Source organism: Chionomys nivalis, chromosome 13, assembly GCF_950005125.1.
Source record: "Chionomys nivalis chromosome 13, mChiNiv1.1, whole genome shotgun sequence".
Lineage (NCBI taxonomy): Eukaryota > Metazoa > Chordata > Mammalia > Rodentia > Cricetidae > Chionomys > Chionomys nivalis.
In genome coordinates this window covers 72,031,015-72,173,881 of record NC_080098.1, presented here as the reverse complement: position 1 = coordinate 72,173,881, position 142,867 = coordinate 72,031,015, and the positions used below count along the sequence as shown (strand labels likewise).

The window sequence follows — 142,867 nt, the reverse complement described above, 5'->3', positions numbered from 1 at the left end:
CCTTCTCAGATGGCTAACTTCATACAAAAACAACCCGTTTCTAAACCTGCTTCTGCAGCACAGACAGTAAAACTGGAACAAAACAAAGATTTGTGTGGTGGATGTGCAAGGGTGACTTTTCTGGAGGGTTCCATGTTTCTTCACACGGAAGTAGAAGCGGATAAAACTAGGGAAGAAACGGGCTAAATTAGCAATATGTGAAAATAAAAAACACAGAAACCCACTCCCTTATAAGCCTTATAAGCTAACTTTCAAAAAAAAAATTAATGAGATATTTAGATAGAAATACTCTACATGGATGGTCAGCACTGCTTCCAGAAGTCACCGGTATTCAAAACCCTCCTGTCAAGTGAGGGATAGCTCCCTATGAGCTGTTGGTGAGGGAGCCTGCAGAGAATCCCTAATGCAACCCAGCCCCTTGCCATCGCTCCTGGATGCCCAGCAGAACCAGACAGTAAGACCTTATTGCTGAAGATGCCCATGCTCTGAATACAGGACACAGAAACCAAACTGGCTGAGCTTCTTGCCGGCGGTCTATCAGTCACAGAGCCAGACGATGCCATGCCGACCGCTAGGGGAGTAAAGTCACTAACAACCATACCCAGCATTCTGCAGTACTGAACTTCCTGTCAAGAGATGCACAGTGGTCCAACAGCGGCATGAGTGTCCTAGGGGGGAACCAACCATCTCCAGCTCGGATTTAAGGCCTACTTCATACTTGGAGCTGAAGAGCTGATCAAAAGCCTATAACTGTACTGGAGAGATGGCTCAGCCGTTAAAGGCTATGCTCACAACCGAAATATAAAAAGCCTATAGCTAAGGAAGTCATGGGCCCCTTAGGAGAACCTACGACTGACGTTACCCCAAGTAGACACATGAAGTTTTACTGTCTTCTCATCGTTTGTGCTTACACCCAAAGACTAGTGAGGCTCTCAGGCTTGGTCCAAGAAGCCTCTTTCAGAAGTGGCTATAGGAGGGATTCATAAAGGGCCAAGTGCTGCGAGTAAGTGATTGCGGAGCGCTCAGTCCCAAACAGGACATCTATGTCACCCTTTCCGAGGCCCAGGGAGCATTGCAGAAGAGGGACGGAAAGGCTGTGTGACTCAAAGGCTGTAGAAGAGCGCCACTGGACTCTGTCACCTGGATATGACTTGACCACTCCGACCATGGACAAGGCTGGGGCAGGGGAGGGGATGAGAAAGTGGTAGGAAGTAAATGTGATTATGGTGTACTGTAAACAAGCATGACAGTGTTAAAAATGTCTTTGAAATTCACTTTCTTGGCTGGAGAGATGGCTCAGCAGTTAAGAGCAACTACCGCTCTTACAGAAGACACACATTCAGTTCCCAGCACCTATGTGATAATTCACAACCATCTGTAGCTCCATGACCTCTTCTGACTTCAGAGAGAACCAGGCATGCCCATGGGACACAGACGTACATGAGAACAAAACATTCATACATGTGAAAAAAATATTGCTAAGCCCACTTAGAAAAACTACACTTCTAGATGCCCTTTTAGGAAACTTTCCTCTCCCACTTTTTTAAAAACAAGAAAGGCAAGCTGGGCTTGGTGGTGCACACCTATAACGCCAGCCCTCAGGAGGCATGATTGGTAACACAGTGAATCCTAGGACAGTGGGCGCCACACAGGAAAATCCCGTCTTAACAAAAAGCAAGGCAGCTTCATCTTTCCGGTGTGTCTGGAGGGTCATTCTGTTCCCGGGAGGACACAGGAACAAGGTGGCTGCTTGGAAGTAGGGGGATGTTCTGTGTGGCCCTGCACGTTTCTCCAGAGAATGCCACACTGGTGTAGTCTTTGTTAAGTCACCGATCAATCCTCTGCAGAATGCAGTTCTAGAAAACCTAGTGTTTCTACCGTTCCCATCTGCCCCACTCTGAGCAGGAGATGCCAAAAAAAAAAAAACAGACACACTCTGTCTTTTACCCACAAACCCTAGTAGGCACGCGGATGGATAAAAAGAAAAATTCAATTTTCAGTTTACAGGAGGGAAGGCAATTTAGAAGGAAATATTTTAAATGCCTATTTGAATGGAAATCATAGCACAGCATTTTCACGTGTCAATTGATAGCTCCAAGAATTTTCGTGAAACATTAGCGTTTGCTTATATGAGCTTGATGTTTTCACGAGCTCCACAAATAAAAGTGGTTCTGGATTTCATAGCAATTACCAAAAAACAGATCATTGTTATCTCTGGTAATATTTGACAAGAAATTAATTTATTTTTAGCATGAAAAACAGGATGGCTCTTTACCCCATCCAAGAAAAGCCAGGGTATTAATGCAATTAATACCCAATGATTTTATACAGATGTATACAGGGTATTAATGCAATTATACAGATGTCTACCCCACAATCCCGAAAATATGACCCTTACTGACACCCCAGAACAATCTAAGAGCAAACAAAGAAGCCAGAAAAGCCTTGAAGAAAAAGCCCCCACTGTCCTGTTTTCATTACACCCTTTCCTAGCCCTAGCCTGGCCGGTTGTGATAGCTACAGGCCCAGATTCCAGGCTAGAAAAACGAAAGTGTGCCCAGGGAATCAGAGAGAATCCGGCAGGTCCCTGAGAGGACAGAACTCGGGAAAACAAACACACTCATTTCCTGTGAGTTCCCGGCTCACGCCAGAGCACACACGTGGCACGTGGCATGGACATGAGTGTCCCGTGTTCAGCTGCATCTTCACTGTGTGTATTTAAAGTGAGTGAAAAGTGAAATGTCAGCTCTAAGTCAGACATAAGATGTTATATAAATAGTTCATAATTCCTAATAAAAGGATTATGAAGAAACACGGTGCAAATCTCCTTCATCCCCAAATCCCAAACCCAAAGTACTCCAAAATCCAGAATTTTCTGCTCCCTATGTGATGCCACAAATGGAAAACTCGACTTCTCACTTTAGCGTGACAGGGCACAACAAAAACACAAGCACACTAAAAATTCTGTGTAAGATTATAACCATCTAGAATCACAAGGTATAGTTGAACCATAGAAGAATTTTGCCTTTATTCTTGTACAAATATCCTAAATGAAAGAAAAAAATCTGAGATCTGGAGCATTTATGATCCCAAGCTCCTTGAATATGAATACTGGATGCTAACCACCAAAAAAGTGAATAGATATCTGGGGGTCAGACTATCCCAGGAAACCCATTGCTTTATATGCTAACTAACAATAATAATAGCCAAAGAAAATGTGGCCGGGGCCTGTGGGATGGCCCAGCAGGGACAAGCCCTTCTTGTCTGAGGACCTGAGCTCATCCCTGGAGTCCGCACAAATAGAAGCAGAGACCCCATTCCCATAAGTTATTCCATGACCTCCACACCTGTGTATATGAGTGCACACACATAAAATAAATAAATGTCATAAAAATTTAAGTAATCGCCGGGCGTTGGTGGCGCACGCCTTTAATCCCAGCACTCGGGAGGCAGAGGCAGGCGGATCTCTGTGAGTTTGAGACCAGCCTGGTCTACAAAGGGAGTTCTAGGACAGGCTCCAAAACCACAGAGAAACCCTGTCTCGAAAACAAAACAAAACAAAACAAAACAAAAAAAATTTAAGTAATCAAGTCCACAATGGATAAATTAAATACAATAAAAAACATGTTCAAATAACCCTAAAGAAAAAAAAGAAAAGGAAAATAGAACTAAAAGTTAGAGAGAGAAAAAACAGAAAAGAAATAATAAAATTAGTCCTAAATCCAAATATATCACCTATTAGATATAAGTACTGAATTAAGTGTAAATATTTTAAACATACCAATAAAAAAACAAAAATTGGAAAGGACACAAATAGGTTTAGAAATGAATATAAACATGAGAATTTATGTTGCCTGAAGAAAATTCACATTAAATACCACTTGTCTTCCAGCCTCTAGACACATGCCTAAGTCTTCTGTCTCACACACAGGCACATGCACACAGATACACATACACGTACCACTGATAATAAATTTAAAATTTATATCTGTAAGTTTGAAGCCTGATTTACATAGCAAATTCCAGGCCAGCCAGGACTACACAGTGAGTGAGACCTTGTCTCACTAAATAAATAAATAAAATTTTTAAAAAGTCTCAAATTAGTAATTGAAGACGCCTCCTGAAACAGAAATAAATACAACTATGGTGGTTTGAATGAGAATGGCCTCCATAGACTCTTGCGTTTAGTCTTTAGTTTGTGGAACTGTTTGGGAAGGGTCTTGTTAGAGGAAGTGTGTCCCTGAAGGTGGTCCTTGAGATTCCAAAAGCCCCCACCATTTTCAGTTAGCTCTCTCATGCGCATACATTCTCTCTCTCTCTCTCTCTCTCTCTCTCTCTCTCTCTCTCTCTATCTATCTCTTTCCCCTCTCTCTGTCCTCTGTGTGTCTCTCTGTCTCTCTGCCTCACGCTTGTGACTCAGATGTAAGCTCTCAGTTCATGCACAAGTGCCATGCCTACCGACCTGCCTGCTACTGTGCTCCTGCCGTGATGGCCATAGACTCCCCGTCTAAAACTGAAGCCCCAAACAAACTCTTCTACAAGTTACTTTAGTCATGGTGTCTTGTCACAGCAGTAGAAAAGTAACTAAGACACCAGTGTACAAAGTAGGGGGATAGTAGAGCTAAAAGTAGAAATCGTTGAAATTAAAAACAGGAAAACAATGGAGAGAGATCAATGAAACAGAAAGAGAGCTCTATTAATGGATCAATGTCTCTAGAAGACTGACATTGATCAATAAGATGGATAAGCCTCCAGTAAGACCGAGAAGAAACAGAGTGGTCAAAGGTCGTCAGTGCCAGGAATGAGATGCCTGCGAATCCAATACACCTGCAGCCACAAAAATTCAAGGTGTGGGTGAAATGCAACATTTTGCAAAACACCAGTTACAGCATTCCTTTGAAGTGAAGGTAGCCAACGAACCCATAGAGAAATCTCGTTCATAGCTTCACAACTTCTGAACAGACAGCTCAGAACGTTTCTCTGATGGAGTCTACCAAAACAAAGCAAAGGAACACATACAAATTTGCGCAAGTGTTTTCCAAAGCATAGGAGAGAGAAGAGGTACATGCCATGACACCAGGATGAATCCAGAACTAAAGCCTAAGCCATTATAACAAAAGGAAGCCTTGTACTCTGAGCTAGAAAGGTGCTTCAGCAGGTAGGAGCACTCACTGCCCTGTGGAGGACCTGGGTCCAGTTCCCAGTACACACATGGGGTTCACAGCCAGGTGTAACTCTGCCCCAGAGGATCCAGTAACTTCCTCTGACCTTCATGGGCTCCCGCACACATGTGGTGCATATATGTACACACATAAATTTAAATAAATACTTAAAAAATAAAACAATGTCTTGTAAATGTTTTCCAAAAAACTCAACAAGATATTAACAAACTGAATCTAGCAATAAATTAAAATAATTTGTTGTCTCAAAGTACAAGAAACAATCACTGTGATCCACCATTATCACATTCCAAGGAAGAAAAAATTACATGATGCAATCAAATCACACTGCACTCACTTGACACAGCTCAGCCTTCACGTGCGGTAGGAATTCTCAGCAGTTTACAGATATAATGGTGCTTTGCCGATGGGGTAGACCCAAGCCTAAAACCTTCCTGTCTCAACCTCTTAAGAGCTGGGATTACATCGTATGCTCCTGGCTGTGGACTTCTAGGCTCCAAAGCTAAGGTGTTATTTAGAGTGTGAGGGTGACCGCATACCGTTCTTGCAGACAACCGGAATTTGGATCCCAGTCTCCAGAAGGTGGCTCAAAACCACCTGTAATTCCAGCTCTTCTGAGCTCTGTGTGCTCCGCACACACATAGTAAATCAACTCACACAGACATATGCACACATGCATGCACACATAATTTTAAATGTATTTATTTGTATGCATTTGGGTGCTTTGCATGTATGCATTTGGGTGCTTTGCTTGTATGCATTTGGGTGCTTTGCTTGCGTGGGTGTCTGCTCACCATGTGAGGAAGCCGGAAGAGGACATCAGATCCCCTGAGACCGGAGTTGCAGATGGTTGAGACCTGCCATGTAGGTTCTGGAAAATGAACCCCAGGTCCTCTGCAAGAACAGCCAGGGTTCCTCATTGCTGAGTCCTCTTTCCAGCTCCTACATAACCTTAAAATATGTATTTAAAATTTTGGTGTAGCTCGGTGGTAGAACACGTCCCAGCATATTCAAAACTCAATACCACAGAGAGACAGCGAGATTTAATATTTAAGTGCCCAGTCTGTAGGGTCTGTTACCTGTGTTAGCTGTACTTAGCAGAGGCATCTACAAGCCAGCTTTAGCTGACCTCACACCTTATTGAGGGGCAAATTTCTAAGTTTTCTAAAAACAAAGCAGAAATGACTGTAGTTGTCAAGTTGCTCAAAAAGGTGACTTCAATCTGTTCCACAGACGGTATTCCCTCACCTCAGTACCCTCAAGGTGTGTGCACGCCCGTACCACACACCTGTTATCTAAATGTTAACCACTTTTTAACCACTGAGTGAGTCATCTCTTTTCCCTAAAGGTCTCCATTAAAACACTTTCACCTAAATTATCCAAATTGTCCCTGAGTTCACCAGGCATACACAAAGGCTGTTTGAACATAATGAGGGAAGAGGCAGGGAATTGGGTTCACCCCAAGAATATGAAATCTATGCGAAACAAAATTTAAAAAGCAACAGGATTTCAGTGTGCTCATGTGAGCGTCCCCAGCCGGTTCGAAGGGCCAGGGTTCAGCTAACGGAGCTTTTGAACCCCGTTGTACTCTCTATGTTTATTACCCCAACCCTGAGGAAAGGGGAACAAAATGTGATTAGATGCGGAAAGCTTCTCAGAACCCTCAACCGGGAGTCATTTGGAGATGCAGCCCTCCCCACGTACGTATCGGACAATTTAGGACTGGGGGCTCCACTTCGCACCCACTCTGACCAGGCAGGAGTCTCACGCTAAACATGAAAATTGCAAATATGGTTCTCAGAAGGCTGCTTCACCTGAAGTCGGTGAGGGCCGCGGTGCTGCGTGGCGCGCCAAGTCGGCTCCAGCAAATAAGGCTAGTGTTCTGTGGATCTTCTCTCCCAAAGCTCTTTAAACAATGCCTGGATCTCCCCCCACTCACTAATTACCTTTTAAAAGAACGCAGCAGTAATTTAGCATCACTGTGTACTGTCACTTCTGCATCAGTAAACACCAGAACCTGCTGAGTAATTAGAGAATAACCTCGTAATGAAATGCAGTGAAGACTTCTAATTAAACTTTAATGTCGCTGAGAATGAGTCTGTTTTAAAAATGAGAATTTTCCGACCGCGTGTTCTAATGAGTTATCAGAATGCAGCACCCTCCTCCGCCCCAAACTGCGGAGATGGACCCTGAATATTAGCACCAGCGGGCACATGTGTGGAAACATTTATAGGCAAAATTATTCACCGCGCTTAAGTGGTTGATGTGTAGTCACACATGAGAATGCAGCGCCAGTGGGGAAAGGTAATTATGAAAGCTCGCTTCTCGGTTACTCTTCAGTCGGTCAGCTGCAAACGAGCTCAGAACTGTCTGCTCTGAACCGCAGGTCAGGAGCCGGCAACGCCTATGCTGTCCACCGTCTTCAAACGCTCCCTGGCCCCAGAGGCACACTCAGACCTGCCCACGTTCTCTTGTTTTCGGGTTCCATCCACTCATCCTCTTCTGTGCATTTGCTGGAAATCCCTTTGGTGTCGATTGAGGTCAGACATGGTAAACAGCCTTTACCGGTTCTCTTTTTCTCGTGGCAGGAAGGCCACAGCCATCTCTTTTCCTCTTAGCACAGTGGGGGTTGAAGACCTGCCCCGGCACTGCCTGAAATCAGCGGCGTCCTCGTTACTGACATGAACAGCAGCATCTGCAGAGAGAACTTGCTTGGGTAGCTACTGGGAGACAGGACTTCTTTCCCGATAGGGTTTCCCTGTGTAACCCTTGCTGTCCTGTGCCTTGCTTTGTAGACCAGGTTGGCCTGTAACTCACAGAGTTCCACCTGCCTCTGCCTCCTGAGTACTGGGATTAAAGGCGTTCATCATCATGCCTGGCTAAATAGCTTTTAAAAATAAACATATAATTACATCATTTTTCCCTATACCTTCCTCGCTCCAACTCCTTGCACACATACCCTTCCTCACCTCTCTCTCTCTCCCTCTCTCTCTCTCTCTCTCTCTCTCTCTCTCTCTCTCAAGACCACGGCCTCTTTTTCTTTGTTGTTACATATACGTGTATATTCCTAAATATATAACTACAACCTACTCAGTCCTTATAATGTTACTTCTGTGTATATGATATAATTTCAGGGCTAATCACTTGATTCTTGATAACCAATGGAGGGGGCTCTTCCCTGGAAACACTATTTCTCTTATTCCTTAGTCCTTTGTTTAGGGTTGGAGCCCCATTAGATCTCTCTTTTCCTTGTCAGGATGTCTATTGTAGTTCTTTAGCTGGGGTTGGAGTCCTATGAGATCCCCATTCCATGTTACATGTCTGTGATGTCCTCTTTGTCCAGGTCTTGCTTTGGCAACCACGTAGTAGAGACTTCATTAGTGTGGCTTTCCTTACTTTTCTAGGAGACACGATCTATCTCACAGCCAGCTGCTTGGCCCCTGGCTCTTACCGTCTTTCCACAAGATGTTCCCCAAGCCTTAGGAGCAGGAATTGTGTTGCCCAGGTATCAGGTGGGGTTGGGCATCCAAGATCACTGTTCTCTGCATTCTGAACAATTGTGGTTTTCTATGCTGGTCTGTCACAAAGAAAAGTTTCTCTGAAGAGGGTGAGAGCTAAACTTACCTGTGGGAGAAAGAATAAATCTTTAGAATGCAGTTTGGAATTCTGCTGCTTTAGTGAAGTGACATTTGTAGGTTTTCCCGCAAATCCATGACCTCACTCCCCCAAGGGAGGAGTCAGCTAGGCTTGCAGGACCAGGCATGGTTTTCCTCTGGTTGAGTGGAACTTTGTCACCACCAAGGTATGTGTGCTACAACTGTAGCCTTAGGGTTACCACACCGTGCTGGTCCTTGAACAGTTGGTAGCTTCTCACCTTGGGAAGCTTGTGTGATGTCTTCTGGTATCATGAAAGACAGTCCTCAAGAAGGATTTTATGTCAAGCCAACTCTGACTTTCTAGGTTCTGTGTCCAAAGTATAAGGTATCTTCAGCAATAGGGTCTTACTTTAACATCTGAGAAGCAACCAAAGACAAAACCAATAGTCCAGGTTTTTGGAGTCTCTTAGACTCTCCTGACAACCAACTAGAAAGGGGCCTCTCATGTCTGTCACTGGGGGTTTTTGTTAGATAGTCTGTGGCTCTTGAGGGAAGGAGCATTGTCAGCGCAGGTAGAAATTTTTCATTTAAATTATATATGTATTTATGTATATGTGTGTGCTGACTTGCATGTATTATATATAATTTTAGATAAACAGATAATAACATTAATCCTTAAGTTTTTTATGACAACCTTACTATTATTTTACACTCCTCCTCCCTCTCAAAAAGGTTACTTTTGTCTGTAGGCCAAGTTTCACAGTCTGAGTTGGTAATCATTTATTTCTAATAATAAAGTTAAAACTGACCCCAGGAATACCATCACTTTGTTGACTTTGAATCCTTATTATTTTTACTGCACACACACACACACACACACACACACTGTCCTGTGGTAGCTCTGTAGTGGGAGCTGTGGGCTGTGTTCCTGCCGCCCCAGCTCATGGTCGCCTGACTAGCTTATGCCCCAAAATAATGACACACAAACTGTATTCTTTTAAACACTGCTTGGCCCATTTCTATTCATGTGTGTAGCACCCCAAGGTGTGCTTACCGGGAAGATTCTAGCCTACGTCCATCCTGGGTAGGAGCTTCATTGTGTCTGCTCTGGAGAGGAGAGCATGGCGTCTGTCTCTCAGAGGAGCTGCCCTGCATCTGAGCTCACTTCCTCCCAGCATTCTTTTCTGTTTACTCTGCCTATCTAAATTCTGCCCTATCAGATGGGCCAAGGCAGTTTCTTTATTAGCCAATGACCTTCCTCCATCAGTAGCTCAACATGGGAGGTTTTTCAGTCAGCAGAGTTCCACAGTGAGACTCGGTGAGCCCTCCCACACTCCCACTGATCACTCTGGATTGGTTCCCTTTCCTTTGCTTTCCTCCTTCTCTCCCACTCAGGGATTCCTGAGAGACCATCTCCCACATAAATTGAATCCTCACGTGTATCCGGAAGACCTAATCTAAACCTCTCCCATAGATCATAGATTGGGAGGTCTAGACAATAGAAAGTAAGTTTCCAGAAGCACGTTGGCCATGACCATACTTGACATAATCACAGAGGTGATTTCTTCCAAGGTCTCTTTCCCTGGGCCATAGAAGGTCATCTTTCCTCTAAATACTCACTGTCTTTCAACTGGAATCAGCCTCCAAGAGCCAACAAAAATCAAGCAGTTAATGTAAAAGTATTTGTTTTGAGATAGGGCCTCATGTGACACAGGCTAGGCCTAAAATTTGTTATGTAGGAGAGGATGGTTTTGAACTCCTGATCTCCCTGCCTCTGCTTCCCAACTGCTGGAATTACAGGCATGTGCTACCACACCAATTCTTTGCGGTGCTGGGGATCAGATCAGGGCCTCATACACGCTAAGTGAACACTCTACTAACTGAGCCGCCTTTCTAACCCCACAGTAGTTAAATATACTCTTTCTATTTTCGACTGATGCAATTTTATTTTGAGACTGTGAGAGTTTGAGATAGTGGAAAATTCCAAAGAAGTTATGCCAGATATTTACCCAAAACGTGTTCCTTCTAACTTAGCCCAACCAGTGTGCATATCAGGCCCAGCAGACCGCTGTGAGAAGCCCTGCTCCAGACCTGAGCAGCTTGGCCCCAAGGGCACACTCAGGTCTTGCTGCTCCAGACCTGAGCAGCTTGGCCCCAAGGGCACACTCAGGTCTTGGTGTCACAATGGCGATTCAGCATCGCTGCATTCAGTAAGAATTTAACCTAAATGAATGCAAGCACCTTAATTCTGAGTATTTCTTTATGTCTTCGTGGAGCAAGGCCATGCTCATCTTTCCAGGATGGTCCTGACGTTGCCCTGGAAGCCAGCATCCTAGGACATTCCTCATTCCTAGCCACACTGGCTGATAACCCAGAGTCCCTCAGAGTCAAGGGGTGGTGGGAGAGGTAGGAGAAGAATGGAGAACTGATAAGAAGGGGGACCTGATGAGTACTGGGCTAAATTGAAAATGATGATTTTTCTGAGACTGTTTCCAGTCTAGTTAGTGCAAAGGTATTCTCAATTCCTTGCATGTTTAACTCTGAAATCTAGTAGTTGGTAAGAAAGTGACATTGAACGTGAGAAAAAATAATCCCTCTATCGAGATTCTGAGAGAAGTCGTGTGGGATACAGTAGAAGATGAGAGAGAAGATAACTCCTTTTGTGAGGTTTACTTGTTTGTTTCGTTTTTGTAGTTTTTCAAACAGGGTTTCTCTGTGTAGCCCTCTCTGTCCTGGAACTCACTCTGTAGACCAGGCTGGCCTTGAACTCACAGAGATTCGCCTGCCTCTGCCTCCCAAGTGCTGGGGTTATAGCCCACCACCTGACTGAGAAGACAGCTCCTGAGCAAGGCTGTCCACAGTTCTCCACTGCAGCTCACAACTCATGCTCTCATAGCTGCGCCAGAAACCATTTGTTGAACGTTTTTACATTTCTTTCTCTTTTTATTTTGTTATTTATTTATTTTTTTTTTTTTTTGAGACAGGGTTTCTCTGTGGTTTCGGAGCCTGTCCTGGAACTAGCTCTTGTAGACCAGGCTGGTCTCGAACTCACAGAAATCCGCCGGCCTCTGGCTCCCAAGTGCTGGGATTAAAGGCGTGCGCCACCACCGCCCAGCACGTTTTTACATTTCTTTCCTCATTAGATAGCAGCTTCCTCCAGAAGCCTCCACCTCACTCATCAATGAAGACCTTGACATATTAAAATATTTACCAATTGCTGGTTGATTAAATAAACAACCAGATTATGAAAATTTCCCATTTTAGCATTAACAATGTATTTTTGCTAACAAAATCAGCATTCCATCCAATAGAGATCTAAAGGGCCAGGCATGGGATCATCAGTGAGGTCCTGGAGATTCCACCCTCACAAACATTGTAGATCATTGCTGTTGCTCTTGGTTACCTGTAGAACTTGACTGTAGAAGTATTACCAAAGATTCTATATATTTGAGTCATAGGAAAATGTAACACCCGCACCTGCGTTACTCTCTTGGAACAGTTCACACTCCACTGTACTGTACGCAAGCCGGGCAAGGGCCTGGAGATCAGAGACTGACGATAGTCAGTATAATGAATATGAGCAGAGGCAAACTTTTCTTCAATTAAAGTAATACATTGCCTTGCCTGAGGTGTCAACTTACGGAAGGAGGTTGGGTCTGGACTCCCAGCAGAATGTGCTCTAGGATCTTGCAGCAGCCTCCATTTACCAGACTTCTTAATGACAAAGACAGGAGTATTCCAGGGAGAAGTGGATGGCACTATGCATCCTGCCTCTGGCTGTTCCTGGACCAGGGTGTGAACAGCCTGTACTATTTCCTTACTTAGGGGCCATTGCTTTATCCATACAGGTTTTTCAGTTTTCCATTTTATGGGAATGCTTTCTGACTGCTCTGCAATAGCCCCTAAGAAAAATTTCCTAACCCTGCACGCTGTCCAGGTAACTGTTGTATTATTTTCTTGTCTGCTAAAATCTGCACATCTCCCTGCAGATTTTTGCCCAGCCCCCGACCAGGGATAAAGCCCTGGTTTGTTAACATGTGCCACACAGGTTCAGTGGTCAGAACTGCTCCCATAGCTTGCAAAACATCTCTTCCCCACAAATTGAAAGGCAGGTATTCCGGGACAAATGATTTTAAAATACCCTTATGGCCTTCTTCGTCCTCCCAATCTAAATACTGAGTACTGCACTCTGGAGAACTGGCCATTCCTACCCCCTGTAAGGTCGTGGAGGCTGGCTGTCGAGGCCAGGCTGCGGGCCAGTGTTTTTTAGCAATCACAGAAGAATCAGCCGCTGTATCTGGAAGTCCTTGGAACCTTTTCCCATTAATTGTTAATGTAAGTGTGGGGCGGTTCTCTAAACTAGAAACCCAAAAAGCTCCAGGGAATCCCGTGGAGCCAAATCCCATGTCCCCTCACTCTTGTTTAAAGAAAGGATTAGTAGAGGGAAACACGGGTAAAAGCACCAGTTGAGCTGTTCTCGCTCCTTGAGGGATGGCAAGGACTCCCAGCCCAGCTTCAATCATGATTTTAATTTCTCCAGTATAATCACAGTCTATAATTCCTGGTAAAATTTTAATTCCTTTAAGTGCTGAACTACCTCTACCCAAGACTATACCTACCGACCCCTCTGGAACAGGTCCATATACTCCAGTCCCCAAGGCCTGCACACCCATCTGTGGGGTCAATACTGCCCGGGTGGAGGTACAGAGGTCCAGCCCTGCACTTCCTGGGGTGCCTCGCACAAGGTCATAGATAGTGAGGCACCTCTTTGAGGAATGAATCTGATGGGAATAGCGGTCTACTCATGGCCCATACACTTGTGTTTTGGGAGCCTGGGGCAGGCCCCTCCTCCCTCTGTTTCCCAACAGGGGGATGAGATTTCCTTGGCTATCAGTTTTAGAGTGACAGTCATTAGCCCAATGAGCCACCTTTGACATTTTGGACAAACACCTGGATTTCCCCTGAGCTGATTAACTGCCCCTTTACCTGCAGGGCAGTTCTTTTTGATGTGTCCTGACCTTCGCACTGAAAACAATTCCTTAACCTAGCTCTGCCTTGACTCCCCCTAAGGGCAGAAACAATTACCTGTTCCATCACGTGAGTGCCACCAATGTCCCTGCATTATGGGATATAGACATTTAAACTCCTATTTCTATGGGGGTGTACAGTCTCTTGACAGTATTGTTAGCATTTCATAGGCCAATTGCTTTATGACAGGCATAGCTGAGTCCACGTCCCCAAAAATGCGATATTAATATCTCTATATGATCTGGAAAATGTACCTAGCATATCTACAAATTTGATTGTTATAGATGACTAACTATTGACCTGTGTTTCTTGATTACTCTAAATAGTTCATAATAGCTTTCAAAACTACAATTTTATCTAACATTTTTAAATGAACTGCATAGGTACAACACCTTAAACAAGAGCAAAAACATATATAAAATGTGTTGTAACAAAAATAAACTTAAACTGGTATCAATATATAAAATCCTTTAAGCAAGAATATATATATATATATACACATACAGTGTATTGTAACAAAATTACCTTAAATTTGTATCAATATACAAAAGTTCTTTAAGCAAGAGTAAAAACATATATACAGTGTAACAAAACTGACTTTGAATTTGTGCCGATATACCAAAATCCATGCCAATGCAAAGGATCTGAGATTAATAGTTGTCTTTTTGTCCTAGATCCCCCTCAGCATAACAAACATCCACGACTCACAAAATAACGGAAGATCGCTCACCCACCCTTTTCTCTTGGGATGTAGACGCTGTGTTCTCTGGAAGTATTTTTAGGGTTCCAGAGAGAAATTTTGAGATAATGGCCAAGTCCGGGGAAAACCAGCTATAACCTGTCGTTGTTTATTTGGAACCCATGCCATCTACTTCTTTCCCAGTACTGTGAACATAAAACAGCGCCCATTCCTGCTCTGGAGGACTAGTGGAGGACTAGCTGCTCTGAGGTCGGAGTTAGAGCAGCCACCGGCCCTGGGAACTTCACCCATTCCTGCTCTGGAGGACTAGCTGCTCTGAGGTCCGAGTTAGCGCAGCCACCAGCCCTGAGAACTTCATTTCAGATTCTGTCCAGTTCTGCTGGGTCAGCATAGCCTAGCAGACCGGTAGCTGCTGGGAGATTGAGGTCATGTTCTAATTGCTATGCACAGCCAAAGTCTCCCCTGACAGTACCGAGGAGCTGAGGTCAGCCTGAGCTCTGTTTCGCGGCACTCCTGGTGACGTAAGCCAGAACGCAAAGGCTTGCATTGAGAAGTGTGCTCATTTCTGGATATGTAAAGGCATTTTTATCAATTAAAGATCTTTATTCAGGCCAAGGTAGAGTTGCTACCTGCATGCCTCTGTTCAGTTCACCTTGCAAACAGGAGGATTTTGGATCTTTCAGAAGTCGCAAGCCAACTCTTGTCTCATGCAAATGACACCCTGTTCTGAATATCTGTTTTTGGCATTTCTAACTTCCTGATAGACATTTCCACTTGGAATTTCAACTATGAACACCTGCTCCTGACTTCTATCTGTGTGTTGTCATCCATGTGTATATGCAGCCTCCAAGAGTAAGGGACTTGGGAGCTGATTGCTGGCTTCAAACCGTTTCTATGCTACTCACTAGGTGTGCAGACTTGAAGTTATTTGACTTCTGGAGATCTTAATTATACAATCTGTATAATGGGATAATAATTACATATCCTTCATCAAGTTGCAAGCTTTTGGATCACTGCTTGGCATGTAGTCACTGTTTTAATTAGTTGGGTTATATTGGGCTTTATGTAACAGAATAGCAGTTAAGAGTAGCCTGCAGCCGGGCGGTGGTGGCGCACGCCTTTAATCCCAGCACTCGGGAAGCAGAGGCAGGCGGATCTCTGTGAGTTCGAGACCAGCCTGGTCTACAAGAGCTAGTTCCAGGACAGGCTCCAAGACCACAGAGAAACCCTGTCTCGAAAAACCAAAAAAAAAAAAAAAAAAAAAAAAAGAGTAGCCTGCATTTAAAAAAGGATAATATTTTCCGACATAAATAGAATTCTAGAGGTAGTGAACTTTTACTCTGAAGCAGCTTAGTATTGACAAAGGATCAATTAAATTATGTATTATTTGTTAACATCCAGGCAAATGCAAACCTGGCCCTGCCACTTGGGGACCTGGCAGAGGCAGAGTGATCACCCCTGCACATGTGGTAGGCAAGACCCTGCCCCTGTATTAAGTTGCAAAAGTCTTTAAGAGACAAGCTCCTCCCACTCTTCCTCTCTTTCTGCCATTTCTCTGAGGAGCCAGGTCTCTCTCTCTTTCCCCTCACGCCCTTACCCTCCCCAGTAAACTTCCTTCCCATGTAAACCCTGTCTGATGGCATGTTTGTCCCCTGTCACGGAATACACGGTCCTACCTCATGCCACACAATATGACATTATTAATATTTTTAATTCGATGCACAAAATAGTGGGTTTCGTTACTCCTTCCTTCCTTCCTTCCTTCCTTCCTTCCTTCCTTCCTTCCTTCCTTCCTTCCTTCCAAGACAGGCTTTCACTGCCAGGTGATGGTGGCACACACCTTTAATCCCAATTCTACGCAGGCAGAGGCAGGTGGATCTCTGTGAGTTCAAGGTCATTCTGGTCTACCTAGCGAATTACAGAAAAGTCAGGACTATAGAGAAATGCTGTCTCAAAACAGACAAACAGAAAAGACAGGGCAACACTATGTAGCTTTGACTGGCCTAGAACTCACAGAGGTCTCTTGCCTCTGCCTCTCCAGTGCTGGGATTAAAGCTGTGCACCACCATGCCCAGAATTTTTTTATGTATTTTTAAAGTTAAGCTTCTTTGACAATTTCATACATATGTATATATAATGCATCTGACCACAGTAAATTTTATTTAATCAAACACATCTTTACATCATTAAACAAAAGTTCCAGATCATAAACAAAACACACCTTAAAATAATATTCTACAACACCATTGTTAACCTCCATCTCCTCCTACAAGTTTCCTCCCATCTTCATACCTTTTTAAAAGTTACATGTATGTACGTACGTATGTATGTATGTACATACTCCCCTATGTGGGTGTGCACATGTGGAGGTCAGAGGATAACCTGCTGGAAGAGTCGTTCTCTCCTTCCACCATGTGGTGCCTGAGGCTTGGATTGCTGTCCCCAGGCTCAGTAGCGAGCACCATCCTAGTCAAGGTTCCTATTGTGGTGATGAAACAGCATGACCAGAGCAACCTGGGGAGGAGAGGGTGGACTCATGCAGCTTATGTGTCTACATCATTGAAGAAGTCAGGACAGGAACTCAAACGCAGCTGGAACCTGGAGGCAGGAGCTGATGCAGAGGCCATGGAGGGGAGCCGCTTACTGGCTTGCTTCTCGCGGCTTGCTCAGCCTGCTTGCTTTCTTTTTCTTTTCTTTTCTTTTCTTTTCTTTTCTTTATTTATTTATTTATTTATTTATTTATTTATTTATTTATTTATTTTGATTTTTCGAGACAGGGTTTCTCTGTAGCTTTTGGTTCCTGCCCTGGAACTAGCTCTTGTAGACCAGGCTGGCCTCGAACTCACAGAGATCCACCTGTCTCTGCCTCCCAAGTGCTGTGCTTTCTTTTTCTGTTTCCTTTTTTCGTTTTCTCTTTCTTTCTTTCTTTCTTTCTTTCTTTCTTTCTTTCTTTCTTTCTTGACAGGGTTTCTCTGTATAACTGCTTTAGCTGTCCTGGAACCCACTCTGTAGACCAGGTTGGCCTTAAATTCACAGAGATCCTTCTCAGATCTTTAATGGGGTTGAAGACTAGATAGTTATCACTACAATTTTCCTTGTTATCAAATAAAAAACTCTTAAAGAGATGTAAAGTTTCTAAGGTTGAGAGACATAAAAGCTTAAGTTGTGTAAGAAAATGTTTTAAGGTCAAAAAGATATTTTTAGGTTAGTAGTACAAGTTATTATATAAAATGGTTTAGATACAAAACTTTATATTCACGAAGATAGGATAAATAATAAGAGTATTTTCTCTGAATTTGTCAAATACAAATGGACAGAACAGGGATGAACCAGCTCAGCGGAGCTCTGGGACCGACAGGACAGGGTCTCAGGAATAGGTGGTAATGAGTCGGCAAATGACAGACACAATACTCAAAGGAATTGCATCTGAAAGCGTCTTTACTAGGCATGAGACTCATCCTTTATACAGAAGAGATTGCTTAACAGCATGTATTGTTTGTCATGTGGTACAGATTATTCTTAGAATCATTATATCAGATACATGAGAATAGATTTCCATCAGACAGATGTCCCCGGTGTGAGTCTGTGGTTGGTCATGTTAGACATGGCTTGACATTAGTTTTGATATAAATCTTTATCTAGGCTATGAGTTCATGGCATTTTGAGCTAAGGGCAAACAGTGTGGTTAACAGTCACAGTTTACAGTCTTTTTATTTCTGCAATCTGTGCAGAAAAACTTCTTCTTTCCCTCTCCTTCTCCATATTTCTAACTCCTTTTCAAACCTTCCCCCAAACCAGTGTCAAGAAGTTACAGGCATTTATCTCTCTCTTCTGTCCTTATCCCATTTTTGCTGAATTTGTCTTAATTTTAATAAGCACCAGATTAAACCTGGCAACCTTTTTTCCCTTGAATGTTAACCTCTTCCTCCATTAGCATCATATACTCCTGTATATGGCAATGGCTCATCAAAAACATACTGTCTTCCCTTCCAGGTATTCCTTAGAACATAAGCAGATAATGCCAAAAGTGCAAGGGCTCTGATGCAGGAAGCACAGCACACACACACACACACACACACACACACACCTTCTCTGCGGCACTCTTCCTTGAAGCTTGTGCCACATCTTACGTGAGAGACCACACAGACTCCATAAGAGGTGGTGTGACACTGGATATTGTGAATGTAATTCTTACCTGATAATTGTTCTTATTGTATATAGTTTTTACTATGTTAGCATTAAAACCTTTCCTTTTTATTTAGACAAAAGGGGGAATGTTGTGGGGTTATCTTTTTGTACACTGTGAAAATACATCTTTGCCAAGGTATCTACTGATTGGTTTAATAAAGAGCTGAGTGGCCAACAGCTAGGCAGGAGAGGATAGGCAGGATTTCTAAGGAGAAAGAAGAAGAGAAGGAATCTAGGTATGTGAATTATGCCATCAAGAAGCCAGGGAGGAACTGAGAAGGTTGGACATGTGGTACAGAGTAGAAGTAACTGAACTATGTGGCAGAATGTAGGTTAATAAAAGGTTAATTTAAGCTATAAGGCCAGGCAGTGATGGCACATGCCTTTATTCCTAGCACTCAGGAGACAGAGACAGGCAGGTCTCTGTGAGTTCCAAGCCAGCCTGGTCTATAGTGTGAGTTCCAGGACAGGCTCCAAATAAAAAAAGAAAAGAAAAAAAAAGAAAGAAAGACAATTAAGTTATAATTTATAACTTATAAGAGCTAGTGGGACTCACAAGAGCTAATGGGACAAACCTAAGCCAATGACCAAGCTTTCATAATTAATAATTGGGGGTTTAAGATCCAAAGATAGTCCAACAAGAAAGCTTGCACAGCGCACTGTGTCAGGTTGTAAAGGAGCTTCCAGATAACCCTGGTAGGCTGGGTGTGGTAGAAGCAGAACACAAGGTCAGATTGGTCTACACAGAGAATTCTAAAACAATCAGGACTACATAGAAAGACCCCAATTACAAAAACTAAAAATAAAAGGCTTATACTTCTATGTGTGTTGGTGTTGGGGTGGCTGTGTACACACAAGGGCCGGTGCTCTTGGAAGCCAGAGTTGTCAGATTTCCCTGGAGTTCTCAGCTGCCTGACATGGTGCTGGGAATTAAATCCAGGTACTCTACAGGAGCAGTAAGAGCTCTTAACCACTGAGATGTCTCTCCAGACCCCAATATGTATTTTCTTTTTTTTTAAAAAAAAAATATTTATTTATTTATTATGTATACAATATTCTGTCTGTGTGTATGCCTGCAGGTCAGAAGAGGGCACCAGACCTCATTACAGATGGTTGTGAGCCACCATGTGGTTGCTGGGAATTGAACTCAGGATGTTTGGAAGAGCAGGCAATGCTCTTAACCTCTGAGCCATCTCTCCAGCCCCCCAATAAGTATTTTCTTATCTTGAGTCTTCATATGCTCCTTTACTGAGTGTACATGTCTTGCCATGAAATGTCATTTTGTCCCCTAAGTTATTTTGGTCAGTGTATTTTATCACAGGACCAAGAAAAGCAAATAAGACAGGTATTGAGCCGGGGGTAGACTTTTGGTCTGATGAAACCATCAGTGCATTTACACAGGCCAATTGCTCAGCCCCACAGCTCAAGCAGCTTATGTCCCAGCAAGCACCAGCACTTAAATGGGGATATTTTCCCTAGGACATACTTAGCAATATCACAACTAGAAGGAAGCTGAGGGTCTTCCTACAGCAGGAGGAACATACCTGTACAGATTTGGACAACTACCAACAATCTGGGGCAAACTCACGGCGGGAAGAAAGGGGTAAGTTGATACAAAAAAGGCAGTCAGACTAGATCATAAATTGGGTAAGGAGTTCAGACTTTACCTTGTATTTAAGAGGATAGTGAGAGATTGATATTAAAGGTCAAGGAGGAGAAAACAAGGAGAAAATAGAAAGATCGTTACCAAGTGGCAACCAAGAAACCATCTTCCAGACACAGCAGAGCTGATCATGTATAAACTCACTGAAGACTGTGGCACAGGTTCAAACGGTACAATCTCAGCACAAGGAAGGGAAAGTGAACACAAAGTCCCTTCTCTAGCCAAGGAGCTATTTACAATTGATAACTGCTGGGAAAGGGAACTGTTTTCTCCAACCGAGCATCAAACACACTGCAGGGTAGGCTCTATGCCCAAAAGTTGTTGGTCAACATGAAATGGATACCATGGGTTTTTTTATGTTTGCTTGGTTTTGGTGTGTATGTTTTTTATCTTTTTGGAGAGAGACAACAGATAGGTATGGAGGTGGGTAGAATCTGAGGAATTGGGGGCAGAAAAATATAGTCAAATATATTATAAGAAAAAAATTAATAGATTAGTTGGGTGGTGGTGGCACACACCTTTAATTCTAGCACTTGGGAGGCAGAAGCAGGCAAATCTTTGCAAATTCGAGGCCAGCCTGGTCTATAAAGTGAGTTCCAGGACAGTCAGGGATACACAGAGAGACCCTGTCTCAGGAAGGGAAAAAAAGGGCACTCTTGCAACCCTACAAAGAATGGTTTGACAATAAAATAAAGACCAACTAATAAACCACTAAACACAATCCAAAACAGTTTAGATTACAAACCAAATCACAGGAATCTTGTTTGCCAGGTGACTGGGTCTAGAAGCAAATAAAAGACACCCACCTCTGGGGTGGGTCTGTAATGGTTTTTCCTGGAAGGACTGAGGGAAGCCCCCCCCCCCAGATAGAAAGCCTTCCCGAGGCTGCTGCCACCATCCTTCGCTGACATAGGAACCCATCTTTTGTGACCTTCCAACACAAGACTAGTAGCTCTCCAGGAATTCTTCAGGTTTTTAGCATCAGACAGGGACAGCTGGGGCATCAAGCCTCTTCAAGCCAGACTGACCCTGGTGCCCATTTTCCCTGGTATGCAGATGACCACTGATGGACTACCCTGCCAACATGGTTTAATCCAATTGCATAAATTCTTTGTGTAATATATATTCATTCTATTGGTTCTGATCCTCTAAAGAGCCCCAATTCAAACACCAGAAATGAATACAGAACAATGGACTCGTACTTCTATTCAGGGATGCAATATGAAGATCTATTTTTATGCACCATCCATATATTCATCAGGGTTCTCTAGAGTACAGAACTCACAGAATGAGTTTCTCTCTATATACAGGAGGCTTATTGAATCATTTACAGGCTGTACTCCAGCAAATTCAACAATGGCTTGCTGTGAACATTAAGTCCAAAGCTCCAGTAGTTGATCGGTCCATGAGGCTGAATGTTTTGCCTGGCCTTCAGTATAAGCTGGAATCCCAAAGAAGTAGGCTCCAATGCCAGTGAAGAAATGGATGTTAATAAGGCAAGGGCAAAGGCTTCCTTCTTCCATGTCCTTATATAGACTTGTAGCAGAAGGCGTGGCCCAGATTAAAGGCGTGTTTTCCCATCTCAAAATCTGGATCAAAGGTCTAAGTATTCCCACCAGACCACGAGTAGTTTCACCCACTTCAAAGTAAGCAAAAGCCATCACTCACCATTTCTGGATTGCAGTTCGTTTCAGATGTAGTCAAGTTGACAACCAAGAATAGCCATCACAATCCACAGTTATTTGTTTGTTTTTTTTTTTTTTTTTTTTTTGGTTTTTCGAGACAAGGTTTCTCTGTGGTTTTGGAGCCTGTCCTGGAACTAGCTCTTGTAGACCAGGCTGGTCTCGAACTCACAGAGATCCGCCTGCCTCTGCCTCCCGAGTGCTGGAATTAAAGGCGTGCGCCACCAACGCCCGGCAATCCACAGTTATTTAAAAGAAAATGTCACACACACACACTACTTAGATCTCATAAAGATACTTAAGTATACAGACGAGTACTATGAGAGTATGTATCAACAGTATCTGGTATTCTTGGAACTGGAGAGAAGGCTCAGTGGTTAAGAGTACTTGCTGCTCTTCCAGAGGACCTAAATTCAGTTCCAGGCACCCACATTGGGCAGCTCACAGACACCTACAACTCCAGCTCCAGGTGATTTGATGCCCTTTTCAGGTCTCTGTACGCACACAAACACATGGAAGACACACATGTTAAAAATACTTACTGTAGCATGATTAATAAAAACCCAAAGACAGATATTGGGGTTCAATCTGAAGGTCAGGAAAGCAAAACAGCCAGCCACTGGCTCTTACCTTTACCTCAGTCTGAAATGGCGATCCTGCCTCCAGGAATCTCAGAATGAGACTGTGAGACCTGTCTCCTCCCATTTTATAATCCTCTCTAGGGCTGGGATTAAAGGCATGCACCACTACTGCCTGGTTTGTAAAGTAAACTAGTGTGGCTACTGGGACTAAAGGTGTATGTTATTGTGGCCTGGTCTGTAAGGCTGACTAGGGCAACTGTTTTACTCTCTGATCCTCAGACAAGCTTTATTTATTAAAATACAAATGAAATATCACAACTTATTATTTGTATTCTTGTGCTTTGAACTTTTTTTTCAATGAAAAACATTTTTACATCTTTTTATTCAATTTTTTTTTTTTTAGGTAAGTCTCATGTGGTCCAAGCAGTCCCCTATGTAGCCAAGAATAACCAACATTTGATCCTTGATCCTCTTACCTCGTTTTTCTCAATTATGAAATCAGGCATGGTGGCACACACCTTTAATCCCAGAGGCAGGTGAATCTCTAAATTTGAGGCCAGCCTAGTCTACAGAGCAAGTTCTAGGATAGCCAGGACTACACAGAGAAATCGCCTCAAATTTTTTTAAAATTATGTGTGTGTATCCACTATGCACACAGCCACACCTGGGAAAGCCAGGAGGGTGTCAAATCCACTGGAGATGGGTTTACTAGTGTTATGCCCAAATCTGCCAAGTCCCAGCAAAAGCCAACAAGGAGACCGAGTCCCGTATGTAAAAGCAAAGAGCCTTTATTTTAATCAAGTTTGCAAACTAGTCTCTCCGCATATCCAATGTATTGGAATAAACTGAGAATCCTGAGCTCAGTTAGAATTGGGTTTTTATAGTAGTAAAGGTGGGAGTGAGGGGTTTCTGAGGTTTAGGAAACCTGATTGGCTGACACTTAGTGAGGTGTGCTGGCAGGTGTTCCTATCTACAGCAGTTGGAATGCTAGGCATTTCCTTTGAATGGTCTCTTCTTGGGTGGAGGTCGGGTAATCTCAGCTTGTGGTTCCTCCTGCAACCAGGCATTATCTCCATTTAAATTTATCGACGCCCAGAGTTCTATTCTGGCAGGTGATAATGGTTGGAAGTAAAGAACTTCCTTTGGGTGACCTGCCCATACTTAGCTTATGGCTGGCCCCCACAACTAGTAGGTCAGCAGCCCATCTTGGGACCCAAACTTGGGTTTTTTAGAAGGGCAGCAGTCAGTTCTTAACCACTAAGAAATCTCTCCAGCACCCCATTTATAATTTTTTTTTTTTTTTTTTTTTCGAGACAGGGTTTCTCTGTGGTTTTGGAGCCTGTCCTGGAACTAGCTCTTGTAGACCAGGCTGGTCTCGAACTCACAGAGATCCACCTGCCTCTGCCTCCTAAGTGCTGGGATTAAAGGCGTGCGCCACCACCGCCTGGCCCCATTTATAATTTTAAGAGAGATTAAAATAACTTCACCTCCCAAACATAATCTTGTAATAGCAAAGTGAGTGTGGTCTTTTTCAAACAGCCATAATAAAATGAAGCAACTTATATGCACAGCTAGTTCAGAGGATGAGAAGCCTCATGAATTTGAGACTACCCTGGGGTACACAGTGAGATGCCATCTCAAAAACCATAGGGCAGTCGTATGGTTCAGTAAGAAAGTAGCTGCTGCCAAGCCTGATGACTGTTTCTACAATCTGCGTGGCATGAGAAAAGCAACTCACAGGTTGTCCTCTGAACCATACACAGACAGTAAATATAAAGACTCCTAAATAACAGCACAAACAAACCTTTGAAATATTGAACATTTTAGGGGAAAATTACTTTTACAATTTGCAACTTTCAATAATGTATCTCATTGGGGAACATTTTAATTCCTTGTGCATTGCATGGGGGGGTCGCATGTGGAAATCAGAGGACATCTTGTGGGAGACAGTTCTTTCACCATGTAGGACCAAGAGAAGAATCAGGTCATTAGGCTCAGCAGGAACAGCCTTTACCACCAAGCTATTTTGTCAGCCCATCACAGTTCTTTACCCATTATCTCATATTCAACAAGTAGAAAGCCAGTTTCTCAGCAAGAATGAGTCAGCAAAGTTCTTCAACATGGGTGACTGGGGATTAGCTCAGTCAGTAGAGCATTGGTCTAGCACACACAGTCATGGTTTAAACTAGTGCACCAACTGAAACCGAAGAACCCTAATCCAGGCACTTGGGAGACAGAGACAAAGATCAGAAACTCAAGATCACTCTCAGCTGTACAAGAGAGCTTGAGGCCAGCCTGGGAATGTAGATTTAAGGGTCTAGAGATTAGGCTTCATGATAGAGGCTTGCTTGCATTACAAGGTCCTGACCCATCATTATCAAATCAAACAAAAATACCCTTCACATGCATTTTGATTAGATATCTTTATTTTTAAATGTCATTTAGTGTATATGTGTTTTTATGTGTGCACGAGCTCTATGCTGCATGTGTGAAGGACAGACAACAGATTTTGGGAGTTGTTTCTCTCCTTTAGCCACAAGGGACCAAGGGATCAAACTCAGGTCCTCAGACTTGGCAGAAGCCTGTTTAACCACTCAGCCATCTCACCCATTTTTAAGCTCAAAAGCTTTTCCTTCCTTTACAGAGTTTCAAAAATAATACGAACAAATACTTGCATGTTTTAAAGTGTACTCCAATAGTATTTTGTCAAATTATTTATGCAGCCGCTTCTTTAGGTTCTCAAGGTGCTCCACACCAACATCTTGTAATCCAAGTACCAAGGCTTTGTGTGAAGAAGGGTCAAATGAAATAGTCATCAGGCAACACAAATCTATCAGATCTCGCTGACATTTTTGTAACCCTTTTAGGAAGTTTTGATATTTAAGAGGGTCTTTTTTTAATTGTTTCATTTCTGGTACTGAAAAGCCTATCATACTGGTAAGTATTTCATCTATAAAGTCCACATCTAGATAGGCGGTGCCATCAGAAACCTTTGCAGTTACACACCAGCAGCCACCGGAGCTTGAGAGATTCCCAGTCAAAGTGACAATAAATGCTTTGACTGTCACAGTGGTGACTTCCTTTGGCTTCCTGGCCATTAGAACAGACAAATAGATAAAGGGTGGAGAATGTAAGTCCATGTCAGTAGAGAGATCAGTATTATTCTCAATTGATCTTGAAGACCGAGCCTGTAAAGGGGAGCCATTTTCATTAGAAACCTCTGAACTCTTTTCTGATAGACAGGTTCCTAGTTTTCTGTTTAACATTTTATTACTGGAGCAATGTTCATCTGAACTGTCAATGTTTTGCTCTGTTGTATTACTGACTTCCAAAGTCTTACTGTCATCTGTAAAATCATGGGCTAAGAGTGTCTTATGGTCTCTCGCAGATGGACAGCTAAAAAATTTGTCTTTGTGAACTATTTGTTCAGATAATTTTTTTTCATTGCAATTGCTGTTTCCTTGTTTATTAATCAAAGGAGTGTGGTTCAGAGTATTAGGTTTATGTGAAAATATCTCTTCACATTTATCTGTGTTTTTCTTCAAAGTTAATGGTTGTAATGCTTTTGTTTCCATCTGTTCTTTCTGGACAGTTTCCTCTAAAAGCAAGGCCTCTTCCAGTGAGAAGTCATCAAACTCTCCACTAGTGAAATGCACAGATTGATTTGGCTTCTCTTTGTGCTTTGAAGAAATATTACATCCGGGCTCAAAACTAGACTGAATTGTGGGAGTGGGAGTTGAGGAGCTGCCTGTGCTGAAACAGCTTCCTTCCGTGGGTGATGTATCATTGCTTGCTGCAGGCTCTTCACTTTCATAGAGACTTGCCAAGAGTTCTTCATCTGAAGGTCCTGAAACAGCATCCAACCCCCCTGAAACTCTGGGCAAACTGTGATCAGAATTACTTGGTACAACTGAAACTGTAGGATCAAGTTCACCAATTAATCTTGCAAGTACTTTCTCTTGAGCATATTCTTCTGAAAGACCATCTACCTCACCCCCTAACACATTCACATTTTCTGGTTTCAACAAGAGAACACCAAGACGGAATGAAATGCGTCCATGAACCAAAACTTTTGTACCTGGAGGAAGACCACCATGGAGAGCTGGAATAGACTGATACTCCATCCCTTGAATTTGAGTGACACCATCCGTGAGCTGCAGCATCAGCATCCGGGAAGGCCTTGCTTCCCATGGTTTTGGAGCAATCTGTGTTTCAGCTGAAACTAGATCATTGGTTATATTCTTTCCTCTCAGCTTTTGTATCTGCGAATACGCAGGCTGACTTACATCAACCAAAGAATTGATCTGTAGAGCATAAAATCCATTCAGTTCTCCCTTTGGAATTTCTAAAATGTTATCAGGTAAGAGAGGATATTCTAAGTCTCTCAGGTCAGTAAGAAGCCATTGCTCCAACACCTGTTTGTTTATTTGTGCTTGGCTCAAATTAACATTATTATTTTCTTCTTGGATCCAATTAACACAAGCTTCCAGCCACATTAGAGGCACTTTAACATGCCATGTTGCCAAAAGCCAGGTTTCAACTCTTAATACATCACTAGTTAAACTCATTTTTTTAAAATTGGAGCATACACATCCACCTGAAAACAAATAGAAGAGAGATTCAATAAACTTAAAGTTACATTTGTTTCTTTTAAACAAGAACATCTATGCCCACTTGATTCCCTAGACTTAAATACAGCACCTCTACTTCTCAAATCCACAGGCAGGCCTAATTACTTACCACACCCTTCACACCTTTCTCTCCAGCGCTAAAAACTACTTGACTTTCTACCCAGTCAATACGCAAACCTTACAATTACTAAGAATGAGGAAAAACAAAATGTTTATGAGCTAGTTTTGTCAGGGTAAAGGCTACATGACCTAACTCCAGTACTTTAACTTCTCTGACTCAGTATTTTCATCAGTATCACCAACTGTCTTACAGGGTTGTTCAAAGATATGCAAAAGAAAGGGTAAATGTCAGATCTTTGAAAGACAGTCATTACTATATCTTATTATCTTCTCAAAATTATAATCAGATTCATTTTTTATCACCCCCTCCTCCCCTTTTTTTCCCCCAAGGTCTGATCATTTATTTGTTACCCTTATAGACTTATTTTTGACTGGACTCAGACTTAGAAGTAGAAGCTCTCAGTGAGGACAGCCTTTGCCTCTTGGCAATCTGTTCCTCAATGGCAGCATGGGCCAGGAATTCTTCACGGCCTCAGGTGGCTTCAGAGGCTACTCACTCACATCAGGCTGTTCCTCACCACCCTCACGTCTCCAGATCAGCCTCTCTTTATAGTGCTCAAGCTGTTCCGCTTCTTTCTTTCCCATCTCTCCACCCCATATTTGTACACAGTAGCGGCTTGTGCCACAGGCAAGCCGTGTTGGGTGGGGTCTTTAGGTGTGTTCCTGACTACTCTGCATGGTGGTGGGTGGAACCTATGTGTGTCCTGTCTTCAAGTGTTTGTCCAACCCAAAGCTTCCAAAGAAAATAAATCTTTGGAAAACGTTAGACACAGCCTGGCAAAACTGTAATTCAATATAGAGTTGTCCACTCTCATAGCTGAACCATCACAACCAATGATGAGAAGTCCCAGCAGGACACGTCCAGTCAGTTGTGGGTCTCCATTCTGCAGGCACTTCTCTTCCTCCTAGGCTAGGGCATGGATCTGGGAGTCATGGTAACTCATATGGTGGTCGGTTTTCTCAAGGGAAAACTCGCAGGCTGACTAGTGCTTGTGTCTGTCACTGACTCTCGTGATGAGCTGTGTATTTCACCTTTTCCCAAGGAACAAGAACAGCAACTGCCTTCCACACCTCCTGTGCACCTCACTTGACAGCACACATCTTTTGTGTTCCCACCTTGTCTCGGTGCTTTCCAGCATGCAGGATGATCCTAAGTCATGGTGCCTGCCAGGAGCTAGCACCGCTCTCACACTGCTCCTCAGGGCCAGGTCTCACCTCACCAGGCTGCAAATGCACCAGGGCTCTCATTCTTGGGAGAAATCAAGACCCTGGCCGGAGCTTCAGCTGCCTCACTCACTGCCGAGACCTGGAGCCTGACGCTCAGGTTGCAGTGGTCACTAAGGCCATCACGATTCTCCAAATAATCATACTCTATTAATTTAAATTTTACTTAAATAATGTTCACTAGGTTCTTTTGAAAGCTGTAATTAACTTCGTACTTTAACAATTAAAATTTATATATCTATGGTTGGCCACCTACCTCTCTGGGCAGATATTGAGAAGTCTTACTTGTTTTCCTAAATATTCTCAACTGTGTTGTCAGTAATATTTAAATCTGATTTTCTCAGAGGGGTGGTGGTGGTACATACCCTTAATCCCAGCACTTGGGAGGTAGAGACAGGTGGATCTCTGTGAGTTCAAGGCCAGCCTAGTCTATGGAGTGAGTTCCAGGACAGGCTCCAAAGCCACAAAGAAACCCTGTCCCAAAAAACCAAAACACAACAAACAAAAAATAAACCTCTCAGTATAATACAATAGCAAAGTACTAAAGACAAATTCTCTCTCTCTCTCTCTCTCTCTCTCTCTCTCTCTCTCTCATACACACACACACACACAATCTGTTCCTTCTAGAGATGAAGACACTAAAGAGACAGAATTATTTAAGGTCTAATATGTCCATTAGAAAACTTACTTTGCAGAACAGCATGAACTCTGATGACAGGGTTTCAAGCTAGGTGTCCAGTGGAGTACTCAAAGTCTCTATTACAGAGAAATGACCCTGGGAGGAAAGACAAGAAGCAGTAAGGATTCGAAAACGAATTAAAGACTCACTGTCCTATTTCCATGAATCTAAGAGTATGATTGTATAGTTCTGGGGACTCCTTAACAGTCAAGGTAAAACGGAAACAATATAGGCTAGAAATGAGCAGAGACTCTCTGTGAGTTCAAGGCCAGCCTGGTCCACAAAGTGAGTTCCAGAACATCCAGGACTCCACTGAGAAACACTGTGTTGCAGGGGGAAGGGAAGGGGAGAATAGAGCGAGATAAACAGAAACAAGCTGTTGAGAGAAAGTTATTCTTTTTAGACCTGTTTCCTCATTTCATTTGTAAACTCAATGGGTCGTGAAAGTACAGTAGAAGAGAATTAATAAAGTAAATTAGTGCAGTGTGTGATGGAGCGGTTCAGAGGAAACTGTAACATAATACTATCACTTGTGTGTCTGGAGGGGGCGCACCTATACCACGGTACCCATGGAGAAGTTTGCACAACTTGCAGGAGTTGGTTCTCTCCTACCAGGTGGGTTCTGGGGACAAAACTAGGGTTTCAAGCTGGGTGGCCAGTGGCCTGATCTGCCGAGTCACCTTCAAGAAGGCAAGCATTGCAGATAGTTTAGCCCAGGACCCCACCTGCTTTTGGTAAGACACACCTCCACTCCTATAGAATTCTGTTTCCATAATCACAGCAGGTAACGACTCAGAAGGAAAGGCTATCTAGGATGGCACAATTTCCCATTAGCTGATAGACAACAGCTGCAGAGTCTTAAGAACCCCTCAATACAGGAAGAGAAACAACTTTGGAAAAGATGTCTCTTAAACTGAACGTTAACTTGTAACACACATTCTAACTTTCTAGAACCAATATTAAAAGAACAATCAAAGCCAAACATGGTGGCGCACACCTTTAATCCCAGTACTCAGGAGGCAGAGGCAGGTGGATCTCTGTGTTCCATGACAGCCAGGGCTGTTACACAGAGAAACCCTGTTTCCAAAAACAAACAGGAAGACACACCCAATTAGAAATAAAGATAAAGGCAAGAACAAGGTATAGCTAGCTCTGGAACCCTGGGTTCAATCTCCAGGACTTACTAAAGGGGAAAAGGGAAGACTAGAGGAAAAAGAAAAGATATGAGAACAATTATGTCAATGTTCACGTTTTTATATTAGAGGGATTCTGAATGTTATCTAGAAAAAAATCTGCATCATGTTCATGAAATAGAAAGCTGTGTAATCTTAGATTTTTTAAAATGTTGAGTATGCCTGGGCATATGCACGAGTGCAGGTGCCAAAGAGGCGAGGTGTCAGATCCCTGGAGTTGAGTTAAACTCCAGTCCTCTGGAAGAGCATTAGATGCTCTGAACCTCCGAACCCTGAAAGTTTTTTCTTTCTTTTTTTTCTTTTTTTTAGACAAGGTTCTCTGTATAAGTGCCCTAGCTGTTCTGGAACTCACTTTGTAGACCGGGCTGGCCTCAAACTTGGGAGATCCATCTGTCTCTGCCTTCCAAATGCTGGAATTAAGGTGTGCGCCACCATACCCAGCTCTGAAGGTTTTTAGGGACTACTTAATGACATGAAAATATGTGTTCATGTTTTCTTAGTATAGTAGCCACATATAAAATTACAAAACTTAATCCTCCCTGCTTTTACAGTAGGAAAAAAAAATATTTGCATTAACCTTTGTGCCTGATAGATTTGGATGTCCGTGCAAATCTTCATTCTAAATCCCAGCTAATAGGAATGATCAGAAAAGAATAAAGTAGGAAGGTTCCATTACTTGTCACTAAGGCTTAGGCATAGCTGGCTCAATGATTAATTTTCAACCAGCTTCAAATATTTTTAACAGGAAAGCAGCATCCCAACCAATAGCTGAGATTCTAAAGCACCAACAAAAATCTACATCCTCTTTACGAGTATTATTTAAAAAATAAAAGTTGGGCCAGCAAGATGGCTCAGCAGATAAAGGTGCCCGCCACTAAGTGTAATGAATGAGCCCATTGCTACTGTCTCACACGGTGGAACAGAAGAGCCAACTCCTCCACAGGGCTGCCTTCTGGCTTCCACTTATAGTCTCTCTCTCTCTCTCTCTCTCACACACACACACACAAAACGTAATTAAAGCATTTACTCTTTAAACCCACTTTAACTTGTTAAAGACTTCAAAGAATTTCAGAATTTTGAAAAGGTACTTCAAAAAAAATCAGGGATGAAAAATTGTTTTATTGTCTGGGCAGTGGTAGTGCACGCCTTTAATCCCAGCACTCAGGAGGCAGAGGCAGGTGGATCTCTGTGAGTTTGAGGCCAGCCTGGTCTACAGAGTGAGTTCAAGGACAGCCAGGACTTGTAACACAGAAAAGTCCTGTCTGGGGTGTGTGTGTGTGGGGGGGGGGGGGATGTTATATTATGGTTGACATAAAGCAAGAATAGTAAGAGCTGTCTATGCATCCTCCAAAACCCAATATAAGGAAACATGAAAGAAAATTCCATTTAAGAGTCTACAACCCAGCCGGGCGGTGGTGGCGCACGCCTTTAATCCCAGCACTCGGGAGGCAGAGGCAGGCGGATCTCTGTGAGTTCGAGACCAGCCTGGTCTACAAGAGCTAGTTCCAGGACAGGTTCCAAAACCACAGAGAAACCCTGTCTCGAAAAACCAAAAAAAAAAAAAAAAAAAAAGAGTCTACAACCCAGCTGTTATGTGGCCTTGGATATGGTTCTTATCCTCAGTACTTTTTACATTGTGTGTGTGTGTGTATGTGTGTGTACACTTTCACGTGGAGATTAGAGACAGATTTGAGAGTTGGCTCTCTCCTTCCACCACAAGCCTTCTGGGGACAGAATTTACATCATCAAGCGTGGCCTCAGCAGGAGCCGTGAGCTCACAGCTTCCTCTCATCCCCCACCCCCCCTCCAGGTTTTTTGTTTGTTTTGTTTCTTGAGACAGCCCTTGGCTGACCTTGAACTCACAAATCCACCTGTTTCTGCCTCTCAAATGCTAGGATTAAAGGCAGGAACAACCACACCCATGAAACAAAGATAACCACAACTTACTCAAAGTACTGTAATAGCATTTAACTGCCAGCACAAAGTCTGGCATTCAGTAGAGAACTCGGGATATGGTACCTATAGTATTTTAAATATTATTCCAGCTAGCTCCTGTACAGTTACAATTATATTAAATCCCAGTTAAGTAATACTGGCTCTAAAACATTAGCCTATACAATTTAACCATTAACCCCTCATGTACCCGGGTGTCACTAAATGAAGAGGACTGGCACAGCGCCCAAATCCAGGGCCATGCCATCGAGCTGTATATCCAGTCCTGAGCAGGGGTTTTAATAAGGAACTGGAAACGTCCAACTTCAAAGAGAAAATGAAAGATGGAGGCGAGGCAAACTTTCAGTTACGCAGAGAGGAAACCTAAAAAGACAAAACCAAATGAGTATAGCTGAGTTTAGAGAAATTAACTTCCCACTAGCGTCTGCTCAAGATAGTTCCAGTAATTTCCTTTGGATTCGCACTCATCACTGGTTACAGGTTAGAAAAAAAAGGCACAATAGAAATACTAAGTTTAGCTGTGTGTTGTGAGCATGCCTTTAATCCCAGTCCTTGGGAGGCAGAGACAGGATCTTTATGAGTTACACAGTGAGACCCTGTCTCAAAAAAAAAAAAAATTAAAAATTGTGGGTCAGGTGTGGCGGCACACACCTTTAATCTCTGCATCTGAGAGGCAGGGGCAGGAGTATATCTGTGAGTTCGAAGCCAGGTTCGTCTACGTAAAAAATTCCGTCGCAGACAAGCTGTCTCAAAACCTTTCTTACGTCCACCCGCACTTCAAGCCTCACCAAATTCTCAATTCCCAGTTTTCCTCTGCCAAGTAAGTAAAAGATAACGCAACGACCATAAATAGCGATCCTTAGAAGGATTCAGGCATAGATATCCTGAGATCATTCAAGGGTCAGGACACGGGTGGACCAGCACGGAAGCTTCACTGATTAGCGACGGCTTCCAGAGACCAACATCTTGCCGTCCCGCAAGAGTCTGGAGCAGTGAGTGAGAACGGAGGGAACTACCGAAGCCGGCTCTTCCCCAGGTCGGGCGGCCACACCGCCTGCGAGCTTCCTGCGGGGGAAGGAGTGCTGCCCCGACGCGCGGGGGCCTACGTCGTGTTCTGCGCTCTGCATTTTACGGGGCCAAGGCGAAAGTGACTTGGGTCAGTTACAGCGACGTGAAGGCCTCGCCAGGCCGGCGCCCCTCCCGGGCCGCAGCGTCCGCCCGCCCTCCCGCCCGGACCGGGCCGTTAGCACAGCGGGTCTCCCGGGCCCGGCGGAGGGGCGCGCAGACCCGCGGCGCTGGGAGCGAGCGAGCCGCGACGGGGAGCTGTGGAACCCCGGCCGATCACCGACCTGGCCATCACGCCTCGTGTCGCCACAACCGCGGGCTCCCCGGCCCGGCGAGGCACCGCCGCGCGCTCCCTCTCCTGTTCGCGGGCTCTTTCCTCTCCCCGCTTCCACTTCCTACCGCCCACCTCGCGGCGCGCGGCCGTCCCTCCTCCAGACCCGCTGCCACCCCCTCGGGGCTCGCAAACGCCCAGGCGCCGCCCCCTCCGCGGCACACGTGAGCGCCCGTGGCAAATCTCGCGAGAGCGCCGTTCCCCCCTCCCTCTCCCCCTCGCGACAGAGTGCGCGAACGAGAGAGGAGGAGGGCGCTCTGGGCGACAGCGCTGCAGACGCCATTATCCTCTGTGCCTCCGCTGCACGGACGTCGCCGTCGTGCTCGCCTCCCGCTCGCCTGCGGCCCCTCACGTAGGTGTCGGAGGGGACGGGGCCTTGGGAAAGCGGCGGGTCCGGGGAACGGGCGGGCGCCGCGGGATGGCGGGAGGCTCGGGCGGGAGTCCCAGCCCGGGTGGGTTGTCCCAGGCCCCGCGGCCTGCCAGCCCGAAGGGAGTCGCCGGCGGGAGGCGGGGTTCTGGGCGCCGTCATTGACGCGGCCGGGGGCCAATCGCCTCGCGCTCGCGCCACCGCCGACGCCCGGGAAGCCAATGGGGCGCGGCGCCGAGGAGGGAGGGGGTGGGTCCTCGGCCTCTGTCTGGAGCAGGGACCGACCGTCGGAGGCGGCGCGGTGTGGCGGCCGGGAGGCAACGGCGGACTCGGCGCGGTGAGCCCCGGGGGCCGGGCGAGCGGCGCGCGCGGCGGGGAGCGGGGCCGGAGCTGCGGCGCGGCTGTCTGGAAGGGCTCGGGCCGGCGCTCGGTCGCCCGCCCTCCGGGGAACGTTGCCCGGGGTCCCCTCCCCCACGGCCGCCATTTCCCCGAGCGTGCCTCTGCAGTTGGCGTGCGCGCCGCTGCTGCTGCCGCCGGAGACTCTGGGGAGCTCGTGAGCTGAGGCCCGGGGGTCGGAGCCGAGGGGCGCCTGGGGTGGGAGCGGCGCGGGGATGCGGGAGTCCCTCCTCGGCCGGGACCCCGATGGAACGGGAGCCGCCGCTTTGTCTCGGGCGAGCGGGCGGGCGGTGGGGGGAGGTGCGGGGGCCGAGCTCGCGGGCCCGCGTGCTGGGTGGGTGGGGGAGGGGGTCTCGCGCGCGCGGCGCCGCCTAGTCGCACGTAGTCGCCATTACGCGGGCCGCCATTTCCTGTCGGATCCGGGTGAGGAGAGAGGGAGGGAGGCGGGCGCTGCTCCGCTAGGCCACCGGCCGAGCCCGGGAGGGGAGGGCCGGGGCGGACCGTGGGCAGGGGGACGGCGCGAGCTTCCGCGCGGTCGATCCCGCTCGAGCGAGCGGCTTTCGGGGACGTGGGCTCGACTCTCGGTCGACCCTGCTGTCGTCCGCGCCTGCATCCATTTGCCGTCGTGACTACAGAGCGAGCCGAGCGGCGGGTCCCCGAGGCCGCCCTTAGCGACGCTAGCAGCCAGCGCTCGGGGGTGGAGGAGGCGTAAGTGGGATTCGGCCTCAGCTTTGTTGTGCTGGCCGTTCGCTTGGTACGGCCACGAGAGGACCGGACCAATTGTGTCGCTTTGGCTGAGCTGTATTAGAGGTGAAATTGTGGGGAATTGTAGCCTCTTTAAAGCACCGTTTACAATCGTAGTGAATGGTGGTGGTTGAAGGCTCCGCTGGCTTTGCTGGAGAATGGCGCTGGTTTGAGTCTGGTCAGGGCTTTAGATTGCTCCCTGTGGACGTTAAAAGCAGCTTGTATTTGCCGTTATATTTGTAAACTTGGCAAATGTTATTGAAATGGTGTTGACATTCGCAAACAGCCACAATAATTTCAGTTACTTACTGCTCTTAAAATAACACTAATTTTGTGCTACGGTGCAGTCTTTCCCAGAATTAGTTTTGTGAACAAAATCTTAGGGCAGTTGACTTTCCAGTTGTAATGATGTGAAGTAAGTTGTTGAGGACGCGATTACTGAATTCCTTGGGGGAAATCCTTCATTTCATGGTAGTGAGTTGATCTGTTGTGTTTTATTGAGACAGTCCAAAAGCAATCCACCACACTTGTTCCTCGCCTGAATTTTTTAGAGTAGGAAGGAACAGCTCACTTCCTCAAATCAGACTTGCGACCCAATATTAGTATTGAATAGTAAAAGGAAAAACACAGTTGATTTGTGTTGGTTTTTATAGGCTGCTGCAGCTCTGGGGTGTCAGTACAGCGCTGCAAAGCTGTGTGTGTGTGTTCTGGAAGCATGGTCCCTTTTAAAGATTTTAAGCAAAACAGTGTTTGCTTTTTCCAATAAGCCAAATGTACTAGCTTCTTTATTTTTCTACAGGTTGGTGTATCCATTTAATTCAAGAAAATGGAGACCGAGCAGCCAGAAGAAACCTTCCCCAACACTGAAACCAATGGTGAATTTGGTGAGATATTTTAATTTATAAGCAATTTATGAATATATTGTTAGTTTCATTATGACAATAGCTTTGTGTGTGTGCTGTGGTTACCTGTTAACTATAAAATTCTGTAGTTTTGAGATTCTGTTAAATCTTGGTTTTTATGAACAAGAATTAGCCCTGTCTTGCACAGGTAACAGTACAAATTGTTTTCATACAAATTGTAATCCTTTGAAGTATTTGTTATGATCTTTGTTGCAAAGGGGAAAGACCAAGAAAACAGCAGGGACTTTATAAGTGTATTTTAAAATTCATTTACTTGAGGATATTTCTAATTCAAAATATGAACTTAATTTCTAGGTAAACGCCCTGCAGAAGATATGGAAGAGGAGCAAGCCTTTAAAAGATCTAGAAATACTGATGAGATGGTTGAACTGCGCATTTTGCTTCAGAGCAAGGTACAAATACAATTTTTTGAATTTTGGATATTTAAATTTTGTCCTTAAAATTACAATATTTTATTCTAAGCCCTAATTTGAATCCCAGAAACACTTTTAGAACTTTCCACATTGAATGAAAGTTTGAAAGATTTCATTGGTGAGGCTGGCTTTAGCTCTATCCATCTGTCCTCTGCCCTTGATTGGTGGCAGAACAGATGGACACTAACCATGAGTTAGTTGGTTTGGCTCTTTATAAGCAGACTTGTGAACTCTGGGTAGTGCGAGTTCTGAAGGTGTGTGTGAAAGCCTTATTACAGGGTCGCCACAGATGGCTTTGAAGAGTGAGCAGGACTCTGGGCATTGAAAGTTTTATTTCCCTGGGGAACTAGTTTGATTTTGGTTACCTTATAACTTTCTCAAGTTACACAGTATAAAAGTATTTGCTGAATAGATTTTTCTGGTTTTCACAAGATAGCACTGGTAAAAGTATTCTGTACTTTCTAGGAACTTCACATTCATGTTTGGTGTTATAAATATTCCAGAGATGTATTGTAAAATATCTCATGCTCAGTAAATGGAATCGAATCTTGGTTTCCCTTCACTCTTAAGTAGATTCCCCGTTGTGTGCAGACTTGGTTGTTAAAGTTTAAAAATACAGGTAGGAACACTAATTTTATGGAAATGCACAGTAATTTTTTTGTCTTTCAGAATGCTGGTGCAGTGATTGGGAAAGGAGGCAAGAACATTAAGGCTCTGCGTACAGACGTAAGTATTAAACTACTAAACAAACAAATTCGTTGTCTGTTTCTAGAATTTTAAAGGATCACATCTTAGAAGTCACTGTAGCTACAACCATTTGTAATAATTAATGGTCGTGTAGAGAATTTCTACTCTTTTTAAAAGCTCTGATGGTGGAACATACATAATTAAATCTTTTCATTTTATGGGAAGGCCCTTCAAATTAGTTCTCTTCAAATAAGACAAAACATCTTAATTAGAAATAGAGACGACGTGTGAAAACCCTTAATTGCATCATTCCTCTTGTGTGTGTGTGTGATAGAGGGGATCTGTATTACTCAACGCCATTGTGGATGGCTGATTAAAACAATTTTTATTTTCTTTTAAAAAAGACTATCTGTTCCACAGCTTGCAACATAGAGCTAATGTTACCTGATTTTTTTTAAACATGAATAAAGAATAATCTTGCCAGTCGAGCTATCTGCCTATAATTTGAGTCTTCATAATTTATAGTGGGTTGACTCTTGTGATTAGACACATTAAATGTTGGCAGCACCGGAAGTGTGTGTGTATTTCTAGACCTTGATTACATCAAAATTTCCTTAGTAAAATAGAGGCGAATAGCTGTGTGGAGTACCTAACAGTATTTCATTTCTCTCGGTAACAGATCTTCATGTTTCTCTTTATTGCTATAAACTTTAAATTTTGTTTTAATTTTTATAAACCTGCTTTTGAGATACAGGATTGTGTTTGACACCTCATGAAACCAAAACAGTCTTACTAGTTGGGGGTTTGGTGTGGGAATTTTTGTTTTGTCTTTGAACCTCTTTCTCCTCTTAATCCAGATGTTCTGTATAATTATCTGGGTTATTTCCCCCATTTTCCTCAAGAATTTCAGTAAACTTTTGAGTCATGACAGGTTTTGTGTCTACCCTCACGAGCCAGCCTGCTACTGAAACATTTTTTAAAAAAACAAAAACAAAACTAGAACCATCAATTTAAGGTCCTTAAATGTTAAGCCACAGTCAGGTATAGAGAAGTCCATTATTGTGTTAGTCTTCAGAACAACTTAAGCTTGTTTCATTAATTGAGAGTATGAGTATAGTTTGTATTAAATTAAAATTTATTGCTTTTCCCCCTTTTCCCTCTCCTTGTTTTTTTGGCCATATATCTCCGTTGCCCATGTACTGGATCGACTTACCCCTGCGTTGCCCACCATGACGTTGGCCCATCCGCCCCTGAACGCCCATGTGAAAACCCTGGTTGGCTATGCCCAAAAATGTGCTCGTTGCCAAACGGGTACAATACTTGACAACTTCTGATTGAATGCCCATGCCCAATGCCAACATCCACGAACGCCAATGACCAATGCAGTACAATGCCAGTGTTTCAGTCCCAGACAGCAGTGGCCCCGAGCGGTATGTCCCAACAGTTTATGCCTCACTGCCTGATTAGAAAGAGAGAAATGTATTTTATTACCTGCCTTTTATATAATTAAATAGTATCCCCTTTAGACGGTGTATTGTTTTTCAAGTTTCTGTCTTATTTTCCCCATTAAGTCCTTTTGTCACTGAACTTTTACCGTGAGTTGCCCACCCAAACGATCCACTAATTTTATTTCGATGGAAGGAGCACAGCTTCAAGTGTTGCATATTTGCTGCATTGTAAATCAAACTGTTACCCAAATAGTCTCTCGCTCTGTCTTTGTGGCCCACCTTGCTTCCCAACATTGTCTGTTCATAATGTTTTCTGATGAAACGCTAACTGGTTCACTTTCCTTCACTTCTCATTTGTATTGTCTGTTTTGTCTTGCATTTGTATTTGTTTTCTTGCAGAGCCCATTAGTAGTCTAATTTCTAACTGGTATCCATAACCTTACTCCAGATACAATGTTCACCACTTGCATATTCCCCCACTTTACCCAAGAGAAGGTGTGCCAGTATTACCAATTTAACAGCGAGGTTGTCCTTAACTTGGTGGCGGGGAACATGAGAATTCAACTCTGCTTCAATTCTGGTCGATTATTGCCACTTAATCTGAGCCCTTCCAGCAGCCCATTCTCTCTGTCTTTCTCTCTCGAAGTCTTCTAATAATGTTATGTCTGTATTGGGCATAAAATAAAATGCATGTACAAAATTCATAAATAGGTTACTTTAAATGGGGACTATTAAGTAAATGTGATGTTACTTCTCTAAAAGATGACAAAACTGCTGATGACAAAACTCATTTTTCTTTTCCACCTTTTTGTATTATGTGGTATTTGATATTTGGCAGCATACTGAGTATCAGTGCTGATATTGAAACAATTGGAGAAATTCTGAAGAAAATCATCCCTACCTTGGAAGAGGTAGGTTTCTTTTGTTATAATAAAAAGATGTTGGGAAAGTTGAGGGTCGGTGTTTGAGGGACTGGAGAGAAACTGAACAGTTCTGTAGCAGCAAAATCATTCATAGTATATAACGTTCTCTATTTGTCTTTAAAATTCAGGCTGGCCACTCCTGGAATAGTAAATATCTGTGGTCATGTATTATGATTTAAAGGCCTTGATTTTAGGGTCTGTTTTCTTAAACTGACAATGTTGAAAAATAAAGGGCAGGTTTTTTTGTTGTTGGGTTTTTTTTTTTTTAATTGGGAGAAAGGGTTTGTGTACAGTTCGGTTGCGGGGTTATAGTCCCATCTAAGGAAGTTTTAGCTACAGGAACTTGTCGTAGCTCTTCTGTAGATAGGAAGCAATGAACCCATGGGTATGGCTCACTTTCTATATTAATATTGGCATTAAGGGTCTGAACATTTATTTACTAGGTATACATGGAGAAAAGATTTTACTGTTAAATAAGTTGTTTTCTGGATTAGTAATATATTTTAATATATGTTGTAGTAGCTTTACCAATATATGCGACAATAGCCTGATCACGCTAGACACTTAACCTATTATTCTTATTTTTCTACTTTCAGGGCCTGCAGTTGCCATCACCCACTGCAACCAGCCAGCTCCCGCTCGAATCTGATGCTGTGGAATGCTTAAATGTATGTCATAGTGCCATTGAACCCCACTGAAGTATGGAGCCTGGCCCATAGGATCGATTTATTTTTAACATAGTGTGCTTTTCCCATCTCTATAGAAAAAGGCTTAAAAATATGATATATGAATGGTCTTACAACTCACTGTTGACCCTGCTCCATGCTGCAGTGGGAATTAACTACATTTGCAAAGTGCTTTGCAGTCATTTTTATTATGGTGTTATTTGAATGTTAATAATTTTGTGGTAACAGCGACATGCTAAATGGCTGCAGTGTGGGTATGGTGTTGCAGGACCTGAAAATAAAATAGTTTTTTAAGGTGGTGCAGATTGTCCTTTTTGGGCCTGGCTATTGAGGATAATAAGCACATAACTGGTAAAGTTATTGAGATATAAATTCAGGTTGCTTACTGCAGCAGTGCATTATGTTGTGCTTAAACATAAGCTGATAGTGTGTCGGGAAGAGAGTTATAAGAGAGTAAAATTGTGTATTTCCCCCTCCACAGTACCAACACTATAAAGGAAGTGACTTTGACTGCGAGTTGAGACTGTTGATTCATCAAAGTCTGGCAGGAGGAATTATTGGTGTCAAAGGTGCTAAAATTAAAGAACTTCGAGAAGTAAGGCATTATTTTGTTCTGTTTTGTTCCTTGCTGGATTTCATAATTTTTTATGCAGAGTTGGTTCTTTGCGCTATTCCCAATGATAGATAACCCCATCTCTATTTACTTAGTTTTGTTACTTTAAGACCTAAGTTGTTTTGTTCAACTTGTTGTATCATTTCTAGGCCGCTGTATGTTTGACCACATTTTTTTATGGGAATCATTGGGTTCATATGTCTGAAGTAGGGAGCCTGGATGTTGTTTAATGTGTTAACTTCCTCTGATGAGTTTTCTTTCTGTGAATGTGTTACAGAACACTCAGACAACAATCAAGCTTTTCCAGGAATGCTGCCCTCACTCTACTGACAGAGTTGTTCTTATTGGAGGAAAGCCTGATAGGGTTGTAGAGTGCATCAAGATCATCCTTGACCTTATATCTGAGGTATTGTTGGGAGATTCTGTTTGCATTCAGTTTATCACACTAGCAGTATTTAATTTTGGCATTTCCGTGGGAGTTTATGTTGCCAGCTTTAATACAGAGCCTTTGGTCCTTTATGCAAAGGTCCTTACATATAGTTCTGTATTGCCTGCTTCTTTCAGACATATCTGGGGTAATGGTCTTAGTAATTTTGAAATCCTTTCTGTCATTGCCTTTTCCTATCTCTGCCTCTATTACCTTTTGAGGCTGGTTAATTAATAATTATTAATAATTGGAATGGGTTGATAAGACCAAGGCTCTTCAGTCTTTAAAGTGCTTTGTTTCTGTTTTTAGTCTCCCATCAAAGGACGTGCACAGCCTTATGATCCCAACTTTTATGATGAAACCTATGATTATGGTGGTTTTACAATGATGTTTGATGACCGCCGTGGACGTCCTGTGGGATTTCCCATGCGGGGAAGAGGTGGTTTTGACAGAATGCCTCCTGGTCGGGGTGGGCGTCCCATACCTCCCTCTAGAAGAGATTATGATGATATGAGCCCTCGTCGAGGACCTCCACCACCACCTCCTGGTCGTGGTGGCCGGGGTGGCAGCAGAGCTCGGAATCTTCCTCTTCCTCCACCACCACCTCCCAGAGGGGGGTAAGTTTTAGCCAAACAGCAACATTAAAAGAGGCTGCGGTAATGGGGTTGTCTTGGTGCGAGGCTAAAAGTATCACAACACATGTTATGCTTACAGAGATCTAATGGCTTACGACAGAAGAGGAAGGCCTGGAGACCGCTATGATGGCATGGTAAGAATTTTGATTTATAAGGGGGTATGTATGTGTTGTAAGAGACCTTTTAATCAAATATTCTGTGCAAGATTGTACAGCCATCTAAATAGTTTGATATTTCTGTGTGTAATACAGGTTGGGTTCAGTGCTGATGAAACTTGGGACTCTGCAATTGACACATGGAGTCCATCAGAATGGCAGATGGCTTATGAACCACAGGTTGAGTATTAATAACGTTAATGTAATTACCAGCAATATAATTTGCCTATTAGAAATGGTTCATGTCCCTGCTCCCTGATAATTTCTACCTTCTTAGAAATCTGTGCATTTAAATCTTTAGTTTGCTTACTGGAATAGCGTGGGTGTGGGTTGATATGGGGGGAGTTATTGGTTTTTTTCCCTAAGCTCTGGGTTTTGTTGGCTTTTTGGGCTTTGTTTTGTTTTAGGAATATTGAAATAAGTAATTTTATTTTTCTTTGTTTTTAGGGTGGTTCTGGATATGGTAAGTTTCTTTGTGAAATCAGACATTGTTTTATACTTATTTTTCTAAGAACTTACTGCTCATTATTTAAATCAGATTATTCCTATGCAGGGGGTCGTGGCTCATATGGTGATCTTGGCGGACCTATTATTACCACACAAGTAACTATTCCCAAAGATGTAAGTATTTTTAATTCAGGGAGCTTTCATTATTTTTTTTTTGTTATGATTGCTGCTTCTCTAAATTTAGCAAAGACTTTTCAATTTATGATTGAGGTACTGTTTAGGATTTATGGAAGTATGTTAAATCTAACAGCAGATGGTGCCATTAATATAGGTGGTTTTAGATTCCTTATTAGTTTGTTAAGGAAATGTTAAATTATAACATAATCCAAAATATAGTTCAGAAATTTAAGACTGCCATTCTTTAAAGTTGCTCCTCTTGATCATTGATAAGGGATTAAGTTGACATTAAGCTTGTATTTAAATATCTTTTCAGTTGGCTGGATCTATTATTGGCAAAGGTGGTCAGCGGATTAAACAAATCCGTCATGAGTCAGGAGCATCAATCAAAATTGATGAGCCTTTGGAAGGATCTGAAGATCGGATTATTACCATCACAGGAACACAGGACCAGATACAGAATGCACAGTATTTGCTGCAGAACAGGTCAGTCTGAGCTTCTGTTTGTGTTAGCATATGCACACTAAAACCTTTTAAAGAGCTCTTCTTCCCAATTGATTTTTCTTTAGAAACCATGGTGTTTCCGTCACTTGGGGAATCTAACTTCTTAAACATCTTAATAGCTCTGCCTTGATTTTCTTCTGTTTTCTTACTAAAAATGAAGACATTCAATACTAATCTTGCTGGAAGAAGCCCTAACCAAGCAAACTTCTCATTTCTCTGGTGAAAACTGCTGCCAAAACCACCACTTGTAATAAATTATACAGAGCCTGTAGAAAATGTAGAAGAGTCATTGGATGTTGGCCTAGTTCTGTGTGGAAGACTAGTGATTTTGTTGTTCTTAGCTAACTAAAACGACAACAAATCACAGTCTGCCATATGGCACAGGCCACCTCTGCAGGACATGATGGTGCTGGAAATCGCAGCATTTCACACCTGCCTCGCATGCCTTGTCCTTTCTACCAAGGATTAACAGCTTCTAGTCTCATCTTCTTACTCTGCACTACTGTCTAACATTTCTTGAGTTAACATTGCTTTAACTTAGAGTTGCTAGTGCTCTTTAAAGTTCTTCTAGATGTAATGGACGTGTTTATCATTTTAATTTAGCATTGAAATTGTCTTAATGTTGATTAAGATGTTTCGAACAAAAATTCTAATTCGTACTTTTTTTTCTTTTCTTTTATAGTGTGAAGCAGTATGCAGATGTTGAAGGATTCTAATGCAAGATATTTTTTCTTTTTTATAGTGTGAAGCAGTATTCTGGAAAGTTTTTCTAAGACTAGTGAAGAACTGAAGGAGTCCTGCATCTTTTTTTTTATCTGCTTCTGTTTAAAAAGCCAACATTCCTCTGCTTCATAGGTGTTCTGCATTTGAGGTGTAGTGTTGACAAGATGTATAATGTTTTAGTTACTTACAGGGTTGGGGGGAGGGCATGCAAAAACAAACATTAAAAATTTGAAACCGCAGCAGAGTGAGTGAATTTAATTTTTCTTTATTGTTGGTGGTTTTAAAAAATTTCCCCCCGTGTAATTATTGTGAACACCTTGCTTTGTGGTCACTGTAACATTGGGGGGGGGACGGGGAGGAAAGTAATAGTCCACGTGTCCCCGGCATTTGTTCAGAGCAGTGTGCAGAATGTAATGCTCTTTTGTAAGAAACGTTTTATGATTTTTAAAATAAATTTAGTGAATCTATTTTTGGTGGTCTTTTTTGTTTTTTTAAGGCAATTTTCAAATGGTGGTTGAACTTTCCAGCCCACCCCTAAACTAAACACTAAGTTTGATTTTCAGCTCCTCTGTTGGATATAAGTGCACGTCTTGGACATAGGCAAAACACATTGTCAATTTCAGTTTGGGTGATTTTCTTAATGGTTGGGAAGATGTGGCTTGATAAATTTCCATCACATATTCATGCTTATAATAAGCTTGGAATTTTGTTTGTTTTTGCAAATGTTTGCCACTACTTTTCAGCAGTTTTCTATGTTAATGGGGAGAACTAAGGTGGGAAACAATATTACAAGAATTAACCATCCTAAGTATATGCCAGAAGCCTAATGGGCAGTGAGCTTTATTAATCAGAGTAACACTTGGTTATAGAAGTGGCTGATGCTGAGTAAATCCTGGTTATTTTTGTTAGATAATTTCTCACCTATAGACAAATTGTCAACCGCTTTAGTGTCTTGTTGAACTTTGTAAAAAAATATATATATACTTGTTTTTTCCATTGTATGCACAATGAAAGAAAAAGGATGTACCATTTCTCTGTGTGTTGAATTATGTAGGAAATGTTTGTGACCGATTCAAAAAATGGAAAAAGTTCCTGTGGATGTTTTGTGTAGACTTGGCATCTGTATTGGTAGTTCAAAATCCACATCTTAAATAAACTTCCATGATGTTAGTTTTGATGTGTGCCCAATTTGAAAGGGGGTTGACTGATACATACAAAGTTTATTGAAGTGTTCCTCTTGTAAGGAAATACAGTAATCTTAAATTACGTGGGGGTTTTTGTGTGTGTGAAATGTTCTAGAGACATTGTGCTTAAGGGTGGCACAAGAAAACAAGTTCTTCAGAGAAGCTGCTGATACTAGTTAGAACTCAGTGCTCGGTAACTGCAGAGAGTAAGTAATAGCTGGCTCTGTCTATCAGAATAATTTGCTTTCAGCTCCAGTAAATTTGAGGTGAAGTCATAGCTTAAGTGAAAATGTTGGGGTAAAGATGGGAAATGGGCAGGGTCTTCTAGCACACGTTGAGTAGTGCTTGCCAAAGGCTTTTTAGAGTGAGTTACTAGCTTAGTTTGTGGAAGGGCATATATATGGTTTTGTTTAGGGAACAATTAAATGAATCCTTTTGCAAAACCAGCAAGAAGTAACCTGAGATTTGCATCCTAGGCAAGACCGTGTCTTGGCATTTAAGTGAATTTAAGGTTTGGGATAAAGCAAACCACCACCACCACCATACCCCGCCCCCCGTGAGGAAAATCAGTACCAAATTGCTAGTCCTACTGGAGGGAAATAGCCTTCATTTCTGTGCTTTCATAACATCAATAGAACACAAATGTTCTTTTAGGTTTGCTTTTTAGCATAATTTAACATAAATATATGAATACCTTGATGCCCTTGGAAAGTGACACTGATTTGGACATGATAGATGTTTTACCTAGGGATTTAAGGACTAGGATGTCCGCAGGGCTAAAGGGGTGTTTAAGTTGGCGTGCTTGAGGCCTTTGGTTCTATCTTGAGTACCCTGTCAGCTAGGATTGTACATACCTGTAACCCAGGACAAAGGGGTCACAGGGTTAAGCCAGCCAAAGGGTACATAGGTACATACTATACGAAATTGTCAGGAAACAGTTGTCAACTGCTTTAGCGTCTTGTTAGTTGAACTTTGTAAAAATATATACACACACACACACACATACATGAGCGCAACTGGTGCATTAGATTTCTTGAGGTTGGTATGCATGTGTCTCCCTGAAGGGGTTACACACGGGGTGGGGACCCAAAGGTTTTCACCAACTCACTTTCTTCCTCCTTAGCACGATTTCCAGGCTCCTGCCTGGCTTTCTGTAGGGTTTTGGGAACCCTAACTCATGGTTGTATAGCAATCATTTTTCACCGACAACTATTTTTACCAGCCAGTCAAGAATATGCTTTAAAAAAAAATTTATTATGTATACAGTGTTCTGGCATGTATGCCTGCAGGCCAGAAGAGGGCACCAGATCTCATTACAGATGGTTGTGAGCCACCATGTGGTTGCTGGGAATTGAACTCAGGACCTCTGGAAAAGCAGTCAAGTGCTCTTAGCTTCTGAGCCATCTTTCCAGCCCAAGAATATGCTTTTTTTTTTTTTGTTGTTTGTTTTTTTTGGTTTTTTTGTTTTTTTTGTTTTTCGAGACAGGGTTTCTCTGTAGCTTTGGAGCCTTTCCTGGAACTCCTTTGTAGACCAGGCTGGCCTCGAACTTACAGAGATCCGCCTGCCTCTGCCTCCCGAGTGCTGGGGATTAAAGGCGTGCACCACCACCGCCCGGCAAGAATATGCTTTTTTGAAAGTCTTATGTGCCTGTGGAAATTTGGAAATAAGATTTCCAAAAACTCAGCAATGAAATCCCAAAGTTCTACTACATTAATCAATTTGTGTGAAGAGGGGGTGTGCTTGTGTGCCGTGCATATGTGGAGGCCCAAACAATTCGGAAGACTAGATTTCCTAACTGGAACTGGTCAGATTTGGTACCTTTAACCTATGAGCTCAAATCTACTTTTAATGTGTTCTTTTTGTTTGCTTTAAGATGGGCTTGCTGGCAGACCTTCAACCTGTGGTCCTTAAATCTCCTGAATATAGGGATTATGATCTTGTACCACCACACCGAGCCTGGCCCAGCTTCGTGGTACTGCAGAATTCTTGGAAAGCAATATTACAATGTTTCTCATTGTATTATTAGAACCAACAAAAGCACCAAGGGTACTGGTTAATTAAATCCAGGGGCAACCAGCACTTGTCACATAAGCCTTGCGTCCTGAGTTCAATTTCCAGAACCCCAAAGTTGTCCTTCAATCTCCACTTGCAGAGAAGGTCAGAGTACCCACCCATGTCAAAATACACAAAAATTTCAAATTGATATTAACAAAAATGTAATTTCAATGTCCCATTTAAAAAGTCGGGGGTTGGGGTGGCACATTCCTTTCATCCTATCACTTGGCAAGCAGAGGCTGTGATTTTGAGGCCAGCCTGGTCTACAGAGGGAGTTTCAGAACAACCAATAGCAACAGAAAAACCCAGCCTTGAAAAACAAAGTTTTAATGCAAATTCACACAGCACAGGAGAGGTTGGAACAGGAAGGAGTTCAAGACCAGCCATGGCTGCATAAGACCCTGTCAAGACAAGAAACAAAGCAAATTAATAAGTCATCCTCAACAAGTAAATGAATATCGAGGGACTAGTAGCATATTCCTAGGTGTGATAGGGAAGATTAGCTATGAGAGTAATCTGGATTGGGTTAATTGAGGCAGGTAAGACTCATCTAAAATGGAGGTGCCATTGTGAGTGGCTAGCTGAACCTCCTGCTGCATGGTAAGACAGTCTTCAAACTTAATTAGAATTACAATCAGCATAAACAGTATCAAGCAAGAAACGCCATAAATGTTTCAGTAATTATCCTAATGAGTTTAAGTCTTGTATATAAATAACTTGGCCAAGTCATGAGAGGAAACTACAACTATCTAGTCTCCAACCCCAAAGAAGACTTGAGAAGGGAAATAATATTACTTGAGGTGCAAATAAGACTTTGGGTGATTGCCCGGGTAGCCAGTTGTCTCTGTCATTTGTTGCACATTTTGGAAGTTGCTTGATTGCACCTCCTGCTTACTCAAGTAATATTATTTCCCTTCTCGTGGACAGTGGTAAGACTGGAAGACGGTGCTGCCTAGGTGGGAAAAGTTGACCACTTTGGGAGGAGTATGAATGCATGTATATATGCCCTTGAATTTGGTTCCTAACTAAAGATGACTTTGGTTATCCTATCTCCACCTCCCGTTAAACTGTTTCTTTTTTTTCTTCTTCTTCTTTTTTGTTTTTTCGAGACAAGGTTTCTCTGTGGTTTTGGAGCCTGTCCTGGAACTAGCTCTTGTAGACCAGGCTGGTCTCGAACTCACAGAGATCCGCCTGCCTCTGCCTCCTGAGTGCTGGGATTAAAGGTGTGCGCCACCACCGCCCGGCTAAACTGTTTCTTTTTGTTTTACTTTTTGAGATAAGGTCTCGGGTGCTGGAGAGATGGCTCAGCGGTTAAGAGCACTGACTGTTCTTCCAGAGGACCTGAGTTCAATTCCCAGCAACCACATGGTGGCTCACAACCATCTGTAATGAGATCTGGCGCCCTCTTCTGACCTGCAGGCATACATGGGGGCACAATATTGTATACATAATAAATAAACAAAATCTTTAAAAAAAAAAAAAAAAAAAGAGATAAGGTCTCTACATAACCCTGGCTGTCCTGGAACTCACTGTGTAGACCAGGCTGGCCTTGAAGACACAGACACCCACCTGCCTCTGCCTCCCTAGTTCTGAGAATAAAGGCTTGTGCCGGCACCACACCTGGCTTCTCAACGATTTAAGTTCTTCTCTATCATTACCGAAAATAGTAACCCCAATAGAGAAGGCCACTTACAGTTTATAGTCAGTTGAAAGTCTTTATTCCAGCCAGTAGGGACCACCCAGGGAATTCAGGGACCTGGGTGTGGTCCTGAGTGTCTCCGTCGGTCCGTGGTTTTTTTGTTTGTTTTTGCTTTTGTTTTTTGAGACAGGGTTTCTCTGTAGCTTTCGGACCAGTCCTGGAACTTGCTGTATAGACCAGGCTGGCCTCAAACTCACAGAGATCTGCTTGCCTCTGCCTCCCTAGTGCGCCACCACCGAGCCCAATCACCAGTTTTTTAAAGGCAGAAACCACGTCCTTTCACCTTGCTCAGCAGTTGTAGGGAAGTTTTGAAGAAGCAAGTAGTTATAACAAAATCTAAGAAAAGCAGTTGACTGGAGGGGCTTCCGCCCAATCAGGCAGTTCGCTGACGTCTGGGTCCTAGAATAGAGAGTTGGGTAATTGTCTATGGGATTGTCCATCAAGATCAGATTCTAGATAAACCTGAAATTGTCTCAGCAAGAATACATGATAGAGGAACTTTTGCACTGTCTTACCCTATCACAGCCTAAAGGCCAAAATGATTGGCGTCTGTGATTGGTTCATACTGTCCATTAAGTCTGATGGGCAAACAAAGGTATAAATTTCAGCCTTGGCTATTGCTTGAGGGTGGGGAACCTCGACATTGAGTGTGCCCCCCCCCATTTGCAAACCGGGGTCACTATCACTCCTGCCACATGCAGGAAATTCAGGGTCGAGCACAAGGCCAGACATGAAGTTTAACAATACTGTTCTCTCGTCTACTCCATGTTCCGACTAATCCTGAAGCTTGGGGTTGGAGGCCTGGGGTGTGCAGATCGGCCCGGGAGCCGGCTTGCTGGCGGCCGCCGAAGTCTGTCTCCATCTCACCACCAGGCGGCGCGGGGCAGCAACTTGAGCCCCACGACCTGCGCGATCCCCGGAGGCCGGCCGGAAGTCTCCCGGGCGACTTCCGGACTTCGACCCGGAAGTGGGCCCGAGGACGTGCCCGCTGCCGAGGCTCCCAGCGGCGTCGGGGGCGAGGGAGACGCAGCATGGAGGCGCCGCTGTTGCCGCGCGAGTCCGCGAGGTTCGTGGCCGAGAACAGTCGTGACGTGCTCGTGGACCTCGAGGGCGTGCGCAGGGCAGCCGAGCTGCTGCTGCCCGCTGCCTCGGCGTGGCGTGTGGAGCAGTGGAAGGCCCTGCACGAGCTCAACCCGCGCGGGGCCGACGAGGCGGCGCTCGACTGGGTCTTCGTGGTGGACTCGCTCAACTTCTCCTTCTGGGCGGAGCAGGAGGAGCGCAAGTGTGAGGTGCGCTACGGAGGAACAGCATACACCGGCTACTGGGCCCTGTGCGCCGCCGTGAACCGGGCGCTCGACCAAGGTGGGTGTGGCCCTTCGTTGCCTGCTGCCCCTGGCGCGCGTCCGGAGGTGTCCCTCCCTCTGCCTAGAGCAAAAGCCCGACCGAAGCGCTCCGGCCATCAGCAGAGGTGACAAAGCCAGTTTTCTTTAAAAAAAAAAAAAGAAAAGAAAAGTTCCTTTAAGTTGGTTTAAGTTGGGCATAGTGGTTCCTGTCTGCAATCCCAGCACTCCAGGCCACAGCAGGAGCATCACTATGGTTTCTAGGCCAGCCTGAGCAACGTAGTTTTAGGCCAGTCTCATAGCGAGCAAGACCCTCTCGCAGAAAAACAAATGAAAAATAAACGCCTCCTGAAGAAGAAAAGGACAGATCATATAACGTTTTATGCAAGGAAAATACACGCGCCACATTGAGTGGTTGAGTAAGCCGACAGCGAGGGGCGGGGTTATTTGTGCGCTTTTGATACACTTCTGGAGCTCTCATTTGGTTACTTATTCTAGAATTATTTTTCATTGTATGATTTTTGTTTTGGGGTTTTTTCTTTTTCTGTTTGGTTTTTGCATGCACATCTGTGCACCACGTGCATGCAGTGCCCACGGAGGCCACAGAGGGCGTCGATCCCCTTGGACTGCAGTTACAGAACGCCGTGAACCACTATGTGGGTGCTGGGAATTGAACCCTAGTCCTCCGAAAGACTCACTGAGTAGCCCTGACCGGTGTAGAATTCAGACTACGCTGGCCTTAAATGCGCAGGGATCCCATCCTGCTACCTCGAATGCTCAGATTAGGCCAGCACCACTGCACTCCGTCTTCTTTAACACGAATTTGATTCCATATTGTTTGCAACTTCTCCATCTCTGAATTCGGTCTTTAAAGGGATACCAGTAACCAGCGCCTCCTACTATGCCACCGTGACTCTCGACCAAGTTCGGGATATATTCCGTTCAGACACCACCGTGCCCATGCCTTTAATAGAAGAGCGGCATCGGATTCTCAATGAAACTGGGAAGATTCTGCTGGAGAAGTTCGGCGGCTCTTTTCTTAATTGTGTCCAAAAAAGTGAAAAGAGTGCACAGAGGTTAATGCACTTGGTCGTTGAACATTTTCCTTCTTACAGAGACGAGGCGCAGTTTGAGGTGAGTTTGTAGCCGAGGATTTTAGAATGCGCACTAACTCCCAGTTAATGCTTTTCTTGCCAGAGCTGTTTTTTAAGGCTAGCCACTAAAAATTTGAAGCTTGCTCACCTTGGACTAGAAGCAGTAACAAAATTTGCGTTTCACACCCGTCACTTTTTGTTTTCCAATCAGTTTTTAACATGTTTCAACCCTCAATAGAATGGCATCACCTGAGGCTAAAGAAAGCAGGGTTAAGCCGGGCGGTGGTGGCACACGCCTTTAATCCCAGCACTCGGGAGGCAGAGGCAGGCGGATCTCTGTGAGTTCGAGACCAGCCTGGTCTACGAGAGCTAGTTCCAGGACAGGCTCCAAAACCACAGAGAAACCCTGTCTCGAAAAACCAAAAAAAAAAAAAAAAAAAGAAAGCAGGGTTAGTACTTTAAAAAGTTCACAGAGCTGGATGAAAATCAGAGTGGAATGTATAACATTTTTTCTCCAGGAAAAAAACATTTCTTGAAAAGCTTGGTATATATTTTCTTTCTTCCACACTGTTCTTTTATAATATTTGTTCTAGGATACAAAACAGTTGAATGGAAGTACTTTTTAAATGATGACCGTTTTATGCTCCCACTACACACCTAGGTTTCATTTTTGTAAAATTCTTTTGTAATCCTTGCCGCTGAATATCTTTTGTTCTGATTTATTTTATGTGTATGAGCTGTGAGCTGTCAGCTTCCTGTGCTGTGTGCGCCAACGGCCAGGCCCCTTGCCCCCAGACTCACCCTCTGGAGCTGTCAGCCCAGATAAACTCTTCCTTTTCTAAACTGCTTGGGCCGCTGTGCTTTGTCACAGCCCCAGAAGAGCAATGACATCCCCTCCCCCATCCCGAGTTTCTTTCCGTTTTTAGATATGTCTGATTTTTGTATTAATGCATTCATATTTTGGCTTCCTGTGAATATGTGCGCCATGTGTGTGCCGTGCGTGAGCCTTGTGTGTGCCATGCGTGTGCCTTGTGTGCGCCTTGTGTGTGCCATGTGTGTGCCTTGTGCCTGTAAAATTCAGAAGCGACAGGTTGGGGAACAGCTGTGAGCCACCATGTGGGTACAGGGAACCACCTCCTCCCACCCCAAAGTCCTAATGAACATTTGTTCATTTCATAAAAGTAGGTAAACCTTAAGGTTGTATAATAGGTTATTTCTCATTGTGACGGAGTGTTTTGGAGTGTTTTTAGGTATCATTTTTTTGCTGTTTAAAATTTACTTTGGTTTTTATACTTGTGTGTGTGTGTGCATGTGCACACACCCAAGCCTGTGTGTACACTGCATGTGTGCCGAGGCACCCATGTGGATGTCAGAGGACAACTTCTAGGAGTTGGTTTTTTTCCACTGTGGCGGTCAGGAGGTTGGACTTGGTGGCAAGCCATCTTCAACAGTCCTTTCAGTGTTTTGTTTTGCTATGTTTTTGTGGTATTGGGGTCAAATCAGGGCCTCCAGGATGCAGAGGAAGTCCTCTATCTCTGAGCAACACTCCCAACCCTTGTGGACTTTCTCTATGGGATTTGTCCTTAAATTGATTCCAGAGGGCGTGTAGTGGTGCACATATTCAGCCTCCACTCTTGGAAGGCATATGAGAGGACTGAGTTCCAGGCTGGCCAGGGCGCTATCGTGTGATCTTGTCATACACAAAACTGTATTTATTTATGGTATTTGCTAATTCAGTTATTCTGAGGTGGTAGTTGTATGTTCTGAGAGCTAGTTATGGATTATTTTCAGCTTTATGAGCTGCTTTAAAACACGGAGATTATAGCCACAGGGATCAAGACAAGGAATAGATTTTAATTATCAGTATTTTTTGTAGTCTGTACATTAGAGGCATTTGGGGGAGGGGCTTTATGAGAGGCTTGAGGGTGGAGAGGGCTGTAGAAGTCCAGACCCAGGTGATCTGATGTCCTGGCTGACCTTCCTGTCTCCAGGCATTATGCATGCTAGACAAACAATCACCAAGACATACGCTGGTCTGTTACGTAGTCTCCTTGAGTTAAGTTATGCCCACGACCTTATTCTGTGCTTAAATGGAATTGGCACTTTTGTTATGTAGACTCCATACTGACTTTTATTAATTGCCCAGTCTGATCAGCCCTGGCTGGATCCTGTTCAGTTACATCTTCATCTCTAAATTAAGTGTGTGATTTGAAAGGAAACGGTTTAAAAATCAGCTCTGTGCTTTCTGTAGCCTAGAGGTAATTATCTTCTTCACCCTCCATTATTTATGTACGGTTAGTGTGAACTGCGCTCCAGTTAGATGAGCATTCTCTTTTTTTCTACTGTGCTTGGAAGTAAACTCAGAACCAGTGCTTCACCACTGGGCCACACCCCCAACTACAGATTCGCATGTTTTCAAAAAACAATGCTGCCTACATATAAGAATACTAACTAGCTGAATTATAGTACACAGGCATATATTTATGAATAATATTGAGAGAGTGCTAGAGACTGGAGAGTTGGCTCAGCGGTCCAGAGCACTCACTCTTCCAGACCAGCATTTGGCTCCCAGCACCTGTGTTGCGCAGCTCACCAACACTCGTGACTCCAACTCCAGGCTATGTGACACCTCTGGCTTCTGCAGGCACCCACACAGGTGTCATATACCACCCCCTACACATGCACATATGCAAATGATTAAGAATAAAATCTTTTTTAAAAAAGAATATACTGGAGTTAGGGATATAGCTCAGTTGGTGGCTATAGCTCAGTGTACTTATCAGTTGGTAGCTATAGCTCAGTGTGTTTATCAGTTGGTGCCTATAGCTCAGTGTGCTTATCAGTTGGTGCCTATAGCTCAGTGTGTTTATCAGTTGGTGGCTATAGCTCAGTGTGCTTATCAGTTGGTGGCTATAGCTCAGTGTATTTAGCTTCTGCACATGAAGCCCTGAGTTTGATCCCTCGCACTGGAGAGGGAGGGAAGGGAGGGAGAAAAGAAAAGAAAATGAGCACTTGGGAGGCAGAGGCAGGCGGATCTCTGTGAGTTCGAGACCAGCCTGGTCTACAAGCACTAGCTCCAGGACCGGCTCCAAAATAGTGCACACCCTTACCCCAGCACTTAGGAGGCAGAGGCAGGCAGATCTCTGTGAGTTTGAGGTCAGCCTGGAACTCTACAGAGCAAGTTCCAGGACAGCCAGAGCTACATAGTGAGACCCTGTCTCAGAAAACAAAAAGAAGTTTTAGTGAGAGTGTTAATTAGATACTTTAAAATTTTGTTTTGCTTTGATTTGAGATAGGGTCTTACTGTGTAGCCCTTGCTGGTCTGGACGCTGTGTAGACCAGGCTGCCCTAAAACTCAGAGATTTGCGTGCCTCTGCTTCTTAAGCACTGGGGTTAAACACATGTTGCTACACCAGGCGAGAATTTTTCTAAACTACATGATTGTGTTTATTATGTGCTCAGGTCACGGTTGTGTGCTGTACTGCACAGTGAGTGTGGAGGTCAGAGGACAACCATGCGGGTCCCGGGAATTGAATTCACCTCATCAGGCTTGGCAGTGCAGACCTTAGCTTGCTGAGCCATCTTGTTGTCAGGTCCTTTTATTTCTGTAAAACGTTTATATTTATAAATCCTTATCAACAGAATAGGACCGTTGTAGACAGTCTCTCTCTGTCTTCGTCACATGCCTTCTTTAAATAGCATACAGTAAGAATTCAGAAGCCCCAGTGATAAGTATTCTCCAATCACAGGGGAAAAGGATTGCCTTTTACAAGCGAGCCCAGATCCTTGTGGCAGACACATGGAGTGTACTGGAAGGAAAGGGGGATGGCTGTTTTGAGGACATCTCCAGCATCACCATGTTTGCTGACTACAGACTGCCGCAGATTCTCGTTTACCTTGGAGCCCTGAAATATTCCGACAAGTTGCTGGAGAAGCTTCGCAAAGGTTTGCAGCCTTCTGTCCTTGTTTGCCACTCTGTGGTTTGTTGCTGAGTCTGTTTGGTTTTGTTTACAAACAACTCTCCTTTGCTTACAAAACAGAGCACTGGCTTGAGATCTATGTGCTGGGCAGGGTGGTGGCTTCCTGTACTGAAGAGACAGAAGCAGAGGGTGGGGAGTTCCAGAGCAGCTTGGGCTACAAGGGGAGAGAGAGCCTATGTTGAGCAGGGCATGGTAACATACACACACCTTTAATCCCAGCACTCAGGAGGCAGAAGCAGGCAGATCTCTGTGAAGTGGAGACCAACCTAGTCCACAGAGTGAGTTAGTTCTTGGGCAGCTAGGGATACACTGAGAAACCGTGTCTCAAAAAAACAAAAACAAAAACAAACAAACAAAAAAACAAAAAACACAACAAACAGAAAGAAAAGAGAGGAATAAAACATGCAAGGGTAATTGAAATGTAAACAAAATGACTTTTCTTGTTTACACTGTGTAGTGTAGACATTATTGAAAATTGTGTTTACTTGGCCATTATAATTTCAGAGCTTGATAACTGAAATCTAAACTTGTTACATAGAGATGTGTGAAATAGGTACAGTGATTAATGTGTGGTGATTGAGCTGAGTAAATTCCATTGTGTTGGAGGTGGGATCAGAGAGGTGGCATGCACAGGATTTGGAGAGAGCTTTCTTTCCCGGGCTTACCTATTGCCATGCTTGGGCACAGTTACAGAAGAGTAAGGCTGGGCATCTTACTGTTAGAATAGGCGGAGTACATTGAAAAGTTCATGTGAGCGTGACTTCTTTTTATAAGAAAATGACTGCCACTTTCATGCTAATTTACCTCTCAGGTAGAGGAGTTTCTGTTACTTTTTCTTTATTTTTAAAACCAAGTTTTTATAATTGAATCATTTTCTCATATGAAATAAATGTAAACAGAGTTATTATCCATCTAAAGTTCACCAGGCTCTGTGCTGCCTGGAGCAGTCCTTTCTGTCTTCATGCTTTCACTGAAAAGTAACAAGCTGTTAAATTGTAATGCTCACAGCCAATAAGTGCTTGATTATTAGATACCTTAAGTTTTATGACAGAGAAGCATGTGTGTAGGTGTGTGGGCATTCACCTAACTTCAGCTGATCTGTTTTGAGCCAAGGTCTCATGCGTAACCCAGGTGACCTCAGATTCTCAGCCTTCTGCCACAGCTTCCCAGGTATCCAGGACAGCAGACATGCACCACCATGTCTAGCCCATTCCTGTTTTCAAATGACGTTATGTGCACAGGTAGCAAAAGGTAGCGCTCCAATGTCATCTTTCCAGGGAACAGAGTTTAACCCATTACTGGATGTCTTGTGTAACACAGGAAGCATTTACTGTCTTGCAGTTTCTGTGGTCTAGGAGTCTGGATTCTGTATAGCTGGGCTCCTCTGGACAAGGCTGCAGTCGGTGAGGGCAGCCATCTGATCTAGAGCTCTGAGGAGGTGGTGGCCTCTGCCTTGGGGTTACACTCGTCGTTGACTAGGCAGTTTAAGCAAATGAGAGTTAAGTTTGATTAACAGAAAAGAAAGGCTTACATTTTGTGCCAGCATATGAGGCAAAGGAGGTGGAAGAAACCCCATCAGTCTGCATTCTTTTGCTGGCCAAGCAACGAGGATGTTGGAGAGAGAGCAGCGTTACTTAAAGTTAGAGGTTGGATGCAGCCTGCCAGGCTTCCCATCCCTCAGCTGGCCTTTGGGTACCCTGCCTAGAGCCCGGGAACAGCACCCAGTGGGGCTTTAGTGATGTCCGAGCAGACTGCCTCCATTTCCTAGTCGGCTCAGGCTTATCCCGCTGTGTCATCAAAAGCACCACGAAAGTCTAGCCATGACAGTAAATGAGCTGAAGGGAGACAGATGCTGCAGGCTCTGTTAGAGGGGGATGATGGTGACCTGATCATATTTTTGAAGAGAGGAGTTAAGTTAAAACAGAAAAACAAGCTTACTTTTTGGTGAATCTCTAAAACAATAAGCCAGAAATAAGAGTCAAAGAAGGTGGCCAAGAAATCTTAAATGAACCTTGCAGAAGCTTTGGGAAGAATATAGTTTATTCTTTTTAGAATAGAAAATACTAGCTGGGCGGTGGTGGCGCACGCCTTTAATCCCAGCACTTGGGAGGCAGAGGCAGGCGGATCTCTGTGAGTTCAAGACCAGCCTGGTCTACAAGAGCTAGTTCCAGGACAGGCTCCAAAACCACAGAGAAACCCTGTCTCGAAAAACCAAAAAAGAAAGAAAGAAAGAAAGAAAGAAAGAAAGAAAGAAAGAAAGAAAGAAAGAAAGAAAGAAAGAAAGAAAATACTCTGAAAAGATGATTAAATAAACTCCAAAACTGGAAAACAACAACAACAAAAAATCCAAGAAAGTGTTTCATTTGGTTTAAAGAATGATCCACAGATCTTGGTAGACACTCCTCAGTATGGCAGAAGGTGCTCTGCTCCTAGGCTCGGCTGTTTCTGTCAGTGCCACCTCTTACTGTAAGAACAGGGCCAGTGGAGTCACTTAGGCTATCGGAGGCTCTTAGCAGTTCAGTAGCTGATCCTGATGGAGCGCTGCAGAATGGGGAATCCAAACTGGACCTACAGGCCACGTGTCGATTTGGACACATTTCCCCTTCCTTTTCAGCTGAGATCAAACAGTTAATTCAAAGATAATTTGTTCATGAAAATGCTGTAGTTGCTTTAGGTTCAGCATTGTGCTTATGATTTGGCTTCTAAGAGAGACATAGAAAGCCGTGAAGCTGTGAGCCTTCCTGCTTCCATAGGCCATCATGTTGCCATCAGCGGACTCTGAGCAGAGCCAGCGTAGACTCCGTCCTAGAGTCTGTCACTGGAGGGTCCTCTAGCACATGGGCTCTGAGCTATCAGCCCGGCTGGAAAACTAAGTCAGCAAGCTCTTCTCTGGAACTCTGTTCCATGTCCCCCAGTTTGGACAGTCACGTGCTGAGAGAGAACTGTTGGATTGCTGTTATCCAACATACTCCTGTGTGGTCCCAGGTCTCCCTATGTGAGGCCATATACACAGTTATACTCCTGTGTGGTCCCAGGCCTCCCTTATGTGAGGCCGTGCACATAGTTATACTCCTGTGCTGGTCCCAGGCCTCCCTTATGTGAGGCCATATACACAGTTATACTCCTGTGTGGTCTCAGGCCTCCCTTATGTGAGGCCATATACACAGTTATACTCCTGTGCTGGTCCCAGGCCTCCCTTATGTGAGGCCATATACACAGTTATACTCCTGTGTGGTCTCAGGCCTCCCTTATGTGAGGCCGTGCACACAGTTATACTCCTATGTGGTCTCAGGTCTCCCTATGTGAGGCCATATACACAGTTATACTCCTGTGTGGTCTCAGGTCTCCCTATGTGAGGCCATATACACAGTTATACTCCTGTGTGGTCTCAGGTCTCCCTTATGTGAGGCCGTGCACACAGTTATACTCCTGTGTGGTCTCAGGTCTCCCTATGTGAGGCCGTGCACACAGTTATACTCCTGTGTGGTCTCAGGCCTCCCTTATGTGAGGCCGTGCACACAGTTATACTCCTGTGTGGTCTCAGGTCTCCCTATGTGAGGCCGTGCACACAGTTATACTCCTGTGTGGTCTCAGGTCTCCCTATGTGAGGCTGTGTACACAGTTTGATAAATGGCTCTGGTATGGAGCGCCTGCATGGAGGAGACCTATGATGGCACATCTGTATCTACCATTTAGTTCTGATTCATGTTGTAAGAAGCCTTACTCCTGACCATGTGCTATGGAGCACACCTTAGTCCCAGTACTGGAAGACAGAAGCAAACAGATCTCTGTGAGTTCTAGACCAGCCTGCCATACATAGTGAGTTGCAGGCCAACCAGAGCTACATAGTAGGACCCTTTCTCAAAAGAAAAAAAGATTTCTTTAAATTTAGGGCTGCCATATCTTCATTTAACAAGTTTACTTGAGGAACTGGTGTGTGCAGAGTGTAACTTTGGTCCTGGAAGGACTGAGACCAGCAAGGCAGACACCCTCTGTCACTGTGAATTTAACTTGTAATCTTGCATTAATGCTGAGGTTTATAAAATGATTTTTTTTCCTCTCTTTTAATTATTGCAGGAGATATGCTCTCAAATGGAGACAAACAAGAGGTGGAAATTAGAGGTTGCTCGATTTGGTGTGTCGAGCTTATCCGGGACTCTCTTCTGGAGCTTCTTAAAGAACGGGGTGAAAAGCCTCAGGGTGAGATCAACTCCATTCTTCTGGATTATCACTTGTGGGACTATGCCCGCGACCACAGGGACCACATGAGAGCAGTCCCGTTTCATCGCACCCGCTGCATTTATTACTGACCCGCGCGTGGACGGATCCAGGGGAAAGACTTGCACTTTTAGATCTTGTGGTCATTTGCACAATTTTGATTTGATAGAAAGACAAAAATTATAGGAATAGGTAATTGACTATCCAGTCTTTGTTTCTGTTTTTTTTTCTTGACATATCATTGTGTATCCCCATAGTCATACTGCAGAATCTATAATGATAATATCCATGTTTTTAGTTGGTAGCTTTTCTCAACTTGTATTTTTTTCCTCTTCTCCTTTTTTGTGTTTTATGGCCCTGGGGATCAAGCCTGTGTCTTGTGTATGCCAGGGAAGTGCCCCACCACTGAATCACACGCCCATCTTAGTTATTGACTATGTGTTATAGTAATTTAATATTAGATAGAGATAGTCTTTGGTATATGACTATTGCTTTTAATTTTTTTTTAATGTATACAGCACTCTTTACCTTGGTCTCTGCTGATACGCTCTCGAGTGGGTGTCATTGGGTTTCTGCTCAGAGTTGTATGCCTGGTTACTTTGAGTAACTAGTGGTATCACTGGGTTCTGGTTATTAGGTACAGCATTGGGTGTAGTGGGGTTCCTGGCAAGGCTGTCTCTCTGTGTGTCTACTTACTTTCTTTTTTCTTTTTTTTTTTTTTTTTTAATTTGGTTTTTCGAGACAGGGTTTCTCTGTAGCTTTGGAGCCTGTCCTGGAACTAGCTCTTGTAGACCAGGCTGGCCTCGAACTCACAAAGATCTGCCTGCCTCTGCCTCCTAAGTGCTGGGATTAAAGGTGTGCTGATAGAGGTGGGTCTTGTATTTATCTGTTGCTTTCATTGGTTAATAAAGAAACTGCCTAGGCCCATTTGATAGGCCAACCCTTAGGTGGGTGGAGTAAACAGAACAGAATGCTGAGAGAAAGAAGCCGAGTCAGGAGTCACCATGATTCTCCCACTGGACACAGATGCAGGTTAAGACTCCCTGGTAAGCCACCTCGTGGGGCTACACAGAATATCAAAAATGGGTTAGATCAATATGTAAGAGCTAGCCAATAAGAGGTTAAAACTAATGGGCCAAGCAGTGTTTAAAAGAATACAGTTTCCATGTAATTATTTTGGGTAAAGCTAGCCGGGTGGTGGGACGGCAGCCCGCCGCTCTTATTATTACAGCGAGCACCACCACTGCCCAGCAGAAGGCATTCTATTTATCAGGGACCATTCTCCCCTTAATTTCATTTATACTCTAGACTAGTGGTTCTCACCCTTCCTAATGCTACAACCCCTTTAACACAGTTCCTCATGTTGTGGTGACTCCCAACCATAAAGTTATTTTCATTGCTGCTCCATAACTGTACTTTTGCTACTGCTATAAATTGTAAACATCTGTGTTTTCAGATGGTTTTAGGTGACTCCTGTGAAGGGGCTGTGACCCACAGGTTAAAAACCACTTCTCTAGACAGATCACTGGAGATAGCATGAGCTTCGTGACTCAGCTGAGCCATCCCCAGGCTCCGACTCAAGCTGTAAGAAGTCTGTTTTAAGCTGCTAATTTTCAGGGTAATTTGTTGCTCGGAACTAGGGATTAAATGCAATGGATGAGTAATATATCAGGCATCTCTCTGTTACTAGAGCAAAACATCTATGCTTGTTTCATGAGATTGGCCCCCACACACTCATGTAATTGAATACTTGATACCCAATTTGTGGAACTGTTTGAGAAGGATTAAGGGGTGTGGTCTTGTTGGAAGAGATGTCACTGAAGTGGGCTTTGAGGTTTCCAGGGCCCAAGCCAGGCCTGGAGGGGTCCCTGCAGGGTTTACAACAAGTGGGGGCAGTGATCCTGCAAAGAGACAAGGATGAAACTCCATCTAGACGAGTTTTAGACACCAGTGCTGCGCCAGGGCTTCTAGACCCTGACACCAGATCATTTACATTAGCCATAGTTAAGCACAGCACAATTTTGGAAAAAAAACTTTTCTGATAACAACTATTCCCAAGTGTACAATAAATTTAAGACATATTTACATTGACGGTTTTCTTTTGTTTTGTTTTTTTGTTTGTTTGTTTGTTTTGAGACAGGGTTTCTCTGTAGCTTTGGAGCCTGTCCTGAATCTCACTCTGTAGGCCGGGCTGGCCTCAAACTCAGAGATCCATCTGCCTCTGCCTCCCAAGCGCTGGGATTCCAGGCATGTACCACCACTGTCTGGCCTTCATTGAGATTCTTTACAAAGTCTATCTGGCTTCTTTCACAAGAATAATGACTGTTGACTCAAACGTAGGGATACTGACTGAGGGTAAGCAGAACGCCTGTGGGAGTCAGGATTGGCCTGCCCCAGAATAACATGAAGTCCCTTGGGCTGTTATAAATTACAAGTGACATCACTCATAAGGGTGGGTTTTATGGCCCAGACGTAAGGTTTTAGGGGCAAGAGTCTGGGATTAGTAAACCGTCAGTTCTGGAATATACATACAGGGCAGAGCCTGGCTCATCAGACACCAGCTGTAGACTCCATCATTGCTTGCACTCCAGGAGGGGCAGGTTCAGCATCTCCTTCCTTTAAAGGATGCCTGTGATTTTAACCTCCCTGGCTTCTCCAGTGCTTATCTGTGTGCATAAGCACCTTTTGCCCTCCAAGGCCCCATCTCATCCTCTCTGCCTACAGTTGAGAATGATGTGTGCACTCCCAGCTGCTGCTCCGCTGCCTGCCTGCCACAGTGCTCCCTGCCATGACTAACCCTCGGAAACTGTAAGCAGTCCCCACTTAAATGCTTTCCTCTATATATTGTCTTGGTCTTGGTGTCTGCACACAGCAGTAGAACAGTGATGAACAAAGACAACACCTAAGATAAACAACTCACACATCCTTGGAACAGAAAGAATTTGGCTCACAGTTTCAGAGGTTTCAGTCCGTGGCCAATCGGTGCCACCACAGGCGAACAGCATAGCAGTGAGAGCACACTCAAGACCATGAGGCAAAGAAGGGAAAGAAAGGGGGGCTTCTCGTTATTTCTTCAAGGACAGACTCCAGATGATTGAGGAGACAACCGTCACTTTCCAGCAGCACATTTAAACCCAAGTGTTCCGGCTCCTCTTAATTCAGTTAGGCACAAGCTAATAGTGCGAGAAGAGGGAGCTCAGTGGAGAAAAGGTCTCCACAGATGGGTTGTAGACGGGCCTGTGGGGCATTTTCTTAGTTAGCAAGTGCTGTGTGAGGGCAGTAAGCAGCACCCTCCATGGCCTCTGCAGCGGCTCCTACCTCCAGGTTCCTGCTCCATTCGAGTTTCGGCCTTGGCTTCTTCCCTCAATGGACTGGACTCAGCATCTGGAAGCCGCACAGACGGTTTCCTTTCCTCCCCAAGCTGTCCTGGGTCAGGATGTCTCATCGGAGCAGTGTCAGCCCTAGGACACCAAGGCACAGCAGTGGCTGTTATGTAGAAAATGTCTTCACTGGAGACCAAAATACTTTAAACTGCAGGTCGCATTCTATTACTGAGTTTTGAAATCAGTTGTTTGAGGAAAAAGCCATGGTGAATGAACTCTGGGCCATGTATATAAATACAAGTTCAATCACTGTACTATACCCTTTGTGCCAATAAAATCAATTTAGGGAGTTGTAGTCAATGTTAAAAGTTACAGGAGCCTGGAGAGATAGCTCAGTGGTTAAGAGCACTGGCTGTTCTTCCCAATCTTCCAGAGGACCTGGATCCAATTCCCAGCACCCACATAGCAGGTCACAGTTGCCTGTAACTCCACCTGCAGGGGACCCACACTCCACACAGACATCATTTACGGCCCGGCAACACTTAAGCATGCATGAGCCACCCGTTTTGGCAGTTCTCCCGTTGTCCCTGTCCCAGGACCACCCAGATCCTAGGTTCTTGTGTTACTGTCGTACCCAGGGCTCCACAGGCTTCCTCCATGCTGTCTGTCCGGTGCTTTTTGGGCCTTCCTCTCCGCCTTATCCTGTGCACCCCTCCAAGCTGTGCTGCCTTCGGGTGTCTGCCACCATTCAGTCTCAGCGAGAGACGACACGACAACAGCAGAATTACATCTGTCGTGAGCTGCCCTCTCTGAAACCTGGACAGTGAAACACTCCTCAGAACAGTGGCTGAATGTGTTCGAGATGGCGTGTCTCAGGAGGATTCTAGGCGTCACACGAAGAGACAGGCTGCGCAACGTTGACATTTAGAAGAAACACCATCTGCAGAAGGAAGTAGACTACAAGATATGGCAGTGGCACTTGAGATACTTTGGCTGTGTTATGAGAATGAATGACGGCACACAGACACACACGCAATCAGAATGCCAATGCACATAAAATTAAAATTTCGAAAAAGTTAGAATCAGAGCAGAACTATTGTTTCATGAAACTTTTCGTTTATGTACTTAAACATGTATTGTCATATGGTAATTTTTTTCATACTGCCTCAGTATGTTGGGTTCTCAAGTTTATCTCTGTTAATGGGACAGGTCAAAGTTGAAAGCCATTGTTCCACCCCACCTTTTTTTAAAAATTCCTAAGAGTATCATTGTGTAGACCCAGCTGACGCTGAAAGTCTTCTTGCCTAGGTCTTGAGGATACTGGTGTTCGCCACTCACCAGTTCGGGTTCTATGATCTTGCCTAGCATGGACAAAGCCCTTGGTGTCAGTTCCCTGTACCACATAAGCAGTGTGGTACCAAGTGCCTGGGGTCCTGCTCCCCAGAAGCAAAGGCAGGAGGTAGCCTGGGCTACAGAAGACCCCAGTCTCAAAAACAAGCTACCCGAGATAGTACCAGTGCATTCATTTTCAAGCCTGGCTCACATCTGTCTAGTTACTGGGGATCCTCAGAGAAGGCTCCTGGGGCAGAGGCAAGCTGGGGACTCCACAGAGGACGGGGCCCTGTGGGCGGGGCCCTGTGAGTGGCTTTAGCGTGAACCTGGGCCTACGTAGGCCGGGACACCTTGGGGCGGAGCCAGCGGGGGGCGGGGTCGCGGAGGGGCGCGGGAGGCGTGCTGCGCCGTTGCCGTGAGAACTGTTGACAACAAAAGGCGTGGGCGCGGCGGGGCGGAGAAAGGCGGCTCCGTGGGGCGCCGGCCTGCGAACACCCGGGCTGTCCCGAGCCGGACGGTGTGCCCGCGGACCCGAGGGGCGCGAAGCCGGCGGCACCGGTCTGCGGCGGCCCCACGGAGAGCGGCGGACGCGGCGGGCGAGCGCAGGCGAGCGGGGTCCTGAGGTAGCCGCGGGACCGGGGCGCGGGCCGGAGGGCGGCGGGGCGCGCGCGGCGTGAGGCGGGCTGGCGGGGAAGTCTCGGTGCGGTGCCCGACGCCCGCCCGGGGGCTGTTTCCCCACTCACGCCGGGGCCCTTTATGCCGTCGTGAGATGCTGCGAGCTCCGTCATCTGCTGGGAACGCTTCTCTAACTTCTACACTCCCGCCACACGTCCGGAGAAGCCGATGTTTGAAGACCCCATTCCTGGCCAATGACAAGGCACGGGCCCAGTACTTACCTTGCATTTGATCACATTTCAAAAATCCAGTGGGTGTGTCCCTAAATATTACCAGCCAGTTAGATTTCCCTGCTGTTGGTTTTTGTTTTTAGTTTATATCTGACAGTGTATAGGTTTCCGAGGACCAAACTGAATCTGAAGAATAGCTGTTATATACGGGCTTTAAAAAACTTGACTGAATATTGTTTATGAGCCATATATGTATGCATAATTTTTAATGATTACAGTAAGTGAATTTCAACTTCATATGGCCACACTGATTCTGTCAGGATTGTCTTCACAAAAACAAATCATTGAGGTGAAAATTTCTGCATTTATTCCTTAGCTTTATAATTAACCAATTCATGGTCCCCAGTCCCCTCAACTATTTTGAACCAAGTTTAAATGCTGAATTATTTAATTATTAAATTAATTAAGCACTTTGCAAGTCAGATAAACTCTTTGTAATTTAACTTGTACTGGTAAAGAATCTGTTCTAAAGACTTTGCTTTGAAACGTGTGGTTTTATTTGCATAAATGGAGCCAGTAATTAAATTATATCTTTTATTTTGATATGCAGGAGTCCAGATCTTCCATAAAATGGGTGTTTCTCACATTGTTACTGAACATTAAGTAGATAATCTATTCAGTAAAGTTCAAGCTGCCATGGAAGAAATACCAGTAAAAGTCGCTGTAAGAATTAGACCTCTACTTTGCAAAGAAGTTCTTCATAAACATCAAATTTGTGTGAGGGATGTTCCCAACACCCAACAAATTATCATTGGCAGAGACAGAGTTTTTACTTTTGATTTTGTTTTTGGCAAAAATTCCACTCAGGATGAAGTTTATAATATATGCATAAAGCCCCTAGTGCTGTCGCTCATCGAGGGTTACAACGCAACAGTTTTTGCGTATGGACAAACTGGATCTGGGAAGACATACACCATTGGAGGAGGCCATGTTGGTAAGACGCTCAACTCTCACTTCCCCTTTTATAGTGTGTGTGAAGAATTCATTTCGTTTGTGACTGAGCACTGTTTTATTGGGTGTGCTTTGTTTGACTTTGCCCTGCTGATGAGCCTAGACCCGTCTCCTGTTCTTGATGCTTTAAACGTTGGTGTGTGGCCATCTGTTTGAGTCCATCATAGACCTTAAAATTTTGATTTTGATTCTAATAGGGTCCTGGAAATAGAGCATGGTTGCTGTGCTTGCTGGCTAAGCACCAGCTACTGAGCTAGATCCCTAAGCCTTGTTTTTACCTTTTTGGTGCAAGGGAAAGTCACTCAGTTGCCCTTAAAACTTACTCTGTAGCACAAGTAGTCTTTGAAATTATGATTCCCTTGCCTCAGCCCTCACCAGAGTTGGTTTGCAAGTATGTGCACTAGGCCCTACCCTCTCATAGCCTTTTACAATTAGTTTTTTACGTTAGCAGACAAAGCAATAGGTTTTCTCAGGCATCTTGGTATACACATGTTATTATACGTTCTTCTCAATCATTGGCCTGCCTTGCCTACCCTCATTTATGCCTCCATTCTCTCCAGCTGATCCCTTTCTTCCTTTAGTCAGTTCCCATTTTGCTTCTTATTACATGTTCCATGACATTTTTCCCCAACTCCTGTTAGATCTCCTCCTTTTCATGATCCCTTTTCTAGTTTTGTGGCCACACATATGTACATATGTACGCTTATAATTTTAAATTCAGGTTTCTCTTGAGAGAAAATGTGGTGTTTGTCTTTTGAGTCCGTCATATTATTTTCCTTAACTGTGACTTCTAGTTCTGTCTACTTCCTGCAAGTGGCACGGTTTCACTTATGACTGTGTCAATTCCTTTGTGGTATGTACCACGTCTATCTATTGGTGCACATCTAGGCTGGTTCCATGTCTTGGCTGTTGTGAATAGTTGAGCAGTAATCAGAGATGTGCAAGTGTCTCCGTGATATTCTAGAGTCCTTTGGGCATAGAGTAAGGTAACCAGGGCCAGAAAGATGGCTTGGTGGATTAGAGCACTTGGTACTGTAAGACGGGAACCAGGGTTGAGTCCCAGCACCAACATGTGGCTCACAGCTATCTTAACTCTAGTACTAGGAAACCCCGGTGCTCTCTTCAGACCTCCTCAGGTACCAGGCACACTCATGGTGCACACGCATACATGTTGTCAAAACAGCCACAAATATAACATAAATAATCTAGAAAATAAAAAGCAACTGAATACTTAGAAGATACTTAGGAATATTATAACAGCCATATGGAAGTTCTAGTTCTGGGTTTTGGGGAACTTCTGTACTGATTTTCTTTTTTGCAACATGGCTTTTCTTTTTTTCTTTCATTTTCTAGAGGCAGGGTCCTGACTGTCCTGGAACTCACTCTGTAGACCAGACTGGCTTCAAACTCACAGAGGTCCACCTGCCTCTGCCTCCCAATGCTGGGATTAAAGGCGTGCATCACCACCACCTGGCTTTTTTTCTTTTCTTTTTTTTTTTGATTTTTGTTTGTTTGTTTATTTATTTATTTATGGTTTTTCGAGACAGGGTTTCTCTGTAGCTTTGGAGCCTGTCCCGGAACTAGCTCTTGTAGACCAGGCTGGCCTTGAACTCACAGAGATTCACCTGCCTCTGCCTCCAGAGTGCTGGGATTAAAGGCGTGTGCCACCACCGCCCGACTTTTGTTTATTTATTATTTTGTTTTATATATACATACACACACACACATATATATAGTGTTCTGTCTGCATGTATCCCCGCAGGCCAGAAGAGGGCACCATATCTCATTATAGATGGTTATGAGTCACCATATGGTTGCTGGGAATTGAACTCAGTACCTCTGGAAGAGCAGCCAGTGCTCTTAATCTCTGAGCCACCTCTCCAGCCCTTCTTTTCTTTTTTAATTAAATTTTTCGTTTATTTTACATACCAACCACAGTTTCTCCTCCCTCTTCTCTTCCCTTCCCTCCCCCCCTCCCATCTATACTCCCTATCTACACCTCCTCCATTCAGAAAGGGGCAGGCCTCCCATGGGAGTCAACAAAGCATGGCATATTACATTGATGCAGGACCAAGTTCCCAGGCATCTCTGCATAGAGAATAGGGTCCAAAAAGCAAGCTTATGGGCCAGAGACAGGTCCTGATCCCAGTGCTAGGGGCCACCGACAGACTAAGCTACATAACTGTCATCCATGTGCAGAGGGCCTAGGTCTGTCCTGTGACGGCTTCCTAGCTGTTTGTCCAGAGTACAGGTCAGCTGCCTCTGTGGGTTCCCCCATCATGATCTTGACCTCCCTCCCCCTCTTGTTCATACAATCCCTTCTCTCTCTCATCAACTGGACTCCAGGAGCTTGGCCCAGTGCTTGGCTGTGGATCTCTGCATCTGCTTCCATCAGTTACTGGATGAAGGCTCTCTGATGACATTTAGGGTAGTCACCAATCTGATTACTGGAGAAGGCCAGTTCAGACATGCTCCCCACTATTGCTAGGAGTCTCAGCTGGGGTCATCCTTGTGGATTCCTGGGAGTTTCCCTGGCACCAGGTTTCTCTCTAACTCCCAAATGGCCCACTCTATCAAGATACCTGTTTCATTACTCTTCCTCTCTGATTCACCCCCAAGTCGACCAACCCGATCCCTCATATTCACCTCCCCACATCCTCTCCACATCCCTCACCCCCTGCCCCTAGCTTACCCAGGAGATTTCATCTATTTCCCCTTCCTAGGGAAACTCATGCGCCCCTCTTAGGGTCCTCTTTGTTACCTAGTTTCCCCGGGCTGTGGGTTGTTGCCTGGTTATCCTTTGCTTTACAGCTAAGAAAGTGGAGCTTATGAGTACATACCAAGTTTGTCCTTCTGAGTCTGGTTTACCTCACTCAGGTTGGTTTTTTCTAGTTCCATCCATCTACCTGCAAATTTCATGATGCCATTGTTTTTGCTGCTGGGTAATACTTCTTTGTGTAAATGTATCACATTTTCTTTATCCATTTTTCATTTGAGGGGCATCTAGGTTGTTTCCAGGTTCTGGATATCAGAAATAATGCTGCTGTGAACACAGCTGAGCAAGTGTTCTTGAGGTAGGATTGAGCATTCTTTGGGTGTGTGCCCAGGATTCGTATAGCTGTGAACACAGCTGAGCAAGTGTTCTTGAGGTAGGATCGAGCATCCTTTGGGTGTATGCCCAAGATTCGTATAGCTGGGTCTTGAGGTAGGTTTATTCTCAGTTTTCTGAGAAACCACCATACTGATTTCCAAAGTGGCTGTATAAGTTTACCCTCCCACCAGCAGTGTAGGGGTGTTCCCCTTACTCCGCATCCTCTCCAGTATAGGCTGTTCTTAGCATTTTTGATCTTAACCATTTTGACAAGTATAAGATCGTATCTTGGCATTGTTTTGATTTGCATTTCCCTGATAGCTAAGGATGAACAATTTTTAAGTGTTTCTCGGCCATTTGAGATTCTACTGTTGAGAATTCTCTGTTTAAATCTGTACTCCATTTTAAAATTGGATCGTTTTGCCGGGCGATGGTGGCGCACGCCTTTAATCCCAGCACTCAGGAGGCAGAGGCAGGCGGATCTCTGTGAGTTCGAAACCAGCCTGGTCTACAGAGCTAGTTCCAGGACAGGCTCCAAAGCCACAGAGAAACCCTGTCTCAAAAAAACCAAAAAAAAAAAAAAAAAAAAAAAAACTAAAATTTGATCGTTTGTTTTTCTTTTTTAACAATTTATTTAGCTTTATATTATGTGCATTGGCGTGAAGGTATCAGATCCTCTGGAACTGGGGTTGCAGACAGTTGTAAGCTGCCGTGTAACCGGGAATTGAACCCAGGTTCTCTGGAAGAACAGTCAGTGCTCTTAACCACTAAGTCATCTCTCCAGCCTGATTATTTGGTATTTTGATGTCTAATTTCTTGAGTTCTTTATATATTTTGAAGATCAGTTCTCTGCTGCCAGGTGGGGAGTTGGTGAAGATCTTTTCCCGTTCTGAAAGCTGCTGTTTTGTCTTATTGACCATGTCCTTTGCCTTGCAGAAGCTTCTCAGTTTCAGGAGGTCCCATTTATTAATTGTCAATCTCAGTGTCTGTGCTGCTGGTGTCTGTTCAGGAAGTTGTCTCCTGTGCCAATGCATCCAAGGCTGCTTCCCACTTTCTCTTCTGTCAGCTTCAGTGTAACTGGGTTTGTGTTGAGGTTTTTGATCCACTTGGACTTGAATTTTGTGCAGGGTGATAAATATGGATTTATTTACCTTCTTCTACATGCTGACACCTAGTTATGCCAGCACCATTTGTTGAAGATACTTTCTTTTTTCAATTGTATAATTTTGACTTCTTTGTAAAAAATCAGGTGGTTATAAATATGTGGATTTACATTAGAGTCTTCAGTTCGATTCCATTGATCCACCTGTCTGTTTTTATTACTGTAACTCTGTAATAGAGCTCTAAGTCAGGGATGGCGATGCCTCCAGAAGTTCTTTTATTGTACAGAATTGTTTTAGCTATCCTGTGTTTTGGTTTTTCCATATGAAGTTGAGTATTGTTCCTTCAAGATCTGTGAAGAAATGTGTTTGAATTTTGATGAGGATTTCATCGAATCTGTAGATCTCTTTTGGTAAGATTGCCATTTTTACTATGTTAATCATAATGATCCATGTGCATGGAAGATCTTTTTATTTTCTGGTGTCTTCTTCAATTTCTTTCTTCAAAGATTAAAAGTTCTTGTAATACAGATCTTCTACTTGCTTGGTTAGAGTTACCCCAAGATATTTTATGTTATTTGTGGCTATTGTAAAGAATGTTGTTTCTCTGGTTTCTATCTCAACTCATTTATTATTGTATATGGAGAGCTACTGATTTTTTGAGTTAATCTTGTATCCAGCCACATTACTGAAGGTGTTTTAACAGTTGTAGGCGTTCCCTGGTAGAATTTTTGGGGTCACTTATGTATACTATCAAATCATCTGCAAATAGTGAAAGCTTGACTTCTTCCTTTCTAATTTGTATCCCCTTGATCTCCTTTTATTGCCTTATTGCTCTATCTAGAATTTAGAGTACTATATTGAATCAATATGGAGAGAGCGGACAGCCCTGTCTCATTCTTGATTTTAGTGGAATCACTTGGAGTTCCTCTCCATTTAATTTGATGTTGGGTGTCGGCTTGCTGTAAATTGCCTTTATTTGTTTAGGAATGTTCCCAGTATCCCTAATTTCTCTAAGACCTTTGTCATGAATGGGTGGTGGATTTAGTTGAAGGCTTTTTCAGCATCTAATGAGGTGATCATGTGTTTTTGTTTTCCTTTTAGTTTGTTTATGTGGTGGATTATATTGACAGATTTTTGTATGTTGAACCATCCCTACATCCCTGGGATGAAGCCTACTTGATCATGGTGGATGATTTTTTTTTAATGTGTTCTTTGAAGTGTGATATACCATAGGGTCTACATTTCATATACCATAGAGTCTACAGTTGGTCTTTGTTGCTACTGCTTCTTTCTTCTCGGGAATCCCACAACATTAGAGAATTTTCACTTTGTTGATTGGTTGTTTCCAGGGCCCTAGAATATTGCATGATATGTAGTAGATACTAAATGCATATTTGATAAATGAATAAATTCTGCATGAGGGGTACATGTGAAAATGTTTGCCCTGAATTGTTTTATATAGGTATATGTGCATGGTATGTATACACACATGTTGTATAGTATACAACTCTATTCCCTTGATACAGGGTCTTTCACTGAACCTGAAGTTAGGCTGGTGATCACCAAACTCCAGTGATCCTCCTGTCTCTGCCTGCTGGAGTTACAAACACACTTGTACCATGCCTGACTCTTTACATGGGTGCTGGAGCTCTCAGCTCAGGTGCTTGTGCCTGTGCAGCAAGTGCTCTTACCTGACGAATCATGCCCCGGCCTTTCCCCCCTGAATGTTATAGTTGTGTGGTTTAGCCCTGGCAGGCTTTTAACTTCTATATAGACCAAGCTGTTCTTGTATTCATTAATTTAATTAATTACTATACATTTTGAGACCGTGTCTTGCTATGTAATCCTGACTGGAACTCTGTATGTAGGCCAGCCAGGCTGTCTCTGCCTCTGGAGTGCTGGGATTAAAGGTGTGAGCCACCATGCCTGCCCAGTTTTTAAATTCTTATAAAAGAAATGTAAGAAAAATATATTAAACATAAATTTTAGAGTCTAGTTTTCTTATATTTCAAGTCTCAGCTATGCTTTCTATTTCTGAATTTTCAGCATCAGTTGTGGAGGGTCAAAAGGGCATCATCCCTCGAGCTATCCAGGAGATATTTCAGAGCCTCTCTGAAAACCCTGGCGTGGACTTTAAAGTCAAAGTGTCATACATAGAGGTGTATAAGGAAGACCTAAGAGATCTCCTAGAGCTGGAGACATCCATGAAGGACCTGCACATCCGGGAAGATGACAAGGGAAACACAGGTGACATAACTCAGTGAGATTATTGAGTCCTTCAGTGGCACCTAGAAAAACACATAGATATTCCAAGAATTAAGACAATATGTGCACAGTGAATTTGCTTTTGCTTTCTGTTCATGTACTTGCTTTGCTGTGCTGGAAGTTACCCAGCTAGGACAGTGTTGTGCCACCAGCCTTCTGATTTGGGATGGAGCCATCAAACATCTATGCTGGCTTTAAACTTTAATCCTTTTGCCTCAACCTCATGAATAGATGGGGTCACAGGTTTCTGCCACCAGGCATGGCTCCTGTTTTCTTGTAATAATTACAATCAAAATATTGAAGCAAAGTGTTCATTGTCTCTGTTTGTTCTTGAAGCCAGGGCCTCATACTTTGCACATTCTCTCCCACTGAGCTGTATTAGTCCAGCTCCAGGGATTTTGATTGTCAGTCATTTTAAACAATTAAGTATGCTATTTGTCTAAAAGCAACAACTGGATTTTAACCAATAAAATATGCCTTTGAGTTTAAGCATAATACCATTTCTTAAAACTGTTCCTTTTGGAGTTTTGCTGAAATGAATGAAATGACTGGTGCTAGTATTTGAAGCACTGCAAACATGCTAGTTTGAAACATTAGTGCTTTTCTAAAGGGACTGTCTTTTAGGGTTGCTTAGCAAAGGGTAACTGTTGTGCGATTGATTCAATTGTACTGGATTTTGATGAAAGCATGGTTTTAAAACTTTCTGTTTGAAGTGATTGTTGGGGCCAAGGAGTGCCAAGTAGAGAGCATGGATGAAGTGATGAGTCTCCTGGAGATGGGGAATGCTGCCAGGCACACGAGCACCACCCAGATGAATGAGCACTCCAGTAGATCCCACGCAATCTTTACCATAAGCATTTGCCAAGTTGAGAAAACTCCAGAGACAGCTGAAGATGGAGAATGGTATTCACATCGGCATATTGTCTCCAAATTCCATTTTGTGGATTTGGCTGGATCAGAAAGAGTGACCAAGACGGGGAACACTGGTGAACGATTCAAAGAGTCAATTCAGATCAACAGTGGGCTGCTTGCTTTAGGGAACGTCATCAGTGCCCTTGGGGACCCGCGCAGGAAGAGTGCTCATATTCCATATAGGGATGCTAAAATTACCCGGCTTCTCAAAGACTCCCTGGGAGGCAGTGCCAAGACTGTCATGATCACGTGCGTCAGCCCGTCCTCCTCGGATTTTGATGAGTCCTTAAATTCTCTCAAATATGCCAACAGAGCCCGGAACATTCGAAACAAACCTACTTTAAACTTTAGCCCCGAGTCAGACCGAATGGATGAGATGGAATTTGAGATTAAGTTGCTTCGAGAAGCTTTGCAGAGCCATCAGGCCAGTATCAGCCAAACCAGCCAGACCCCGTCAGAGGGCATTCCCGACCAAAACCGGCTCCACTCTCTAGAGGAGCAGGTAACCCAGCTCCAGGAGGAATGTCTGGGCTACCAGGACTGCGTAGAGCAAGCATTTGCTTTCCTGGTGGACTTAAAAGATGCAGTCAGGCTAAACCAGAAGCAGCAGCACAAACTCCAGGAGTGGTTTAGCAGGACTCAGGAAGTCAGGAAGGCTGTCATCACCCCATTTCCAGGACACCAGGGCGTTGGGGACATGGAGGAAGGACCCCAGCATGTGACAGTTCTCCAGCTGAAGAGAGAACTTAAGAAGTACCAGGTACTTAGACATTACTTTATTTAATGTATTTTTTGAGACAGCGTCTTGCCATGTAACCCTGGCTGGACCTCAGTGTGTACCTGAACTTTTTCCTTTGTTTCTTATGTTCTGGGATTTTAGGAGTGTGTATTCCTATCAGACTAATAGAATGCCCCTCCCCACTCTGGTGGTGATGGGGATTGAACACACAGCCTTGCATATGCTGGGAAAGTACTTTCCTTTCTGAGATACAGCCCCAGATCTATTTTATCTTCTTTGATATAAGATCTTAATCGATTATCCGGGCTGGTCTTGAGCCCTAGGTAGTGCTCCTGCCTCTGCTTCCTAAGTGCTGGCTATGAATGTGAGCTCTTACACCTGAATCAGACAGCACTTATTTAAATTTATTGGGACTAGTAAATTCCAAAAGTTGTTTTGGAATTTCAGAAGTTAGAAAGTTGACAATGAAGATCAACCATTACAATTCCATCCCTTATCAACTTGACATCCATTATTTTTGGTCATAACATTCCATCCCTGTTTCTTGGTCTCATTTTCATCTCAATACAAAATATATTTACTTAATCTCTAAACATCTCCATAGTCTAAAGATTGCTCAGAAGTATAAAGTATCCTCTGGGACTTAGGTTTCTTAACTTTGGACCCCTACAATTTCAGTGGGCAATGGCACCAAATAAACATATACATTACAGAAACAGATCCTAGCAAGGAAATGGGACCAAAGCAGGATTGAAACCCAGCAAGGAAAACACCACATCTTGCAACTTCATGTCCAGCATCTGGGGCTTGTGATATATCATCTGGGCTACAAAGGGCTTGGGTTGCCACACCTCTCCAGCTCTGCTGCTTTTCTACAGATAGCCTCTCTCTTAGGCTTGTCTTACTGCATGTCTATAGCTTTCCTTAATCAGTGTCCCATGGTCCTGGCATTTCCAATGTTCTGAGGTTTCATTACAATGTAGGCATTGCCCTCGCAGCTTTACCTGTTGACCCTCAGGGATTCCTTGCAGGCAATTCCACATTGCAGTACATTGGCTAGTCTCAGTGGCTTTCTACAAACTTGGTACAAGCCTCCATGATCTTCCGCTTTTGCTTCTGTCATGCCTACAAAGGCAGTTATCTCCTGGATAATGCTGCCGGTTGTGCTGCAGCTGTGTTCACCTTTGGATGAAATGCTGTCCTAGGCAGCTGTTTCTGGAAGGGAACCCCTTCAACAACAACAGCAGCTTGGTCTCTCTTTCAGATGAATTTTCATTCTCACAAGATGGAGCCTTTCTTAGGTAGAATCTTGCCATCAGGGCACATTTCCTCTTGCCCTAGTGCAAAGCACTGGTTTTTTTTTTTTTTTTTTTTTTTTTTTTTTTTTTTTTTTTTACAGTTCTAATTTCATTAACAATTACAGCTGTTCTTTTTTTAGCCACCTTTCTACCCGTTTCTTTCCCTGGCAGGCAGTACATTTTTCCGGCAGTGTATGCTCTGCTTGTAGCTTTCTCTTTCCGCTGTGTAGATCTGGGTAAGAGCATTGAGTAGTTACTATGCTGTAACCTGAATGCTTTCTTGTTTGAAGTTTTCTTCACTAAACAAATTAGTTCAGAATGCTTTGAATTCAGCCTTGCTCAAGTTCTCATGGACAGGCTTTGTCAGCCTGTAACAGTTCCCTTTAGAGTCCTGGTTTCCCTCTGAAGCCTCATGAACTGAGTCTTCACGTTCCACATTTCTTCTGGTGTTCCGGTCAACCAAACTGCTGCCGGAATGACCCGCTAAGCTCCAAGTGTAGCATTCGAGAGTTTTCTATATTAACTTTCCAAACTTTCATAGTCCTTAAGCAAACCAGGTCGTGTGATGAGCTTCATCACAACAATTGTCCTACTTCTTAGTAGCAATTTTTTTCTGTCACTTACTTTTTTTGTTGCTGGGAAAAATCCCTCACGAGAGCAGCCTACAGAAAGGAGGACTCATTTTGGATCACAGTTTTGAGGGTCCAGTCCTTGATGACAGAGCTGCCCTGACGGCTGGAGCATAAGGCCCCCGCGTTAGGAAGAAGACAGGTAAACGCTGGTATTCCAGCTCATTTTTGTCCCCATGGAATGGTGCCATTCACATTTACGGTGCTTTCCCTCAGCCTTTGTACAAGACCTTAAAGGCACACCCACGCTTAATACCTATCAGTCTGCCTGACAGATTCTTTGTGCTTATTTAGTTTAAAAAACTGTTTACTCTGTATCTTAACTTTATGCTGAACCTAACAAAATTAGTCAGAAACAAGACATTACATTTTATCTCTGGACTTTAGAATCTGTCTCTTGCTAGTGAATGTATTAAAAATCCACAAGGAAACTATTTAAATGCCCAAATGAGTTTTTATATCTTATAGGTCTTATAGGAAGATGAGAGCTTTGATTATTAAAACCCACATTAAAGTCTCATGACAAGTTTAGCAAAGTTTACAATTGTACTCTAGATAACTAATTTTTATATAGAGGAAAAAATTACCAAGAAAATTATATTTTCATGGAGTCACAGTGATTGCCTCTCTATGTATGTCTTTCTCTGACTTTTATATCATCATGTAGTTCTCTGAGTAATTCTGAGCTCTGTCTTCCTTCCCTCCCAGTGTGCCCTGGCTGCTGACCAAGTGCTGCTCACTCAGAAGGAGCTGGAGATGGAGGAACTAAGGAATCAGGTGCAGCTGATGGCGCAGGAGAACAAAGGGCACGCGGTGTCTTTGAAAGAAGCCCAGAAAGTGAATAGATTGCAGGTAGGGCTGCGCACACAGAGTCTGTAGTACAGCGTCTGGGTGGACAGAGAGCATCTAAACCATAGACTGGTGCTTTCCAGAGGTGCATTTCCTGTGGATAGCTGTGGACACTGGCAACTGAATTATTTTTTAAACCCTAAATCTTAAGGGGAAACCATTTTTGTTGTTAACCTGGCATGTGTTTCACAGACAAAGAAAATACCTGTGGATTTGATTTACAAATTATGCATTAATTATAGTTTCTCCAGCCTCTTTCATTCACTTTTGTCAAATTACTAGGCAATGAGTGTTACAGACTGCAAGGCAGGACTGGTGGTGTGGGGCAGTGGTAAACAGCTTACCTGGAATGTGCAAGACTGTGGGCTCAGTCTCTCGTGACATTCTCTCTCTCTGTGTCTTTTCTCAAACCCCAAAGCAATTAGAAGGTAATCATAAAATTTAAACTTTTATAATTCACAAGGTTAACCTCTTAAACTACATGAGTGATTTGCTCTTTGATTTTAGTTAAGTCTTTGAAATTCTCTGTCTTGGAATTCATATAAGTAACACAGATATGCCTGTATATTTAAAATTTTTTGTCCAAGGCCAATTGTAGTGGCTCATACCTTTGACACCAGCACTCAGGAGGCAGAGGCAAATGATTTCTGTGATTTAGAGTTCAGCCTCGTCTACATAGGGAGTTCTAGGCCATTCGGGGTTACATAATGTGACCCTGTCTCAAAATCAAAACACAATATTTTGCTCAGACTAGGATCCTGCAATATTTTTTTAAAGATTTATTATGTATACAATGTTCCTCCTGCATGTGCACCTCTATGCCAGAAGAGGGCATCAGACCTCATCACAGATGGTTATGAGCCATCATGTGGTTGCTGGGAATTGAACTCAGGACCTCTGGAAGAACAGCCAGTGTTCTTAACCTCTGAGCAATCTCTCCAGCCTAGGTCCTGCAATATTTCTTTTGTTTTTTTTTTTCCCCTTTTAATTTCAGACCTTGCATTTTGACCCATTTTAAGTTGATTTTTGTATAGAAGACACTGAAGTCCAGTTTCTTTATTCTCTGTATGAATATCCTATTTCTTGAGCACAATTTCTTGAAAATACTGTCTTTTCTCCACTGTGTGTTTTTACTGTATATCTAAGTTAGGGTTCTATGGCTGTGACAAAACACCATGACTAAAAAGTAAATTGGGGAGGAAAGGGTTTGTTTGGCTTAACATTTTCATATTGCCATTTATCATCAAAGAAACTGAGACAGAAACTCAAACAGGGCAGGAACCTGGAGGCAGGAGCTGATGCAGAGGTCATGGAGGGGTGCTGCTTACTGGCTTGTTCATCATGGCTTGCTTAGTCTGGTTTCTTTTTTTTTTTTTGGTTTTTTCGAGACAGGGTTTCTCTGTGGTTTTGGAGCCTGTCCTGGAACTAGCTCTTGTAGACCAGGCTGGTCTCGAACTCACAGAGGTCCGCCTGCCTCTGCCTCCCAAGTGCTGGGATTAAAGGCGTGCGCCACCACCGCCCGGCAGTCTGGTTTCTTATAGAACCCAGGACCACCAGCCTAGAGGTAACATCACCCACAATGGGCAGGCCCTCCTCCATTAATCAAGGTAGCTCTTCCATCTTAAGTTAACCCATTTCTATTAATCTGTGTATCACCAGAAGGCTGTGGTCTACCAGTAAGGTTCCAGTGTCTGTCTCCTTCGGCAGCTACATGGTATCTCCTTGACTCTGTCTACTCTCTCTATATCTCTGTTATTTTGCACCTTACTATATTCTGCCTTGCCATAGGCCAAAGTAGATTTGCTAACCAATGGTAATAAAATATATTCACAGCATACAGAGGGGAATCCCACATCACCAAAATGTTGGGGTCTTCTGCTGTAACTGGGTTGCACTTTCACCAATATCCTCTCATAAGCTTTCTCCCTGCCTCAACTTCTCTGCATGACCCCTTCCATCCTGGGCTTTCAACTTCCACCGAGGCTACATTGTCACCAGTGACTTCTCCTGGCCTCTTACAGTGCCAGCTCTCAACTTCATTTCTTTAAGACCAGCACTACCTTGGTTATTCTTAACAATACCAAAGTTTGGCTTCCAGTATGAGGTACAACCTTGGTCACCTCTGACACACAGCTTCTGTGTGGTGACTCTGAGGAAACACTTCTCAGAAGATTTTTGCTCAACAGTTGATGCTGGTCTTTTCTGAATCACCACTACTTTCTTAGCTCCAGCTAACCAACATCAGTTGTCACAGTAATGTAAAGGTTCCACTTCAGTTGTGCTGGTCTCTTGTTAATCACAGCTGACCAGAGTGACAGAATTTTAATTCAAAATAGAAAAAGCCCGTGATAGAGTATTGAATTTTCCCTCTGAAACTTCATAAGCCAGGCCTCCATTGTTTGCATTGTTCTGACCACTCAATGGCTTTTCTAGCCCAAAGTTCAAAGTCCTTCCACAATCCTCCCCAAAACATGGTCAGGTCTGTCACAGCAACACCCCACTCCTGGTTCTAACTTCTGTCTAGTAGGTTATCTGTTGCTGAAGACAAAACATTATGACCAAGAACCAAATTGGAGAGAAAAAGGTTTATTTGGCTTAATACTTCTATGCTGTTCATCATCAAAGGAAGTTGGTACAGGAACTCAGACAGGCAGGAACCTGGAGGCAGGAGCTGATACAGAGGCCATTGTTCAATTTTACCGATAAAGACTTGGGAACCAGATGCTGGGGTGAAAGCCTGCTAGCTCAGAGAAACAGAGAAAGCACCCAGCTGACCTTCCTTTCCCCAAAGCCTCTCCTCTCTCCTGCCATCTCAAGCAAGTCTCCTCAAACTCAGTGTCTCTTCCCCTTACTCTATATGGTTTTTTCTTTGTCTTCCTATGTTCACTTTCTGTCAACTGATTGATTGCTCTGTCTCTTGACCTATGGTTGACTTTATTTAATCATGTTTACAATATTCAAGCAGAAAGCTCTTGGATTAAAGGTATGTGCTAGGGTTGATTCTACAACAGGCCATGGAGGCTCGCTTCTCATGACTTGCTCAGTTTACCTTCTTATAGAACCCAGGACCACCAGCTCAGAGATGGCACCATATACAGTGTTCTGGCCTCTTCTCCATCAATCACTAATTTTTTGTTTATCTTTTGCCTTTGTTTTTCAAGACGAGGAGTTTCTGTGTAGCCCAGCTGTCCTGGCACTCACTCTGTAAACCAGGATGGCCTCAAACTCAGAGATCCACCTGCCCCTGCCTCCTAAGAACTGGGACTAACGGAGTGCACCACCACCACCTGACTGGTGTCAGTTACTAACTAAGAAAATGACCAGCAGCCGGGCGGTGGTGGCGTACGCCTTTAATCCCAGCACTCGGGAGGCAGAGACAGGCGGATCTCTGTGAGTTCGAGACCAGCCTGGTCTACAGAGCTAATTCCAGGACAGGCTCCAAAGCCACAGAGAAACCCTGTCTCGAAAAACCAAAAAAAAAAAAAAAAAAAAAAAAAAGAAAATGACCAAATGACCAGCAGCCCAATGTCATAGGGGCATTTTCTCAGTTGAGTTTCCCTCCTGAAAGATAACTCTAGCTTGTGTCAAGCTGACATAAGACTAGCCAGCACACTGTCTTTTGTCAAAAATCAGTTGACTGTAAATACTTGGATGTAAGAACTCTGTTTCATTGTTCTGTGTAACATACACACCACATTGTTTAAATAAACAGACATTCTGTGTTTTAATGCATGTAGCATGCTGTTTGGATTTGGTTATATAGTCTTTGTAGTCCTGTGCAGGTTTGGGTTGGCCCTTTCTCCAGCCTTCCCTTTCCCCAATCTCTGTACCCTCATCCCATCTCAGTTTTCAACCCCTGATATTGCTCCCTCGACTTCAGAGCAGATGGTTTTTGCTCTTCCCACCCACATGAAACACTCACTTTCTTGTCCACCTCTAATGGACTGTTCTTGCCACCTGGGCTGTGCAAGTATTCACTCCAACTGGAACGTGGAAGTCTGGAGGTTTTGAAGTTAGGATCCACATATAAGACTGCCAACAGAGAGAATTGCCCGTTCCCCCACATTCTTGCCACCATTGTTGCCCTTTTATTTTCTTCTACATTTATTTATGTCCCCTCCCCCCCGTACACGCAGTGCATTTATGTACACGTGCCACCGTGTACTTCTGGAGGTCAGAGGATAATTTACTGGAGTTGGTTTTCTCCCCCTACCATGTGGACCATGGGGAGCACATTAGGATTGGCAACAAACATTCTTAACTTAATAACCACCTTGCCATCACTTTGGGTTTTCAATAGCCATTGTGACTAGGGTAAGATGTTAGCTAAAAGTAATTTTAGTTTTCCCTTTCTAGATGAGTGATGTGAACCACTTTAAAGTCTTGACTAGCCATTTGTATTCCTTTGAGAACTCTCTGTTTAGATCCATGGTCCTGTTTTTAAGGAATGTTTAGTTTAGCTTCCCTGTGTATTCTCGATATTAGTTCTCTGTCAGATATGTAGCTGGCAAAGATTTTCCCCATTTTGTAGACCGCCTCTCCACTTGGTTGACAGTTTCCTTAGCTTTACAGAAGCGTTTTAATTTCATGAGAGCCCACTTGCTGATTGTTGTCCTATTTCTTGAGTGGCTGGAGTCTAACTTAGAAACTCCTTATCTGTACTGTGGCTGTAATACGCCTCCCACCTTCTCTTTTGCCAGCATCAGTGTTTGCAAGTTTAATATGAAGGCCCCTGATCCGTCTGGAGTTGCTTTTTACGGAGGGTGAGCAATGAGGATCCATTTTCATTCTTCTCCATGTCGACATCCGGTTTTCCAACATTTGTTGAAGGGGCTGTTTTTTTTCAACAGTGGGGTTTGTTGCTGTTGGGTTTTTTTGGGTTTTGTTTGTTTGGCTTTAACATCTCTCTCAAAAGTCAGGTGGATCACTGACTGTGGCAAACTTGGGAAGAAGAGGTAGGTAGATCTCTGTGTTTGAAGCCAACCTGATCTACATAGTGGGCTCCAGGCTAGCCAGTGATATACATATAGAAACTCAGTCTCAAAAGGAGAAAATGAGGTGGATGAACTTGTGTGGTCTTAAATCTAGGTCCCCTGTTCAGTCCCACTGATCCGACGTGGGTTCTGTGGTATACTACTTCGTTCTTTGTTACTATGTCTGTTTTATAACTGAAACCAGGCGTGACACTTAATCATGTATGTGTTCTTTTTGCTCAGAATCTTTGGCTCTCTAGGTCTTTTGTGATTCCATATGAATTTTAGGACTGTTTTCTGGTTCTGTGAAGAAGTGAGAGGGACATTTTCCCAATGTTAATTATTCCAACCCTTGCCCTGAGAAGTTTTGCCGTCTTTTAATGTCTTCCTCAGTTATTTCTTTGGATTTTAAAGTTTTCCCTGTAGATGTCATTCACCCCTGGTCTAGGCTCATTCCGAGGTATTTTGTGGGAATAATTAGCGAGATCCACAAGAGCCCTGAAGAAAAGAGAACAAGGTTTTATTTATTTGGGGAAAAAACTCACAATAAGAGTAGAGAGCCTCAGTCCTCTGTGGGCCCTGGAAGTTGTGAACAGAACTCTGACCACCACTCAAGGGAGAGTGAGCATGCTTTTTGTCTGCGCTTATAGCACCTCAGGCCACGCCCTAATGGGCTGATACCCAAAGGGCTATTGGCTGAATGAATTCCCACAACAGTATTTTACTTTGGTTTCAGGCTGTTGTGAGCAGGAGTGTTTCCTAGTGTGCCTGTCATAGTGGACTGGATAGCTCGTGGTTTCTCCTGCTGATTGGGCCACGTTGCTGAGTGTCGCGCTGAGATTTTCTGTCGGAGTCTTTAGACTCATGGAGATCATCGGCCAGTGAGGACACTTAGACTTCTTTGTTTTCCATTTTTGTTGTCTTTTGAGACAGGGTCTCATTTTGTAGCACTGACAGGCCTGGACCTGGATTTGTAGGACACACTAGCCTCACACTCACAGAGATCTGCCTCCTGAGTCTTGGCTCCTTACATTTGTGTTTCTTGTCTCAGTATTCTAACTAAGACTTTAAATAACACTGTAGTGGCATTTCACTTGTATTTTAATAAATAAAGCTTGCCTGAAGATCAGAGAGTAAAACAACTCCACCGGTCAGCCTTACAGGCCAGGCAGTGGTGGTGTGTGCCTTTAATCCCAGTAGCCACACTAGTTGGCCTTAGAGGGCAGGCACTGGCGGTGCACGCCTTTAATCCCAGCACTGGAGAGGAATATAAAATGGGAAGAGACCTCAACTCAGTTTCCATCTGAGGATTCCTGGAGGCAGCATCGTCATTTTGGATTGAGGTAGAGGTTAAGAGCCTCGGCTGGCTGCTTTGCTTTTCTGATCTTCAGGTTGAGCCCCAATATCTATCTCTGGATTTTTATTATTCATGCTACATAGCATATTGAATAACAGTGGGAAAAGTATACCTGCTCATCTTGTTCTAGTTTTTAGTTGGCGTGCTTGAGTTTGTCTCCATTTACCGTGGTGTTTGCTGTGAGTTTGTCACATACAGCCTCTATTATACAGAGATATGATCCCTCATCCCTAGTCTGTCTAGGGTTTTTATCATGAAAGGATCTATTGGGATGATCATGTGATTTCTGACCTTGAGGCCGTTTATAGTACGCATTTTTTATAGTTTTTTTTTTTTTTTTTTAGTTTTATTGCTCTAACCTGTGTTGAACTATCTTTGCATTGCTAGAATGAAGCCAGTGTGATCATGTGGACATTCCTTTTCTGTGCTCTTGAATTGTTTGTGAATATTTTCTTGCGTGTTTTGTCTGTGTTTGTGGTAGTTTGAAAGAAAATGCCCCAAAGGGCATGGCACTATTAGGAGGTGTGGCTTTGCTGGGGTAGGCATGGTCTTGTTGGAGGAAGTGTGTCACTATGGGGGGGTGGGCTTTGAGATCTCATATATGCTCAGGCCACACCCAGGATCTGGGACCACTTCTTGTTGCCTGCAGAAGATGTAGAACTCTCTGCTACCTCTCCAGCACCAAGTCTGCCTGAAGTCTGCCGCGTCCTGCCCTGACGATAATGGATCTGAACTGTAAGCTGCCCGATTGGATGTTCCCTTTATAAGAATTGCGGTGTTCATGGTGTCTCTTCACAGCAGTAGAAACACTAATCAAGACAATAGTCATCAAGGAAATTACTTAACAATTTTCATTTCATAAAAGACTCATTTTTATTTAAGTATGTGGGCGTTATCTGCCTGCCTCTGTGAATTAAAGTCATGGGCTGCTCTGCCTGCCAAGAATAACAGCTTTTCATCTATGAACACAGTATATTCTTCCATTTATTTATATTTTGTTTCATATTTTCCCAATAATTTACTTTGTATATGTATTAGACATGTTTTGTTAGTTTTATTCTTGTTTTGTTTAGATGGCTTTTGTTCTTGAGACAGGACCTACTTTACTATGTAGCCCTGGCTGCTCTACAATGTACTGTGTAGACCAGGCTACTTTGGAACTCAGAGGTCAACCTGCCTCTGCCTTCTGAGTACTGGCGTTACAGATGTGACCTACCACACCTTGCTAGATTTATTAAGTACTTTTTTAAAATGTAGCTTACAAAAATTTCATCTTCCTGATTATTTATTGGTCTGTGGAACTGTGTTGATTTCCATATATTTATATATACCCAGCAATGTGATCCAGGGCCTCATGAATGCTAGGCAAGCACTCTGTACATTTATGTACAAATCCCCAGCTTCCTCTATGCTTCTCTTCTGTGTGTATTTGCATGTGTGTGTTTGTGTTACTGGGAACTGACTAAAGCCTCATACGTGCTAGATAAACACTCTACTACTGAGCTATATTCATCAATCTTTTTACTTTTTATTTCATTAAATTATGTATTTTCTGTGTAGAGATGTCTTGTCTGCATGTATGTCTGCATACCAGAAGAGGTCATCAGACCCCAGGAGAGTACAGTTATATAGACAGTTGTTAGCTACCATTTGGACACTGGGGATAGAACGTGAGTCCTCTGAAGAACAGCCACTGCTCTTAACCACTGAGCCATCTCTCTAGCCCCTTACTTTTCATTTTGAGCTGTGACTTTTTTCTATCACCAAATGTTGATCTTGAACACTTAAAACCTGTCCTCCTGTCTCACCTCCTATACCACCAGATCCAGCCATCTCTGGTCCTTCCATTGTTTTTGAGACAGAATCTCACTCTGTAGCCATGGCTAACCTGAAACTTGCTGTGTAGACAGGCTGACCTCTAACTCACAGGGATTTTCCTGCCTTTGCTTCTTAAGTGTTGGGATTAAAAGCATGAGCCACCACTCCCAGCCTTAATATTGAGAAGTTCAATGATCCTACAAGGTAATTTTAAAATACGATTGTATCTTATTATTCTATATCAACATAATGAAATCTTAGTCATTTTCTCCCTATTTAAACTTCATAGTATATGTGAAGTTAAGATGAATGACATTTTTTTTTTGTCTGTTTTGCTTTTTGAGACCAGATCACACAGTGTGAGGCTGGCTTTGAACTTGTGATCCTGGTGCTTCCTTTTTTTCAGACCACAGGCTCCACCACACCTAGCAGGCCGTTACTTCGGTTGTTTGAGACTGGGTCTCACACTCATTACATAGTCAAGGATGACTCTGAACTTGTGCTTCCACCTCGCATGTGTTGGGGTTATAGGTGTGAGCTATGGCACTGCCATTGAATCCAGGCTTTCAAGGTTCTGGGAAAGTTCTGTCACTGAGCCGCCTCTCCAGCCTTGTCTGATAAGTTGTTTATGTTTTTTGTTGTTGTTTTTGCTTTTAGGATAGGGTCTCATGCAGCTATGGCTGACCTGAAATGTGCGCTGTAGATCAGGCTGCCCTCAGATTCACAGATAGCCAGCTGCCTCTACCTGCAGAGCACTGGGTCTAAAGGCAGGTGGCACCATGGTGCACTTTCTGTGCTTGGGAGACAAATATTGAAGTTAGAACTTTCTGCACTGACCATGCTCCAAACCCAGACTGTCCTCAGACCAGACACACATCCTGTCCATTCTGCCTTGGAGTTCCAAATCCTCTCTCGCCCAGGACTGTCGGGTCACTATCTCCTGTCTCTAGGTGTTGGACTCCCTTTGTCAGATAAAGTTTCACTTTGCCCAATCCACCATTTGCTGTAATCTCCTGTGCTAAAAAAACAAAAAGCAAAAACAAAAAAACAAAAAAAAAAACCAAAACAACAAACTTGTGCTTCTCGGCTTTGTCTGGTACATCTTGTATTTCAGCCAGAAAGTTCAGACTTTTATAAAAATACCCAATTAAGTAAAACGCTTAGAATCACAGGGTCAAATTATCCAATCATAGTTAATGGAACATTATTATTCTGTAGTATTTTCGTTTTCGCCTATTTCTGCGTAGTATTCAGTAATTTCTGTGGGTGGGGATACAGCTCAATGGTAGGGTCCTTGCCTGTTGTGCACAAGGCCCTGGCTTTGAGCCAGCACTGAAGAAGAAAAGATCCTTGGCTCTTAGAATAGTACTAGTTACTGATGGGCCCCAGAGGGAAGTGGTGAGGCGCCATTTAGGCAGTTGTGGCTTGGGCCAGTGTAACTTAGCTCTTACTCATGATTACACATATACTGAAGTTCTCTGCTTCTCAATTATCTCTTCTACAAAGAAAGAAAAGATAATAGAACAGCAACTTCTTCTGGATCAGCTGGGTGAAGAACTAGCAAAATTTAACCTGTCAATGACGTCTTCAGTTAAGGAAAATTGTGGCGATGGACCTGATGCCAGGGTCTCTGAAAAGAGACCTCACACTGTACCCTTTGGTAATTACTGGGGACACCGTATTTACAGCCCTTCAAGGCAGGACTCCAAGCAGGTGAGTCAAGTGTTGGCGTCAGTTCTGCTGAGATCTTCAAGTTATTTAGACTATCTGAGTGTTTGTAAAGTCTCAGGAGGATTTCTCTGCCTTTTGGTTTCATGGACACTTCTCTATGTAATTTTCCTCTTAAGCACTGCTAAGATTAAAGATTAGTAAACAAGAGCACACCTGTATAAGTTAGGGTGCTGAGTGACGGCGGCAGCTGTCCCTGCTACGTATTTACAGACATGTGTTTTCAAACATGGCTAAATTTGATAGTGTCACGATACTGTCCCTGTAACCTCTCAGGGTGAAATGAGGGTAGTTTCAGTGGTTTTGCTTGTTCATTTGTTTGCTTGCTTGTTTTATCTAATTTGTCTTTGTTTTTAACTTTTGTATCATTCAACGTTATCAAGTTGACAGTCAGGATGGCATAAACGTCACATGAAACTTAGTTTTAATGTTTGTTTGTAAAGATGTGGGTAGCAAATATATGTCTACATTGAATTGTCTTTTTAAATTTTTTATTTTATGTGTATGGGTTCTGCCCGCTATGCTTGCCTGGTGCTGCGTGGGCTGCAAGAGGGCGTCAGATCCCCTGGGACCAGAGTTGTTCAGCTGGTTGTGAGCTGCTGTGTGGGTGCTAGGAGCCAAATCTGGGTCCTCTGCTAGAGCAGCCCAGTGCCCTTAACCACTGAGCAATCTTTCCAGTTCCAGTGGGGCTTTACCGTGAATAAAGCATCCAAGAATTTACTGTGAAGAAGACGTAATTATTTGATTGAGTTTTTGTTTTTACTACTAATTTTATGGGTGGGAATAATTTGTTTGAGATCTGTATAGTAAGTCAGTCAGTAGGATGAGAAATAGATGAAGCTGTAAGATGTACATAGGGGATGGACTTTGTGTCAGGCAGGTGTAGGTGTAACTAAGCCCTTAGGATCTCATGCTCCTTAGAGTAAGTATGGGGACCTCAGTGGAGGGTACAGAGCTTATTAAGAGTGTGGCCCCGATGGCACTGCCACACTGTGTCCTCACCATACACCCGTGGATCTGTTCTGTCCCAGGCTCGGGTGACAGGACCCAGCCCAGCCCCACTGTATCCTCACTCTGTGTCCACAGGGCCTCTGTTGGTCCCAGTCTTGGGTGTTTCAGGGTCAGTAAGACAGATAAGATCCTTACCTGTAGCTTTTTAGGTTTAAGGCTCGGGTTTTGTATTTTAAGGCATTGTAATTACTAATTTCCATTTTGCTTTGGGAAGCTGCTGAGATTTTCTTTATGGTTGGATTTGTGGCTAATTTCCCTTGACCGTTATAAAAGAATGTTAGGTTTCTGCACTGCTGTGGCCACACAGCTAAGAAAAGCAGCTGAAGAGAGGAAAGCTTTCTTTAAGTTTCAGATTCCAGGGCTAAATCGTCGTTGATTGCTTGGCTTCCTGTTTCCAGGCCCGTTGTGAGCAGAATATCATGGCCTTGGTAGCGTGCAATAGGAAAGCATTATTTATTGCCTCTGTGGTCGGAAACAGAACTGTAGGGAAGGGCCAGGTGCCTTCTCTCTTGTGCCTCAGTCCTCAAAAGTGAGAGGCCACTTAGAAAACTTTACTCTCGCCGGGCGATGGTGGCGCACGCCTTTAATCCCAGCACTCGGGAGGCAGAGACAGGCGGATCTCTGTGAGTTCGAGACCAGCCTGGTCTACAGAGCTAGTTCCAGGACAGGCTCCAAAGCCACAGAGAAACCCTGTCTCGAAAAACCAAAAAAAAAAAAAGAAAAAAAAGAAAACTTTACTCTCTGCCCACCTCATTGTTGACAGTCCCCCAAGGGAACCAACCACGGGAACACAAGTCAGATGCAAGAGGCCTGGCGCCAAGTACACACTTTGGGAAGGAGGCACACGAGGGCTCTACTGTTAGCTAATTGAATTTTTAAAATTTCATTTATTATTTGAAATTATCATACATGAATATAATAATATCCACCCTTCTCTCCCTCTTCAGCTCCCCACAAGACCCCTGTCACGTCTCCTTCCCAAGTCCCCACAGGACCCCCAGCACATCTCCTTCCCAACTGCATGTCCTCCTTTTATAATTATTTACTTATTTAATCCACTGAGTCCAGTTAGTGCTGCCCATATGTGCATGGACATGGAGTCATCCACTGGGTATGTGGAGCCTGTCGGTGGCCACATTCCTCAGGAAAGTGACCCTCTCTTTCCCAGCGTCTTTATCTGCCAGGAGCGCCTTGCTACCTGGTGTACACACGTCCTGTGTGCATTACAGTTATAATAGTTGTGCAGTGATCCACACTAACACACTGAGTGTCTCCTGAGGATTCCATTGTTTACTTTCTTTTTGAGAAGTCACCCTGCTGTTTAGCTATTGAGAGGTAATGTACAAGGAAGCATTTGGAAACAGAATCTAGAACAAAGTATAAAAGCAGTTTCTATTTCACCATTGTTTTCAGGATCATTTTTGAGCACTTAAAATATGTTTACAGTAGAAATATATTATAATGTTGACTGTTCCTAGCTGGCCCATAGGGTTTGTTTGTTGTGTGATGTCCATTAACTGTGTCATTTGGAGCAGCACTGCAGTGGTTTCTCTCCTCTGCATACATCAACGTGCTCTGGTTTCCAGGGTTGGAATGCTATCACAGCAGGGGGAGTTCATGGATATGAGGTTTGCCCTGTGCTGGAATTGGGGTGCAAGGAGCTGTGTATCCCTGAGCAGCCCCACACGTCCACAGGAGCTCTGAACTGGGACACTTGAGTTATGAACACTTTTGCTGGGGAGCATGAACTGTGCCAGACAGTGGGGTACTATCATGCTGCTCCAGCGTTGTTTTTGAATACTATTCTCCATAAAACCATCACTGAAAACAGGAGAGAAAGAGCTGTCTAGGGTCTGAAAGAAAGCTGAGTCTGTGACGCAGAGCAGTACTGTGGGATTTGTTTGGATGTTTGCACAGAGTGTATTTTCAGTGACTGGCCCCTCACCACTTCTTACCTAGATCCCCTTAAAACACTGTGAGTCCTAGGATAGGAGTTGGCTTAAACAATCACCTCTTTTGTTGTTGGGTGGGGTCACTTGCCAGGTCTGTTCCAATCCTCCTATATGCTCTCTGGATCAAGTGTTTGCCGGGTTCCGGACACAAAGCCAGATGCTCGTGGGCCAGTTAGAAGACCAAGACGAAGTCATCCACTGCCAGTTTTCTGACAACAGTGATGGAGAGGAGTCAGAGGGCCCCGAGAAGCCTAGAGTGAGGTATGTTACGTAGAGGCCCCATCAGCAGCCATTGCTGCAGCTGTTGGTGTTTGATTCACTGTGCTGTCTCCTCCGTTTATAAAGCAGTGGGGAGTCTCTGCTAAATCAACTGTCTAAGAAATAGTGTTTGAACAGGCCAGTTTTTATTTTTAAAAACGTATTTACTTTATTGTGTTATGTGTGTTAGTGTTTTGCCTCCATGTATGTCTGTGTACCACCTGCCTGGTGCCCGAGGAGGCCAGAAGAGGGTCTCAGATTCCCTTGGACTGAAATCACAGGTGGGTGCTAGCAGCTGTGTGGGTGCTGGGATTCAAGCTGGGTCCTCCACAAAAGCAACAAGGGCTCTCAGCCTTTGAACCACTAGACTTAGGCATCCAGAGACTTTTTTTTTTTTAAAAAATGAAGCGATTTTTTAAATATTTATTTATTATGTATACAATATTCTGTCTGTGTGTATGCCTGAAGGCCAGAAGAGGGCACCAGACCTCATTACAAATGGTTGTGAGCCATCATGTGGTTGCTGGGAATTGAATTTAGGACTTTTGGAAGAGCAGGCAATGCTCTTAACCGCTGAGCCATCTCTCCAGCCTGAATTTTTTTTTTTTACTTTCTGTATTCTGCTACAATGGCTGCAAATATTGCATCCAAGATGGAGGTGATCTCTTTATTTGAAAGAATATTGGTAAAATCTGCTTGTTTCATACAATTACCTTTCTAAAACATTCTGTTACCTTTTGGAGGATCTAAGTTGAAAGCCTAGGTTATGCTATCAAGGAAGTTGCCTTTAATTCTAATCTTTTATAAATGTTCTTTTTTAGATCTAGAAGTCATTCATGGGTCAAAAAGCCAGGCTCTGCTTGCTCTCTTGTTGAGTTAAGTGAGAATCGGGATGAAGCACAGAAGTCCTATCTAGGAAATGGAGGTAAGTGTCCTTCCCAGATTGCACAGATGTGGTGGCGGATTTTAACACGGTCCTTTTAGAATTTCCGTGCACTCTCAGGGCCAGCGAGTAGCAGAACTTCCTGTTGATTCCGTATTCTCAGTCGTCCTTTGTCTTTTCAAGACATTTATGCCTTAATAATTTCTTAGGTTTGGTTTTTCTCTGTGTAACTCTGGCTGTCCTGGCACTCAGTCTGTAGACCAGGCTGGCCTCGAACTTAGAGGCCTCTGCTTCCGAGTACTGGGATTAAAGGTGTGTGCCACCACACCTGGCTTTCCTTAATTTTTTTAAAACATGGGTGTACTGGTGCACCTGAAGTCTCAGCACTTAGTCCCCTGAGGCAGGAAGATTCAGAGTTTGAAGTAACCCTGGATTACTTAATGAGCCCCGTCTCAAAAACAAAAATGGTTTCTACCAACCAGTTCTGGTTGGAGACACATAAACTCTTCAGAACAGAAGTTTAAGTCTGGACTTGCTCTGATCTGCGTTGTATTGCTGACTACCCTGAAGTCACTGTAGGTAATCTGCTAGGAGTCTGTCCACTTGGCATCCTACTAGTGATCCACCATGAAGCCTAATTAGTGCTGCAGCAATGCTTTAGAAAAAAGTGATGGAATTTTATACATTTTAAAATCAGTTATGCCCTGTGTGTATATATATAAAAACAGTAATAATCAAAGAGAAAGAAACTGAATTTGAGAGGCAGTGACACAGGCATTGAAGGGGTTGAAGGAAGGGGAAGGGGGGAATATGTAATTACATTTTTTTTTTTTTTTTGGTTTTTCAAGACAGGGTTTCTCTGTGGTTTTGGAGCCTGTCCTGGAACTAGCTCTTGTAGACCAGGCTGGTCTCGAACTCACAGAGATCCGCCTGCCTCTGCCTCCCAAGTGCTGGGATTAAAGGCGTGCGCCACCATCGCCCGGCCTGTAATTATATTTTAATTAAATTTTTAAAATGAGAAATTATGTAGCAAAAGTTCTACAAGGATTTAAAGCCACGTGTGTCTGTGTGTGGGCATGCACACATAAGCACATAGGATTTAAAGCCCATGTGTGTCTGTGTGTGGGCATGCACACATAAGCACAAATGCCTATAGAGGTCAGAGTGTCGGATCCTCTGCAGCTGAAGTTACAGTGTGAGCTACCCAGTGTGGATGCCAGGAACCGAACCCAGGTCCTCTGCAGGAGCAGCATGTGCTCTTGACTTCTGAGCCATTCTCCAGCTAAGCTAAGATATTTTAACTTACCTCTTTATGCTCTTTATGAACTGTAAGTGGGTTAATACACAAAAGTAAGATTATAGAGAATTTAACATGAAAAATATCAAATTATGAAATGACATCTTTTAAAGAGCCTATGCTTATAATTCTTACCAAAATTAGATATGAATAAAACTAAGAAATAATAAAGATATGTGCTAGTCAAGTACCATCCTTGAGTCATGTGTTACTCTCAGTCTGTAGCCACAAAAGGAACTTGGGTAGAATGTGCATGAGTGTATGCCTAGTTCCTTTCTTGAAAGGCTGTTTATGAATATGAAGTAACCCGAACAAAAACAGCTTTGTGTTCTGTTCAGGACACTGACTTATTGTACTGGAGCACACTCTTGAAGAGCAATGTAGGTGTAATTTTCTGTCCCTTCTGCCAGCTCCCAAGTCATGACATGGAGGCTTATTATTGATTATGAAAGCTGAGCCAGTAGCTTAGGTTTGTTTGTAACTAGCTCTTATAACTTAAATGAACCCATTTCTATTAATTTACTTTCTGCCTTGTGATTTTATCACCTTTACCCTATACTGCCCATGCTGCTTTCCTGCTTCCTCTGTCTCTGGCTGGAGACTCTCTGCATCTCTTCCCTTCTTCTTTCCAGGGTCCTCTCTGCCCTGAAAGTCCTGCCTAGCTCTTGACCATTCAGCTTTTTTTTTTTTTTTAGATATTTATTTATTATGTATACAATATTCTGTCTATGTGTATGTCTGCAGGCCAGAAGAGGGCACCAGACCTCATTACAGATGGTTGTGAGTCACCATGTGGTTGCCAGGAATTGAACTCAGGACCTTTGGAAGAGCAGGCAATGCTCTTAACCACTGAGCCATCTCTCCAGCCCGACCATTCAGCTTGTTATTAAACCAATCTGAGTGACAAATCTTCACAGTATATAAAAAGATTATTCAGCAACATTTTCCCCTATTGTCTAGATAAAAAAAGAAAGATTTTAACTCTAACATAATAAAACTGTAAATAATAAGAACAGTTATTAGGTAAGAATTACATTTATAATGTCCATTATATTTGGAATATTTGGAGAAAATAATCCATTATTTATTGTATCTTGATGAGTCTAAAGCAGCTCTGTACATAATTAACATTTTATCATAACTAAGGAAAACTGCAACTGTAAGTACCAAGTTTTCAACTCCTTACAAAAACCCAAGAAAGAGGCCAGGTGGTGGTGGCACACATCTTTAATTTCAGCATTCAAGGAGGCAGAGGCAGGTGAATCTCTATGCAGTTGAGACTAGCCTGGTCTACAGAGTGAGTTTTAGGACAGCCTGAGATACACAGAGAAGCTCTGTCTCAAAATAAACAAACAAGAAACCCAAGGATAAAATATTACTTGAGTAAACAGGAAGTACAGCAGCAAGCGACTTCCAAAACTTAAACAAATGACAGAAACAGATGGCTGCCTGGACAGACACCCAAGGTTCCTCTGTAATTTTGGAGTATCCATCTTTGGCCTACAGACCTAGAATATCTGACAGACTTCTCTGTGGAGCAGAAATTTTTAAAGGAGTGTCCTACTCTGTCCTGGCAAAGTTTGACAGTCACCTTTCTTTGTGTTCTACTGGTCCAGTTTGGAGAGTATACTGTCAGCAGTTGAGGCAAGAGCACTTTTTTTTTGCCTAAATGTCTAGCTTTTAGCATAAAAAAGCAAACTCCATATGTAGGTTCTTCGATGCCCATCACCCTTTTTTGAAGTAGATTGGTGCCACCAGGAACAGACATGTCTCATTGTCATATTCTGTAGCTCTTTGAAATATTTGAAGGTCACCTAAAATATATCTCTGTATGACCTTGAAGACATACCTAACATGGCTATAAGTTTGATAGTTATAGAAGACTATTAACCTGTATTTATTACCCTAAGTAGCTTTGAAAGACTAAAATTTTACATAACCTTTTAAAATTATCGGCATAGGTAAAATCCCTTAAACAAGAGTAGAAACATATATGCTGTATAACAAAGTAACCTTAAATTTGTATCAGTATACAAAAGTCCATACCAGTGTAAAATATTTGAGACTAGTGGCTGTTGAAAAGTAGACTCAACAGTCTACCCTTCAATCTCATCATTTTATACTATATCCCCTTTTGTTCCTTCAGAAAGAGATCTTGAATCTAACTCCTTTGTCTAGTTTTTCCTGACTATGACCAATAACAACTTATACCAACCCCCTTAAATGATGTTGAGCATCTGTAACTCATTGAATGACCAAAAGTTATCGGCTGTTCAGCTTTTTATTAAACCAATCCAAGTGACAAATCTTCACAGTGTACAAAAAGATTATTCCACAACAGAGTAAGCTAAAGACTACATTCTCTGCTTACAACAAAATAGAGGTTCATAGGAAAACACTCACTTTTCTCTTCACCTGGAGATCTCATCTCTAACTCAAGTGACTTTAGTTAAAGGGAATAAAAACTATTCTTCCAACCTTATGGGACATGATAAAAATATATACATATATATGTGTGTGTGTGTGTATAAGGGTATATATTTTAAATTAAAAACTTCCTGTAAGACAGAAGCTTAGATCTCAATTGCTGTACATTGTTCCTGTTTTCATTCTCTTCTTGTTTGCCCTTCTGCTACCTCTTTGAGATTATAGAGAATATGAGAATAGCCCCCCAAGCTTATTTGACCACTTTGTCTCCAGTTGGTGGAACTCTCTGGGAAGGATTAGGAGGCATGACCCTGATGGAGGAGATGTGTTAGTGGGGATAGGTTTTGAGGTTTCAAAAGACTCACATCATTCCCAGTGTGTTCTCTCTGCTTTATCATTGTGGGTCAGAATGTGAGCTCTCAGCTGTTCCTGCCATCATGGACTCTAACCCCTGAAACTGTAAGCCAAATAAATGCTATCTTATATAATTTGCCTTGGTCATGATGTTTTTTTACAGCAATAGAAAAGTAACTAAGACACTCTAAATTGCTTTTGTTCTGTTTTTGTTTTAAAATTCTACTTCAGTTAAAATATTTTAAACACAGGGATTTTTTTTTGTGTCTTTGATTTTAAAGATTTGAAGATGGAATGTCTACAGGACAGTCAAGAGTTAAATATGCAAAAATTAAGGACTTCAGAACTCATACTTAATAAAGCGAAACAAAAAATGAGAGAACTTACAATTAACATCAGAATGAAAGAAGATCTGATCAAAGAGTTAATAAAAACAGGTAATGGTGTCTTGTGCTTGTGTGAGAAAGAAAAGTATCTGAGATTGCCCTGATGTGGTGGCATGAAGCTCACAACCGCCCCTGTACTTGGGTGTGTCTCGCCAGCATGTGCACAAGTTTGTGAGGCCAGGACTTGCCTTGGAATTGCTCTCAATAGTGTTAGCTCTATGTAGATGAATTATGACATTTAGTATGTGGATCTAAAAGGAATATATTTATCTCACCTTTCTTTTATGTACAGCATAGGATTAAACCCAGGACCTAGCTGGACCTCACCTCTATAATCCTAGCACTTTAGAGGATGAGGAGGATGATTTCTGAGTTCAAGGACAATCTAGACCAGCTAGTGAATTCCAGGCCAGTCTGGGCTACAGAGTGACGTCACTCTGAACTACAACAACAGTAATAACAAAACCAAAGCAAAATCAGCTTAGGTGTTTGCATGTGCTGTTCAGTAAGTTGTGCCCTAACAATAATTGTCCCTCCCTCCCTCCCTCCCTCCCTCCCTCCCTCCCTCCCTCCCTCCTTTCCTTTCTTTCTTTTTGGTTTTTTCAAGACAGGGTTTCTCTGTGTTGTTTGGAGATTGTCCTGGAACTCACTCTGTAGACCAGATTGGCCTTGAACTCACAGAAATCTGCTTACTTCTGCCTCCGGAGTGTTGGGATTAAAGGCATGTGCCATCACTGCCCAGTTATTTTTTTTCAATAATGATTTTTAACTATTAGTCACCATTGACTTAAATAGTTCACTTTTAATTTTTTTTCTGTATTGGGTATTGAAACTAGGACTTTGAGCACACCACACAAGTACTCTACCAGTGGGCTATATCCCCAGCCTTATAGTTTATTATTAACATTAAATATTGTACTTTGGATATTTTGTAATTTTATTTCTCTTAAAATGTAAAGATTTGATCTTAAGAGTTATTTTCTTTGATGAGCCAAGCTTTTCTCTCTTGTCCTGTGTCTGACTTTTGTCAGGTTGGGGTGGACACACATCGTAAGGCCGGTTAGGTTCGCCTTAAGGGCAACTCGGGCTCTTTGGTCTTTTTCTTCCCAGTAGTCTAAATGGTCAAACCTGACAACTTTGAACTTCAGTAAAGAATTGAAGGTGAAAGAGACACCATCATTTATTTCTAATTCCTATGCAAAATGACTCTGGTCTCATTTAAGGGAACTGAAGAAAATGTTTCATTGTGTGGGAGTGGGGTGAAGAGCTATGTGTGCCTGCAGTGGCCAGGACAGCCATGGGTGTTCTTCAGTGGCCAGGACAACTGTGGGTGTTCTTCAGTGGCCAGGACAACTGTGGGTGTTCTTCAGTGGCCAGGACAACTGTGGGTGTTCTTCAGTGGCCAGGACAACTGTGGGTGTTCTTCAGTGGCCAGGACAACCATGGGTATTCTGCAGTGGCCAGGATAACTGTGGGTGTTCTGCAGGGGCCAGGACAGCCGTGGGTGTTCTGCCGTGGCCAGAGGACAGCCGTGGGTGTTCTGCAGTGGCCAGGACAGCTGTGGGTGTTCTGCAGGGGCCAGGACAACCGTGGGTGTTCTGCCGTGGCCAGAGGACAACCGTGGGTGTTCTGCCGTGGCCAGAGGACAACCGTGGGTGTTCTGCCGTGGCCAGAGGACAGCCGAGGGTGTTCTTCCAGCACTGTCCACCTAGTTTTTGAGAGTCTCTTTCTGGCTGAAATATACCAAGTAGGCTAGGCTAGCACAAGTATGTGCCTCTACACCTTCTCTCATTACCTGGGTGCTGGCGATTGAGGTCCTCCTGGCAAAGCCAGTACTTTTATCAACCACATAAATTATGCTGAGTCTCAAATCTGTTCCAGCAAGAACATGGCTTCCCTGTTTCCATGTTCTTCATTACAAGCTGTTGTCTAGCTACGGGTCCTTCCTTCTGTTTTCCAAAGTCTGCTTCGTCCCTTATTCTTAGTGACATTCATGCACCATGTCACCCTCACTCTGGCGAGCACAGACATTTCATTAAGTTTGGCTGTGTTCCCTCCGATACCCCGTTAGGAGTGTGGGGAGCTGATCTAGGTTTGGGTTTCAGGATAGTGCTGCTTTCTGCAAGTAGAGACAGTTATTACCTCCTGGAATAAATGAGCTTTAGGAGTGGGATCTTACCCTGGAGCTCACTGAACGCATATGCTTTTGTAGCTGTGTACGTCTGTGAGTGCTTTAACAGAGAAGGCATCCAAGCTTTTATACAGGCAATCTTTTCCCTCATAGACAAATATGGTGTGGGACTTCCCTAACTTTAGTATTCTCAGTGAAGACTTCTCCCAAGCAACACCCATGCCAGTCATTAGTAATGACAGGGACATGGATACTATATCTCATGTATTCCAATATGCTTTTTATACCTTAGTATCTTATGAAATCAGTGTGTGTGTCTTCATTTTGAACCCATAGAGATCTGCCTGTTTCTGCCTTCCCAGTTATTTTAGTGATTGTCTATTGCTGTGAAGAGACACCATGACTAAGGCAGCTCAGAAGAAAGTGTTTAGTGGGGGCTTATAGTTTCAGATGGTGAGTCCATTACTGTTGTGGTGGGGAGCATAGTAGCAGTTGGCACACATGGTGCTGAAGTAGTAGCTGAGAGTTCTCATCCCGGTTTACAAGCTCTCTGCAAACTGGGAATAGTGAGGCTTAGGAAACCTCAAAGCCTACCCCCAGTGACACACCTCCTTCAATAAAGCCTCCCCTCTGAGTCCTTCCCAAACAGTTTCACCAACTGCAAACCAAACATTCAAATACATGAGTCTATGGCTGCATCCATTCAAACCTCCCCAGTGTATGCCTCACACCTCCACAGTGGTGCGGGGGTAGAGGTGTGTACCTCACACCTCCACAGCGGTGCGGGGGTAGAGGTGTGTACCTCACACCTCCACAGCGGTGCGGGGGTAGAGGTGTGTACCTCACACCACTACAGCAATGTGTGTGTGTGGGGGGGTAAAGGTGTGTACTTGGTCAGTGTATCATAAATCCATAGCAGCTCAGCATCTTTTTATGAAAAAACTTGGCCCTATGACTTTTTTTGATTAGTGGTTCATAAAATACTTTTTAAATAATGAATTGACAGCTATCTAAGGTTTGCTAAAGTCTGCAGTAGTCATGTGTGGTTTCTGCCAGCCTGCTAGTTGTATGTATTGTTGTTATGTGCTCATAGAATTTTAGAGTGAGAGAGAAGCTATTTCACTGCTCATTTAGGTTAAGAACTCCACTTTATTAAACGAACACAAGCTGTAAAGTATGTTGCATTGTTTCTGCTAATTTAAGCAGCAGCTGGGATTTTTTCCCCCTTCCAGGCAGGGTTTTTCTATTTAGAGCCTTGGCTGTCCTGGAGCTTGCTTTGTAGACAAGGGTGTCCTCAAACTCACAGAGATCCCCCTGCCTCTGCCTCTGCCTTCTGAGTTCTGGGAGCTGGCAGGAAAGGCGTGCGCCACCATACCCAGCACAACACCTGGGATTTACTGAGAACAACAGAGGAATTCATGGAGCTGGAAAGAACCAAAACACAGTTCAGGCTCAGAAAGTGATCAATTGCAGGACCCATACTGTAGAAAGAAGAGCCGACTCCTGAAGGTTAGCCTCAGGCCCCTCCACTTGCAGCACTGGACACACATACATGCAAAATACATAATTATATGTAAATAAAAATTTAAAATATTTAATTACTGTAATGAAATGAAAACTAGTTAGCTCTGTATTAAAGGATATTTTTAAAAATTAAATTAATTTATCTATTGTGTGTCTGTACATACATACCACAGCATTGATACAGAGAGTCTATTCTTCTGTCGTGGGTTCCCAGGATTGAACTCAGTTTGTCAGGCTTGGCAGCAAGCGTCTTTACCTACTGAGCTATCTTGCTTGCCGTAGATTAAAGGTTTCCTTATGTAGATCTTGATTAAAATAAACCAATTAAAAAGACATAGTAAAGCTGGAAGTGCAGGTCTGAGCAGCGGGCACTCGTGCTGTGCTGGGAGAGAGACTTTGTGGTTTTGTCTGCACTTGACACAGGTAGCTTTCAGGGAATATAAATGGAATGATGTAATATCTGGGATCCAGCTGTGGTGGCGCACACCTTTAATCCTGGCACTCAGGAGGCAGAGACAGGTTGGTCTTTGTGAGTTTGAGACCAACCAGGACTATATAGCAAGATCTAGGCCACCCAGGGCTACATAGTGAGACCTTGTCTCAAAACAACAGCAACAAAATAGTATCTGGGATCCATATTGAGGCAAACTGAAGTGAAAATAGGCTTTCCTGAAATAGCTACCAATACTGACCTCTTAAATCTAAGCAATGGGATACCATCTATTAGTCCTTTATTTTTAATATGTTAAAATAGTTCATAATAAAGTTTTCATTTTCTGGAGACAGGTTCCTGGCTGTACTGGAACTTACTCTGCAGACCAGGCTGGCCTCAAACTTACAGGGATCCACCTGCCTCTGTCTCCCAAATGCTGAGATTGAAGGCATTTGCCATCCCACTTGGCATAATAAAGTTTCTTAAGAAAAATATTCTGCCGGGCAGTGGTGGCGTGTGCCTTTAATATTAACACTTGAGAGGCAGAGGTATGCAGATCACAGTGAGTTCGAGTCCAGCCTGGTCTATAAGACAAATTCCAGGACAGCCATGGCTGTTTTGCAGAGAAACTCTGCCTCGAAGAAGAAAAAAAGCCTAACTGTTGTTTAAATTAGCAGAAAGTATTTCATATTGTTTTTAACTTAAGAAGACATCATGGATAGTAAAAAGCTAAAGTATCCTTACTAAGAAGAAAAGCCCCTTCTAGGAGCTTTCATTCTTTTAATGTGTGTGGATATTTCACCAGCATGCATGTGTGTACCACATGTGTGCCTGGTACCCACAGAGGCCAGAAGAGGACATTGGATTCCCTGGAACTGGAGCTTGGGTGCTATGTGGGTGCTGGGAAATAAACTTAGGTCTTCAGGAAGAGCAGCCGGTCTCTCTAACTGCTGAGCCACTTCTCTGGTCTTCTCATCTCTTAGATAAAGCTCTGCACTAGCAAACCTCAGCTGCAAATTTGGAAGATAGAAACAACTTGCTGGTGCTGAAGAGCCCTGGGTTTGCTTCCCAGCACTCACATGGGGCGGCTCATAAACCATTCCCCACTCCAGCTGCAGACGACTGGACAGCCTCTTCTGGCCCCAGTGGGTACCGCATCTACATATACAAATACTCACGTTTGTTCATACATAAAAAATTGATCTCATTAAACATTATAACATTAAAACACAAAGGATAAACTGGTGAAGAGATCAGCTAGAACCGGATGGGGACAGTCATGAAGAGGGCTTGGAGGTCAAGCTGGGTATTTAATGTAACTGCATGTCGTTTTAGAGTAGAGGGCTGGAGCTGTGGTTTGTAATCACTCTTCTTCCTTTGTCTCGGTGAAGGTAACAATGCCAAGTCTGTGAGTAGACAGTATTCTTTGAAGGTAACAAAACTGGAACACGAAGCTGAGCAAGCGAGAGTGGAGCTCACTGAAACCCGAAAGCAGCTGCAGGAGCTGGAGAGCAAAGACCTTTCTGATGTTGCTTTGAAGGTAAAACTACAGAAAGAGTTCCGTAAGAAGATGGACGCTGCCAAGCTCAGAGTTCAGGTGAGTGGCTGACCTCATACGGCCATCCTTCCTTGGGTTTGCTTGGTTTTGTGGTTTGAAACAGTCTCATGTTAGCCTTGGCTGTCCTGGGACTCACTATGTGGACCAGGCTGGCCTCAAACTCAGAGATCTGCTTGCCTGTTTTTCTGAGTGCTAGGATTAAAGGCATGCCCACCATGGCTAGCCAAGCCTTCCTTTCTTAACTCTTGATTCCTACTGGGCTGAGGATGAAGCTCAGGGGTAGAGTCCTTACTTAGTATGTGGGAGACCCTGATTTTGATCTCCGGCAGCACAAAAAGAAAACAAGTCTCGTCTTAGAAGATTCCTGTGTTGAGAGAAATGGGATCCAGTTTTTAGTTTTAAGTCCTCAGAGCTGTATGACATTTCCTTTTGCCTAGTGTGCCCATTACTTTATGTATTTGCAGTCTGGACAGTCTATTTCTTTATGCTGTAAACATTAAATATTGGCATAAAATCATATATAGTAAGACATCAAGGTAGCAGAAATTGTATTCTTTTCTGAAGGACAGAATTTTAAGAGTTGAGGGCTGCATATAAAGGGGAGGTACCAGCGTGACACTTTGTAGACGTTCTTTAGGACCAGGACCGATTGCTTTAAACGTAGCCTTGAGTGCTGCGACTCAGGCTTCATTTCCAAGACCTTTGGATTTGGCTACAACTGTAGGAAGAGTTAAAGCTGCTTTTCCGGGGTTAGGGTGTTGCTTGGTGAGCATGTGTGAGGCTCTAAGTTCAGTTCGGAGGGAACACGCACACCTTATTCAGGAAGAATATTCTGTACAGAAAGGTTTTTATGCAAGGGAGCCATTTCCAAGAACTTTGAAGATTCTAGAATGCCTCTTCCAGTTCTTTTTTTTTTATGTAGTTCGTTTGCTTTGTGTTTTTGAGGCAGGATTTTAGTATGTAGCCAAGACTAGCTTCCACACCATTGTCCTGCCTCAGCCTCTTGAGTGCTTGGATTAAAGGGGTATGTTACCATTTCTAGGTTTTTTTTTTAAATCTACTGTTTCCATATTGTAGAAACATGTTTATATTGTCCGCATTTGTAGATAGAGTTGACTTATAATTGGCCTATTCAGGGCTCTATTACTAGGATGTTTAAGGTAGTACTAGAGACTCAGAAGGAAGGGCTCCTTTGTCTGCTCACCTCTGCATCTCAACAGTGCTAAATCCTGACATACCAGAGGGTGGCAGCGGGCATTTATCTTGTTGAAAATAAAAATGACAGTTCCACTCAAAAAAAAAAAAAAACAAAAAAAACCTAATAAAACTCTGAATAGGTGGAACTTATTTTGCTTTTCCTGTTTTCTGCTGTATACTCTTTTTTACTCACGGTACTGAAAAGGAAAGAAAAAAGGAGCAACTGGACCTCAGAGAAGCACATCTGTTTAAGGAGGGCTGAAACAGAATGTGCCCTTTAGAAGGTCCTGTGCTCTGATGAGTGCAGCCACAGCTGAGGGGTGCGGTGCTGGCTGGTGTTGGTGTTAAGACAGTCTGCTCACTGTCCTCAACGTGCCGTGCGCAAGCCCGATAGAAATAAGTATCTTTAATCACCGCCCTTGGCGATGGAGGTTTTTCCATTACTCACAAAAAAAGAAAGTTAAGTGACTCACCTCAAGTTGCAGAATGTAATACTAGTTTTCAGTACTGTAGTGTGCATCTTAGAATATTGAAATATTAGTGTTTTTATTTCAACAAAACAATTTGTTTCCATTTTAAAACTTAATTTTTAAGGTTGTGAAAATGTTATATTTTCAAAGAGCTATATTCTGCATTCATACTATAATGCTAATGCAGGTGTACTTCTGAGCCTCTGTGGAATAAATGTGGAATACAGTGACAGCCTTACTTGATTTTTAAATAAGCTTGTTATGCTGCACACTAATATTTAATAGTATATGAAAAACACTCAAAATGGTAGCGTTGTTAAGTTTTGTTATTATCGTAGTAAGTGACAGAGCCATCATAATATTGCAGTATGCTGGTGGGACCTGTGTGCACAGTGTTGGGTCGTGATTTGCAATGAAATACAGTCAGTCAGTGCACAACTTTGTTCATCAAGAAATCTTGCATGACCAAGAATGGCAGAAATAGTCTTTTCTAGGGAAGGTCCCCCAATGGCTGTCCAACACCAGGTGGCCAACTCTAACATCATATACATACAAGTAACATTATATAGACTGAGAAGTTGCATTTATATACTTAGGAATACACACACACACACACACACACAAAACAGCAATTAAAGAAGTAGAGACCATCAGTTTGAGAGAGATCAGGAGCATGCAGAGAAGGGGAGGGAATGGAAGGGAGGAAATGATGTGATTATATTTTAATTTCAAGAACTATATATAAGAAAAAGTCTTTAAGGAGCTGGTAAGATGGCACACTGCTATATTCCCAACATTCAGAGATCTGAGGATTGCAAGTTCAAGCCCAACCTGAATTCTTTTCTGTCTGATGTAAACAAGATGTCTTGCATGGAAATAATATTACCTCAGCCTAAAAGCATGCTTTGCAGGGCAAGCCGCAGTCTGACCAGGCTGGTTCATAGACTGACTTGGAATAGCACTGCTGTAAGTTGTACTGTTTCCATGAATATTTGAATCAGAACAAATTGTTTATATTAACAATATTTTGCTATAATGAAGATAATAATTACTTATGACGTATATAATTTATTAATGGCATTTATAAGTTTGTTTGTTTGTTTGTTTGTGAGATAGTCTCTTGCTTTGTAGCCTTGGGTATCCTGGAACTTGCTGTGTAGAACAGGCTGGATTTGAACTTATGGTTGTCTTTTTGTTTTTGCCTTCTGAAGCTAAGATAGCCACCATTCCCTATCCCAGGAGCTTCTCCCAGTGCCATGATACAAGTCTTATATGTGTTGTTTGTTTGACTGGGATTACGTTGTAGCATGCTGGCATCTAATACTGCTATAAACAGTGGAAAACATGAGCATGTTTTAGTGCTGCTAACAGATAACTATAGACATGGTGGGCTTTCAGGGCAGAAGATAGTGCTAGTCAGTCAACTTCTTCAAAGATTGAATGATTCAGGCTACAGTTGAATCAGAAAAATAGGAATGGAATACTGTGTAGTCGTGTACAAAGCAGGAAGTTTTAGACCTCCAGGAGCCATAGAAAAGACATGCATGTCTCCCTACATCTGATGAACATGCCACAAATAATTTGTGTCACAGGACAGGACAAGTAGATATAGAGTCTGGGGTAGCATAATTTTATTTATAAACTCAGTTTTGTGTTCTAATTTTTACTACATATGTGATCATCCTGCCTCAGGCTTTACAGTGCTGAGAGTATAGGTGTGAGCCCCTGTGCATGTGTGTGTTAGAGAGAGGTGTGTGTGTGTGTGTGTGTGTGTGTGTGTATTAGAGAGAGAGAGATGTGTGTGTGTGTGTGAGAGAGAGAGAGAGGAGAGAGGTGTGTGTGTGTGTGTGAGAGAGAGAGAGAGAGAGAGAGAGAGAGAGAGAGAGAGAGAGAGAGAGAGAGAGAGAGAGATACAGTTTACTGAATACACTGCAGGGGTTTGCAGACTATACTAAATATAATACTTCATGCCGTCTGTATTTTAAATTAGACTCATCATAAAAGCAGAAGAGGTGGTTTCCTCTGACTGTCAATACAGGTTTCAGCTTTCTTCGGATATCTGATGAAAATACAGGGTTTTCTTCAATTACAGAGTTAGAAGTAAGAGAATCTAACTCAAACACTTTTAAAAGGAGTGTAGAAAAGTAAGCATGTGTTGATGAGCCTGTCCAAAATAAATGTAAATCCAAGACAGTGGCCACCCTTACCACTGAGGAATGAGAGAAATATGCTTTCTTATTTTGGATTATTCCATGTGATCCCAGGTCTTACAGAAGAAGCAGCAAGATAGTAAGAAGCTAGCCTCACTGTCCATCCAGAATGAGAGGCGTGCCAGCGAGCTGGAGCAGAATGTGGATCACCTGAAATACCAGAAAGTGCAGCTGCAGAGAAGGCTTCGTGAGGAGAGCGAGAAAAAGAAGCACCTGGATGCAGAGATTAAGAGAGATCAGCAAAAAATCAAAGTAATACTGTCCATACTTCCTGCTTAGCATTGTATGAGATGGCAAAGGCTCGGGCTGAAGCCCAGGCTCATTCGGCTGCCCTGTGTAGTGTCTCTGGCCTTGCCTGTGTTTCAGTGATGTCCTCTTTCCTGTAAACCTCTCAGCCATACAGTAAAACCTGTTAATCAACTCTGAGGACTGCCTTGAAGGTTTTGACATCATAAGTTACAATGATAAAAACTCAGATCTTTAAGGATGTCAAAAATGTAAGCTTATAAAGGTCACTTTCTACACGGTACCATTTGTAAAGGACTGCTCATTTTCCTAAGTGCTTTGCCGTACGCTGTTCCTGCTGCTGGGCGGGAGAGTTCAGGTGGAGTGCTAGCATCCCCTTCAAAGTGTGAGTGAGCCAGTCTGCGTACCCGGTGTTCTATGGAGTGGAGAGCTGGAAAGGAACGTGGGCCAGCCTGCGATCTGTAGCCAGGCTGGCATTGTGTTCACCGCCAGCTTTCTCTGCTCCTGCACGAGGTGCGTGGAGAAAAGCATTAGCCCTCCCTGAGTTTGTTTCTTCTTAACTAAAGTTGCCTTCATCAGACTTAGCTCTAGGACTCTGGAAAAGAAGTGGACAATCCTAAAAATACTTCCTAGCTCTGTGTGCCAGACTCTGTTCTGTTGAAACAGCAAACAGAACTCGAGGTTGCAGCATAATTAGAAATGCCCTAGGATTTTTTTAAATGACGACTTATTTCTAGAGTGGTTTTAGAGACTCGGGAAACAAAAGACAATGGCGTCTGTTCCTGCAGCACCCACCTTCCTCCATTGCCAGCACCCCAGATTAGATGTATTCTAACATGAGTTGTAATCTGCCTTCAGGCCATTTCAAAGCCAACACAGAACCTAGTTATGGAACTTACGATGTATTTGCCCATCCTAAATTTTTTGGGGGGTGGAGGGGTCTTTATTATCCCTTTCCGTTTACTTAATATAATATTTAGAGTTCAATTTGATCTTTTTTTAAGTTTTTTTAATTGATATTTATTGAGCTCTACATTTTTCTCTGTTCCCCTCCCTGCCTCCCCACTTCAACCCTCCCCCAAGGTCCCCATGCTCCCAATTTACTCAGGAGATTTTGTCTTTTTCTACTTTCTACCCATGTAGATTAGTTCTATGTAAGTCTCTCTTAGTGTCCGCATTGTTGTTTAAATGCTCTGGGATGGTGGTTTGTAGGCTGGTTTTCTTTGCTTTATTTCTAAACGCCACCTATGAGTGAGTACATGTGATAATTGTCTTTCTGGGTCTGGGTTACCTCACTCAAAATAATGTTTTCTAGCTCCATCCATTTTCCTGCAAAATTCAAGATTTTTTTTTCTGCTGTGTAGTATTCCATAGTGTAAATGTACCACATTTTCTTTATCCATTCTTCGGTTGAGGGGCATTTAGGTTGTTTCCGTGTTCTGGCTATGATAAACAAAGCTGCTATGAACATAGTTGAGCATATGTCCTTGTGGCACGATTGAGCATCCTTTGGAGATATATGTATGTATGTATGTATGTATGTATGTATGTATGTATATCCAAAAGTGGTATTGCTGGGTCTTGAGGAAGGTGGTTTCCTAATTTTCTGAGAAATCACCACACTGACATCCAAAGGAGTTTGTAGTTTGTACCAGCTTGCATTCCTACCAGCAATGCAGAAGTGTTCCCTTTTATTCATAACCTCTCCAGCATAAGTTGTCATCAGTGTTTTTGACCTTGGCCATTCTTACAGGTATAAGATGGAATCTCAGAGTCATTTTATTTGCATTTCTCTGATGACTAAGGATGTTAAACATTTCCTTAAGTGTCTTTCAGCCATTTTAGATTCCTCTGTTGAGAGTTCTCTGTTTAGGTCTGTACTCCATTTTTTTTATTGGATTATGTGTTCTTTTGGTGTCCAATTTCTCGAGTTCTTTGTATATTTTGGAGATCAGACCTCTTTCTGATGTGGGGTTAGTGAAGATCTTTTCCCATTCTATAGGCTGTTGCTTTGTCTTGTTGACCGTGTCCTTTGCTTTACAGAAGCTTCTCAGTTTTAGGAGGTCCCATTTATTAATTGTTTCTCTCAAGGTCTGTGCTGCTGGAGTTATATTTAGGAAGTGGTTCCCTGTGCCAATGCATTCAAGTGTATTTCCTACTTTCTTTTCTATAAGGTTCAGTGTGGCTGGCTTTATGTTGAGGTCTTTGATCCATTTGGATTTGAGTTTTGTGCATAGTGATAGATATGGGTCTGTTTTCATTCTCCTACATGTTGATATCCAGTTATGCCAGCACTGCTTGTTAAATATACTTTCTTTTTTCCATTTGATATTTTTTGCTTCTTTGTCAAAAATCAAATGTTCGAAGATGTGTGGATTGATAGCTGTGTCTTCTATTTGGTTCCATTGGTCCTCCTGTCTGTTCTTATGCCAATACCAGGCTGTTTTCAGTACTGTAGCTCTGTAGTAGAGTTTGAAGTCAGAGATTGTGATGCCTCCAGGAGTTCTTTTATTGTACAGGATTGTTTTGGCTATCCTGCGTTTTTTGCTTTTCCATATGAAGTTGAGTACCATTCTTTTGAGGTCTTTGAAGAATTTTGCTGGGATTTTGATTGGCATTGTATTGAATCTGTCCATCCTAAATTTTTTATTATAATTTTTTATTGGAATATAATTTCTTCACCATACAATGAGCTTTGATATATTGTTAAATTTTATTTTTATTATAATTTTTAAATTTTCATTTTTGCACTTATTTTTGTGTCTGTGTGTGTATAGGTGCCACACAGTGCATGTGTGGAAGTCAGAGGACAAGGTGCAGGAGTCTGTCCTTCCTTCCACTCTCCTCACATCTGAGGAGTTTGTGAGTCAAATTCTTTTTGTCAGGCTTGGTGACAGGCCTACTGAGCCAGCTTGTTAGCCCTGTCAATTTTCATGAAGTATGACAAAATATATATAATATAAAACTTACCATCCAACGCTTATAAATGTTTAATTATGTGGCATTAATTATATTCACAGCGAGGTGCAGCCATCATAGTTGTTTTTTAAACATTGTCAAGACTTCAGAGAGAAACTCCGTAACTGTTAATAGCAGTCCCTGTCCCCCTTTCCTCCAGCTCCCCATAAGCTCTGATGGATCTTGTCTCTGTGAATCTGCATTTTCATGTATTTCTTGTACATGGGATGACCCGTCCCTTGGCATTCGTTGGTGCTGTAGGACCTGTCGGAGCCTCACCCCCCTCACTGTGGCACTGGGTGCAGTGTGTGTGTGTGCCAGCTCCTGAGGCCGAGACAGGGTGGCTTGTCATCAGTTTGAAGCCAGCCTGGGCAAACAGCAAGACCACCGCCCCTCTCCCAACAGGGTTTCTCTGTGTAGACCTGGCTGTCCTGGAACTCTCTCTGTAGACCAGGCTGGCCTTGAACTCACAGAGATACGCCTACCTCTGCCTCCCAAGGGCTGGGATTAGAGGTGTGCGCCACTGTGTCCGGCCTGTTTATTCGTTTCACTTTTACCCGTCAGTGGATGCTGAGGTTGGACTTCCTAGCTGTTGTTCATAAGAACATTGATGTGGTATTGTTGCCTTTTAAATTTACAAGTGTTTAAGTTCCTGAGGAGCTGCCAGTGGCTGGGTTTCTATAGCAATAGCAGCATCATTTTTGCATTCCTACTAGCAACACAGAGTAGATTTTATTTATTTATTTATTTTAAAGATTTTTATTTATTATGTATATAGGTTTCTTCCTTCATGTATCCTGCAATACAGAAGAGGACACCAGATCTTATTACAGATGGTTGTGAGCCACCATGTGGTTGCTGGGAATTGAACTCCGGACCTCTGGAAGAGCAGCCAGTGCTCTATTCCTCTGAGCCATCTCTCCAGCCACCCAGAGTAGATTTTATTATAACATTTTCTGGCCTCGAACTCACAGAGATCTGCCTGCCTCTCCCTCCCGAGTGTTGGGATTAAAGGTGTGCGCCACCACAACCTGGCTCTTTTTATTTATTCTTATACATCACATCCCAAGTGTAGTTTCTTCTCTCTCCACTCCTTCAGCTTCCTCCCCCCAAACACCTCCCTCTCTCCCCCAGATCCACTCCTTCATTTCCCTTCAGAAAAGAGCAGGCCTCTCAAGGATATCAAACAAATCTAGCATAGCAAGTTACAGTAAGACCAGGCACATCCCCTCTTGTTTAGGATTTATGAGGAAAAGGGTCCCAAAGGCAGGCAAAAGAGTCAGAGACAGTCCCCAATTCCACTGCTGGGCGTCTCACAAGAACACCAAGCTATACAACCATAATGTATATACAGAGGGCTTAGCTCAGACCCATGCAGACTCCATGTTCTGGTCTCTGTGAGTCCCTGAGAGCCCTGCAGAGTTGAATCTGTGGACCATATTCTTCTGTCCTTGACTCCTCTGGCTCCTACAGTCTATCCTCTCCCTCGTTTACAGGGCTCCCCTGGCTCTGCCTAACGTTTGCTTGTGGACCCCTGCATCTGCTCGCATCAGCTGCTGGATAAAGCCTCTCTGATAATGACTGCGCTAGGCGCCAGTCCATGAGTATAGCAGGATATCATTAGGAATCGTTGTATTGACTTTGTTTTGTCAGCCTCTGGCTCCTGGCCCTCCAGGCCCTCTCAGGCATGGGCTCCCTCTTGTGGTCTGGGCCTCACTTTGGGCCATTATTGGCCTCTTCCATAAGTTTTGCACCACATTTACCCCAGCAGGACAAGCTGTAGGTTGGAGATTTTGTGGGTGGTAGTCCCGCCACCGGAAGCCTTGCCTGGTTACAGAAGATGGCTGGTTTAGGCTCCACATCCCTCATTCCTAGCAGTCTTCACTAGGGTCAGCTTCACAGATTCCAGGGAGTTTCCACTGCTCTGGGTTCTACATTGGTCTCCTAATGCCTCCCCTGTTCAAATCATCTCTTCCAGTACTCTCTTCCTCCATCCCCTAACCCCGAGACCTAATCCCTCCTGTTCCCATCCCCACCTGCCCCTCCCACCCTTGATATCTTTTCTGTTTCCCCTTCCCAGGGAGATCCATGCATCCCCTCTTGAGCCCTCCTTGTTATTTAGCCTCTCTGGGCCTGTCACATGGATATCCTTTACAGCTAGTATCCACATATAAGTGAGTACATGCCGTGTCATCTTTCTGGGTCTGGGTTACTTCACTCAGGATGATCTTTTCTAGTTCCATCCATTTGCTTGCAAATTTTATGTTATCATTTTTTTTTTTTTTGGCAGCTAAGCAATACTCCATTGTGTAAATGTACTACATTTTATCTGTTCTTCATCTGAGGGGCATCCAGGTTGTTTCTAGTCTGTGGCTCTTATGAATAAAGCTGCTATGAACACACTTGAGTTAGCGTCCCCACTGTAGGATGGAGCGTCCTTTGGGTATACTCCCAAGAGTGGTATAGCTGGGTCTATGAATAGATCGATTCCCAGGATTTTCAGGAACTGCCATACTGATTTTCATAGTGGCTGTACAAGTTTACGCTCCCGCCAGCCATGGAGGAGTGTTCCCTTGCTCCACATCCTCGCTAGCATGAGCTGTCACTTGTGTCTTTGATTAACCATCCTGACAAATGTAAGATGCAATCTCAGAGTTGTTTTGATTTGCATTTCCTTGGTGGCTAAGGATATTGAACATTTCTTTAAGTGTTTCTCAGTCATTTTAGATTCTTCTGCTGAGAATTCTGTTTAAATCTGTACTCCATTATCTGGTTTGTTGATGTCTAGTTTATTGAGTTCTTTATATATATTGGGAAGTAGCACTCTTTCAGATGTGGGGTTGGTGAATATGACATTTTCCCACATGGACCTACTATATTTGGATGTCTCCTGCTTCCCCCTGCTATCCCTTTATCCCCCTCTCACTCCTGTTAATCCCTTTCTCTTCTAATCCCACTTCACTCCCCTTCATTTTCCTCTTTTATTTATTTTGCTGTTGCCCACTGCTCATTTGAGTTGTGTACAGGAGCGTGTATTCCTTACCAGCAGCTATACCACTGCAGAGTGTGTTCTCCCTCCCCTGTCAACTGCTCACAAATCCTTGTTGCGGGGAGGGGGCCATGAGTCCTGCCCCTTTCCATGGCAGGGTGTTGAAAGGCCCAGTCATATGGGGTATAATGCTATTCTGTTTTTCTATTTTGAGGCAAGGTCTCATATAATTCAGCCTGGCCTCCAACTCACTATATAACCAAAGATGGCTTTGATGAACATCCGATCATATAGGCTCCTCTCCCTGCGTGCTGGGATTCCAGGCTTGCACAGCCTTGCCCCGTTTATGTGGTGCTGGGACTGAACCCAGGACTTCTGCCTCCTAGACAGGACTTGTACCAGTTGAGCTGCGCCCTCATCATATCCCTGCAATGTTTTTGATGTCAAGTCCAAGGCCATGAAGAACTTAGCCTGTATTTGCTCACAGAAGCTGTATGGTTATAGCTTATACAGTCAGCTTGTTAATCTGTTTGGTGTTGGTTTTCATATATGATGTGATGCACGGGCCTGGCTTCATTCATTTGCATGTAGAATTATACTTGTACCAGCAAGGGTACAAAGCTAGATGGGTGAGTCCAGACTTCTGATGGCAGATGACTGACGGCAGCTAACAAATGGTGTACTTAAAGAAAGCTGGATCTAATGACTCAGGCTTGGAATTCCCACATTCAAGGGGCTGAGGCAGGGGGATTGCAAATTCAAGGTCAAAATAGGCTATATCTTGAGATCCTGCCTCCAAAAACTTGGCCCCCGGACTAGAGATTGGGAAGAGTAAAGGAACAAGGTAGCCCAGCATCCTCAATCCTGGGTCCCAGGGCTAGGGAGGGGCAGAAGACCGCACTCGGGGTGAGTGTCAGAACAGAGGGGAACCCAGAGGGAGAAGTAAAAAGAAGGGGTGTGAGATAATGGCGCAGCTGAGGTGGAAGGCAGAGGCCAGACACCCAGAATAGCTCAGCACCTGGGAGGTAACAGCCTATCAGAAGACGGGGAGGGGAGTGAACAGGGCAAACCCATCTGGTCTGCTGAATGCAGTTAGAGATTATTTGGGGGAGAGGGGCGGCGGTGAGCATGAAGGAGAGAGAGAATCAATCACTGGCTGTGCTCAGGTGCTGACCCTGACTGTTGAAGTCTGCATATGAGCGCGGGTGCTGGGCTTGCTCTGTATGGTCCCTCCTATAGCCTAGCATGGGTGCTGAGCCTGTCTGTGGGCCACTGGGCTCTCTGGCTTAGGTCACATCCCCACCTCATGGAAGACTGTGTGGTTGAAAGTTTCCCTCTTTACTTAGAGGTATTCTCCAGCTCAGATCTCAGAATACAGCCCTGTGACATTTGTTTTGGATTTTCGGAGTGAGACATCCCAGGAGGGACTGTTGCCTCTAACTTGTCCGTGCTGTTTGAGTGCTGAGAAGAGAGGGTTTTCCTGGTTTCCTTTCCTCTGCCAGTGTAGTCTGCTGCAAGCACCTCCTCTCCCTCCCCCCTCTCCCTTCCTCTCCCTCCTTTCTTCCTCCTCCCTCCACACCCTCAGTCCTATAGAACTACCTTGCCTTTGTCCTGCTCTGTCATTCTGTAGGCTGCAGTTGTCCTTAACCAGCCAGGGACAGGCCCTCTCAGACAGACTCCCCACTTTTCTCCTCTCATCTGTTTTCCAAACTTCCCTTTCTTTCTTTGCTGCTGAAAATGGTGTTTGCCATCGCCTACCACCTTGGAGGGCAGTGTCCTCCAGCTGTCCCTGGAGCAGGTTCTAGAGGGCAGCTTGAGAGTGGGTGTTACTGCCATCTTCCGGAATGTCGGTTGCCAGTTTGTAGTGTTTCTAATTCTGTCTCTGCTGTAAGCAACTCAGGGTCTTGGTCTCTGTTCTTGCATCCATATAAGGATCAGGCCTGCCTGTCAGACTGTGCTTTGGGGGTTTCACGTAACACAGGCCAACGCTTACCTCAGACATAGTGCTGTCTAAATCCATGCTGTAACCTGCTGAAATGAAAGTCTGCCTACAGCTTGAACTTTTACACTCTGCAGTAATTGTTCAGTGTAGGTATTCCAGGACAAGAAACAGATGACTCCAAGTGTAGTAAGATTATATTCATTCCTGTAAAACAAAGACCATGCTCAGTCCAAAAGGAGGTAACTTAGTCTGTCTGTCCACTTCATACTTGTCTAAACCATTTCCAGAGCATAGAATGGCTTGTTCACAGGCTCGTCTTCCCTGCTTTGTCTTAGCTGCACTAGACTGGGAACTCAGGGTCTTTTATGGATGAGGCTTGCACTGGCCACCTGAGCTGCATCCCTGTGATGAAGATTTGGCTTTTGCTTGGCTTTGAGACAGAGTGTGTTTCTGTCAGTCAGGCTGGCCTACACCATACTGAGCTTTTGCAAAGAAATATGGGAGAATGTCTAAAATTATGGATTGTGCTGTGGTGCTGGGCTTTATTAGTTATACTCACCTGTTTCCTTCTTACATGGAGTTTACAGTAGTCCTGTTTCCGTGCTGTCTCTGCAAGGGACAAATGTAGCAAGCTTTTTTGTTGGACTCTCTTTGGACGGCCAGCCCAAAAGTACGGCATAGAAACTTGGATTTAATTATGAAGGCTTAGTCTTACCTTAGGCTTGCCCCAATAGCTCTTATAACTTAAACTATTCTGCATTCTACCAAGCGATGTCTTTACCTCTTCTCATTTCTGTGTGTTCAACTTGTTCTGTATCTCTTGGTATCTTCTTCATGCCCAGATTCTTTTCAGTTTTTCTCTGCCTGGAAATCCTGTCTATGTCTGTTGCCTAGATACTGGCCATTCAGCTTTGTAGACAAGTTTCTGTCCCACCTGGCTCCACAGCAGTTCAGTCCCAAAGAAACACACAGAGGTTTGTATTAATTATAAACTGTTTGGGATGTTAGCTCAGGCGACTTATTATTAACTAGTTCTTAGAACTTAAATTAACCCATAATTCTTGTCTATTTTTAGCCACGTGGCTTGGTACCTTTCCTTAATAAGGCATTCTCATCTTGCTTCCTCTGGGCCTGGGTGGTGACTGACTCTGCCTTTCCCCTTCCCAGAACTCTCTTAGTCTGGTTGCCCTGCCTATACTTTCTGCCTGGCTACTGATCAGTAAGTGTTTTATTAAACCAGTATGAGTGACAAATCTTTACCATGTACAAGCATTATCCCATGGCATTTCCCCTGTTTTTCTTTTCAAAACAAGAACTCTGAATCTAATCTCCTTAGTTTAGATTTTTTCCTGATCATTATAACAACTTGTAACCAACACACTAAATAAAGACAAACATTCATAATCCATTTTTTTGGGAATGTGGGCCTAATTTTCTAGGCTACTTCCTGTTGACTGGGGGCACTGATAATCTTATGGGGACCCAAAGAAAATTTAGGATTATGTTCAAGTCTTGACTGGAGTAGTCTGTGAGGCTGAATCATCTCAGCCAGCAGTCTTGAAGCTTGTTCTGGTTGTAGAACTCAGAGGAAGCAGCAACACAGGTGCTCTGAGATGTTGGATCACCTGGAATGTCTGTTCCTATTGGAGACTTTTCAGGGGTTCTTTCCTTGATCAAACCTGATTTTTCTTTATGCAGAATGAATCCAAAACCTCTCATTTCCTGTGAAAACAAAAGCAAAACCTCTTTCCCAAAGTAGTATATCTTTTGACTTATATTTTGAAGTCAAGATATTTTTAAAATATATATGTTGGTTTAACCCAGCAGCATTTATAATCAAATGTCTTTTAGAAGCTGTTGCTCCTTCCTCAGAAGTCAAACAATTCAAAGACAACACAATAATATGCAGTATCCAGATTCTCTGTGTGTTTTCCATCTTTATGTGGCTTTGAAAAAAACTCTATTTCTTTTTCTTTTTTGATTATCTGAAACAGGGTTTCTCTGTGTTTCTCTGACTGTCTTGGATCTCACTCTGTAGACCAGGCTGGCCTCTAACTCACAGAGATCCACCTGCCTCTGCCTCCTGAGTGCTGGGATTAAAGGCATGTGCCACCACCGTCCAGCCAACCTTCATATATTTTTAAACATAATGTAAACCCTTTAGAGTTTTTTCCATATGCATCTGTCTTTACTGTATATCTGTATTTTTTTCTGACCACATGAGTCTTTAATCTGCTAAGCGATATGGCTAGGATTAAAGCTGTGGATTTGGTGGCTGGGTCCACCCCATTCCTTAGCTTTTTGAGAGTCTAGCTTCATGGCAGAGGTACTCGCAGGAGCCATATTGATTGCCACAGATCTGTGGAGTTTCTAGGTCCATGCCACCACCAAGAAGCCTGATGCCGGCTGCTCATCAACACCATTTAAGTGTTTGGTGACAGGACCTTTTAAAGGAGCTGAAAGGTTTTGCTACTAATACTGAGTCAGGAAAACTCTCTTAAGACATGCCTCTGCTCGCCACCAGAAAACAGAGCCTGCTTGAGTAGGTTGCCAAGAAGCTGTGTTTGACTCTGTTCTTGTCTGTCTAGAATTTATTTTTAAGATTTCTTAGGCTTTATGGAAATTCTTGCCAAATGTTTGTGCACCATTTGTATATGGAAGTTTCAGCCATTTAGTCCCAAAGAAACATAGAGACTTATGTTAATTATAATCTGTTTGGCCTATTGCTTAGGCTCATTATTAACTAGCTCTTAAAACTTAAGTTAATCCATAATTCTTATCTATGTTTAGCCATGTGACTTGGTAGCTTTTCTCAGTGAGGAATTCTCACCTTGTTTCCTCTGCATTTGGGTGGTAACTGACTGTCTTTCCTCTTCCCAGAATTCTCTTATTCTATACAGCCTGGTTACTGGCCAATCAGCATTTTATTAAACCAGTATGAGTGACAAATCTTTACAGTGTACAAGAGCATCATCCCACAGCACAGGTTTTTATTACACCAGTCACAGCAGCACATCTTCACATGGTGTACAGATGTTCTCAACAGTTAAATACTATCGTTAGGTGGTTGGTTTTTTTCAAGTCTGTCACAGGCATCAATTTCACCATTATTTTGTATTGACAGGAATTACAGTTACAAGAAAAAGGCAGCAGTTTGTAAAGGAACACGTGGGAGGGGTGAATAGGCATTGTAGAGGTCACCTCCCAGGGTAAGGTACCTTTGCTGAGAGGAAACTGCTTTCAGTGTCCTGACATTCCTGGGGCAGGAGAGGGGCAGTTATCTGTGGCTTCAGCTTTGTGCCACCGTCCATGCCAAGGCTGGGCATAAGGCAAGGGTGTAGGAAACACCTGTCCCTTCCCTCAGAGCTTGGGCTGCAATGCAAACATTTCCTTTATATAACTTTCAGTGCTCTGGAGTAAGAAGTTCCAGTCCATTACCTTTCCTGCATCTCTCGCCTGTGATGGCGTCTCCATATCTGGTGGCTGAGTGTGTGGATCTCTCCTGCTGCATCCACAAAGTTGAGGATACTGCTGGCTAGAATCTGGTCCGCCTTAACCCACTAACGCTGGCTCCTGATGTTGGGCCCCTTGCTGGAATGACTGACAGGCTGCTTTGGCTTCTGCTTTAGAGCATGGCCCTGCTTTATTTCATCATTTCTCCAAAGGCATTATAAACTGTGTTGAGGCTACTGAGTCTTTTCGCCTAGCTTATTAGCCCAGTCTTTCCTCGCCTTCAGTTTTGGGTCTTTGTCCCTGATGACTGGCCTGCATGCATTTCCACCTAGAGTCCATGCCCATGATACCAAGAAGTCTGGCAGTGTCTCCTAACTGTGCCTGTCTGCTTCTTCATAAAGGCTGAGCGCCCCATATGGACCGTGTGATCATTTCATTCCCAGAACTCAGAGGTTTTCATCTTTCTGTTGGCTTCTTTTCTGATAGGACTTCTGAAATTATCTCTGAGAAGCAGTTTTTACTTCCTTATATGTTTGCCACAGCTCAACTCTTTTGTAAAACATAAATTAGAAAAATGAAGTAAAAGTGTACTAATGAAAGTCCCCCCACACACTTTTGATGGCTCTCTCTCTACTTGTTTTTGAGACAGGATCTCTCTGTGCAGGTCAGACTGGTCTCAGACTCACAGCTGATGGTCAAGTGTGTACTGCTAGGCTAGTGCTCTTCTGGCATACACAGTGGCTCACTCACAGAGATCCACCTGTCTCTGCCTCCCCAGAGCTGGGATTAAAGGTGTGTACCACCATGCCCAGCCTAGCTCTTACACTTTCAATTAAGACATACTCCTTATTTAAGCTCTGCCCCATGGTGGTACCCTTATTAGGATGGCATATTCATCTCCTGCTCTCTGTGTCTGGCAGACAACTCCTGACCTGCCCTTCTTCCCATCATCCTTAGTTTGGTCGCGCCATCTATACTTTCTGTCTGTCTACTGGCCAATCAGCACTTTATTAAACCAATTTAAATGACAAATCTTTACAGTGTACAAGAGGACTATTTCGTAGCAAGCCTCCCAAGTAGTAAGAGTATCGGCGTAAACTATGCTCAGCTAAGCGCAAAATTTAACCAGTAGATAAAAAAATTATGATGTGGAATCGCTGTGAAAGTAACTCAACGCTTTCACCCTCTCTACTTCTCCATCGTAGGTCAGTAACAAGCCCACATATAACCAAATGTCTGTTAAATTACTCTGAAATTTTAAATGATCCTTAGGTCTCTTAGTTGGAAGGCCAGGCCCCTTAGTCTCTTTTCCTGAGTTGCTGTCTAGCACATGTGAAGCATCTCATCCTTCCTAACTCCCGGGGTCAGGAGTAGAGGAACACCGTGAGCATCGGGCGTCTTGAGTCAGCCCTGCAGACATGGAGGGAAGCTAGTGGAGCTGGAGAGTGCTCTCCACAAGGCTTGAGTCTGTCTGACCTTACAAGGCTATTCTCAAGCTGTAGGCTCCCATTTTTAAAATGCTTACCATTTTAAATTCTGTATATTTGGGTGTGTATGTGCCTGTGAGCACAGGTTCCCCAGAGGTCAGAGACACCTGATCCCCCAGAGCTTGTGGTACAGTGGTGGTGAGCCCCCCAACATAGGTTCTGGGCACTCAGGTCTTCTGCGAGATCAGCACCCACTCTTAACTCTTAACTACCAAGCCACTGCTCCAGCCCGAGAGTGATTCTGCACTGCAGGCTTGCATTCCTACTCTCTGCTCAGACACAGCGCGGCTTGTGGGCATCGCAGGTGGCTGTGAGGGTCACAGTCTCGAAAACACGCGGAAATCTGTAGCACAAAATGAGAAAGCTTCAGTTTCGTTAGCAAACCCTGACCTCATTGCCTTGGAGCTAAACCAGCCTCACTCTTCATCATGCTTTGCTCTTGTGACAGGCATGTGAATGCTGAGACCCCCTCTAAGACGGTGGGCGTAAACACAGCAGGGTACATGTGGCATGCGTGTGGCTGTGGGGTCTGACGAGCTTTGGAAGGGATGAGGGAAGCGGAGAGAGCAGAGAGAGGATGCTCTTCTGAGTATTAACGAGAGGCGGGGAGTAAAGGTGAATAAGGCGTTTTAATTTCTCTGTGTGCAGGACCTGCAGTTAAAAACCGGGCAAGGAGAAGGTCTGACCCCAAAGGCTGAGGACCTCGATGGACTTAACTCGAACAGAAGAAAAGGTCCTTTTAGAGGTGTGGACCAAGTCCAGGTTGGTCAGCTCTGTTCATTATTTCTAATTCTCTTCAATTTGATGAGAGAGAGCCTCAATATAGGTTAAAAAATAGCAGATTCTGAATAAAATCTTCAAATATTAGATTTTTTTGTTGCTTGTTTGTAAAATGTTCTGTATTTCTTTCAAAAATGTTATTAAATTATTTCTCATCCAGAAATGTGTTATCATCTTATGTTGGCAGAAATGATTTTTTTTTAAATATGGTATGAAATCCATGTTCTAGATTATATTTAGTCCCATTAAAGACAGATGTCTTCTCAGACAGGTATATTTTTAAAATCCAGAGCTCTACTTTCATACAGAACCAAATTATATATGTACTATAACATATTATAGTATTTTTGTGTTATACTTTAAAATAAAACCAAAACCTGTAAACTAAATTCAAAGGTCAAAGAAATTAAAAATATTTATATAAGAAAAACAGTGTAGTTAAAATTGTTATCATATTCAGAATACAAATGCATCTATTTAAATTTTGAAAATACTTACATTTTATATATTTTAATAGTAATATTAGAGCATGGCCCTATTCCCACAGATACCATTTACACTCAGAAATATCTTCAACAGTTGTCTTTTTGTCTATTGGAAACTCCACTCACACTTGAGAAATGCTATAAATATTAACTTAATTGTGGACTTCCTAAGGCCTTTTCCTGGAGGCTAAACTGAGGTGTTTGAACAGGTACAGTGTTGTGTGGGTTGACAGTGCTTACAGGATCATACTTCATAGGTCTGTTCTAAGATTTGGCTGCATGCTCCCTTTTCTCCTGCATTTTTATTACCTTGTCTTTGTGCAGTTGCTTTGTGACAGGCTCTCAGGTGAGCCCAGATTACTCTGAAACTTTCCTGTGTAGGTGGATGACCCTGAACTTCTGATCTTCGTGCTTCTGCTCTGGAGTACAGGCATGGGACCCCGTGTCTGGTTTCTCACTGTCTTAGTATAGATTTCTAGTTCTTTCTATGGGGCACAGGAGAGACCGGAAAACAGTGCTCTGTTGACATCTCTGTTTATTTGTTGTTTTAGTGATTTAAAGACATTTCAGTGTGCGTGTGATGGCATGTGTTCTAGTCGTGCTTTATGTATGTCTCTACTTGCTTCTGGCCGTGTCTAACAGAATACTATCACGCTTTGTACACCCTTCCACCCTTCATTCTGTTTTGTGGCCTTTGAAGTTGACAATCTACAAAGTCAATTTCTTTTCCATGGGGTATTTATTCCATTGGTTGATTGAATAAGGCATTTATTTACTTACTCATTTGACCTTGTATCGAATGCCGTCAGCAGGCCAGACAGCATAGGGAACTGGCCGTAGGGAGCTGACCAGACCGCCCTTGCAGTCCATCGAGTAGCTGGGGGGGGGGGGTGGCAGGCTGAGAGAGCAACTGCCAGTGGGAGCCTGGTCTCTGCAGCAGTGATCTTAACAGACGTGAAGAAAACCGTGATGCTTTTGTCAGGCAGAAATAGCTGGAGTGTGCCACTGTGAGCCAATAAATTATAACTCCCTACAAAACAACACAGCAGCATGCTCTCAGAATCACCAGAGCCATGGGAACAGGGACTGCTCTGATAATTGTAGTGTTCATTTTAAGTTTCAGCCTCTTGAAATGGTATAATTTTTGTGGTGGGGAGTAACAAACCATAGTGTTTCTTTTAATATAGAAATTGGATGAGCAAAAGAAATGGTTAGATGAAGAAGTAGAGAAAGTTTTGAACCAACGCCAAGAACTAGAGATGCTGGAGGAAGACCTGAAGAAACGTGAAGCCATTGTCTCTAAGAAGGAAGCCCTGCTCCAGGAGAAGAGCCAGCTGGAAAATAAGAAGCTGCGATCTAGTCAGGTGTCATGCTTGTCAGTTTTCTCTGCTTCTGGGATATGCTCTCTCTAAAAGGGAAATCCGGATCTGGATAAATGGCTAAGAGACTGAGAGCACTGGCTGCCCCTCCAGGGGTTCGATGTTTGATCTCAGCACACACGTGGAAGTTTACAACCATTTCTATACAACTCCTGTCCCAGGGAATCTCTTCTGGCCTCCTTAGGCACCAGGCATACACATGGAACACAACCATACATTCAGACAAAACACCCTTAAGCATAAAAAAATTAGAAAAAATTAAAAGGTAAATCACGAGCTTATTAAGTAATTTGCTTTCCATGGGCTGGAGAGATGGCTCAGTGGTTAAGAGCATTGCCTGCTCTTCCAAAGGTCCTGAGTTCAATTCCCAGCAACCACATGGTGACTCGCAACCATCTGTAATGAGATCTGGTGTCCTCTTCTGACCTGCAGACATACATGCAGACAGAATACTGAGAATAGTGTATACATAATAAATAAACAAATCTTTTTTTTTTTAAAGTAATTTGCTTTCCATCCAGGGGTGAGGACCTGAGTTCAGATCTGAGAAGCCACATAAAAGTGGGGGATGGAAACTTTCACTTGTAATTTCTGTGGGGTTCCTGGGTCTGGCCAGCCAGCCTGGCCAGATCACCGAGCTCCAGGTCCACTGAGAGACCCTGTCTCAAAACATAATGTGAAACAGCCAATGAGGAAGACACCTAATGCTGACTTCTGGCCTCGAAACACATGTTCACATGTGTGCACACACAGATACACATGCACATAAAGACGAAACCCATGTTCACATGTGTGCACACACAGATACACATGCACATAAAGACGAAACACATGTTCACATGTGTGCACACACAGAAACACATGCACATAAAGACGAAACACATGTTCACATGTGTGCACACACAGATACACATGCACATAAAGATGAAACATGTTCAAGCCGGGCAGTGGTGGTGCACGCCTTTAATCCCAGCACTCGGGAGGCAGAGGCAGGCGGATCTCTGTGAGTTCGAGACCAGCCTGGTCTACAAGAGCTAGTTCCAGGACAGGCTCCAAAGCTACAGAGAAACCCTGTCTCGAAAAACCAAAAAAAAAGAAAAAAAAAGAAACACATGTTCACATCTGTGCACACACAGATACACATGCACATAAAGATGAAACATGTGTTCACATGTGTGCACACACAGATACACATGCACATAAAGATCAACTGTAGTTAAAAGGAAAGGAAAGTTATTCCCAGTGTTTTCTGCTGCTTTATCTAGTGACTGTCACTGGAGCATTGAGACTCTCAAGAAACATGGTCAATGTTCTCAAAGTATGACTCATTATCACATGATGGTAAAATAAATGGGACATAAAATTGACCTCTTGTGTTTGGTTCTTTACCAGTGTCCTCTGTAGCCTGGTCTGGCCGTGAGCCTCTGCCTCAGGCTGGGGCTAGGATCATAGGACATGCTGTGGTCATGGCCAGCTTACAGTTGACTTTAAAGTCCAGTTTGTGCGTTCACAGGCATTAATACCTACAGTACTGTTTAACTGTGGTTTACAGCAGCATCTGAAGTTGGTTGTTTACACACAGGGCAGAATACCAGAAGAACCAACTAAAAGGAATGAAGGAGGATTATTTGGGCACATGGTTCTGCTTATTATTATGATATGTTAAACTTTATGATAGTTTATGCTGTGTATGTTAGAAACCATATGGAAGTATATAATACAATATCTTTACAAATTATTTTAAGTAATAATGGACATCTCCACAAATCTGACCAGATTCTTATATTTTCTGACCATAATGAAATAAGAATAAAAAGTATGTGGAAACACACCAAATATTAACATCCTAAGAAACCGTAACAGTCTTAACCATGTAATGAGCTAAGGAATAAAATAATAAAAAGAAAAATGCAGCCTCTCAAAACCTTTGATTTTTTTTCTTAATGAGTCAGTGTTTTGCCTGTATGTATAGTGCACTATATGTGTGCAGTGCCCAAGGAGGCCAGAAGAGGGCGCCGGATTCCCTGGGACTGGTTACATTGTTAACTGTCTTATGAATGCTGGGAACTGAAAGGCCATCCTGCCTGAGCAGACAGTGCTCTTGACTGAGCCACCTCCCTGGCCCCCATAACTTCATACTTCAAACCCATATATCTTTAAAGAACCATTAAATTTAAGATTTTAGTTAATGGATCCCTTGAGAAAGTTTATGAAAGAAAATAAAAAATAAAAATAGAACCATTCAGTATCTTATTGATGTTTTTTTTTTTTCTGTTTTCTAAGCTATCTGAATTTCTTGTAACTCTCTTTCTACTGATGGTTGTATCTTTTAGGACTTAAGCACAGATTGTCTAAAAATATCAGATCGCCTGAACTCGTTGGAGCAAGAGTTGTCGGAGAAAAGTTTGCAACTTGAGAGCTGCACAGCTGAGGAGAAAATAAAGATCTCAGAGCAGGTTCAGGCTCTCCAGAAAGAAAAGGATCAGCTCCAGCGACGAAGGGACAGTGTGGATGAGAAGCTTCAGAGTGGCAGAGTGCTGTCCCCCAAAGTAAGTCAGTACTCCTTGGAGCTGGAGCTGGCCTATGACGAGTGATGTGGGTCACGTGATCATAAACCTGATAAACCATTCTGACTGTGTCAGCTAATGAGTTCATCTGGCGTCTGTGTGGTACTGTAAGCCGTGCTTGATGGGAGACAGATGTCCTCACAGAATGGTATTCTGCATGGACCCTCCTGGACTGCCAGGCACTAGAGAATCAACACGTCCCTTGAGCGTGGCCTCAGGCACTAGAGAATCAATACATCTCTTGAGTGTGGCACTAGGGAACCAATAGGTCCCTTGAGTGTGGCACTAGGGAACCAATACTCAACATCCCTTGTGCGTGCCTCCTCAGCTGATTCTCACCCAAAATCACAGATCACAGGAAAGTCTCTCCCAATTTGTCTTTCAAGGAGAGCACATAACCTGTTTTTCCCCTCTCACATTTTGAGGGATGCGCCCATGTGCACAAACCATGGTGTGTTGTGGAGTCAGGACAACATGGAGGAGTCAGCTCTCCCTTCTTACCATGTGGGACTCAAGGGTCAGGCTTGGCCCTCCACTCATCTGTCACCTGGGTGTCTTTGGTAACCTTGCTAGGTAGTTCACTACATAAAACATGCCTATGACATTGAGAGTTAATTCTTTCTATAGAAACTTGACTGAGAAAAGGCTGGTTTTTCCGAGAAAATTCTCCACCATTCAAATGAAAATACAAATTCCCATAAGATACCTTCCGGTTACAGTTTTCATCTGAGAGGTCATATAGCTCTTCCCATCTGGTTTTGGTTTTGGATTTTTGAGACAGGGTTTCTTTGTGCAGCCCTGGTTATCCTGGAATTGCCTTGAACTCGAGATCCACCTGCCTCTGCCTGCCAACTGCTAGGATTAAAACATGCACCATCACCACCCTTGCTGTTTTCTTTTTTTATGTAAGAATTGATTCATTCATTGGCTGTCTAATCACCCCAGACTTGGTCCTTTAGAACATGTTTTATTTCAGTGGGAAATGATCCCAATGCCCTGAAACTTCTCTCCGAATATTTATCGTTATAGCCCATCATTGCCAAAGCAAGGGCAGCTGCCAAAAGAAGGTGAACTTCAGGAACCTTGTGCCTTATGTGTTAGCCTGGGCAAGAGGGGGCATTAGAGGGGCTCCTGTTCAAACAGCGGGAAGGGTACCATGTAAGTCTCCTGTAAACCCAGTGTTGAATGAACTGATGAAGGGAATTCAGGCTACCTTAGACAGCAGTCTATCAGCTGAAGGGACATATCTGTTCACTATTTTATGACTTAGAGCCCCTAGAGCTCCGAACTTTCAGATAAGCACCTAAACACAGCAAGCTTTAAGGAATTCTGTCTGCCCAGGACCGCTACTAGGAAAACAAAGCAAGCCAACTGCTAGGTTGTGTTTCTCCTGAGAATCCATATTCTCATGGGGAAGATAGATATATTAGAAACTGAATCCCTAAAGAACATTAAACAGATGATTACAGGTGCCGTAGTAAAGCTATAATTATATTATCTACACAAAGTAGTGCAGGGGTCATCCGGGGAAAGCTGTCTTAGCGCTGCCATGGTTGATTGCAACCGTAAGTTGGATTTTGAAAAACATGGTGAATGTTTTGATAGGGCCATCACGAGGTAGAGCAGCCAGAAGTGAGAAACCTGTTTGCAGAGGGCAGAGCCCCTTGCTAGTAGACAGTGAAACCGTGGTAGTTAGTACGTACCCACATCCTAGCACTTGGGAGGCCGGGGTGCAAGTCAAGGCCAGCGACACACGAGGTCGCTCTCAGAGGAAATGGCTTCTGTTCCCTGTGGAATTCTGTGGCAGAACATTGGCAACACTCCCTGAACAATACCATCCCAGGTGGAACCCAGCAGGGTTCCGCTGAGCCTTGCAAGCTTCTCTGGCTTTCTTTGGCATAGTGTGGAAGTGCCTCTGCTCTCACTGCTGTGTTCTAAAGCCAAGGTCAACACTCTCAATAGGTCACCAGTGGCGCATTATCAGAAGGAGATTCTAAAGTGACCAGGACATGAATAGGTATGGGATAGCTTGCAATTTTGATGTTTTAAAATTGCTTCAAATTATTTTCTCTTTTTAGTCATTATTTTTCTAATTATATTGTTTACAAGAAATGATAGACATTAGATCATTTTAGTAGCAGATTGCCCAACAATTCATTGGAAACAAAACACTTCCATTTTTTGAAGAAATACAAAAATTAAAATTTACATATTTGAAACTGGGTGGTGGTGGCACACACCTTTATTCCCAGTACTCAGGAGGCCGAGGCAGGCAGATCTCTGTGAGTTCAAGGCCAGCCTGGTCTACAGAGTGAGTTCCAGGATAGCCAGGGCTACGCAGAGAAACCCTGTCTCAAACAAAACAAAACAAAACAAAAAAATACAAAAAAAGGAGGAGGAGCTCAAAGTCTCTTAGGGCTGGAGAGATGGCTCAGTGGTTAAGAGCACTGGCTGCTCGTCCAGAGGACTGGAGTTCCCAGCACCCATTTCAGGTGGCTCGCTGCCACTTGTAACCCCAGCTCCAGGGGAACTCATGTAATCATCTGTCCTCTGGGAGCACCTGCACACATGTGGCACACACGCGCACAGGCATGTACATACATATAAATGAAAATGAAAACACGAAGTCCAAAGTCCCTTAACTCTGGGCTGCTGCGGAATAAAGTTACACACTTTCCTTCTACATCGTTCTCTAAACTGTGGTCAGGTCCATCACACAGCTCTCCTCTGCTGCCAGTCTCTGTGCTGGCTTCCTTTCTGCCGCTAGTGAAGCCAAGCAGCTCACAGGTCGCAGCCCTTCACTCAGGGAAGTCAGGACAGGAGCGTGAGTCAGCCTTGTCTCAGAAAGCCCTGCTTAAGATGCCCCTCTCAAGTGACTCGCGGAGTCAGGCTGACAGATCTAACTAGGAACATGAGAACTAGATCTGTTTTGGGGTGCCAACTAACCTCTCACCATCCTCCCCACTTATAGTTTCTGCTGACCATTGTTCTACTCCCCACTTGTAGGTTGTCAGGTTTTTTTTAATCTTGCTCAAGTGTGTTGAAAATGCTTCGTCTTCATTTTTCTGTACAAGGCTTATTTTATTAACGCTTTGCATAGCTACCATGTTGCTGGAGATGACAAGATGAACGCAGAAGTTTGCTAATAATTCAGAACTGTTCTCTAGTAAGTGGTGCACAGGAAGAAAATATAGTAACCTTTATGTCTATTCTGCCTTTTAAATTTCAGTTCCTTCTTTATTATCTAAACATTCTTTCATCCCAAATGTACATATAACGCGTATAACACGTTGCATGAAAACATTTGTTAATCTTTTGTTTTACTTCTTGATTGAGAGTGTTTAATTTGAAGCATTTAGAGACTACTTCTTTAGGCCCTTGTTCTCGGGGAAGCTGTTAGAAAAGTAGATCCTTAGGACTCACCCCGACCTGCTCTCCCAGAATCTTTATCAACATCTTCAGTTCAGATGAGAGTTTAAAAGTGTGTGCTGTGACGGTGTACCACGACCACTTACCTTGAGTTAGAGGGACCCACAGCTGTGGCTGGCAGTCATTGTATTTTCACCTCTTCACTCTTATAAAGTTTCATGTGGGGTGTGTATGTGTGCATGTGAACATATACACTTACACTTGTATGCGCGTACATGCGTGTATGCCATTCCGCACGTACGGAGGTCAGTGGACAGCTGGGGAGTTGGCGCTTTACTTTTGTCATGTGGATTCCAGAGAACAAGCTTAAGTCAGGCTTGGCAGCAAAAGCCTTTACCCACTGAGCCGTCTCATTGGCCTATGGGCAGCAGGTATTTGGAGTGGTTGTCTCAGGATTCCATAGTTATAATACTTCATGTTTTCTTAGCCATTCCTTAACTTAGATCCAAAACTATGAAAACTAAAATTATGCTAAATAGTTCTCAGCACACCTTTGATATTTGTGATAAAATATAAGCTGAGTATCAATTAAAAAGTCAGACTGTTCTCTTTAGATAACTCACTTCTGTTTCTAGGTTCCTTTTCTTCATTCACCTAAGAACCTCTCAGGAGTATTTAAGGTGGTTTCCTTTCTTCTGAAAAATGTGATTGTTGGGGCTGAAAAGATGGCTTCAGTGACTAGAACCTGGGTTCAGTTCCCAGCACCCACACGGGGCAGCTTGCAGCCGCCTGTAACTCCAGCTCCAGTATCTTCATCTGGATTCTGCAGGGCACCTGCACTTACGTGCACAGACAGTACGCAGATATACCTAATTTCAACGTTGTAAAAATTAATCTCTCAAAATATCATTTTGTTTATTTTGGAACAATTATTATATAATCAAAGGATGGTTAGCCCAGAGAAATAGCAATTGAATGTTTTTCCCCAAATTGTTCTCCCAGAAGATTTAATAAGATGGCCTTTTAAAGTGAGTGCTCGGCTTCCTGCTATATGAGGTCGCCATCTGATTCTCGAGTCACTGAAAAACCCTCAGGAGAGGTGGAAAAAGTAATCAGACATATGAAAATTTTAAATTTTCATTAAGTCCAAGTAACAGTTTACACCATGTGATAAATACCGTGCTGAGCAGATGTGTGTGTGGGCAAAGCCGTCTTCCTGGAGAAGCTTGCTCTGGGGACCTCGGTGCAGACACAGGACACAGAGACAGCCACCTCTCGGTCACCAGGGATCCGAGTTCCCCTCCTTCCTTCCAGATAGCCTTAATCTGGACAACTCAAAGGCGGGTTTTCTGTTCTGACACACGCTGTGTATTATCTGATGCTATGTTGCCACCATTTAAAATAACATTGCATAGGAGGGTTTTTTTTTTTTCTCAGAAGGGGGTTAAAAGAGATCTTGAACTCATGATTCCCCTGCCTCAGCCTTCCAAGTGCTGGAGTTTTAGGCAAATGCTTCTACATTTGGTTCATTTCATAGGAATCCTGGGCGGTGTCCCAGTCCTGAGCCCTGACTCTGTCACCTCTGCTCCTTTTCTTCCAGACTCTGCTGGTCGCTAGTTCTCAGCCGCTGGCTCCCAGTGCAGTGTCCCCTCCTCCTGACCTAGCACTTTCTGCTTTGCCACCATCATCGGTGGGGATTCTACATTAAATGCACTTGAGGACTATGGAGGGAGATGTCAGCATTGCAGATTCTGTGAGCTGAGATCATGTTCAGGTGTATCCTCTGGATTAGGTAGTCAATGTTTGCTGTGTAGCCTTGGAACATGGAACCCACTTAGCTTTTGTTTCTTCCATTTTGTTATGTAATGTTTGTGGTGAAGATTTGACATCTCTGTTATACACTGACAAGTGACCCATCCTACAGTGAGAGTCAGGGAATAGTTCCTTAGACGGAGAGACTATCACATGGTAAGACCCGAGGTAAGCATACGACAGAGTTCAGGCTATAACTTTTTTTTAAGATAAATGCTCTCTGTGGTCCCTAGGAAGAACATCTTCTTTTCCAACTTGAAGAAGGAATAGAAGCTTTGGAAGCCGCAATTGAATTCAAGAACGAAAGCATCCAGAGTCGCCAGAACTCACTTCGAGCATCATTCCAGACTCTCTCTCAGAGCGAGGCAGATGTCGTGGGGAAACTAGTTTGCCTGAACCTTACCGAGATCAGAGCTATTCTTTTCAAATATTTTAAAAAGGTATGTGTCCAAGGAACAATACTTCTCTTACAAAAGAGGGTCAGGGTACCCTTATTTATTCTGAACTAAAAGTGCCGGACTGGTAGAGCTGGCGGCTGACCAACCTTAAGCACCTTTGTTCTTTATGGTACTGAGCACGTTCAGAACCGCTGTGAATTATCCAGATATACCTAACTTTGTGAGGTGGTTAAAACGGAAGCCCCTTGATAGGAGGTCTTCCTTAGACAAATTAATTTATATACTTCCTTATTTCTTGCTTCTAAACATAAATGCTATCCATGAGAAGTCTAGGGTCCTGCAGGTTGTCTCTCCTCCACCGCTGTGATGTGGAGTTGACTGGAGATGAAGTGGTGCTCCGGTGGCCGTGGCAGCAGCAGGCTTTGTCGACCCGGATTGCTTCATCGGGCTATCTTACGGAGCTGGCAGTTTTCTGATGCTGTATCACTGAGAACTGTATTCTTATTTTCTCTATTACTTTTTCATTTAAAATATGTACCATTTTCCCTAAAAATAGATTGAATTAGTGAGAATATCCAACAGTTGATACCAAGTAAGACAAATACTTTTTCAAGCTGTAGTTGTGTAAAATAGAAAGTGAAGCAAAGCTCAGCACGGCGGCCACGCCTTTAATCCCAGCACTCGGGAGAGACAGGAGGATCTGTGAGTTTGAGGCCAGCCTGGTCTACAGAGTGAGTTCAGGGCAGCCAGGGATACACAGTGAGACCGTTTCGAAACAGATGAGTGAAAGTATTAGTCAGTCTCCTGTTTGAGAGTCCTGTCAGGAGCTACTGTGCAGGCGCTGTTCCGTGGTGCTCTGTTTCCTGTGGCACAGCAGACCACAGCAGACACACGCTTGGCCTGAAGGGGAACCGCTGTGCTTCAGGGCAGAATACTCTGTAGCTGGGACAGAGTGGACGCTGCAAGAATAAACGCATCCCTAATATCCAGCGGACTAGAGGAACAGAGTTACAGAATTATAGCCAGGCATGCTGGCATGTGACTATATATTCCTAGCACTTAAGAGACAAGTTCGAGGCCAGCCAGGACTATATAGCAAAAACCATGTCTCCAAAAGAAAAAGCAAGCAAGAAAGAGAATTATAAAATCTGAACTCAGAGATCTTATCTAATAAGTTTTTGAAGGGCAACTATTAGTACAACAGTATGTTGAAAGTGAAAATATTACCAGTTCAGAATCCCAACAAATTCAAAAGGTTGTCAGGCTATTTTCTAGTTACGTTTTAAAACATTTGCCATGTACCCTACACCTTTAAAAGACACTGAAGGTCTTACTGAAGTTAAGTAGCTCCGACTTCATGTAGTCCAAGAAAACTAGACTAATCTATTGTGTCAGACTATGTAAGATACCTTCTTAAAAGGTCAAAAACCATCTTTGAGGGGGCTGGAGAGATGGCTCAGCGGTTAAGAGCATTGCCTGCTCTTCCAAAGGACCTAAGTTCAATTCCCAGCAACCACATGGTGGCTCACAACCATCTGTAATGGGGTCTGGTGCCCTCTTCTGGCCTGCAGGCATACACAAAGACAGAATATTGTACACATAATAAATAAATAAATAAATAAATAAATAAATAAATAAATAAATAAATATTTTTTAAAAAAAAAACGTCTTTGATAGGTGATTAATTTGCGAGAAGCTGAACGCAAACAGCAATTGCAGAATAAGGAGATGAAGATGAAGGTTCTGGAGCAGGACACTCTGATCCACGAGTTAGAGTCTGCCCTGGAGCACCTGCAGCTGCAGTGTGACCGCAGACTGACCCTCCAGCAGAAGGAGCATGAGCAAAAGATGCAGTTGTTGTTAAATCACTTCAAAGGCAAGTCCTTGGGGGTCGGCTGGGTTAGGGGTGTGCTGAGAAAGGGAGCCAGGCCCCGTGTCATCTCCTTTACATGTGTGGCTACCGTGTTTTATGTCGTTTGGTGTAAGATGACCCATGCTCGAAGTGTCGTCCCCTTTGCCTGCTCCCGGCACTAAAGAAGGCCTGTCATCCTGGTGGGTGGTTGTTGGTCTGACCTTTCCATGTGCAGACGAAGTGATAGATTCTGTTGCAACTCCCGACTCTATTTCTTGTTACAACTTTAGTTGATTATAAAATTTTATGCATTAAGGTTAGATCATAGATCAAAATTGATGGGTACATAATATCATAATACTAGTGGCCAGCAGCGGTTCAACAGTAGATTCTGGTGCAGGAGAACCATCACAGTAGTCTGGCCTCACGTTACCCGAGGAGGGGGCTAGTGTCCAAACAGGCGCTGTGGCAGCACAGACCTTGCTAGCTGAGCCTGCTTCCGCTCTCATTCAGGCTGCTCAGCCCTGGCACTCATGATCACAGAGCTGCCATTGGTTGAAGGGATTTGAAAGAAGCAGAAAATTGGAAAACATAAATCTGGGTCTTGAGGAAACGACAGCAGATTAACTCTACAGTGTTCGTGTCTCTGCACAGTGAACAGGACTTCCCTGGGCCGGTCCCACAGCCACTGCGCTCAGACACACCCCTCCTTTCTGTAGTCATGTCTAAGAGTGAGAGCTGAATAGAACTCTGCTGTTTTGAGATGGCTGGGATCACACAGCAGTAATTCATAGTTCACTTGGCAGAGTGCTTACAGAGCATGCGTGAAGCCTGGGATCATTACTAGCACCTTTTGTTCTCATGATTTTCATGATACTGTGTCTCAAATCAATAAAAATCAAATTGTTTCTATAGTTATGCATACAGATTATGCACAATAGCTATAGTTATAATTATTAACAATTTGAGAATTTTCTAATTTCAGCTGTATTCATATGGGAAATTAAGCTGATAAGCTATATGGCTTTTGGTTGGTTGGCTGTTTTGGTTTTGGTGCTGAAGACTAGACCCTGGGACCTTGCACGTCATTTTTAAAGCTAGATGATGGGTTAAATAAGATATAAGAATAGCAAAAAAAGATGGAAACCAAAATTTTTTTATATGTACTCTACAAAGGAAGGGTGTAAGTCTGGAAGTGTTTTCTGAAGGTCAGAAAACTAGATTATTTTATCATTGTAGAACAATGGTACACAGTTCCCACCCCCATTCTGTAGTGTTTTTTCTTTGTTATTTAACCTTTCTAGACTCATTACTAACCGCTTTTCTGTTTGTGGGTTTTCCCTGTGTATTTCTTTGGCCTATAACCCAGGCGTATAACTTTCCATAGAGCCACAGTCTGACGCAAGCCCCAAGTCATATGGGTAGAGGTGTGCACGCTCAAGCTGTCTTCTAGAGGATGCCCGTTTCTGCTCTTGATAAAGCCGTCTCAGTAGCCAAGGCAAAGGCGCTGAGGCGGGGCAGGAAGTGGCTGGCAGAGAGTAGGTAGAGAAGGGAACGAAGGGATCGATCCTTTGAAGAAAGTTGTATAGCGAGAAGAGTCCTTACTGTGGCTGCGGGAATCCCTTCAGGCAACAGATCCATATAAATGCTTCTGGCCCTTTAATGCGAGTCTGGAGCTATTCTGAGCTATAGTTTTGAGTCATTTGTGTAAGCCAAGGTTAAATGTCAATTTTTGCTTTGTATAGAGCAAGATGGAGAAGGCATTATAGAAACCTTTAGAAAATATGAAGATAAAATCCAGCAGCTGGAAAAAGATCTTTACTTCTATAAGAAAACCAGCAGAGATCTTAAGAAGAAACTGAAGGAGACTACCGGAGGAGCGTCCCGGTGGCAGCTCTCACTAGCAACGCGTAAGGCTTCAGGTGTCGACGTGCTAACCCTGCCTCCCTTCCCAGACCTCTGCAGAGGTCACTTCCCAAGTGACAAGTTGTTTAGGGGAGGTGCTTAATTTACCTCTGTAGACAAACTGTTTACAGAAATGCTGGGGAAGTGTGTGTGTGTGTGTGTGTAGAATCATAATGTTTTTCTTTTCCTTTTTTGTTTGTTTTTTTGTTTTGGTTTGGTTTGTTTTGGTTTGGTTTTTGAGATAGGGTTTCTCAGTGTAGTCCTAGCTGTCCTGGAACTAGCTCTAGTAGACCAGGCTGGCCTTGAACTCACACTCCTGTCTCTGCTTCCCAAGTGCTGGGAGTAAAGTGCACCACCGTCCCCAGTGATCGTTTTTTTAAAATTATGGGCATGTCTTTATTAATTATGGAAAATATTCAAGTCAAATTTGAAAATGAAAGTATAATATGCCCAAAGCATGGTTTAAAAAATACATTAACTCCAAATAAAGGTTGTTTCAAATAATATGTTATGGTAGTTTAAATACTGCGCTTAATTCTTCCTTGTGCAGTGAATTAATGAACTGAACCCCTTGCCTCTTGTCTAGTAGTGTTGCACTGCACACGTGCTCTTGTCTAGGAGTGTTGCACACTCACACATGCTCTTGTCTAGGAGTGTTGCACACTCACACGTGCTCTTGTCTAGGAGTGTTGCACACTCACACGTGCTCTTGATCAAGGAGTGTTGCACCGCACACATGCTCTTGTCTAGGAGTGTTGCACCGCACACGTGCTCGGCAAGTGTATCTTGAGACTTAGGCTCAACTCAAACTTGTGAATCTGCCTTGGAGTTTATCAACATGAACAGTAGCTACAGAATTGTTCATTTTACTTCAATCCCTAGTCAGGGTTGTAGCTACAGGTTTGTTAATGTTCTCATTCATTGTTGAGGGATGTAGTTGACTTTCAAACATTAAAAATGTGTAAAGTTTAAATACACAAGCTGTGTTAAAATTACAAACCGTAGGATGATTGCTTTTATTAATTGCCTGCTGTGGGGCGATTGCTTTTGCTGTCCTTGGCTCTCAGCCCTTAGGGCAGCCCTAGCGTCTGCTACTTTCCTGTATTACAGAAAAGCAGCCTCTGGTTGCCACCAGCCACTGTAGACAGGAGATGCAGCGGTCAGGAGGACTGAGTGCTCTTGCCATGGACCTGGGACCCACAAGGTGGCTAATGGACACCTGTAACTCCAGTTCTAGAGGCCACAAAATCCTCTGGCCTCACATAGATGTACACGAAAACACATAATAAAAATAAATAAATCTTTTTAAACAAGATTTTTAACAATATTGTCCAAATGAAAGTAAAACCATTTGTTCCTAAGGTCAGTCCTAAGGCATGCCCTCCACATTTAAAAACATGACCAAACTCAGACATATCCTTGTATAATAATTAAATGTACATATGTAAAATTAGCCCCTTCATAATTGAACAGTTACCATGACAGAGTACTCTACAAAAGTCAAAAGTTCCTAGAAGGTTATACATTGTTCCTTTTTATAAGACCTCAAAATAGGGGGACAATGAATATTTCGGAAATAATTTGACCCTAAATCACAGACTACAGATGGATACAGAATACTGCTATCATGCGAGAGGGCCAACATGACCGGATTTGCATACATGTATGTGATGAGGAAGGCCTGGAGATGAGGGCAGAGCAAGCTTAACTTGGCCAGGACTTGGCATTAACCAGTAACCAACCAAGTGGAGGACAAAGATAAGAGGGAGGTGGAAGGGATGGAGAGGGGGCTCACGGGCCTTGCAGAGGACCCAGACTTCAGTTCCTAGTGCTACTGTCGGTGGCTCATAACCGCCTGTAACTCCAGCTTCAGGGACTCTGACACCCTCGCTTGCCTCCTCAGGCACTGCACACGCGTGATACCCATACATACATGCAGGCAAAACACTTACATACATAACTCTTCAGACTAGAGAGGTGGCTTAGCAGTTAAAAGTACTGCCTGCTCTTTCAGAGAACCAAGGTTTGATTCCCAGTCCCCACATGGCAGCTCGCAGTCATTTCCAGCTCTAGTCCCAAAGGATGCGATACCCTCTTTACTCTGCGCACATGAGGTGTGCCAACACATGCAAGCAAACATCCATGTGCACAAAACACTGAATTGCATTAAAATCTAGAAAAAAATGAATAGCTATTTCTTTAAAAAGATTTCAGAGACACACAAAGTACTCAGTTTCTAGAGAGTACCAAAATCACTACTTGATTTTTCAATGTCAATGAGTTGAAAAAAAAAATGTTATTCACGCCGGGTGGTGGTGGCGCACGCCTTTAATCCCAGCACTCAGGAAGCAGAGGCAGGCGGATCTCTGTGAGTTCGAGACCAGCCTGGTCTACAGAGCTAGTTCCAGGACAGGCTCCAAAGCTACAGAGAAACCCTGTCTTGAAAAACAAAAACAAACAAAAAAATGTTATTCACATTTCAAGATGTTTATATGAGTCAGGATTGATTCGTAACCACACATCTATTTGAAGACGTCATTAACAAAAGTCTGCAGGCATACAGACAGAACATTGTATACATAATAAATAATTTTTATAAAAAAAGTCTGAAAGCATCGTATCTAATAGTCATAATGATGTGGTTTGTTAGGCTGTTGTCCCAAAAGTACCTGGTTTTGAGATGTTTGCTTTTTGTGTGGCTCCTCCTTAGAACGAGATGCTGGAGATGGAGTCTTGAGTCCAGAAGAGGCGGCGTCTGAAGAATCAAAATGGGCCTCCAGAACTGAAAAGACAAAATCGAACGGAGGAGAAAGAAAAGGAGACAATTCTTCAAGCGGCTTAGAAACGGAACCGGCGCCCCAGCAGATTCCAGAGGGCAGCCTGGACTCACTTCCAGTCCATGGCTCAGTAGCACCCTCCAGTGGCCAAGTGCCGAGCAGTGCCGATAAACCAGGGGCCCCTCCCTTCACACAGCTGCAGAGTCCACCGCTGTCCCAGTTCCAGACACTGAGAAGTACCGGGCAGCTTCAGGGTGCCAAGCCTGTCAAACTGTGCCGCAGAGAGTTACGTCAGATTTCTGCCTCGGAGCTGTCATTACGGCGCTCCAGTGTTGGAGCTGGGGTCCAGTCAGTGACTGCTGATTCCCTCGAAGTACCCGAGGAAACCTAGTGCCTTCAAAGCCTAGGCCCTGTACAATAAAACTTTTAATTTAGCAATTATGTGAGAGGTCCCTTCTCCTCACTTACAGAATGAAAGCCCAGGGTCACCAGCTTCTTCCTGGGACACAGAAAGGGGTGGGACTCTTGGGTACTAGAGTGTATTTTCGGGTTTACTGTTTTATAACAGAGTTTTTGAAAGCTTGGTACATTGAACCGTTCTACTTATGTAAGTGTACTGAAGTTCTCTTCCAGGCATATTTCCTCTATTTTTTAAGTACATTTGGAGAACAAAACTGAGACTAAAACATGCTTCAAATGTATATTATTCTATATACTATAAAGGCATATCTTAGAAGTGCATTATAACCCTCGAGTGTTGGAATGTTTAAGGATACATATGTTGCTGTTTTTTTAAACTCCAGATAAACCCCAACTGTGCCAGAGTTCCCTACCTGCTGTGTTTGTTTGGTAAGATGAAAATGTTTGCCAGAATTCAGCCTGGGGCCCAAGGGTGCGTTACAGCTCTTAGGATCCACAGAGGTGGCACGCCAGCCTTAACTCTAACATGGCATCTCTCATTTTTATAGTTATTTTATATTCTTTGTGTGATGATACAACAGACTGCAAATTTCTACCTTTGTCCTGCCCTGTGCACTTCACATCCCTCTCAGATGATGCCAGACCTGTGTGTGGGCCATGTCCGCAGCTCCCGGGACAGTAACACGAACATCCCACCGTCCTAAGGAAAGACACCACTGTGAGCAGCGTGGTCTTAACAGCATGCATGGGTAATGCATCTGTCTGATAGACTAAGAGCCAAGTCTTGACGGCACTGGGTGTCGACATGTCCATGCAAGCTCGTTAGTTTTTCTGGTTCAATTAACTGAGCGATGGTTCTTCCTTGCCGTATTTGTCTGTGATGGGCAGCCTCCCAATGTAACGCCGTGAAGTATTGTTTGTTTTCCAGACCTTCATGTGTAAGCCCAAGGTGGGGTGGGTTTTGTTTTTTTTTTTTTGTTTTTTTGATTTTTTTTTTTTGACTAATTGAAGCTGTGTGGAGCCATTAGCAACCCTACCTTACACAGGCTTACTCAACTCCACTGAATTCTTTTGCCACCTACTTCCCTACTGGTTAATCTTTAAAGTGTATCTAATAGTCTGCACACAGACACACACACATACAATCATATATTAGTCTTGTGACAAAAGTGAGTGCCTTCGACTAAACAGAAATTATATATTAAGCTGGGTGTGGTCTACAGTGCGCTCTAGGACAACCAGGACTACATAGAGAGACCCTGTCTCAAGAAACAAAACTTACGGACTAGTAAAAACCTTTTTACTAATGAGGGTACTAATTGTAAATTCCTTTAAGATTAAATAATGTGCTATGCCTTAGTAAGTAATTCATACAATTATGTGTTTTGATGCTAGAATCCCTCCTGCCCAGCAATTAAAACATGCACTTTACCTGTGGAAATATAAAATCTTGTTCTCACTAGCAGAGCAACAGATGTTATATAAAACTGTAATGATCATATCAGATAATACAGCTGTGAATTGATTGCCAAGTAACAAAGGCATGTTTTTCCCATTTTTGTTTGTATCTTGTATATGCTTTGATAGAATTTATCGGATGTGCATGCATTTGCCTGCTCGAATGTGCATACTTTTGCCTGCTCACATGTGCGTGCATTTGCTTGCTCGGATGTGCATACATTTGCCTGCTCACATGTGTGTGCATTTGCCTGCTCACATGTGCGTGCATTTGCCTGCTCGGATGTGCATGCTTTTGCCTGCTCACATGTACGTGCATTTGCCTGCTCGGATGTGCATGCATTTGCCTGCTCACATGTGCGTGCATTTGTTTGCTCATGTATTGTCACTGTGCTTGTGTCTCTGGGGGCCAGAGGAGGAAGTTGATGACTTTCCTTGTAATTTTTTGGAAAAGGGTTTCTCACTGAACCTAGTCACTATTTAGACTGAGTTGGCGAGCCAGAAAGACCCCAAGAGCACCGGTTTCTGCCTGCCACCGCAGTGCTGGGGTTATAGTCTCCACCACCACACCTATCTTTTTTGTGGGTGCTGAGGACCTGAACTCAGATTCTCATGCTTAAGAAGCAAGCACTTCACTCCCAAGCATCTCCCCAGTCTGACTTTCTTAGCACATATAAAATGTTTTTTTGTTTGTTTGTTTGTTTTCTTAAAGACAGGGCTTCTCAGTATAGCCCTGGCTGTCCTGGAACTTTTTCTGTACACCAGGCTGACCTCGAACTCAGAGATCCATCTGCCTCCCTACCTGGGATTAAAGGCATGCACCATCACCTCTCAGCTTATATAAAACAAGATTTTTGTTGTTCATTATCGTCTTATATTTTCCAATGCAACAGAATACTTAAAAGGCAAATGGTTTTTTCCTTCCCTAACTGGAGTGTTACTAGGAGTTGGTACAGCTAGGTTGGACCTTAGTAATGACCACAGTGATGCACCCAGACTCCTGTGCCGGGGTAGTGCAGGGCTGTGGGCCTGCTAGGCAGTGCTCCGCTGAGCTCACACTCACTTCATACTGCTTCAGTTTGCTTTCTCTTCTGATGTAACTTTTTGGGTTCCCCAATCCTTGTGAGCTTGGAGTTCCAAGAGTCAGGAGAAATAGGATTTTCAGTGATACAGACTTCCTTTTCGTTAGCGCTTACTCTGTTTGTAACAACCTACAGCAATAAAGTTCTGCTCGTTTAAGAACAGGTGCCTCCCATGACTGCTTACAATGGAATCGAATCACCAGTAAGGGCAGGTCTGTGCTCGGTACAGGTGGCCCAGGTGTTAGCTGTGGGATGATCCGCAGGGGCCCACGCAGGAGGTCACTCACTGCAGCACTTCTCGCCTTTGAATTTTAAAAATGTGTATTTTAATTTAAAACTGTATCAAGCTATAGGCTGTCTTAATCTTGATATTCAAAACTTACAGAATGTGAGAATGAGATCCTCTGCAGAATTGTCTCTAGCACGCTGAGTGTGTCCCGGGCCTATCTGGGTTGTAGTTTATCACAAGGAGGGTAACGCACCTAGTTTACCAGGAGAGCTCATCCACCCAGCAGACAGTGTTGCTGTGGTTGCCACTCTAACAACCGACTTTCCCAGGGGGTTACCTGTTTCAGTTCTTACAGAAATGCACGCCTGACCTGCGTGCAGTGGTGGGGTCACTGCTTTGTTCCTCTTAGAGTGAGCTGCTCACATGCACCAGATGCTGAAAACGGTATTCATGGTCATGACATCCTTTGAGCTGACCCCAGCATGGGAGTATCAGAACAAGGGAAGTTATAAAGTGGGAAACTTGGTTAAGTCTTGAATGTTTCCACTAGTTTTCTTTTGCCCTCACTCCAGTTTTATTAGACTTTAAGAGAACGCCCCCACGGCAGGCAAGCTGTATTTGTCTCTTTTAATGTTTAAATATTTTTTGTAATGGTGCCCCAGACCTTAGCACAACTGACTCCATGATGGAAGTGCCATTCAGACGGTAAAACTCAGCATGTAGATAGCACCTGCAAAATCTTTTCAAAGGCCTAACCCATCCAAGCCCACAGTTGTGGGAAATCTCTAGATGTACTAACCTTGCTTTTTGGCGTCTGTAGTTAGTTCTTCTTCTGGCTAACTGTTCTTGTTAACTGAAGTATGACAACCCAGGGTATGGTTATTGTACTTAAAAGCACACCCTAAGAAAGGCTCCGGGTTGTACAGGGATCCCAGATAGCCAGTGTAGCCGCCAGCCGGCTAAAAGACTTTGTGTGGACTTAAGCCCATGTCTGAGCCGTCTTCTCCGGTGGATCCTCACAACAGTCCTCAGCCACAGAACCGCCTTTATTCCGAGTGCTAGCAAGGTAATTGGAACCCGAAGACATTAAATTTGACTTGGGTGCTCTATTCTCCTGGCTAGTTTCGACACAGCACCCCCTACTGGGTTATTGCGGCGTTGCTTTAAGAGAGACGGAGCAACTTCATAAGCTTCATTCTAACGTGTAGGCGCCTTGGTGCTAAAGGACCAAGGCAGTCAGAAAACAGTAAAGTTTAAAAACCTTTTAGGAATACTTATGTCATTAAAGTAGAACAAAGGAAATCACTTCAAAATTATTTATGTTTCAAGCTTGTTACAGTATATACAAAACAAAATACAACTTTTCAAATCCAGATAGGTAAATACTGTTCATTTGACTTGATTTGAGTTATCTGTTTTTCACAGTGCTGGGGATCAAACCCAAAGCCTGGTGTGTGCTACATAAGCACTCAACATTGAGCTTAAAGTGTCTTAAAAACGGTTTTAAAATTTTATATGTGGTGTAAGAGAGAATATGCACATATTGCAGGGTGTCCAAGTTGTCCAGAAGGCACTGCAGTTACACGTGGCTGTAAGCTGTGTGGTCAGGATGTTGGGAACTGACTGCTGATTGTCTGAAAAAGTCTCAAGCCTTTTAACAGCTGAACCATTTCTACAGCCGCAGAAGGGCTCAAGCATTCTCGCCTTCCCTCCCTTCCCCTCCCACCTCCTCCCCTCTCCTCTATTTCTCTTTCCTCCCCTCACTTTCTCCTCTTTCCTCTCCCCTCCTCTCCTTCCCCTAATGCATTGTTTTAAAAGAATCACCACTTGGCCCCACGTCCCCAGTTATCAGCAGCAATTATAGGCATGTGGTGCTTTACCCTGGCTCTCCACTGGGGTCCAGGTGAACTAGGGACAGGCGTGGAGGGAACAGTAGAAGGGATCTCAGAAACCAGCAAAGATTTTTTTTTTTTTAAGAATTTGGGGGAGGATTTGTTTCATTTTTCTGGCAAAATAACTGAAACTTAATGTCAACATCCAGGTGTCTCTAAGACTACAGAAGATTCCTTCAGAGGACCCCTCCTGCAGCAGGCAGACACCCACAGAGGACTTTCCTGCCACAGACACCTATAGACAGAGGACTCTCCTGCGGCAGACAAACACAGAGGACCCTCCTTGCAGCAGACAGACACAGAGGACCCTCCTGCAACAGACAGACAGACACAGAGGACCCTCCTGCAGCAGACAGACACAGAGGACTCTCCTGCAACAGACAGACAGACACAGAGGACTCTCCTGCAACAGACAGACAGACACAGAGGACCCTCCTGCAGCAGACAGACACAGGACTCTCCTGCAACAGACAGACAGACACAGAGGACTCTCCTGCAACAGACAGACAGACACAGAGGACCCTCCTGCAGCAGACAGACAGACACAGAGGACTCTCCTGCAGCAGACAGACACAGAGGACCCTCCTGCAGCAGACAGACACAAAAGACTCTCCTGCAACAGACAGACAGACAGAGGACTCTCCTGCAGCAGACACAGAGGACCCTCCTGCAACAGACAGACAGACACAGAGGACTCTCCTGCAGCAGACAGACAGACACAGACAGAGGCCCCCTCCTGCAGCAGACACCCACATTGGACATGAGCACTGAACTTGCCATTTGAAAATATACAGCCCAGTTTTATGCTGGTTTGTTTTCCTGTGGTTACCATTTACTGAGGATTATATAAAAAGCCGGCTAAGGCAGAACTGGGGGAAACAGGAAGCCATTCAACTGACACACAAGAAACAGTTGGTCTATAAACGAATGGAATTAGTTGAGCCTAAAGTGATTTAACATTGAGGAACCAGGAAGGGTCGAGCAAACATCTAACAGACAAGCTAAGGATTCATTGCTACTGAACAGTATCATCTCAGTTATTTTGCTTAGCTTTTCCTTCATTAAAATCTCCATGTGGAGAAGAGGTCTCCACCGAGACCTGACTAAAACCAGGAGCTATCTGTCTGCCTTGCGAGGCTGAACATGTCCACTTTTGTGTGGGGCTTGCAGTGACATTTCCCAACATTTTAGGACCGAGGACTTAGCAGAATTTATTAACTGATAGTTGCAATAATTTGCCAGTTTCAAACTTGTTGGTTTTGTTATTTTTTAACATGATTGCATTCTCTAATTGGGAAGAATGGGAAGTTAGGATACTTTTATGCCAAGGCCTGCCCCGTGTTGACGGTGCCATCATGTCGAGGCTGGGCAGTGTCTGAATTGTCAGTTTGAGGCCTCGGTCTACGTGCATTTCCACCCACTGGACATTTCCAGGTGGCTCTGGTGTCACCAGTAACCACGACCCCAGTTAAAATCTTAATAGAGTGCATTCATGTTTCCTAAACCACCAGTAAACCTCTTTAAAAATAGAAGAGCACTTATCATTCCTTTACTCTTAAATATTTCAAATGCAACATTTAACCACTTTGAGAAATGCTCATTTAAGTTATATATGGCAAAGAGTCTGTTGCTTTACCAGAGGAATGTACAACAGCACTTTCTTAAGCACACATTGTGTGTCCAGGATGAGATTATCCATCGATTCCCAAAGTGGGCTATGTACGTAGAATACCTTCCAGCAGACATGGAGCAAAGCATTTGCTAAATGGCCCCCAGTTTAGTCTATCTCAGCAACAGAGGCCACCATAGTCTCTGCTATTTTTCTGTGACTTGTGTCAGGAAAGTATTTTAAGAACTTACTGAATCCATTTTTATAGGAATATGTCATACTTTGTGACTGCCCTTAATTTATGAGTGAAAAACTACATTTTTACTGGGATTTTGACTAGTATTTTTGGCTATTTGTTATTTCTTCCTTTAGCAATAGTTACTTCAGAGCAACTGAACCATAGCCGGAAAAATGACATTTCTTGCAGCTGATCTTATGGATAGGTAGTCCGACTGGCAGACCACCGGCATGTCCTGATCTATGCTACGGATACAGAAGTAGGCAGATCAACTCTTGACGTTACCGTGTCAGTCTGTCCCGCGTGGGTTTCCAGAGGGAGCACCTTCCCGCTAGTTTATGCGTAGCTAGAATGTTAAGAAATGTTTCGTCTCTAGACAGCAGTATCCGAGACCTGATCAGGCAAACAGGGAGGACAGGACCTGAGGGAGTAGAACCTACAGTCTGAAGAGTTCTGTGGGATTGTGAACCAATAAGAGAGGAGGAAGACTCCCAGGTACTTCTGAGTGAGGGCGGGACTACCA

At 43.5% G+C, this 142,867-nt stretch overlaps 4 protein-coding genes across 12 annotated transcripts; 3 read left to right on the top strand and 1 right to left on the bottom strand.

Annotated features, from left to right (window-relative positions):
• Positions 1–24,479: 24,479 nt before the first annotated feature.
• On the bottom strand, positions 24,480–33,934 carry Rmi1 (RecQ mediated genome instability 1). Of its 5 annotated transcripts, XM_057788100.1 has the most exons (5): positions 33,207–33,233; positions 32,609–32,781; positions 29,282–29,368; positions 28,959–29,067; positions 24,480–27,215 (listed from the first exon to the last, which is right to left on the bottom strand). In XM_057788100.1, the coding sequence occupies exon 5, from the start codon at positions 27,184–27,186 to the stop codon at positions 25,330–25,332; it is 1,857 nt and encodes a 618-aa protein (XP_057644083.1). In that variant the 5' UTR covers positions 27,187–27,215; positions 28,959–29,067; positions 29,282–29,368; positions 32,609–32,781; positions 33,207–33,233; the 3' UTR covers positions 24,480–25,329. The 5 variants fall into 5 exon arrangements, with proteins under 5 accessions (XP_057644083.1, XP_057644081.1, XP_057644086.1 ...); XM_057788098.1 differs by lacking the exons at positions 32,609–32,781; positions 33,207–33,233 and adding an exon at positions 33,768–33,934; XM_057788103.1 differs by lacking the exons at positions 32,609–32,781; positions 33,207–33,233 and adding an exon at positions 33,768–33,934 and having other exon boundaries at positions 24,480–26,840.
• A 94-nt stretch (positions 33,935–34,028) lies between these two features.
• On the top strand, positions 34,029–44,550 carry Hnrnpk (heterogeneous nuclear ribonucleoprotein K). Of its 5 annotated transcripts, none has more exons than XM_057787541.1 (16): positions 34,029–34,166; positions 36,121–36,205; positions 36,539–36,636; positions 37,327–37,383; positions 38,731–38,774; positions 39,631–39,703; positions 40,312–40,383; positions 40,883–40,996; positions 41,292–41,420; positions 41,751–42,058; positions 42,156–42,210; positions 42,328–42,411; positions 42,679–42,694; positions 42,770–42,852; positions 43,172–43,341; positions 44,042–44,550. In XM_057787541.1, the coding sequence occupies exons 2-16, from the start codon at positions 36,148–36,150 to the stop codon at positions 44,073–44,075; spliced, it is 1,395 nt and encodes a 464-aa protein (XP_057643524.1). In that variant the 5' UTR covers positions 34,029–34,166; positions 36,121–36,147; the 3' UTR covers positions 44,076–44,550. The 5 variants fall into 5 exon arrangements, with proteins under 5 accessions (XP_057643524.1, XP_057643525.1, XP_057643523.1 ...); XM_057787542.1 differs by lacking the exon at positions 34,029–34,166 and adding an exon at positions 34,411–34,518 and having other exon boundaries at positions 44,102–44,550; XM_057787540.1 differs by lacking the exon at positions 34,029–34,166 and adding an exon at positions 34,411–34,518.
• Positions 44,551–49,993: 5,443 nt separating this feature from the next.
• Qng1 (Q-nucleotide N-glycosylase 1) lies at positions 49,994–60,521 on the top strand. Its single transcript, XM_057788106.1, has 4 exons — positions 49,994–50,383; positions 51,236–51,495; positions 55,205–55,400; positions 59,513–60,521. Exons 1-4 carry the CDS (start codon positions 50,053–50,055, stop codon positions 59,743–59,745), a joined length of 1,020 nt encoding a protein of 339 aa, XP_057644089.1. The 5' UTR covers positions 49,994–50,052; the 3' UTR covers positions 59,746–60,521.
• A 5,308-nt stretch (positions 60,522–65,829) lies between these two features.
• Kif27 (kinesin family member 27) lies at positions 65,830–135,807 on the top strand. Its single transcript, XM_057787655.1, has 17 exons — positions 65,830–66,147; positions 72,405–72,605; positions 73,337–74,295; positions 76,910–77,053; positions 86,705–86,911; positions 89,981–90,150; positions 90,969–91,072; positions 95,390–95,545; positions 100,974–101,179; positions 105,072–105,269; positions 118,741–118,854; positions 120,545–120,721; positions 123,070–123,285; positions 128,718–128,924; positions 130,560–130,758; positions 132,480–132,644; positions 135,350–135,807. The coding sequence occupies exons 1-17, from the start codon at positions 65,850–65,852 to the stop codon at positions 135,805–135,807; spliced, it is 4,179 nt and encodes a 1,392-aa protein (XP_057643638.1). The 5' UTR covers positions 65,830–65,849.
• The last annotated feature ends 7,060 nt before the right edge of the window (positions 135,808–142,867 follow it).

Excerpts from the sequence above, each read along its gene's own strand:
- Rmi1 (XM_057788098.1), bottom strand. The coding sequence starts at position 27,186 with ATGAGTTTAACTAGTGATGTATTAAGAGTTGAAACCTGGCTTTTGGCA.
- Hnrnpk (XM_057787541.1), top strand. The coding sequence starts at position 36,148 with ATGGAGACCGAGCAGCCAGAAGAAACCTTCCCCAACACTGAAACCAAT. Across the intron at positions 36,206-36,538 it reads TGAAACCAATGGTGAATTTG|GTAAACGCCCTGCAGAAGAT; the intron begins GTGAGATATTTT and ends CTTAATTTCTAG. Across the intron at positions 37,384-38,730 it reads TTAAGGCTCTGCGTACAGAC|TACAATGCCAGTGTTTCAGT; the intron begins GTAAGTATTAAA and ends TGACCAATGCAG.
- Qng1 (XM_057788106.1), top strand. The coding sequence starts at position 50,053 with ATGGAGGCGCCGCTGTTGCCGCGCGAGTCCGCGAGGTTCGTGGCCGAG. Across the intron at positions 50,384-51,235 it reads GAACCGGGCGCTCGACCAAG|GGATACCAGTAACCAGCGCC; the intron begins GTGGGTGTGGCC and ends CGGTCTTTAAAG. Across the intron at positions 51,496-55,204 it reads GAGACGAGGCGCAGTTTGAG|GGGAAAAGGATTGCCTTTTA; the intron begins GTGAGTTTGTAG and ends CTCCAATCACAG.
- Kif27 (XM_057787655.1), top strand. The coding sequence starts at position 65,850 with ATGGAAGAAATACCAGTAAAAGTCGCTGTAAGAATTAGACCTCTACTT. Across the intron at positions 118,855-120,544 it reads GAGGTGTGGACCAAGTCCAG|AAATTGGATGAGCAAAAGAA; the intron begins GTTGGTCAGCTC and ends CTTTTAATATAG. Across the intron at positions 120,722-123,069 it reads AGAAGCTGCGATCTAGTCAG|GACTTAAGCACAGATTGTCT; the intron begins GTGTCATGCTTG and ends TGTATCTTTTAG.